Consider the following 115,386-nt stretch of genomic DNA (forward strand, 5'->3'; position numbering starts at 1 on the left):
TTACAGTGTTGTGGAAAAGTATTTGCCCCTTCCTGATTTCTTCTATTTTGCATATTTGCCACATTGAGATGTTTCAGATAATCAAGCTAATGTAAATATTAGACAAAGATAAACTGAGTAAACATGAAGTGCCGTTTTTAATGATAATCTAATATATTGAAGGATGAAAGCTATCGAACCCCACCTGGCCCTATGTGAACAAATCCTTGCCCCTCAGTTACTAAATTAAACAATTAACCAAATGTAATTGACAGTTGGGTTCAACATCACTAGACATACCCATATGATTACTACCAACATTGTTGAATTTAAACATCAATTAAATAAAACCAATCTGCCAATGTGAAGTTGCCTAAAAGGTCTTAAAAAGCAGCACATGATGCTGTGATCTAAATATTATAACTAGAAAAGCACAGACCTCCGCCTGTATTCTTCTTCCTAGGTTTTCATTTGAACCTAAACTATTCTGATCGCCACCATGTGGCCATACCATGCCATTACACCATTACGCAAAACACATAACACACAAAACTACCTACTGTACCTACTGTACCTGTCTGCCTGCCTCATCTGCCTGCCTGGTCTCTGTGGATCCTGCACGTCCTGTCCTTGAAGGAATACCGCTAACACCTGGCCTGGACTGACCAGCTAGGCCTACTCACTGCGAGTTGCGCTGCATTGGAGCTTGCGCGGTTTCGAAACTTTGGCTACACAGTGTCTCTCTCCCTCTCCATCCTGCCGGCGGATCGCTGAGATTGCCGTGTTAGTCGGTTGACTAGCTTGTCCTGGGAGATCGAGGCTTTGTGCTGTGTCTGCATGCGTTGTTGCGCGCCCATCTATAGCTCACATCAACAGCTCACATAGTCAGTGTAGACTACTGTACATGGGCTACCGCCGTTCATTCCGACATACCAGCACTCCGACATTGATGTCCAATTGTCGTAGTGGAGGCATGTCTCTTTATGGGAGAAAGTCCCACCACTCCGACATTTTTTTTTTTTCATGGTCGCAGTGGCGGTATTTAACTATTTTTTCAAACAACGTGCCATTCCGACATGAGGTCATTAATAGGCTATAATGTCATAACTATATCTAATTGTGTAAAATAATAAAGATTCACATTTAAAATGCCATTGTGAAGACTTCTTGATATGGTTATGTGTCTGTTGCGTGCACGACTCGGGGAAGTTCTGACATGGCAAGTTTTCTTCTCCGTCTCATTATTCGCGGACTAAGTGGAGCTAGATTATTAGAAGTTATTATTTTGCTGTCACTTCGTCTGTTTTATGGCCTAGAAGGTTGTATTTGGTATCTGTGGATAGCTCTAGCTCTCCTCTTTTATCTGACATGCAAGCTGTATCTTTTTAACCACGGTTTCACGAGTAAATCAAACGAAATAACGGTAGCCGAAGCTATATGAATCTTATTTGTTTGTCACTTCGTCTGTTTCTATAACACAAAAGGATCGATGTGTTTGGTATCAATGGAAAGCTCTGTTTCTCCTCCTTCATTTGATATGCGTGTTATGTCTGTGCGATGCCTGGTCCCGGCGTAATTCAAGCGAGAGCAGTGGCTGCGTGGGTGAACGCAGAGCAATATAGACTGTAAATATGATACTTTCATTTTATTTTTATTTGCATAGGCTACTTGATCGTACAGACACGTGTCTAGTCTCGTTGGAAAGCCCCGGTTCTGAGCTCTTTCATGCAATAGGTCTCATCTCTCTGTGACTAATAATCGCGGGGCAATGTAACAGAGAAGAATGGGTGTGTTTTTTGACGCACTTTGCGTCCGTCGGGCTCATAGGGTCCGTTAAATTGACGTGGAAAAAAATAGGATTTGTAAACTGTCGGAATGGGGATACTAAAAGTCGGATTGGCAGCATGTCGGAATAACACCATGTCTGAATAGCGGCATGTCGGACGAAAGGGATGTCGGACTGGCAGGATGTCGGACTGCCGACATGTAACCCTGTACATGGGTGGATTTCTTTACACCGCGGAGGAACTTCGACAGCACGCCTTCTCCATTGCCACCTCTATTGCCACCTCTTCCATCGATGCAGATGTGCTCCACCTTTGCAAGACTTCAGGGATCCTTCGGAGGAAGCGCTACACGCACAGAGGGTCACGCCGCTCCTTTACCATCCATCGAGCGACGGAGGATGCCATCCCGACTCTGCAGTCTCGATGCGGCTCTCCTGGGCGACTCAATCCAGTTGGCAACTCTGCACTCCGAAAGAAAGTCCTCCACGAACATCTCATCACCATACGGACTGTGCCTGCTGCTGCCTCTGCTGTTGCCACTGCTGTACCCGACGCTGCTACCACTGACTCCGGTGAGGAGGTCTCGCACAGCCGGGTAAACCTTCCTAGCTGTGGCTCATTGCAAGACCGTCATGAGCAGGACTCTTCTCTGGTTAGATTTGCTGTTTTAAATGCTCGCTCTATTTCAAACAAAGCATTTATTCTTAATGACCGTTTTACCTCCCACCATCTAGACTTTTTATTTATCACTGAGTCTTGGCTCTCTGGTGATGACATCATTGCACTTGGTGACCTTTGCCCTCCTCAGTGCAGCTTCTTAAACTCGCCTAGGCTCTGTGGTCGTGGTGGTGGGCTAATTACAGTGTTTAGGAACAGTTTCAAATGTAGATTTGTACCTACTGATGTGTTTTCTACTTTTGAACTACAGCTGTTTAAGATTAACGCATCTGTACTTTGTGCCTTAGTTTACCGTCCACCAAAAATTAATTGTAAATTCATTCAAGAATTTGCTAATCTTCTGTCTTATATGGCCTCTCATGCTGATAAGTTATTAATCTTGGGTGACTTTAACATCCACATATGCTGCCCATCTAAACCTTTGGTCAATGAGTTTTTAGGCCTTGTTGACTCTTTTAACCTTATGCAGTCAGTTATGGCCCCTACACATCAGAAGGGTCACATACTAGACCTAGTATTGTCCTCTGGTTTCTCAGTTTCCAATGTTAATATCATTGATACTGGTGTGTCTGATCATTTTATGATTTTATTTGAATCTGCTCTGTTTTGTCCCACCCCTCCCTCCCCTTCATCCTACTCCCTTGTCAGAGCTATTAATTCCACCACAGCTTCACATTTCTCTAATAGTTTCATGCTCTCTCTTTCACCTGCTGTCTTAGATTCGCTTTCCTCCTGCACAGACACTGAGGATCTACTTACTCTTTTTAATACTTTCTGTCTTGCCACTCTTGATTCTGTAGCTCCTTTAAAACAAAAGCGGTGTAAACCCAATAGGTCAACTACTCCTTGGCTTAATTCCACTACCCGTTCGCTCAGAAAGGCTTGCAGGAAAGCAGAGCGGAAATGGAAAAAAGATAAACTACAGGTTTCCTACAATATATTTAGAGATTCTCTTAAGGCTTATCAAAACACAGTCAAAGCAGCGAAGGCAGATTTCTATGCTAAGCTTATTAACAAAAATGCCCACAGACCTAAAGTGTTGTTTAACACAATTAATTCTATCATTAATCCTCCTTCCACCATATCCTCTCTGCCTGCTACAACAGAAACCTGTGAGATGTTTCTCAATTTCTTTATTGACAAAATTGACATCATAAAATCTCACATCTCACCCTCAACTTCTGATCCTGCTCTGTGCCAGTCTGTTATTAACCGCCTCCAACAGTTCCAACCAGTCTCCTCCTCACAGCTGTCTGATGTGGTCTCTCATATGAAGCCCTCTTCTTGCCACTCTGATATTCTTCCATCTCACCTTTTCAAGGAAGTTTTTGCAGCCATTTGCCCTTTTGTTTTGAGTACCATTAACAGCTCTCTGGCTAATGGAGTGGTACCCTCTGGCTTTAAACATGCTATTGTACAACCTCTCCTGAAAAAACCTTGCCTTGATCCTATTGATTTGAAAAATTATAGGCCCATATCTAAATTGCCCTTTCTATCAAAGATCTTAGAAAAAGTTGTTCTGTCTCAGGTCTCTTCCTATTTAAACACTTCAAATATCCTCGACAAGTATCAATCTGGTTTTAGACCACTTCATAGTACAGAGTCTGCATTACTTAAGGTCCATAATGATTTAATGCTCTCTGTTGACTCTGGTTCCTGTGCCCTTCTGGTCCTATTAGATCTTAGTGCTGCTTTTGACACTATTGACCACAATATCCTTTTAAAACGCCTGGATGTTGAAGTCGGTCTGCAAGGCACTGTATTAACTTGGTTCAGATCCTATCTAACTGATAGATCTTTTTCAGTGCATTTAGGTAATGCTTTGTCCTCATCTGCTCCCATTAAGTGTGGTGTCCCCCAGGGTTCTATTTTAGGGCCTCTGTTATTTTCTTTATATATGCTTCCCCTGGGGTCCATTTTTAACCGTCACAATATTCGTTACCACTGCTATGCGGATGATACCCAATTTTATATACCAGTGGCACCTGAAAATTCCTGTTCATTGAGCAACCTTTTTCTTTGTCTCAGTGACATTAAAGGAATACGCCACCCAAAAATGAAATTAAGCTAGTCTCGGTCACCCCCAGAGTTAGAACAGTGAAAAAAACCCGGTTAAAATCCGTCCGGGCATTCTCCTGCTTTGGGAGCAGCGATGTTAGCTTTAGCTTAGAACAGTTGCTGTAGATGAAGGGTGTCAGTGAGCACGTCCTCCAAAAAGTGACCGAGACGTCTACATTTTTTTCTAAATATATCTTGGGAGCCGTGTGTTCAAAACGAGTACAAATCATAATGCAAAATCGAACGAGACTATTACCTGGGCAGATCTTTACTTGGAACTATTTTCAGCCTCATCGCCGACGAAGCACCGCTAGCTATAGGCGCAAAGTTCTCACGTAGCAGTCTTGTAAACTCCCAACTAGATTCGACTGGAACTTCACAAGTGGTGCTACGTGAGAACTTTGCGCCTAGCTAGCGGTGCTTCGTCGGCGATGAGGCTGAAAATAGTTCCAAGTAAAGATCTGCCCAGCCAGCCCAGGTAATAGTCTCGTTCGATTTTGCATTATGATTTGTACTCGTTTTGAACACACGGCTCCCAAGATATATTTAGAAAAAAATGTAGACGTCTCGGTCACTTTTTGGAGGACGTGCTCACTGACACCCTTCATCTACAGCAACTGTTCTAAGCTAAAGCTAACATCGCTGCTCCCAAAGCAGGAGAATGCCCGGACGGATTTTAACCGGGTTTTTTTCACTGTTCTAACTCTGGGGGTGACCGAGACTAGCTTAATTTCATTTTTGGGTGGCGTATTCCTTTAAGAATTGGATGGCTAATAATTTTTTACAGCTTAATGAAAATAAAACAGAAGTGATCATTTTTGGACCATCAAACTCTGTCAACACTCTTAGCAAGGCTCTTGGCCCTCTGTCTGTTAACCATCACAGTGTTGTTAAAAACCTAGGTGTTTTCCTAGACTCTGCTTTGACTTTTAACAAGCAAGTCAACAGTGTGGTCAAAGGGAGTTTTTTCCAGCTTCGATTAATAGCCAAACTTAAGTCCTGTCTTTCCTACAGTGATTTAGAAGTCCTTATACATGCCTTCATATCATCTAGACTTGATTACTGCAACTCACTGTATGTAGGTTTAACTAAGTCAACCCTGCACAGACTCCAGATTGTCCAAAATGCTGCAGCAAGATTGCTAACTGGATCTAAGAAACATGACCACATTACACCTGTGTTGGCTAAACTTCACTGGCTCCCTGTTGAACAAAGAATTAATTTTAAAATTCTGCTCTTTGTTTATAAAGCCTTACATGACTTAGCACCTCAATACATCTGTGATCTCTTAATTCCTTACTGTCCTCCTAGACCTCTTCGTTCTTCCTCACAATGTCTTCTTTCTATTCCCTCTGCTTCACTTAAATCCAAAGGTGACAGAGCTTTTTCTGTCTATGCCCCCCAACTCTGGAATAGCCTTCCTGATACTGTCAAATCTTGCCCCACTATTACTAGCTTTAAATCCAACTTAAAGACTTACCTCTTCTCCCTAGCTTTTAACACTCCCTGACCTCTCCACCTCTCCCTCAAATGTTTCCTTTTTATCTCCACTGTTGTGTTAACTTCTTAACTTTTCTTTAATTTCTTATTTGTTTTTATTTTTAGTTTCTATGTTTCATTAATATTATCACAATGCCCATCCTTTTGCCTACTAATATTGTATTATTATTATTATTATTGTTATTATTATTGATTATTATTATTATTGTTATTTATTTGTTCTATGTAAAGCACTTTGGTGCAATGCTGTTGCTTTTAAATGTGCTATATAAATAAAATTTGACTTGACTTGACTTGACATAAACAGCTCCGGAATCCCGATGGTGTTACGGATAAATCCCAAATGTAATCGTTTCTTCCTTGGGTCATGTCTGACCTTCCCTGAAAATGTCATCGAAATCCATCCATTACTTTTTGAGTTATCAGACAGACAGACAGACAGACAGACAGACATACAGACATACATACATACATACGTTGGTCCCCAATGAAAACATAACCTCCTTGGCAGAGGTAATAAAAGTCATTGATATCTGTCAGTCTGGAAAGAGTGGAATTTCTAAGGCTCTGGAACTCCAATGAACTGAGAGACATTATCTACAAATGGGGAAAAAAAACTTGAAACAGTGAACCCTCCCACGAGTGGCTGGCCTACCACAATTCCTCCAAGAGCGCATCAAAGGAGGGGAAAAAAAACTACTAACATCTGAAGAACCGGAGGCTTTGCTTGCCTTATAAGGTGGGTGTTCATGATTCCACAATAAGAGCATCATATCAACAGTCAAACGTGGTGGTGGTAGTGTGATGATCTGGGGCTGCTTTTCTGCTATAGGGCAACCAATTTAAGGTTTTATATACTTTAAATGCATAGCAACATTTTTTGACAGATGGAAGCATTCACAGTCCTTTAGCTTGCAATGAACACTCCGTGGGCAGATAGTTATAAGCATTTAAAGTTGCAATTTTAAACCACTTAAAGGAGAATTCCGGTGTGATATTGACTTACTGTAAAGTGTGTTGAAACATGATACCGAGTGTGAGTGTTTGTCTCAGAGCTGATCTCGACCTGCCCCCTGCACTCAGATATCTCCCAGTTAGCACGCACACGTTGAATCAATGTTGAATCAACGTTATAGCTGCCGTTGATGCAACGTTGTTTACTGACGTTGATTCAACAACATTTTGGCTGGTGAAACCACGTTGTTTTGACGTTGACATTTTCCTGTTCATTTCTAATAAAAGCGAGTATCACACACACAAAAAGAAAAACAAATGACACTGTATTAGCCCACATTACATCTAGCTTGCATATTCGTTCCTACGCGCCTGAGCAAGAGGATTTTTATTTTTAAAGGCCAGCTATTTCATGGATCCAGGATATGCATCCTGATAAAGTTCCCTTGGCCTTTGGAATTAAAATAGCCCCACATCATCACATACCCTTCACCACAGCTAGAGATTGACATGGTGCTTTTTCCAGTAGGCCTATTAGCCTGTTTGATTTGCATTGAGCTCAATGAGCATCAAACAGGCTAATGATTGATTTTTACTCATTTTTTTAATTAAGGCATTAAGATCAATTGTCAAATGATCAATTTTATATTCCTCTTTTTAGGCAACTTTAGCATGGTATCAAATACATGTTCTCCCCACTGTGTGTGTGTGTGTGTGTGTGTGTGTGTGTGTGTGTGTGTGTGTATATATATATATATATATATATATATATATATATATACACATATAATAATAATAATAATAATTATTATTATTGCTTATTATTATTATTTGTATTATTTGTATTTATTTATTTTTTTGAGGGGGGGGGCTGGTCTTGGCTGTTGACAGTGCTCTATTGAAAAAAATGTATATGTTACTTAACTTTATTTGGAAGGATAGTATACACATATAAAAAAAGGACTGTAGTAACTAGAATGCATTTCCCGGTGGGAAGTGCGAAGTGTGCTTGCTCAGACGCGCCGCGACAGCGCCCGGCAGGAGACGCGACCGCTCGTCCTCAGGTCAAAGCGCCAAAGTTTGGCCAAGACACGAAGCTGCTTCGAGTTTGGCGGCGTTGCCCTCGATTGCCGAATTCTTACACTGACGTGAAGGGTTGCCTAGGTTCATCAGTGGTATGTCCCAGAGCACCTCCAATGTAAAAATGTGGATGTCATCCCAAAGACATAAAGAGATACCGTATGAGACAAAATGCATTTTTGCTAATTGCGACGCCCCCTAGTGGCCAAATTGCACCAAATTTACTGAGGTTACTTTGGATGGTGTCCAAAATCATCCCACCAAATATGGTCTTGACACCTCAAAGCGTTTCCGAGATTTGACCTCACTTCCTGTTTGGAGGCTTCGCCATCGAATTTCATTGGCTGCCATGGGTGAACGCTTTGATGTATGGAAATGAAATGTACACCTCTAAGGTCTGTAGACCTTGTGTTGAATTATGTATGAGTTGTTCACGAGTAGCCAGCATGAAACACGTAACCACTGAAAGAAGGAAGGAGCCTAAGGAACTAGGCATGTTTCTGGAACAAATACGAGTAATGTTAGGAGTATTGCGGGAACATCTGCTGTTTACTCACTGTTGAGTAAGTTGCAATGTGTTATAGCCTCAAATTGATGGTAGAATAAACAGGACGAATCACCTGTTCAAATGGTGTAATAGGATGAAATTTGGTGTTGATATGTCAAAGCAACCAGGCTGTTACTGGTTAACGTTTCTGAATATGAAATCGATTTTGGATTGGTTGCATGTGATAAAAGCTATGCCATTTCCTGTCCAGACAGCATTCATATTCAGAAATACTGTACACCGGCAACAAGGCACACACACACAGACACACACACATACATACACCTCTTTCAAACAGAAGCATCAGTCCGTTACATCTGCCTCTTGTCCACAAACTGCATGTTGCTGAGTTGACCCACAACGGCAACAGCAACGAAGACTTTCACACAAACACACACACACAACACCCCCTCAAACCCAAATATCTGTGTGTTACGTCTGCCTCTTGTCTACAAACTGCATGTTGCAAAGTTCACCTACATCTACCCACAATTCTTTGATTTATAAATAATCCCTGCATTAAAAAACTGCAATGTGTCAAATCTTAATATATTTATATATATATATGTATGTATACTGTATGGGCAATTCCATGCAAAACTGTCAAGTTCATAACCCCACACAGCGTCAAACTATGATGTGGATGATGATTTCTTAAAAGTTTACCATTTCGCTCTTCTTGTTTGTACAACATATTCAATGATATTGTTAACTTAATCATTTGCATTATATAAATGTAACCTATTTTTCCACCCGTATGTCTCAACATATACTGGAGTCACATTCATAAACATAAACAGGATCCTAGGTTCTCAATTTGCTGGACTCGCAGTCTACCATAAAGTTAAAGAATAGTAATAACAGAAGAAAAGGTAAGAAGATGTTGATAGCGTGATTAACTGTGGTGCCTCCACTGAAGAATGTCTTTACCACTGCCCTGGTGGAAATATGTAAATCCTCAGAAATGTCAAGTGACTACAGTTACTTCTACCTGCTTTGATATAGCTTATCCTAAATGAAATACTATGCATAATGCAACAATCACAAAACATTTATTGTATCCTTTGTTTTTAACTCTTAGAATTCAGTTCAGTATGACATAATAAAATGAAAGTACAAAAATAGTTTTTAAACCCCTTTTTAAAAGTTCAACCTATCACTTTCAATGAAATCTCAATTAAGGATTACGTAGTTCTAAATAGTAACTGTGTGGTAATAATTCACCTATACCACCCATAGCCTAAATTAATTAAATGTTTACCATGAACAATAGTTAAATGAAACACACAGTAATACTTTCTATAACACTTTGTGTTGGATGTAATTAATTGGACCTAGAATTGTTAACTGCTATAAGTGGGCCAAACTTCCCAGTTTAAGTCTCCACACATAAGCTTGAGTCGAAAAACGTAGCTCCCACTTTCCTTAGCTGTAGTGGAATTCTGGGATTTCTCCCTAAAGCGGAAACTATTATTTTTACCTAATTATAATTACTATTATTATTGGGGAGGTTATAGGTTTGCACTGATTCGGGTAGGTAGTGGCAATATACTGGATGGTATATCGGTTAGAATATAGGACGGAGAAGAGATGGGGTTTAACTTTGTATTGTTCCAGCAGAGACATTCAGGATTTCCATACAGAGAAATATGGGTATGGCTATTTATATATATATATAGATAGTCTGAAATAAGAAAAAGACAAATACAATTTAGGTTCTAGTCTTACAAATAATATATCTGCAGCATACAGAAATGCATCAACACTAAGCTCATTAAACTGAATTGTAAGCCAGGACACACATACAGCAACGCTAACCCCTTCAAGATAGAAAGGGAACCTTTTTGTTCGTGACTACAGTTATTATGTGGTCAATTACGCCATCTAGCGGCGTAAAATGGTACGGTGTAATAGCGTTAAAAACTTCCATTTGAAAATGCAACATCCTTACAACAGTATAACGCTAAACGGTAGATTCCTAAGCGAAACACATGAAGTATTATAATTTCAAAGAACACTTACACTATATTACTTCATGGAAATTATGTCAAGAGCAAGTTTAACTATATTAGCAAACCTCTTGCATACCAGTGTGAATTAAATACAAACTTACTTTTCATCAATGACTCGCAACTCTGAATGTCAAAGACTGGATTACTCAGGATAACTGCAGGAATTGTCAAAAGGTAAATTAATTATCTCTGTTTAAGTGCACAATGAACTTGCACGTCTCTGCAGGTACTAACAAAAATAAGAAACTTAACAGGAAGGCACGCGAGTTTACCACATGAAATATCGCAACAAATGCTAAATCACAGCGAACACACAAATGTCCCGTCCTTTTCTACATAATCACTCAAACTATAATGAATTCTACATGCTAAAACAGATGTAAACTTGTGCACATTCAAAGGATACACAACGAATACAAAAGCAGTAGCCTAGCCTACATATAAAAATGCAAAGCGAAAGTAAACAATAGGCCTAATCTCCATTACATCTTCTTAAGACGTTAAACAACATGTTTCAGGCACGTTACAACATGCTGAACAGTAAATATTGTAGACTACTGGCCTCACTAATTCGAGCTAGCTCAGCTATCCAGCAAGTTTACAATCACTAGGCAAGGACGAACAAAGAATGCAGGAAATCTTCACTTTTTTCTCCTTTCCTTCATTTATGCTGTAAAACTGTCAATACAAAAATAAACTATTTTCATTTGTCTTGTCTAGCCACGCATATAGCGAATTGCCGCCATATCAAAAAACAAAGAAATCTTTCTCACATATCTTATTTTCTGTACTTATGTCTAAACACATATTTCACTAGAACAATGTATACTTACAGGCATTGCCTTCGTATGGGTAAGAAATAACTATAGCAGGTGAAAAACATAAATTGTCCGGAGACAGCAACCAGTGTGAATCATCTCAGTGACTTCTCTCGTTTTAACGCTAAGCAGGAAGTATTTACTAGCCTACTTTCACTCCAAAGTAGATTCTGATAAGGCCAGTAGATGGCGCTCTAACATAACAAATGACTGGTAAATACTGAGTGCAATAACATAAACGAAATCTTGGTCGGCTCAGACCGTGACAATATTATTGACTAAACAATAAACATGTAGGAATGAGGTGTCAAACTCACTTTATGGTCAATTATCATCACACGCACGCCAAAGATAGCACAATGTCTCTCTCGCTCAGAAAGTGCACGGACATAATGACTGGTGCATACGTGCAGGAGCGGTCTTTATTACAGGAAGTTACCCAGAATGCTCCGGTCAATTATGGTAAATAACAAGAAATAAAATCGAATTACTCTCAAAACATCACAAATATATCAAACGATATCCTGTAATCATTACAATCTCCTAAATAGCAATTCATTACGAAGAGAAACTATTACAAATTGTCAAAAACGAAACACCGTCACAGTGAAAAGTCGTGTGATTGCAACATTATATACCACCTGGACACTGAACATTATTAACAACGAACAAGTCCGTACTTGCCTCTCGAGGCCATGGCGTCGTTAAGATGTACTCAGTCTCGGGATGAGACAATGCTGCCGACAACCCAAATCTCACCATTGCGGACAATCTCAGACAGGTCCGACAAAGATATCGGCGCAATGATACCATACAACTACGCTGTCATCAAACTATGGAAATGATGGATCCCGTCCCAGTTACTTTTGCAAGAATTGGCATACTTTGATTTTTTTAAAAAAAATATCAACATTGTATCTTAAATCACTCTGGAATGTCCTTTTGACATTACTTAAGCAATTTAAGATGAGCTATTCTGCTTAATAGTATACATTCGTCAACACACACGTTTTTGCTAATTATAGAGCCATCGACAGTCCGAATAACACCAAATTTATTGAGGGTGCTTTGGATGGGGTCTCAAGTCATCCCACCAAATATGGCTTTCATACGTCACAGTATTTCCAAGATAGGCACACTTCCTGTTTGGCGGCTTCGCTCGCTGAATTTAATTGGTTATCACAGGCGAACGCTTGGACGTATGAAGGCGAAATCAAAGCGGTTGATTCGCCTTGGTCTGTAGATCACGCGTGCCAAGTTTCATGACGATCGGAGGAACTATGCGGCCAGAGTCGCTTTACTTTGACTTTGGACAAAATTCAAAATGGTGGAAAATCCATCATGGCGGAAAATTACATCACATGGTGCGTTGGAATCAGCTGAGTCAGAGGATTCCAATGGTATAAGTTTTATCAAAATCGGCCATACGGATCAAACGTTACAGGCATTAACGTGTTTTCCAACTTTGACCAGTTGGTGGCGCTAGGGCGTGAGAGTGGCGAGCATGAAACCTGGTGGTGTCAATCAGGGTAGTCTCCTCTATCAGCGTACCAAATTTCATGACTTTATGTCTTACGGTTTGGGCTACAGGTGGAAAAATGTGTGGGCATCAGCGCTCAAAAGTCGCTTTTCCATTCATTCCTATGGGAAAAAATCGACCGGAAAAACTGGAATAACGGGAGAACGACAAGGCGTATCAAAAAGCTGTATACAAGCCACCATCCTCCCATCAGGACGCACGCGTGAGAGGTGGAACGGCGTCTCTAGCTCCAAATCCCTAGGACAAGACAGGGAGACAAAAGTTGGCGTTAAGATATATGATAATAATAATAGGAAGAACAATAGTGTGCTGCTTTCAGCAAGCACACTAATGAACTCTAACCACTGTGGAGTATGAACTTTTTAGATTACTTAATAACACATTTAAAGTGAACTGGATCAGACAATTCATGAATAAACATCCCTTTGGAACTTTATACCCAACGACATCTTTTCGCAAGTTGGTGGCTTGGAATTTCTATTGATGTGTGACTTTAATCTTAGTAAGCTCCCTATGAAACTTCCACAAACAGTTGGTTTTGGCATGGTGTCTCATATTCAAACATAACTTCTCATCACACAAATGCTACATATGGAATAACAAACATATTCTGTACAATACATCTTTATTTTTTAACAATTGTTTTTTTTTAACAACATTATTCTTGTTAGTCAACTCTCTGACCCAAATGGTAAAAAAGTATTTTGTTACAAAGTTTCATTTAAACTAATTCACAAATTCTACCCTGTAAGATAATTTCTTAAAAGATAAAATCAAGATATTGAGACAACATGTGCTTTCTGCAATATTTCTATGGAGAGCACAGCATCTATTTTGGAACTGTCCTCATACAGAGATTCATACCCACTGATATTTCTTTCTGTTTTAAGGACTTTTTCTTTGGTATGTTTGATTATGAAAAAGAATATGAAGGCAACTTCATCGTCAATCTTTTATTCTTGCTCGCAAAGTTTAATATACATAAATGCAAGTTCAGTGGTGGTAAACCTTACTTCCCTGCCTTCTTGATCGACCTGCATGGACAATTATAAGACTTTACAAAAATGCTAAGGCACAAAGAACTGTTCTGATTTAAGCATTTATTTTTCCTCTTTTTTTTTTACTTCAACTCCTACAGCCCTGCCTTTGTCAATGCATGATATCCTGTATGTGTGCACCCCTGTTTGTATGTCTATAGGTCTATTTGTATTTTTGTCAATAACAACAATAAAAACTTTGAAAACTGTGGCCAAATGTGCGATTTATTGAGCTTAGTGCCCAATATCCTGTATGTTGACAGTAACAGTGTTCCGTACAGAGCGGTAGATAGATATCTTTTTATGGCTCTGTTTGGAACTACTGAGCTCACCATAATGCAGAAGTAGCCTGGAAAAAGGTCCGCGATTGTTTCCTCTGGAGGTCTATGGGAGTGTCGCCACCCTGTTTTATCTACCACTTTGTGTCACGCCTATTGCAACAGTTGCATTAAACCTGGCTGAAGAACAAACACGTCTGCTTCTTTTTGGCCAAGATTCCTATCCATATCATGACGGTAAAATTATTATTGTTACTATTAATCATTTTGGCAAAAGGCTACAATCAAATTCTGAAACTGTGTTCCACCAAATTCTGGGACCTGTCGAAAAATCTGTTGCCTCTGGAGGGCGCACTATGAATTTACTGAGCTGTACTGACACATTTGACGAAGCACTTACACAAATAACGTAAGCTCACAGAGGTCCAAAAATATTATTGAACGGGCTACAGTAGCAAAGAATTGAACTACTTTACTGAAATTTGAATGCAGATCTATTTACTGAAATGCAAACGCACTGTAAACGTAATATAGGCCTAGTTCTCTGTTTGGAACTACTGAGCTCACTATAATGCAGAAGTAGCCTGGAAAAAGGTCCGCGATTGTTTCCTCTGGAGGTCTATGGGAGTGTCGCCACCCTGTTTTATCTACCACTTCGAGTCACGCCTATTCATACTGGACTGGTGTTAGTGAAACAAGTTGAGTAGGGATGACCAGACAACACTATGTCAACTGTCAAGCCTGGCTTTATAGCCTTTATCTTTTGGATGTGTTATAGTTTTTCTCAGTCGCTTTCTCGAATCATGCTTGAGATTTGTAAAACAAAAGTGCATTTCTCAAAACAATTTGTACAAATAGTAAAACACCATGGATTATCTGCAAAAGTTTATTGCTCAAAATCCGTTGTCCATCTCTCAAAAATAAATATCTGTGTCAATGAACATGTCAGTGCATCAGAATAACAAGTCCTTGTATCATTGTGTATGGATAAGACATGTCTTAGTCATTTTGTCAGTAGGCTAGCAGTGTACTCTGAAAGGTTGTTCTGATGTAAACTACAGTATGGCTAAAGTTTTGATGACAATTATTGTAAATTGTAGGTTACACCTTAGTGTACATGACAGTTTGATTGCAAGAGACCGGAGAGACAAGATTTACATTCACGCTTTTACTGTTTGTTTTTTTTTTACTGTAATTTGTTGGCAGACCATGTCATTGCGAAATAGAAAGGAAAATACAGCACTGTATAGTACAAAGGAAAAAAAGAAAAAAAATTGTAGAAATATGACCATAGGATAATCTCCTTAAGAAAAACTGTATATGCAGTACTATAGACCTCTGAAGTTCGCCTACAAAAAAGCCACCATCTTTGCCCAAATAAGGAGATCCGGTATCTTGAGATTTTTTCTATGGGAAAATAACATGGGGATTTTCAATAATCGCACCTGTTAAACACTCGCGGGGATGATGATGTCGCAAATGCCACACAGGTTCGGACCTCTCTGAGACACAGACACCAGACTGAAGTAATAAATTAGTTTTTTTTTATTGACCACGGGTTGACAGTTACACCAAGCACCAGGAGGGGGACACACACATAGAGAACAGTACCCAACCAAGCCAGGCCTACTCCCAGTTTAACCTACCCCCACCTAGATATTAATTACCACCCATTTACCCCAGTTTAACAGACGAGCTCTAAGGGTGAGAGCATACAAAATAGCAGAGCAATCGTAATGGCAATAATGCAGAACAAAAGAAAACACAGCAATATAAAAGTCCCTTAAGCACACAATCAATGGCAAATTCAATACAAGAGAAGGAAGGCACATGACACTCAAACATGCACATGAAAAATGACACAGCCAGCTATCACTCCACTACACAGCATAGAGGCCAGCTGGTTGACCCTATTCATACACACGAATAAACCATACACATACTGCCACGCTCACACGCATATTGTTGTTTGCTCCCTCAGCTCGATGACACACGTGAAAGTTCGTAAGAGGCCTTACCCAGTCTGTGTTTGCCTCACTGTCGCCGATGCCCCGCCCAACCCGCGGCGTTTGAAAAGGATACAAAATCACACTTTGGTCGGCGGCTTCCCCACGCCGACCAAAGAAAACTATAGTCCACAAGTCCACCCATCCGCAAGTCCACAATCCACGGTCTCCAACCGACGGCGGCCGCCCGTCGCGGTAGCCCAGCAGAGGAGTCGCACGGTATCCAACTGGCGGTATCCAGCTGGCAGCTCCGTAGTCCTTCACGCTCCCGCTGTACCTTAGCTAGCGTTCCCCGGTGGCTAGCTGGCAGCTCAGCAGTCTCCAGCTTCCGCCCGTACTGCAACGATCAAGCAAACACACTCAGCGTACGGTCTCACTCGCTGCTAGCCCATTCACACAGGTAGCCTGATTGTTTACTTCCCTTCAGTTAGTAGAGTCTCGCGTTGTAGGCTACTTTCGTTCTCCTCCCACGGACAGCTCCTTCCAGACGGCGGCTCTTCCAAGACAAAACACACACTCACAACACAAGGAGACTTGACGCTGGCCCATTCACACCATATTAAGTATGACAAACAAAGCACTTTCCTTTAGTCGGCATATAACATGCATGTCTCCTCCTCACATCGACTGGCCTGCTTGTTGCTCCCTCCAGGACGCAACCGGATGACGTCATCGGGCCAGGTGGGGAAGTCTCGTCTCTCGTTGCTCGCTGTAGTGCTGTATAAAAAGGATGCCTCCTCCAATAATCCAATTCCCCAATTCCCCGTGTGCCCAATGTCCCATCAGTCCACTGATTAACACAATGTTCCCTTCCCCCAGTTCTCATACCACCAGTCCATCATTGACGATCATGATAATCAAACACTTAACTAAATCACAATCAGTCCGATACGTGACACACCCCCCCACTTTATCAGTGGTCGTCCCGCCCACTACAGTTCCCATCCCACCAGTCCATCATGGGCAACCTAACCATTGCACACCCTTTACCAAATCATTTAGTCTGATACGTGACAATGACATTTGAAATGCAGACGTTTTTCACTACACAGTTTTGTCCACTGCCTTCTAGTGGATACTGTGATCTTCGGCAGGTGAAGACGGCACACTTTGATCTTTGCTACCCCAAAGCTAACTTACAATGCAACTTGCCATAGGCAGTTAGCTTCAATTAACTCCCGGATCTCCTTATATGGGCAAAGATGGCAGCTTTGGATCCTTTTTGTAGGCGAACTTCAGAGGTCTATAGCAATTACAATGCAGCACAGTCTTCCTACCTTCTGATGTTCCCGTTTTTTGGGCCACAAATTCTCATATGTGACCCTGTAAAGCGGAACCAGTCGTTTCGGTAAAATTTATTAGATTAAGTTATTGTGCTCACGTGAACGGCCATAAACTAAGCTTTCCAACGATATGTATGGCAAGGGTATTACACAAACTATCGCTAAGATAACCGCATCCAAAGTTGACATGGTTCTCCTGTCACGATATGCCAGAAGAGGAGAAATCACCTTTTTAAGCGGCGCGTGCACAACGGGAATGACAGCAAATGTGTTGAATCCTGCCGGGTTTAACAGTCAAAACGTATGTTTTTCCGTGAAATGCGTTCACGATATGAAACTGTAAACTGTATACAGTGAAATTATGCGAAAACATGAAATTCAACATTTTAACCCGGAAGTTTGTTATTGTTGATTTTCTCAAAATAACGTTGTGCGCAAAACGACTGATTTTGCTTTGAATGGTCACATATGACAACATGTTCAACCATTTTGCATGTAAAGAGTTATGCTATGAACTGGTGCCTAAATACTGTGGGGGTGAGACTATTCAGCAGAGAATTGTACATAATCATTTGTATGGATGCACCAACACATTTGCAACTTGCTCAAAGAAATGAGAAACTGCGCTTTTGATGTGATGCAATGATGTGAAGATTGAACAGGTAGTTTTTATTCTTTATTTAATTCTGATCTGAGAAATGTACCAAAGCGACTGAGAAGAACTGTAATTCTGCTTTTGTGAAATACCCCTCAGTTTATGTGGCTAGTTATTATGACCGCCGCTAGCGTAGCTAGCGAAGTGGTCATAGTTGTTGTCAAAGTTTTTTTTATTTATTTGTTTTTATTCTTTTTTCCCGTCATTTTTCGTCATCGATTCCCGGGACACCGTAACACCGGAGCGCATGAAACTTGGTGGGCATGTAGCCCCAGTAGACTTCTATGGAAAAGTTTCGTTTCGTCCCCGGGGGTCACTCCACTCCCGCGCTGCCCCCGCCTGAAGCCCAAAATTGACAGTTTTTCCTACATAACTACCTGAACCGTCGCACCGAGGATGACAAAATGTTTATGGTATGTTGTTCTCTAGAGCTTGCATCAACTTAGCTTATAACCAGTCATTTGTGATTTGCACCCCCATGGTAAAAATTGAAAATGCAATGTAATATTGCTTTAATTGCCCCTATCTTCAGATGAGATGTTATGAACTGCACCAAATTTCATGTGTATGATTAACCTGACACCCTCTGGGAGTATGCCAAGTTTTGTGGAATTTCATCCATGTGGGGCTATAAAATAAATGGATTTATGTGTACATTCAGGACTGTATACCCATCGGCCAGTAGATGGTGGTATTAACCCTCTGGAGTCTAAATCCCACCCTGGGGATTTCAAAAACTGTTCCAAACATCTCAATCTCTGCTAGTTTTTGTCCTAGAAACATATAGGTGACACCATTAGAAACCTTTAATCAACTAGTTTCCAAATATGTTTTAAAAGAGAATGGTTGCTCTGGGTGCAACAAACATGCAGGAACACACACACACACACACACACACACACACTCACATAAATACACAAACACACACACACACGCATACCTACACACACACGCACCACTACACATGTACATAAAAGCTGCGCCTTGACAATCTGCTTAAAGTCGTTTGGGTGATCCATGTGATAAATTGTGTTTTTTTTTCATACTTCGTTACTTCATGAATGGTGGTGTATTCTTAAGGTACCATTTTGAATGTCATTACTCTAACATTGAAGAAATAACGGCTGCCATTTTTCGTGACCGAGGGTCAATGGGGAATTACATTGAACATGGGTCACGGATGGAATGTTTTTGTTCTCCCTTAAGTTTCTCCACGTTGCGTCGATAAAATGTCGCAATTCTTGCTGTATTATGTCGGACAAATGTAGGTTATTATCAAAGTGAAATGGTTACTGTCATATGTCAGCGGCGTTTGTTTGAGCACATAATTGACCTTCGAAATGGTCAGTCAGAATCAATGGGAGTCAATGGTGAACCGTAATGCTTATGATAGCAGTGTACCAAGGAAGCTTGTGCCGGATGACATGACGGCGGTGTCACACCCCCTTGTAAAGGTTATTGTGATGGACTGTTGTCACAGTATGGTTTGGTCTTATTACAATAAATAGCCTACTAAATGACAAAAAACAAAGACATTTATTTTACGATGATCCACTTCGGCTACTTTAACCCACTAATTCTCTGCTCAAAAGATACAGGGTGATATATCATGACGTGTGTCTTTTGTGCCTCAATTCATAGTGCTTCCTCTAGACCGCCGTCATGTCATCCGGCACAAGCTTCCTTGGTACACTGTTGTCATAAGCATTACGGTTCCCCATTGACTCCCATTGATTCTGACTGACCATTTCGAAGGAAAACGTCAATTATGTGCTGAAACAAACGCCGCTGGCATATGATAGTAACCATTTCACTTTGATAATAACCTACATTTTTGTCCGACATATTACAGCAAGAATTTCGAAATTTTATCGACGCAACATGGAGAAACTTAAGGGAGAACAAAAACATTACATCCGTGACCCACGGTCAATGGGATTCCCCATTGACCATGGATCACGAAAAACGGCAGCCGTTATTTCTTGAATGTCAGAGTAATGACATTCAAAATGGTACCTAAATAATACACCACCATTCATAAAGTAACGAAGTATGAAAAGAAAAACACAATTCATCACATGGATCACCCAAACGACTTTGTGTCAATTTTCGACCGCGCGGCTTTTAATATCATAATGATGGGTGTGAAATATTCCTTAACCACTAGATGGCGGCATGGCACAGCGCACTTTGATGACATCACAACCATGAAACAGGAAGTAAAGTGCTGTGACGTAGTTGCTGGGTGCTTCTCAAAGTCAAGGATTGCTCCTTCCAAGCCACTTTTTCAAGGACGTTACGTCATCAAATCTCGTCAAGCACTGTTCCAAAGTCAAGGATGCTTTCAAATTCTAGCAAGTACTGAGTCCTTCGTTCTGAGAATTTCTGAGAATTTTGGAGGATGCATCGATGGATCCTCGGAGTGAAGAAATAACCCACAATCCTTTGCGTATGAACAATTAGAAATTTTCTGACGGTGCGGTTTAAAAAAAAAGAGAGAGAGGGAGATGGAAACTAGATGCAAAGAAGCAGTGCGTGTTAATGTAGGCTAAATATAATTTATCAAGTGTTCTGTTAATGCCATCGTATATTTGCTCAGGCATTTATCAAGTTATTGTGCATATTCATCATAAATGCATATGTCAATGTGCATGAACAAGTTGTGATAGACTTGTTATTAATTTATATCAGAATTTCGCCCAATACGAACTTTGTAGAAGTTTAACATTACCGTTGCTGTTGCCAGTTATCGGTATAACTTTCCATTGACACTAACATAATTATAAACTACGGATTGTGATATGTGAAGACCAAGTCGAATGTGGAAATACTGTAGGCTACTCCAAAAAGTTTATTTAGAGGAAAGTGCAGCTGCAGTTGTCGGAACTCCTGTAAAAGCAGCACAATTTCCACGGTTCTAATTAAGCGCGCAGCCGGAACCGTGCACTTCCACACTCGCTAGGCTGTTCCATTGCATGCGATCTTGACGGCTGGAGGGGGTACTGGGAAGGTGTGTAGCCTTGTCTCTCTAGCACTCGACTTGAAAGAAAGCATTCTATCAAGGACGAGCTCTTGACTTTGAGAAATACCCGCTGTGTCATGCAAAGTGCGCTGTGCCATGCCGCCATCTAGTGGTTAAGTAATATTTCACACCCATTTCTTACCGTTTTTTGAGCTGCGCCTTGACAATCTGCTTAAAGTCGTTTGGGTGATCCATGTGATAAATTGTGTTTTTTTTTTCATACTTCGTTACTTTATGAATGGTGGTGTATTCTTAAGGTACCATTTTGAATGTCACTACTCTGACATTGAAGAAATAACGGCTGCCATTTTTCGTGACCGAGGGTCAATGGGGAACTAGAAAACGTAATTTCGAGGAAATTACCAGTGCATGCAAAAGCAAGACATAAGATAAAATGTGAAACAAACTTAAATTTACAAACAGTTGTGGACAGAGGAAGGTGAGGGAAGGGGGGGGGGGCAGTGTGTTGTATAGATACAGACGGTTAGAAGGTTGCCGCCCACATATCTATGGTTGCCGCCCCCTCTGTGGGGGAAAACATGCTAACATCGCACAGTGAAAGTGAATGGGCGAACTCGCTAACAGTTACACTTTATATATTCGTTTTACTTTCCAATGCAGCTCTGCTTGTTTCTGAAGACAATGATGTGAAGGAATTGTGTTTACCTAACTGTCCAGTGTATGCTAACAACTTAACTCACTCTCAGTTTCCCAATTTTGATGACAAGCTTCGCTGGAAGCTAATATTCGATGGTAGCTTCATTAGGTTGCTAACTAGCTAACTTTAATATCATCAGTTTAGCATAACCAACGTACACATTACGTATTAAAACTATTCCCACGGACATTGTAGGAAATGTACATTAATGTGAGAATACATTTAGAAGCAACTTATGTGTATGTGGTGTTATGCCATAAGACTTAGCTTGCTAAACCGAGCTACTCAGTCTGGCCATTGACACCAGTTCTACAATGGGTGTACTCGAGACAGTTCTGGCTATTTAACTGGAATTACCAAAATGAGGGAACTTAATGTTACTCTTAACCTCGGTGATACAGAGATAACTATCAGTCCAAACGTGGTTTAGCCGTTTATTGATCTTTGTTAAAATATTTAATCTTTTTAAAGGTGTTTTCTGTACTCACACCGTCCACCTCCATTAGATTGCATGCAGTGGAAACGAATGTTTTCCCCCATGGGGATGTTTCAGTCATGGTAACCACGGTAACTGGGGGCGGGAACCATGAGTATGACGAGATGCCGTCTGTATGTATGTATGTGGCTTAGGGGCAGAGGTGGACAAGTCCAACCAACCAGCTGATTCTCAGTAGTAACTCTTCAGCCAGGCAGAGCAGCTAATTGGTGAGATCACCTGTGTTTAAGTGCACAGATAGAACCAATACGTGATTGGACTTTTACTCTCTGAAGCTTGACTTTTCCACCTCTGAGTGTGAGTGCGTGTGAGTGTGCGTGCGTGCGTGTGTGTGTGTGTGTGTGTGTGAGTGGATGTAAGTGGATGTAAGGAGCATGGCTTTCTATGATGCAGTAAAATGGGAGAGTTAGGTTAAGGTGAGAATGTTGTGGAGTGCATGGAGAAGTGTGGTATATATGAAGTGCTGCAGTCAGGTGTGTGTGTGTGTGTGTGTGTGTGTGTGTGTGTGTATGAGTGAATGGGTAGACAGAGAGAGCTGATAATGCAGGTTCAATTTAACTGGCTGTCAATTAAACTTGATAGGGCCTTGAGCAGCTGGGTCTTGACACAGGTGCAAATCAGCTTAATCAGCAGTGCAGTGCGATAGACCTCTGAAGTTCGCCTACAAAAAAGCTTGCCATATATGGGCAGTTGGCTTCAATTGACTCCCGGATCTCCTTATATGGCCAACAGGGCAGCTTCAGAGGTCTATGAAAAGTCAATGGGGAAAAATATTTTGCTAATATTTCAAAAAGTATCAAGTTTACAGAACTGAAATATACATAGACTTAGTCTTATTTTCAAGACCTACGTAACAAAGTTTGAACCAAGTTTCTACGTTAAACGGTTGAAGCTGAATAGGACCTGGTTAGGAGAATAACTAGAAATGCAATTCCAAGGAATTACCAGTGCATGAAAATGCAAAAATAGATAGATAATGTAGATATGGTTACTAAGGTGTAGCTAGGGTAAACATGGTGGTTGCATAGTTTACAGAGAGTTGATAGTGTGAAGGTAGACAGTTTAAAGATGAAACATTCCAGTTCTAACTTAACTAATGATTTCTATTCATGTTAAAATGTTGATTAGCTAACTTAGCTAATGATTTCTAGCAGTTACGCTAAAAATGCTAATTATGCTAGCAATACGAACTTTACTTACAATGCTAACCAGGTTGATTAGCTAACTTAACCGATGATTTCTAAAAGTAATGTTAAAAATGCTAACCATGCTAACAATGCTACATTTGCTAACAATGCTAACCTGGTTGATTAGCTAACTTAGTTGATGATTTTTTTGTAGTTATGCTAAAAATGCTAACTATGCTAACCATGCTAACAAGCTAACTTGCTAGTGAGGACTTTTATTTTGAAACATTTGTTGCAAGGGTATCCATTGTGGCCACTATCAGGAAACAAGAAGTTACTGCAGTATAATCATGTTGGTTGCTATGGAAACGGTCATAAACGCTTAATTTTAATGGTTGCTATGTTGGTTGCTAGGTACATGGAGGTTTCATGTAGTTGACTGGAGTCATAGTTGATGATAACTGACAGTTGGAATGGTTGAACAGTTAAATAGTTGAGTAGTTTCAATGGTTAAATGATTTAATTGTGTATTATTGCAGTGAGGACTTTTATTTTGAAACAGTTGTGGACAGAGGAAACAGTTAACAGGATATGTAGTCTTCAGAGAGATTGTATGCCTATAGCCAGAGAAACTGACAGTTGATACAGGTGTAATCAATTTAACTGGCTAGTCTTAAGAGAGCCTGAGTGCATATGCTTGAAGCCTGAGACAGAGTAAATAATTTAAAAGTTGAATGTAGTCTAATTAATGTTGATAGACAGAGAGTTTAATGTATGTTGATAGACAGTTTAATGGGTGGATGAGTGAATGGTCTGAAGAAGATGAATGGATAGAAAGTTGGATGGAATGTGCCTTATATTCTTGTAGAGTGGAGAGACACAGCTCTCTACTGAGAGTAGTGGATACAGATACAGGTGTAATCAATTTAACTGGCTAGTCAGCCTGAGACAGAGTAGATTGTTTAAAAGTTGAATGTAGATGGTCTAATTGATGTTGATAGGCAGACTGTTTAGAATGGGTGGATGAGTGAATGGTTTGAAGAAGATGAATGGATAGAAAGTTGGATGGAATTAGGAAGACTTACGTATGTTGATACAGTTGATACAGGGGAACAGAAAATGTAGTCTCAAGAGAGCCAGTGTGAGAGAGAGAGCTGCTGCACCTGGACTGGCCACCTGGCGTAACATTCTAATTGCTGCCGTGATGTCATAATGAGCAATGTTAAGTCTATGGGGAAATTTGAATAGTTTTTAATTAATAGTTCAAAAAGTATAAAAGTTACAAAGTTGAAAAATATAAAGCCCACATCGCGTAAGTAAGACCTACGCAACAAAGTTTGAATGAAGTTTCTACGTTAAATGGTTGAAGTTGCATTAACTGCGTTAGAAGAAGAAGAATAAGAACTAGAAATGCAATTCCAAGGAATTACCAGTGCATGAAAATGCAAAAATAGATAGATAATGTAGATATGGTTACTAAGGTGTAGCTAGGGTAAACATGGTGGTTGCATAGTTTACAGAGAGTTGATAGTGTGAAGGTAGACAGTTTAAAGATTAAACATTCCAGTTCTAACTTAACTAATGATTTCTATTCATGTTAAAATGTTGATTAGCTAACTTAGCTAATGATTTCTAGCAGTTACGCTAAAAATGCTAATTATGCTAGCAATGCTAACTTACTAACAATGCTAACCAGGTTGATTAGCTAACTTAACCAATGATTTCTAGCAGTAATGCTAAAAATGCTAACTATGCTAACAATGCTAAATTTGCTAACAATGCTAACCAGGTTGATTAGCTAACTTAGTTGATGATTTTTTGCAGTTATGCTAAAAATGTTAACTATGCTAATAATGTTAACTATGCTAACCATGCTAACTAGCTAACTTGGTACTGAGGACTTTTTTTTTGAAACATTTGTTGCTAGGGTATCCATGGTGGCCACTATCAGGAAACAAGAAGTTACTGCAGTATAATCATGTTGGTTGCTATGGAAATGGTCATAAACACTTCATTTTAATGGTTGCTATGTTGGTTGCTAGGTACATGGAGGTTTCATGTAGTTGACTGGAGGCATAGTGGATGATAACTGACAGTTGGAATGGTTGAACAGTTAAATAGTTGAGTAGTTTCAATGGTCAAATGATTTAATAGTGTATTATTGCAGTGAGGACTTTTATTTTGAAACAGTTGTGGACAGAGGAAACAGTTAAGGATCTGTAGTCTTAATGAGATTGTATGCTTAAAGCCTGAGACAGAAGGTGCCTCTCATATAGCGTTTACGCGTCCTCTCTCAATCCTCACTGATCTACATAAAGAATGATGGAGCGGCAACAATGGGATAGTCTAGCCCTTCTTCTATCTTTCTTTATGTAGATCATTGAGGATCGAGGAGCGAGGGAGGACATATAAACGCTGCTTGAGAGGGACCCACAGTAAATACTTTAAAAGTTGTGTGTAGATAGTCTAATTAATGTTGATAGACAGAATGTTTAATGGATGTTGATAGGCAGATTGTTTAATAGATATTGATTGACAGTTTAATGGTGGATGAGTGAATGGTCTGAAGAAGATGAATGGATAGAAGGTTGGATGGAATGTGCCTTATATTCTTGTTAAGAGAGACACTGATACAGCTCTCTGAGAGTAGTTGACACAGGTGTAATCAATTTAACTGGCTAGTCTTAAGAGAGCCAGAGTACTCTTAAAGCCTGAGACAGAGTAAATAATTTAAAAGTTGAATGTAGATAGTCTAATTAATGTTGATAGACAGAGAGTTTAATGGATGTTGATAGACAGATTGTTTAATAGATGTTGATAGACATTTTAATGGGTGGATGAGTGAATGGTCTGAAGAAGATGAATGGATAGAATGTTAGATGGAATGTGCCTTATATTCTTGTAGAATGGAGAGACACAGCTCTCTACTGAGAGTAGTGGATACAGATACAGGTGTAATCAATTTAACTGGCTAGTCTTAAGAGAGCCAGCCTGAGACAGAGTAGATTGTTTAAAAGTTCAATGTATAGCGTCTAATTGATGTTGTTGATAGGCAGACTGTTTAGAATGGGTGGATGAGTGAATGGTTTGAAGAAGATGAATGGATATAAAGTTGGATGGAATTAGGAGGACTTATTTTGATACTGTTGTGCGCAGAGGATACAGGGGAACAGAATATGTAGTCTTCAGAGAGGAGCCTGAGAGAAACTGACAGTTGGTGCCCAGGTGGCTGACCAGCTGGGGTAACATTCTAATTGCTGCCGTGATGTCATAATGAGCCATGTTAAGTCTATGGGGGAAATTGTAATAGTTTTTAACTAATAGTTTAAAAAGTATAAAAGTTACAAAGTTGAAAAATACAAAGCCCACATCGCGTAAGTAAGACCTACGCGTCAAAATTTGAAAGGAGTTTCTACGTTAAGCGGTTGAAGCTGAATTGCGTGCGTTAGAAGAAGAACTAGAAATGCAATTCCAAGGAATTACCAGTGCATGAAAATGCAAAAAAATGTAGATATGGCTACTAAGGTGTTGCTAGGGTAAACATGGTGGTTTCATAGTTTAAAGAGAGTTGATAGTGTTAAGGTAGACATTTTAAAGCTTAAACATTCCTGTTCTAACTTAACTAATACTTTCTAACAGGTAATCTAAAATGTTAACTATGCTAACAATGCTAACCAGGTTGATAAGTTAACTTAGCTGATGATTTCTAGCATTAATGTTAAAAATGCTAACTATGCTAACATTGCTAACTATGTTAACAATGCTAACCACATTGATTAGCTAACTTAGCTAATCATTTTAGCAGTTGTGTTAAAAATGCTAACTATGCTAACAATGTTAACTATGCTAACAATGCTAACCAGGTTGATTAGCTAACTTAGCTAATCATTTTTAGCAGTTATGCTAAAAATGCTAACTATGCTAACAATGCTAACTATGCTAACCATGCTAACAATGCTAACTTGCTAGTGAGGACTTTTATTTTGAAACAGTAGTTGCTAGGGTATCCATGGTGCCCACTATCAGGAATAAAGAAGTTACTGTAGTATTATCATGTTGGTTGCTATGGAAACTGTCAAAAACGCTTAATTTAAATGGTTGCTATGTTGGTTGCTAGGTACATGGAGGTTTCATTTAGTTGACTGGAGGCATAGTTGATGATAACTGACAGTTGGAATGGTTGAACAGTTAAATAGTTGAGTAGTTTCAGTGGTTAAATGATTTAATAGTGTATTATTGCAGTGAGGACTTTTATTTTGAAACAGTTGTGGACAGAGGAAACAGTTTAACAGGATATGTGTAGTCTTCAGAGAGATTGTATGCTTAAAGCCTGAGAGAAACTGACAGTTGGTGCCCAGGTGGCTGACCAGCTGGGGTAACAATCTAATTGCTGCCGTGATGTCATAATGAGCAATGTTAAGTCTATGGGGGAAATGGTAATAGTTTTTAACTAATAGTTTAAAAAGTATAAAAGTTACAAAATTGAAAAATACAAAGCACATATGGCATAAGCAAGACCTACGCAACAAAGTTTGAATGAAGTTTCTACGTTAAACGGTTGAAGCTGAATTGCGAGCGTTAGAAGAAGAAGTTTAATAATAACTAGAAATGCAATTCCAAGGAATTACCAGTGCATGAAAATGCAAAAATAGATAGATAATGTAGATATGGTTACTAATGGGATCAATAAAGTATCTATCTATCTATCTATCTAAGGTGTAGCTAGGGTAAACATGGTGGTTGCATAGTTTACAGAGAGTTGATAGTGCGAAGGTAGACAGTTTAAAGATGAAACATTCCAGTTCTAACTTAACTAATGATTTCTATTCATGTTAAAATGTTGATTAGCTAACTTAACTAATGATTTCTAGCAGTTACGCTAAAAATGCTAATTATGCTAGCAATGCTAACTTTACTAACAATGCTAACCAGGTTGATTAGCTAACTTAGTTGATGATTTTTTGCAGTTATGCTAAAAATGCTAACAATGCTAACTATGCCAACCATGCTAACTAGCTAACTTGCTAGTGAGGACTTTTATTTTGAAACATTTGTTGCTAGGGTATCCATGGTGGCCACTATCAGGAAACAAGAAGTTACTGCAGTATAATCATGTTGGTTGCTATGGAAACAGTCATAAACACTTAATTTTAATGGTTGCTGTGTTGGTTGCTAGGTGCATGGAGGTCTCATGTAGTTGACTGGAGGCATAGTTGATGATAACTGACAGTGGGAATGGTTGAACAGTTAAATAGATTAGTAGTTTCAATGGTTAAATGATTTAATAGTGTATTATTGCAGTGAGGACCTTTATTTTGAAACAGTTGTGGACAGAGGAAGTAGTGAAACAGGATCTGTAGTCTTAATGAGATTGTATGCTTAAAGCCTGAGACAGAAGGTGCCTCTCATAGCGTTTACGCGTCCTCTCTCGCTCCTCACTGATCTACATAAAGAATGATGGAGCGGCAACAATGGGATAGTCTAGCCCTTCTTCTATCTTTCTTTATGTAGATCATTGAGGATCGAGGAGCGAGGGAGGACATATAAACGCTGCTTGAGAGGGACCCACAGTAAATACTTTAAAAGTTGTATGTAGATAGTCTAATTAATGTTGATAGACAGAATGTTTAATGGATGTTGATAGGCAGATTGTTTAATAGATATTGATTGACAGTTTAATGGGTGGATGAGTGAATGGTCTGAAGAAGATGAATGGATAGAAGGTTGGATGGAATGTGCCTTATATTCTTGTTAAGAGAGACACTGATACAGCTCTCTGAGAGTAGTTGACACAGGTGTAATCAATTTAACTGGCTAGTCTTAAGAGAGCCAGAGTACTCTTAAAGCCTGGGACAGAGTAAATAATTTAAAAGTTGAATGTAGATAGTCTAATTAATGTTGATAGACAGAGAGTTTAATGGATGTTGATAGACACATTGTTTAATAGATGTTGATAGACAGTTTAATGGGTGGATGAGTGAATGGTCTGAAGAAGATGAATGGATAGAATGTTAGATGGAATGTGCCTTATATTCTTGTAGAATGGAGAGACACAGCTCTCTACTGAGAGTAGTGGATACAGATACAGGTGTAATCAATTTAACTGGCTAGTCTTAAGAGAGCCAGCCTGAGACAGAGTAGATTGTTTAAAAGTTCAATGTAGAGCGTCTAATTGATGTTGTTGATAGGCAGACTGTTTAGAATGGGTGGATGAGTGAATGGTTTGAAGAAGATGAATGGATATAAAGTTGGATGGAATTAGGAGGACTTATTACAGTGCATGAAAATGCACTGTACTGTTCTTCCTAGGCTTCTTCTTCTTATTATTACAGTGCATGAAAATGCACTGTACTGTTCTTCCTATTCTTCTTATTACAGTGCATGAAAATGCACTGTACTGTTCTTCCTATTCTTCTTATTACAGTGCATGAAAATGCACTGTACTGTTCTTCCTAGGCTTTTTCTTATTACAGTGCATGAAAATGCACTGTACTGTTCTTCCTCGGTCTTCTTCTTCTTCTTATTATTATTATTATTACAGTGCATGAAAATGCACTGTACTGTTCTTCCTAGTCTTCAACTTCTTCATCTTCTTATTATTACAGTGCATGAAAATGCACTGTACTGTTATTCCAAGTCTTCTTATTACAGTGCATGAAAATGCACTGTACTGTTCTTCCTCGGTCTTCTTCTTCTTCTTATTATTATTCTTCTTCTAACGCACGCAATTCAGCTTCAACCGTTTAACGTAGAAACTTCATTCAAACGTTGTTGCGTAGGTCTTGCTTATGCCATGCCTGCTTTGTATTTTTCAACTTTGTAACTTTTATACTTTTTAAACTATTAGTTAAAAACTATTACAATTTCCCCCATAGACTTAACATTGCTCATTATGACATCACGGCAGCAATTAGAATCTTAGGCCAGGTGGCCGGCCACCTGGGCACCAACTGTCAGTTTCTCTGGCTTTAAGCATACAGTCTCTCAGAAGACTACATATCCTGTTAACTGTTTACTCTGTCCACAACTGTTTCAAAATAAAAGTCCTCACTGCAATAATACACTATTAAATCATTTAACCATTGAAACTACTCAACTATTGAACTGTTCAACCATTCCAACTGTCAGTTATCATCCACTATGCCTCCAGTCAACTACATGAAACCTCCATGTACCTAGCAACCAACATAGCAACCATTAAAATTAAGCGTTTATGACCGTTTCCATAGCAACCAACATGATTATACTGCAGTAACTTCTTGTTTCCTGATAGTGGCCACCATGGATACCCTAGCAACAAATGTTTCAAAATAAAAGTCCTCACTAGCAAGTTAGCTAGTTAACATGGTTAGCATTGTTAGCATAGTTAGCATTTTTAGCATAACTGCAAAAAATCATCAACTAAGTTAGCTAATCAACCTGGTTAGCATTGTTAGCATATTTAGCATTGTTAGCATAGTTAGCATTTTTAGCATTGCTGCTAGAAATCATTGGTTAAGTTAGCTAATCAACCTGGTTAGCATTGTTAGTAAAGTTAGCATTGCTAGCATAATTAGCATTTTTAGCGTAACTGCTAGAAATCATTAGCTAAGTTAGCTAATCAACATTTTAACATGAATAGAAATCATTAGTTAAGTTAGAACTGGAATGTTTCATCTTTAAACAGTCTACCTTCACACTATCAACTCTCTGTAAACTATGCAACCACCATGTTTACCCTAGCTACACCTTAGTAACCATATCTACATTATCTATCTATTTCTGCATTTTCATGCACTGGTAATTCCTTGGAATTGCATTTCTAGTTATTATTAAACTTCTTCTTCTAACGCAGCCAATTCAGCTTCAACCGTTTAACGTAGAAACTTCATTCAAACGTTGTTGCGTAGGTCTTGCTTATGCCATGCCTGCTTTGTTTTTTTTAACTTTGTAACTTTTATACTTTTTAAACTATTACTTAAAAACTATTAACAATTTCCCCATAGACTTAACATTGCTCATTATGACATCACGGCAGCAATTAGAATGTTACCCCAGCTGGTCAGCCACCTGGGCACCAACTGTCAGTTTCTCTCAGGCTCCTCTCTGAAGACTACATATTCTGTTCCCCTGTATCCTCTGCGCACAACAGTATCAAAATAAGTCCTCCTAATTCCATCCAACTTTATATCCATTCATCTTCGCCAAACCATTCACTCATCCACCCATTCTAAACAGTCTGCCTATCAACAACATCAATTAGACGCTCTACATTGAACTTTTAAACAATCTACTCTGTCTCAGGCTGGCTCTCTTTAGCCAGTTAAATTGATTACACCTGTATCTGTATCCACTACTCTCTGTGTCTCTCCATTCTACAAGAATATAAGGCACATTCCATCCAACATTCTATCCATTCATCTTCTTCAGACCATTCACTCATCCACCCATTAAACTGTCTATCAACATCTATTAAACAATCTGTCTATCAACATCCATTAAACTCTCTGTCTATCAACATTAATTAGACTATCTACATTCAACTTTTAAATGATTTACTCTGTCTCAGGCTTTAAGAGTACTCTGGCTCTCTTAAGACTAGCCAGTTAACTTGATTACACCTGTGTCAACTACTCTCAGAGAGCTGTATCAGTGTCTCTCTTAACAAGAATATAAGGCACATTCCATCCAACCTTCTATCCATTCATCTTCTTCAGACCATTCACTCATCCACCCATTAAACTGTCAATCAATATCTATTAAACAATCTGCCTATCAACATCCATTAAACATTCTGTCTATCAACATTAATTAGACTATCTACATACAACTTTTAAAGTATTTACTGTGGGCCCCTCTCAAGCAGCGTTTATATGTCCTCTCTCGCTCCTCGATCCTCAATGATCTACATAAAGAAAGATAGAAGAAGGGCTAGACTATCCCATTGTTGCCGCTCCATCATTCTTTATGTAGATCAGTGAGGAGCGAGAGAGGACACGGAAACGCCATGAGAGGCACCTTCTGTCTCAGGCTTTAAGCATACAATCTCATTAAGACTACAGATCCTGTTTCACTACTTCCTCTGTCCACAACTGTTTCAAAATAAAGGTCCTCACTGCAATAATACACTATTAAATCATTTAACCATTGAAACTACTCAACTATTGAACTGTTCAACCATTCCAACTGTCAGTTATCATCCACTATGCCTCCAGTCAACTACATGAAACCTCCATGTACCTAGCAACCAACATAGCAACCATTAAAATGAAGTGTTTGACTGTTTCCATAGCAACCAATATGATTATACTGCAGTAACTTCTTGTTTCCTGATAGTGGCCACCATGGATACCCTAGCAACAAATGTTTCAAAATAAAAGTCCTCACTAGCAAGTTAGCTAGTTAGCATTGTTAGCATAGTTAGCATTGTTAGCATTTTTACCATAACTGCAAAAAATCATCAACTAAGTTAGCTAATCAACCTGGTTAGCATTGTTAGCAAATTTAGCATTGTTAGCATAGTTAGCATTTTTAGCATTACTGCTAGAAATCATCGGTTAAGTTAGCTAATCAACCTGGTTAGCATTGTTAGTAAAGTTAGCATTGCTAGCATAATTAGCATTTTTAGCGTAACTGCTAGAAATCATTAGCTAAGTTAGCTAATCAACATTTTAACATGAATAGAAATCATTAGTTAAGTTAGAACTGGAATGTTTCATCATTAAACTGTCTACCTTCACACTATCAACTCTCTGTAAACTATGCAACCACCATGTTTACCCTAGCTACACCTTAGTAACCATATCTACATTATCTATCTATTTTTGCATTTTCATGCACTGGTAATTCCTTGGAATTGCATTTCTAGTTCTTCTTCTAACGCACGCAATTCAACTTGAACCGTTTAACGTAGAAACTTCATTCAAACTGTGTTACGTAGATCTTACTTACGCGATGTGGGCTTTGTATATATCAACTTTGTAACTTTTATACTTTTTAAACTATTAGTTAAAAACTATTACAATTTCCCCCATAGACTTAACATTGCTCATTATGACATCACGGCAGCAATTAGAATCTTAGGCCAGGTGGCCGGCCACCTGGGCACCAACTGTCAGTTTCTCTGGCTTTAGCATACAGTCTCTCAGAAGACTACATATCCTGTTAACTGTTTCCTCTGTCCACAACTATTTCAAAATAAAAGTCCTCACTGCAATAATACACTATTAAATCATTTAACCATTGAAACTACTCAACTATTGAACTGTTCAACCATTCCAACTGTCAGTTATCATCCACTATGCCTCCAGTCAACTACATGAAACCTCCATGTACCTAGCAACCAACATAGCAACCATTAAAATTAAGTGTTTATGACCGTTTCCATAGCAACCAACATGATTATACTGCAGTAACTTCTTGTTTCCTGATGGTGGGCACCATGGATACCCTAGCAACAAATGTTTCAAAATAAAAGTCCTCACTAGCAAGTTATCTAGTTAGCATGGTTAGCATTGTTAACATTTTTAGCATAGTTAGCATTTTTAGCATTACTGCTAGAAATCATCGGTTAAGTTAGCTAATCAACCTGGTTAGCATTGTTAGTAAAGTTAGCATTGCTAGCATAATTGGCATTTTTAACACAACTGCTAGAAATCATTAGCTAAGTTAGCTTATCAACATTTTAACATGAATAGAAATCATTAGTTAAGTTAGAACTGGAATGTTTCAGCTTTAAACTGTCTACCTTCACACTATCAACTCTCTGTAAACTATGCAACCACCATGTTTACCCTAGCTTCACCTTAGTAACCATATCTACATTATCTATCTTTTTTTGCATTTTCATGCACTGGTAATTCCTTGGAATTGCATTTCTAGTTCTTCTTCTAACGCACGCAATTCAGCTTCAACCGCTTAACGTAGAAACTCCATTCAAATTTTGACGCGTAGGTCTTACTTACGCGATGTGGGCTTTGTATTTTTCAACTTTGTAACTTTTATACTTTTTAAACTATTAGTTAAAAACTATTACAATTTCCCCCATAGACTTAACATGGCTCATTATGACATCACGGCAGCAATTAGAATGTTACCCCAGCTGGTCAGCCACCTGGGCACCAACTGTCAGTTTCTCTCAGGCTTTACAATCTCTCTGAAGACTACATATTCTGTTCCCCTGTATCCTCTGCGCACAATAGTATCAAAATAAGTCCTCCTAATTCCATTCAACTTTATATCCATTCATCTTCTTCAAACCATTCACTCATCCACCCATTCTAAACAGTCTGCCTATCAACATCAATTAGACGCTCTACATTCAACTCTTAAACAATCTACTCTGTCTCAGGCTGGCTCTCTTAAGACTAGCCAGTTAAATTGATTACACCTGTATCTGTATCCACTACTCTCAGTAGAGAGCTGTGTCTCTCCATTCTACAAGAATATAAGGCACATTCCATCCAACATTCTATCCATTCATCTTCTTCAGACCATTCACTCATCCACCCATTAAACTGTCTATCAACATCTATTAAACAATCTGTCTATCAACATCCATTAAACTCTCTGTCTATCAACATTAATTAGACTATCTACATTCAACTTTTAAATTATTTACTCTGTCTCAGGCTTTAAGAGTACTCTGGTTCTCTTAAGACTAGCCAGTTAAATTGATTACACCTGTGTCAACTACTCTCAGAGAGCTGTATCAGTGTCTCTCTTAACAAGAATATAAGGCACATTCCATCCAACCTTCTATCTATTCATCTTCTTCAGACCATTCACTCATCCACCCATTAAACTGTCAATCAATATCTATTAAACAATCTGCCTATCAACATCCATTAAACATTCTGTCTATCAACATTAATTAGACTATCTACATACAACTTTTAAAGTATTTACTGTGGGTCCCTCTCAAGCAGCGTTTATATGTCCTCCCTCGCTCCTCGATCCTCAATGATCTACATAAAGAAAGATAGAAGAAGGGCTAGACTATCCCATTGTTGCCGCTCCATCATTCTTTATGTAGATCAGTGAGGAGCGAGAGAGGACGCGTAAACGCTATATGAGAGGCACCTTCTGTCTCAGGCTTTAAGCATACAATCTCATTAAGACTACAGATCCTGTTTCACTACGTCCTCTGTCCACAACTGTATCAAAATAAAGGTCCTCACTGCAATAATACACTATTAAATCATTTAACCATTGAAACTACTCAACTATCGAACTGTTCAACCATTCCAACTGTCCGTTATCATCCACTATGCCTCCAGTCAACTACATGAAACCTCCATGTAGCTAGCAACCAACATAGCAACCATTAAAATTAAGTGTTTATGACTGTTTCCATAGCAACCAACATGATTATACTGCAGTAACTTCTTGTTTCCTGATAGTGGCCACCATGGATACCCTAGCAACAAATGTTTCAAAATAAAAGTCCTCACTAGCAAGTTAGCTAGTTAGCATGGTTAGCATAGTTAGCATTTTTAGTATAACTGCAAAAAATCATCAACTAAGTTAGCTAATCAACCTGGTTAGCATTGTTAGCAAATTTAGCATTGTTAGCATAGTTAGCATTTTTAGCATTACTGCTAGAAATCATCGGTTAAGTTAGCTAATCAACCTGGTTAGCATTGTTAGTAAAGTTAGCATTGCTAGCATAATAAGCATTTTTAGCGTAACTGCTAGAAATCATTAGCTAAGTTAGCTAATCAACATTTTAACATGAATAGAAATCATTAGTTAAGTTAGAACTGGAACGTTTCATCTTTAAAACGTCTACCTTCACACTATCAACTCTCTGTAAACTATGCAACCACCATGTTTACCCTAGCTACACCTTAGTAACCATATCTACATTATCTATCTATTTTTGCATTTTCATGCACTGGTAATTCCTTGGAATTGCATTTCTAGTTATTCTTCTTCTTCTAACGCAGCCAATTCAGCTTCAACCGCTTAACGTAGAAACACCATTCAAATTTTGTCGCGTAGGTCTTACTTACACGATGTGGGCTTTGTATTTTTCAACTTTGTAACTTTTATACTTTTTAAACTATTAGTTAAAAACTATTACAATTTCCCCCATAGACTTAACATTGCTCATTATGACATCACGGCAGCAATTAGAATCTTACTCCAGCTGGTCAGCCACCTGGGCACCAACTGTCAGTTTCTCTCAGGCTAGAGCATACAATCTCATACAAGTGCATACAATCTCTCTGAAGACTACATATTCTGTTCCCCTGTATCCTCTGCGCACAACAGTATCAAAATAAGTCCTCCTAATTCCATCCAACTTTATATCCATTCATCTTCTTCAAACCATTCACTCATCCACCCACTCTAAACAGTCTGCCTATCAACATCAATTAGACGCTCTACATTCAACTTTTAAACAATCTACTCTGTCTCAGGCTGGCTCTCTTAAGACTAGCCAGTTAAATTGATTACACCTGTATCTGTATCCACTACTCTCAGTAGAGAGCTGTGTCTCTCCATTCTACAAGAATATAAGGCACATTCCATCCAACATTCTATCCATTCATCTTCTTCAGACCATTCACTCATCCACCCATTACACTGTCTATCAACATCTATTAAACAATCTGTCTATCAAAATCCATTAAACTCTCTGTCTATCAACATTAATTAGACTATCTAGATTCAACTTTTAAATTATTTACTCTGTCTCAGGCTTTAAGAGTACACTCTGGCTCTCTTAAGACTAGCCAGTTAAATTGATTACACCTGTGTCAACTACTCTCAGAGAGCTGTATCAGTGTCTCTCTTAACAAGAATATAAGGCACATTCCATCCAACCTTCTATCCATTCATCTTCTTCAGACCATTCACTCATCCACCCATTAAACTGTCAATCAATATCTATTAAACAATCTGCCTATCAACATCCATTAAACATTCTGTCTATCAACATTAATTAGACTATATACAACTTTTAAAGTATTTACTGTGGGTCCCTCTCAAGCAGCGTTTATATGTCCTCCCTCACTCCTCGATCCTCAATGATCTACATAAAGAAAGATAGAAGAAGGGCTAGACTATCCCATTGTTGCCGCTCCATCATTCTTTATGTAGATCAGTGAGGAGCGAGAGAGGACGCGTAAATGCTATATATGAGAGGCACCTTCTGTCTCAGGCTTTAAGCATACAATCTCATTAAGACTACAGATCCTGTTTCACTACTTCCTCTGTCCACAACTGTTTCAAAATAAAGGTCCTCACTGCAATAATACACTATTAAATCATTTAACCACTGAAACTACTCAACTATTGAACTGTTCAACCATTCCAACTGTCAGTTATCATCCACTATGCCTCCAGTCAACTACATGAAACCTCCATGTACCTAGCAACCAACATAGCAACCATTAAAATTAAGTGTTTATGACCGTTTCCATAGCAACCAACATGATTATACTGCAGTAACTTCTTGTTTCCTGATAGTGGCCACCATGGATACCCTAGCAACAAATGTTTCAAAATAAAAGTCCTCACTAGCAAGTTAACTAGTTAGCATGGTTAGCATTGTTAGCATAGCTGCAAAAAATCATCAACTAAGTTAGCTAATCAACCTGGTTAGCATTGTTAGCAAATTTAACATTGTTAGCAAATTTAACATTGTTAGCATAGTTAGCATTTTTAGCATTACTGCTAGAAATCATCGGTTAAGTTAGCTAATCAACCTGGTTAGCATTGTTAGTAAAGTTAGCATTGCTAGCATAATAAGCATTTTTAGCGTAACTGCTAGAAATCATTAGCTAAGTTAGCTAATCAACATTTTAACATGAATAGAAATCATTAGTTAAGTTAGAACTGGATCGTTTCATCTTTAAACTGTCTACCTTCACAGTATCAACTCTCTGTAAACTATGCAACCACCATGTTTACCCTAGCTACACCTTAGTAACCATATCTACATTATCTATCTATTTTTGCATTTTCATGCACTGGTAATTCCTTGGAATTGCATTTCTAGTTATTAAACTTCTTCTTCTAACGCTCGCAATTCAGCTTCAACTGTTTAACGTAGAAACTTCATTCAAACTTTGTTGCGTAGGTCTTGCTTATGCCATATGTGCTTTGTATTTTTCAACTTTGTAACTTTTATACTTTTTAAACTATTAGTTAAAAACTATTACAATTTCCCCCATAGACTTAACATTGCTCATTATGACATCACGGCAGCAATTAGAATCTTACGCCAGGTGGCTGGCCACCTGGGCACCAACTGTCAGTTTCTCTCAGGCTTTAAGCATACAATCTCTCTGAAGACTACACATATCCTGTTAAACTGTTTCCTCTGTCCACAACTGTTTCAAAATAAAAGTCCTCACTGCAATAATACACTATTAAATCATTTAACCATTGAAACTACTCAACTATTGAACTGTTCAACCATTCCAACTGTCAGTTATCATCCACTATGCCTCCAGTCAACTACATGAAACCTCCATGTACCTAGCAACCAACATAGCAACCATTAAAATTAAGTGTTTATGACCGTTTCCATAGCAACCAACATGATTATACTGCAGTAACTTCTTGTTTCCTGATAGTGGCCACCATGGATACCCTAGCAACAAATGTTTCAAAATAAAAGTCCTCACTAGCAAGTTAGCTAGTTAGCATAGTTAGCATTGTTAGCATAGTTAGCATTTTTAACATAACTGCAAAAAATCATCAACTAAGTTAGCTAATCAACCTGGTTAGCATGGTTAGCAAATTTAGCATTGTTAGCATAGTTAGCATTTTTAGCATTACTGCTAGAAATCATCGGATAAGTTAGCTAATCAACCTGGTTAGCATTGTTAGTAAAGTTAGCATTGCTAGCATAATTAGCATTTTTAGCGTAACTGCTAGAAATCATTAGCTAAGTTAGCTAATCAACATTTTAACATGAATAGAAATCATTAGTTAAGTTAGAACTGGAATGTTTCATCTTTTAACTGTCTACCTTCACACTATCAACTCTCTGTAAACTATGCAACTACCATGTTTACCCTAGCTACACCTTAGTAACCATATCTACATTATCTATCTATTTTTGCATTTTCATGCACTGGTAATTCCTTGGAATTGCATTTCTAGTTATTAAACTTCTTCTAACGCTCGCAATTCAGCTTCAACCGTTTAACGTAGAAACTTCATTCAAACTTTGTTGCGTAGGTCTTGCTTATGCCATATGTGCTTTGTATTTTTCAACTTTGTAACTTTTATACTTTTTAAACTATTAGTTAAAAACTATCACCATTTCCCCCATAGACTTAACATTGCTCATTCTGACATCACGGCAGCAATTAGAATGTTACGCCAGGTGGCCAGTCCAGGTGCAGCAGCTCTCTCTCTCTCTCAGGCATACACTGGTCTCTTGAGACTACATTTTCTGTTCCCCTGTATCAACTGTATCAACATAAGTCTTCCTAATTCCATCCAACTTTCTATCCATTCATCTTCTTCAAACCATTCACTCATCCACCCATTCTAAACAGTCTGCCTATCAACATCAATTAGACGATCTACATTCAACTTTTAAACAACCTACTCTGTCTCAGGCTTTAAGCAAAGTAAGCAAGCTCTGTCTCTGGCTCTCTTAAGACTAGCGAGTTAAATTGATTACACCTGTATCTGTATCCACTACTCTCAGTAGAGAGCTGTGTCTCTCCATTCTACAAGAATATAAGGCACATTCCATCCAACATTCTATCCATTCATCTTCTTCAGACCATTCACTTATCCACCCATTAAACTGTCTATCAACATCTATTAAACAATCTGTCTATCAACATCCATTAAACTCTCTGTCTATCAACATTAATTAGACTATCTACATTCAACTTTTAAATTATTTACTCTGTCTCAGGCTTTAAGATACTCTGGCTCTCTTAAGACTAGCCAGTTAAATTGATTACACCTGTGTCAACTACTCTCAGAGAGCTGTATCAGTGTCTCTCTTAACAAGAATATAAGGCACATTCCATCCAACCTTCTATCCATTCATCTTCTTCAGACCATTCACTCATCCACCCATTAAACTGTCAATCAATATCTATTAAATAATCTGCCTATCAACATCCATTAAACATTCTATCTATCAACATTAATTAGACTATCTTCATACAACTTTTAAAGTATTTACTGTGGGTCCCTCTCAAGCAGCGTTTATATGTCCTCCCTCGCTCCTCGATCCTCAATGATCTACATAAAGAAAGATAGAAGAAGGTCTGGACTATCCCATTGTTGCCGCTCCATCATTCTTTATGTAGATCAGTGAGGAGCGAGAGAGGACGCGTAAACGCTATGAGAAGCACCTTCTGTCTCAGGCTTTAAGCATACAATCTCATTAAGACTACAGATCCTGTTTCACTACTTCCTCTGTCCACAACTGTTTCAAAATAAAGTTCCTCACTGCAATAATACACTATTAAATCATTTAACCATTGAAACTACTCAACTATTGAACTGTTCAACCATTCCAACTGTCAGTTATCATCCACTATGCCTCCAGTCAACTACATGAAACCTCCATGTACCTAGCAACCAACATAGCAACCATTAAAACGTGTTTATGACCGTTTCCATAGCAACCAACATGATTATACTGCAGTAACTTCTTGTTTCCTGATAGTGGCCACCATGGATACCCTAGCAACAAATGTTTCAAAATAAAAGTCCTCACTAGCAAGTTAGCTAGTTACCATGGTTAGCATAGTTAGCATTGTTAGCATAGTTAGCATTTTTAGCAAAACTGCAAAAAATCATCAACTAAGTTAGATAATCAACCTGGTTAGCATTGTTAGCAAATTTAGCATTGTTAGCATAGTTAGCATTTTTAGCATTACTGCTAGAAATCATCGGTTAAGTTAGCTAATCAACCTGGTTAGCATTGTTAGCATTGCTAGCATAGTAAGCATTTTTAGCGTAACTGCTAGAAATCATTAGCTAAGTTAGCTAATCAACATTTTAACATGAATAGAAATCATTAGTTAAGTTAGAACTGGAACGTTTCATCTTTAAACTGTCTACCTTCACACCATCAACTCTCTGTAAACTATGCAACCACCATGTTTACCCTAGCTACACCTTAGTAACCATATCTACATTATCTATCTATTTTTGCATTTTCATGCACTGGTAATTCCTTGGAATTGCATTTCTAGTTCTTCTTCTAACGTATTTAATGCAGCTTCAACCGTTTGACATAGAAACTTCATTCACATTTTGCTGCGTAGGTCTTGCTTAGGACACCCGTGCTATGTATTTTTCAACTTTGTAACTTTTATACTTTTTAAACTATAAATTAAAAACTATTAAAAAATTCCCCATAGACTTAACATTGGCCTCTATGACATCACAATCAGGTCGTTGAGCAATTAGAATCTTATGCCAGGTGGCCAGCCCCACCTGCAGTAGCCCTCTCTCTCTCAGGCTTAAAGCATACAATCTCTCTGTGAAGACTACATATCCTGTTTCCTCTTTCCACAACTGTTTCAAAATAAAAGTCCTCAGTGCAATAATACACTATTCAATCATTTAACCATTTAACCATTGAAACTACTCAACTATTTAACTGTTCAACCATTCCAACTGTCAGTTATCATCAACTATGCCTCCAGTCAACTACATGAAACCTCCATGTACCTACAGTAGCAACCATTAAAATTAAGCGTTTATGACCGTTTCCATAGCAACCACAATGATTTTACTACAGTAACTTCTTTATTCCTGATAGTTAGCATTGTTAGCATAGTTAGCATTTTTAGCATAGCTGCTAGAAATGATTAGCTAAGTTAGCTAATCAACCTGGTTAGCATAGTTAACATTTTTAGCATAACTGCTAAAAATGATTAGCTAAGTTAGCTAATCAACGTGGTTAGCATTGTTAACATAATTAGCATTATTAGCATAGTTAGCATTTTTAACATTGCTGCTAGAAATCATCAACTAAGTTAGCTTATCAACCTGGTTAGCATTGTTAACATAGTAAGCATTTTTACAATAACTATTAAAAATCATTAGCTAGGTAAACCAATCAACCTGGTTATCATTGTTAACATAGTTAACATTTTAGAATACCTATTAGAAATCATTAGTTAAGTTAAAACAGGAATGTTTAAGCTTTAAAATGTCTACCTTAACACTATCAACTCTCTTTAAACTATGCAACCACCAGTGTTGGGAAGGTTACTTTAGAAATGTAATGTGTTACAGTTACAAGTTACCCTGTTTAAAATGTAATAGTAGTGTAACTATTTGAATTACATTTTTTGAGTAACGTAACTAATTACTTTTGATTACTTTTTGATTACTTTTCCGATTTTTTAATGATATATATAGTCCCCAAATCCATGCGAAGATTTCGGCCTTGGTCTACAGGCTGCCGAGCAGTTCTGTACAAGCGCACAAGGCAGCAAGGGCATTCAATACATTAATTAGCATCAAATGTTTTTGTGAGGATAATATAATGATAATCATAACACGTTTACAGGCAGGCATGTAGGCATACGCTGATGGCGCTGTAGACGTGATAGAGCCTATCAGAAGGTCCCGTATCAAACTATGGCTGTGGAGGGAAACAGTTCTTTTTACATACAATATTCTTTGCAAGGTTTTGCTGACAATATTGAGATGTAATTGAAATTGTAATTTTGAAAAATGTCAAAAGTACCTGTAATTGAATTACACATTTTTCTACAGTAACTGTAATATATTACTGTTACATTTATTTTGTAATTAAATTTCGTAACTCAATTACATGTAATGCGTTACTCCCCAACACTGGCAACCACCATGTTTACCCTAGCTACACCTTAGTAACCATATCTATATTATCTATCTATAAATGTTTTGCATTTTCATGCACTGGTAATTCCTTGGAATTGCATTTCTAGTTTTGATACTGTTGTGCGCAGAGGATACAGGGGAACAGAAATATGTAGTCTTCAGAGAGGAGCCTGAGAGAAACTGACAGTTGGTGCCCAGGTGGCTGACCAGCTGGGGTAACATTCTAATTGCTGCCGTGATGTCATAATGAGCAATGTTAAGTCTATGGGGAAATTGTTAATAGTTTTTAATTTATAGTTTAAAAAGTATAAAAGTTACAAAGTTAAAAAATACATTGCGCTGATGTCCTAAGCAAGACCTTCGTAACACAGTTTGAATGAAGTTTCTACGTTAAACGGTTCAAGCTGAATTGCGTGCGTTAGAAGAAGAACTAGAAATGCAATTCCAAGGAATTACCAGTGCATGAAAATGCAAAAATAGATAGATAATGTAGATATGGTTACTAAGGTGTAGCTAGGGTAAACATGGTGGTTGCATAGTTTACAGAGAGTTGATAGTGTGAAGGTAGACGTTTTAAAGATGAAACGTTCCAGTTCTAACTTAAGTAATGATTTCTATTCATGTTAAAGTGTTGATTAGCTAACTTAGCTAATGATTTCTAGCAGTTACGTTAAAAATGCTTATTATGCTAGCAATGCTAACTTTACTAACAATGCTAACCAGGTTGATTAGCTAACTTAACCGATGATTTCTAGCAGTAATGCTAAAAATGCTAACTATGCTAACAATGCTAAATTTGCTAACAATGCTAACCAGGTTGATTAGCTAACTTAGTTGATGATTTTTTGCAGTTATACTAAAAATGTTAACTATGCTAACAATGCTAACTAGCTAACTTGCTAGTGAGGACTTTTATTTTGAAACATTTGTTGCTAGGGTATCCATGGTGGCCACTATCAGGAAACAAGAAGTTACTGCAGTATAATCATGTTGGTTGCTATGGAAACAGTCATAAACACTTAATTTTAATGGTTGCTATGTTGGTTGCTAGGTACATGGAGGTTTCATGTAGTTGACTGGAGGCATAGTGGATGATAACTGACAGTTGGAATGGTTGAACAGTTCAATAGTTGAGTAGTTTCAATGGTTAAATGATTTAATAGTGTATTATTGCAGTGAGGACCTTTATTTTGAAACAGTTGTGGACAGAGGACGTAGTGAAACAGGATCTGTAGTCTTAATGAGATTGTATGCTTAAAGCCTAAGACAGAAGGTGCCTCTCATATAGCGTTTACGCGTCCTCTCTCGCTCCTCACTGATCTACATAAAGAATGATGGAGCGGCAACAATGGGATAGTCTATCCCTTCTTCTATCTTTCTTTATGTAGATCATTGAGGATCGAGGAGCGAGGGAGGACATGTAAACGCTGCTTGAGAGGGACCCACAGTAAATACTTTAAAAGTTGTATGTAGATAGTCTAATTAATGTTGATAGACAGAATGTTTAATGGATGTTGATAGGCAGATTGTTTAATAGATATTGATTGACAGTTTAATGGGTGGATGAGTGAATGGTCTGGAGAAGATGAATGGATAGAAGGTTGGATGGAATGTGCCTTATATTCTTGTTAAGAGAGACACTGATACAGCTCTCTGAGAGTAGTTGACACAGGTGTAATCAATTTAACTGGCTAGTCTTAAGAGAGCCAGAGTAGCCTACTCTTAAAGCCTGAGACAGAGTAAATAATTTAAAAGTTGAATGTAGATAGTCTAATTAATGTTGATAGACAGAGAGTTTAATGGATGTTGATAGACAGATTGTTTAATAGATGTTGATAGACAGTTTAATGGGTGGATGAGTGAATGGTCTGAAGAAGATGAATGGATAGAATGTTGGATGGAATGTGCCTTATATTCTTGTAGAATGGAGAGACACAGCTCTCTACTGAGAGTAGTGGATACAGATACAGGTGTAATCAATTTAACTGGCTAGTCAGCCTGAGACAGAGTAGATTGTTTAAAAGTTGAATGTAGAGCGTCTAATTGATGTTGATAGGCAGACTGTTTAGAATGGGTGGATGAGTGAATGGTTTGAAGAAGATGAATGGATATAAAGTTGAATGGAATTAGGAGGACTTATTTTGATACTGTTGTGCGCAGAGGATACAGGGGAACAGAACAGAACAGAAGTCTTCAGAGAGATTGTAAAGCCTGAGAGAAACTGACAGTTGGTGCCCAGGTGGCTGACCAGCTGGGGTAACATTCTAATTGCTGCCGTGATGTCATAATGAGCCATGTTAAGTCTATGGGGGAAATTGTAATAGTTTTTAACTAATAGTTTAAAAAGTATAAAAGTTACAAAGTTGAAAAATACAAAGCACATATGGCATAAGCAAGACCTACGCAACAAAGTTTGAATGAAGTTTCTACGTTAAACGGTTGAAGCTGAATTGCGAGCGTTAGAAGAAGTTTAACTAGAAATGCAATTCCAAGGAATTACCAGTGCATGAAAATGCAAAAATAGATAGATAATGTAGATATGATTACTAAGGTGTAGCTAGGGTAAACATGGTGGTTGCATAGTTTACAGAGAGTTGATAGGGTGAAGGTAGACAGTTTAAAGATGAAACATTCCAGCTCTAACTTAACTAATGATTTCTATCCATGTTAAAATGTTGATTAGCTAACTTAGGTAATGATTTCTAGCAGTTACGCTAAAAATGCTAACTATGCTAGCAATGCTAACTTTACTAACAATGCTAACCAGGTTGATTAGCTAACTTAACCGATGATTTCTAGCAGTAATGCTAAAAATGCTAACTATGCTAACAATGTTAAATTTGCTAATAATGCTAACCAGGTTGATTAGCTAACTTAGTTGATGCTTTTTTGCAGTTATGCTAAAAATGCTAACAATGCTAACTATGCTAACCATGCTAACTTGCTAGTGAGGACTTTTATTTTGAAACATTTGTTGCTAGGGTATCCATGGTGGCCACTATCAATAAACAAGAAGTTACTGCAGTATAATCATGTTGGTTGCTATGGAAACGGTCATAAACACTTAATTTTAATGGTTGCTATGTTGGTTGCTAGGTACATGGAGGTTTCATGTAGTTGACTGGAGGCATAGTGGATGATAACTGACAGTTGGAATGGTTGAACAGTTCAATAGTTGAGTAGTTTCAATGGTTAAATGATTTAATAGTGTATTATTGCAGTGAGGACTTTTATTTTGAAACAGTTGTGGACAGAGGAAACAGTTAACAGGATATGTAGTCTTCTGAGAGACTGTATGCTTAAAGCCAGAGAAACTGACAGTTGGTGCCCAGGTGGCCGGCCACCTGGCGTAAGATTCTAATTGCTGCCGTGATGTCATAATGAGCAATGTTAAGTCTATGGGGGAAATTGTAATAGTTTTTAACTAATAGTTTAAAAAGTATAAAAGTTACAAAGTTGAAAAATACAAAGCACACATGGCATAAGCAAGACCTACGCAACAACGTTTGAATGAAGTTTCTACGTTAAACGGTTCAAGCTGAATTGCGTGCGTTAGAAGAAGAATAATAAGAAGTTGCGGAAGAAGACTTGGAAGAACAGTACAGTGCATTTTCATGCACTGTAATAATAAGAAGAATAGGAAGAACAGTACAGTGCATTTTCATGCACTGTAATAAGAAACCTAGGAAGAACAATATAGTGCATTTTCATGCACTATAATAATAATAAGAAGAATAGGAAGAACAGTACAGTGCATTTTCATGCACTGTAATAATAAAAAGTTGAAGAAGCCTAGGAAGAACAGTACAGTGCATTTTCATGCACTGTAATAAGAAGAATAGGAAGAACAGTACAGTGCATTTTCATGCACTGTAATAAGAAGAAGAAGACGACCGAGGAAGAACAGTACAGTGCATTTTCATGCACTGTAATAAGAAGCCTAGGAAGAACAGTACAGTGCATTTTCATGCACTGTAACTAGAAAACGTAATTTCGAGGAAATTACCAGTGCATGCAAAAGCAAGACATAAAATAAAATGTGAAACAAACTTAAATTTACAAACCGAACCAATACGTGATTGAACTTTTACTCTCTGAAGCTTGACTTTTCCACCTCTGAGTGTGAGTGAGTGTGCGTGCGTGTGTGTGTGTGTGTGTGTGTGAGTGGATGTAAGTGGATGCAAGGACCATGGCTTTCTATGATGCAGTGAAATGGGGGAGTTAGGTTAGAATGTTGTGGAGTGCATGGAGAAGTGTGGTATATGAAGTGCTGCAGTCAGGTGTGTGTGTGTATGAGTGAATGGGTAGACAGAGAGAGCTGATAATGCAGGTTCAATTTAACTGGCTGTCAATTAAACTTGATAGGGCCTTGAGCACCTGGCTCTTGACACAGGTGCAAATCAGCTTAATCAGCAGTGCAGTGCGATAGACCTCTGAAGTTCGCCTACAAAAAAGCTTGCCATATATGGGCAGTTGGCTTCAATTAACTCCCGGATCTCCTTATATGGGCAAGGATAGCAGCTTCAGAGGTCTATGAAAAGTCAATGGGGAAACATATTTTGCTAATATCTCAAAAAGTATCAAGTTTACAGAACTGAAATATACATAGACTTAGTCTTATTTTCAAGACCTACGTAACAAAGTTTGAACCAAGTTTCTACGTTAAACGGTTGAAGCTAATTAGGACCTGGTTAGGAGAATAATAATAACTAGAAAACGTAATTTCGAGGAAATTACCAGTGCATGCAAAAGCAAGACATAAGATAAAATGTGAAACAAACTTAAATTTACAAACCGAACCAATACGTGATTGGACTTTTACTCTCTGAAGCTTGACTTTTCCACCTCTGAGTGTGAGTGTGTGTGAGTGTGCGTGCGTGTGTGTGTGTGTGTGTGTGTGTGAGTGGATGTAAGTGGATGTAAGGAGCATGGCTTTCTATGATGCAGTGAAATGGGGGAGTTAGGTTAGAATGTTGTGGAGTGCATGGAGAAGTGTGGTATATGAAGTGCTGCAGTCAGGTGTGTGTGTGTATGAGTGAATGGGTAGACAGAGAGAGCTGATAATGCAGGTTCAATTTAACTGGCTGTCAATTAAACTTGATAGGGCCTTGAGCACCTGGCTCTTGACACAGGTGCAAATCAGCTTAATCAGCAGTGCAGTGCGATAGACCTCTGAAGTTCGCCTACAAAAAAGCTTGCCATATATGGGCAGTTGGCTTCAATTAACTCCCGGATCTCCTTATATGGGCAAGGATAGCAGCTTCAGAGGTCTATGAAAAGTCAATGGGGAAACATATTTTGCTAATATCTCAAAAAGTATCAAGTTTACAGAACTGAAATATGCATAGCCTTAGTCTTATTTTCAAGACCTACGTAACAAAGTTTGAACCAAGTTTCTACATTAAACGGTTGAAGCTAATTAGGACCTGGTTAGGAGAATAATAATAACTAGAAATGCAATTCCAAGGAATTACCAGTGCATGAAATGCAAAAATAGATAGATAATGTAGATATGGTTACTAAAGTGTAGCTAGGGTAAATATGGTGGTTGCATAGTTTACAGAGAGTTGATAGTGTGAAGGTAGACAGTTTAAAGCTGAAACATATTGATTTGCTGATTTCTATTCATGTTAAAATGTTAACTATGGTAACAATGATAACCAGGTTGATTGGTTAACTTAGCTACTGATTTCATGCAGTAATGGTAAAAATGTTAACTATGCTAACTATGCTCACAGTGTTAACCAGGTTGATTAGCTAACTTAGCTAATGATTTCTAGCAGTTATGCTAAAAATGCTAACTATGCTAGCAATGCTAACTATGGTAACAATGCGAACTTAAACTAACAATGCTAACCAGGTTGATTAGCTAACTTAACTGATGATTTCTAGCAATAATGCTAAAAATGCTAACTATGCTAACAATGCTAAAATTGCTAACAATGCTAACCAGGTTGATTAGCTAACTTAGTTAGATGTTTTTTGCAGTTATGCTAAAAATGCTAACTATGCTAACAATGTTAACTATGCTAACCATGCTAACTAGCTAACTTGCTAGTGAGGACTTTTATTTTGAAACATTTGTTGCTAGGGTATCCATGGTGGCCACTATCAGGAAGCAAGAAGTTACTGCAGCATAATCATGTTGGTTGCTATGGAAACGGTCATAAACGCTTAATTTTAATGGTTGGTATGTTGATTGCTAGGTACATGGAGGTTTCGTGTAGTTGACTGGAGGCATAGTTGATTGCTGACAGTTGGAATGGTTGAACAGTTCAATAGTTGAGTAGTTACAATGGTTAAATGATTTAATAGTGTATTATTGCAGTGAGGACCTTTATTTTGAAACAGTTGTGGACAGAGGAAGTAGTGAAACAGAATCTGTAGTCTAAATGAGATTGTATGCTTAAAGCCTGAGACAGAAGGTGCCTCTCATATAGCGTTTACGTGTCCTCTCTCGCTCCTCGATCCTCACTGATCTACATAAAGAATGATGGAGCAGCAACAATGGGATAGTCTAGCCCTTCTTCTATCTTTCTTTATGTAGATCATTGAGGATCGAGGAGCGAGGGAGGACATATAAACGCTGCTTGAGAGGCACCCACAGTAAATACTTTGAAAGTTATATGTAGATAGTCTAATTAATGTTGATAGACAGAATGTTTAATGGATGTTGATAGGCAGATTGTTTAATAGATATTGATTGACAGTTTAATGGGTGGATGAGTGAATGGTCTGAAGAAGATGAATGGATAGAAGGTTGGATGGAATGTGCCTTATATTCTTGTTAAGAGAGACACTGATACAGCTCTCTGAGAGTAGTTGATACAGGTGTAATCAATTTAACTGGCTAGTCTTAAGAGAGAGTGTGCTTAAAGCCTGAGACAGAGTAAATCATTTAAAAGTTGAATGTAGATAGTCTAATTAATGTTGATAGACAGAGAGTTTAATGGATGTTGATAGGCAGATTGTTTAATAGATGTTGATAGACAGTTTAATGGGTGGATGAGTGAATGGTCTGAAGAAGATGAATGGATAGAAGGTTGGATGGAATGTGCCTTATATTCTTGTTAAGAGAGACACTGATACAGCTCTCTGAGAGTAGTTGATACAGGTGTAATCAATTTAACTGGCTAGTCTTAAGAGAGAGTGTGCTTAAAGCCTGAGACAGAGTAAATCATTTAAAAGTTGAATGTAGATAGTCTAATTAATGTTGATAGACAGAGAGTTTAATGGATGTTGATAGGCAGATTGTTTAATAGATGTTGATAGACAGTTTAATGGGTGGATGAGTGAATGGTCTGAAGAAGATGAATGGATAGAAAGTTGGATGGAATGTGCCTTATATTCTTGTAGACTGGAGAGACGCAGCTCTCTACTGAGAGTAGTGGATACAGATACAGGTGTAATCAATTTAACTGGCTAGTCTTAAGAGAGCCAGTGTATGTAGCCTGAGAGAGAGAGAGAGCTGCTGCACCTGGACTGGCCACCTGGCGTAACATTCTAATTGCTGCCGTGATGTCATAATGAGCAATGTTAAGTCTATGGGGAAATGTTTAATAGTTTTTAATTTACAGTTTAAAAAGTATAAAAGTTACAAAGTTGAAAAATATATTGCACAGGTCTCCTTAGTAAGACCTACGTAGCAAAGTTTGAATCAAGTTTCTACGTTAAACGGTTCAAGCTGAATTGCGAGCGTTAGAAGAAAAAGAATTATAACTAGAAATGCAATTCCAAGGAATTACCAGTGCATGAAATGCAAAAATAGATAGATAATGTAGATATGGTTACTAAGGTGTAGCTAGGGTAAATATGGTGGTTGCATAGTTTACAGAGAGTTGATAGTGTGAAGGTAGACAGTTTAAAGCTGAAACATTTTGATTTGCTGATTTCTATTCATGTTAAAATGTTAACTATGGTAACAATGATAACCAGGTTGATTGGTTAACTTAGCTACTGATTTCATGCAGTAATGGTAAAAATGTTAACTATGCTAACTATGCTCACAGTGTTAACCAGGTTGATTAGCTAACTTAACTAATGATTTCTAGCAGTTATGCTAAAAATGCTAACTATGCTAGCAATGCTAACTATGGTAACAATGCTAACTTAAACTAACAATGCTAACCAGGTTAATTAGCTAACTTAACTGATGATTTCTAGCAATAATGCTAAAAATGCTAACTATGTTAAAATTGCTAACAATGCTAACCAGGTTGATTAGCTAACTTAGTTAGATGTTTTTTGCAGTTATGCTAACTATGCTAACAATGTTAACTATGCTAACCATGCTAACTAGCTAACTTGCTAGTGAGGACTTTTATTTTGAAACATTTGTTGCTAGGGTATCCATGGTGGCCACTATCAGGAAGCAAGAAGTTACTGCAGCATAATCATGTTGGTTGCTATGGAAACAGTCATAAACGCTTAATTTTAATGGTTGGTATGTTGATTGCTAGGTACATGGAGGTTTCGTGTAGTTGACTGGAGGCATAGTTGATAACTGACAGTTGGAATGGTTGAACAGTTAAATAGTTGAGTAGTTACAATGGTTAAATGATTTAATAGTGTATTATTGCAGTGAGGACCTTTATTTTGAAACAGTTGTGGACAGAGGAAGTAGTGAAACAGAATCTGTAGTCTAAATGAGATTGTATGCTTAAAGCCTGAGACAGAAGGTGCCTCTCATATAGAGAGCCGAAGTCCCGCCCCTTCCGATTGCCTCCATGGGACCTATCTTTGGATTTTTTTTCAATGGCAGTCAATGGAGAAATATAAATTATTTTCTGGTCCCGATTGCCTTGTGCCTTGAATTACCCATATGATGTTTGTCAATTTTAATGACAATTTTTCATGTAAAGACATTTGAAAAGTATGTCGTAACTAGTGAATTACAACATTGTGAAAGATCGTGTTTCCAACGACTACAAACACATCAGTCGCGTTAGTGACGTTAGACCAATTCACAGCCACGGGCGCCAGCAACAGGTCTTATTTGAGCTTCCCCCTTGCCAATGAAAATATCATGAGTCAGAGGATTAAACACATCAGATAAGTTGTATTTCATTCATAGACTGTACAAACACTACTGTTAAGTGACTTAGCTGGCAGCAAGATGTAACCGTTAACTAGCATAATAGCTAGCTAACTAGCCAGCCTCTCGTTTGCTAGTTGGTGGCTCAGTTGGTGACGTGCATCGTTTGAGACGAGAAATGTAGTCCACTGAACGGATTCGCACAAAACTTAGATAACTTTTAAAGTCTAATGAAAAACAGAACTTTATTAATGTGAAAAATTATCTTTTAAATTCCCACACATCATATGTGAAATGCACGGTCCAACTCGAACGGGACCAAAAAATAATTGTTATCTCTCCATTGACTCCCATGCATAAAAAATCGTAAAATAGGTCCCATAGACCGGAAGTAGAAGGGCGTGACTTCGGCTCTCTATAGCGTTTACGCGTCCTCTCTCGCTCCTCGATCCTCACTGATCTACATAAAGAATGATGGAGCGGCAACAATGGGATAGTCTAGCCCTTCTTCTATCTTTCTTTATGTAGATCATTGAGGATCGAGGAGCGAGGGAGGACATATAAACGCTGCTTGAGAGGCACCCACAGTAAATACTTTGAAAGTTGTATGTAGATAGTCTAATTAATGTTGATAGACAGAATGTTTAATGGATGTTGATAGGCAGATTGTTTAATAGATATTGATTGACAGTTTAATGGGTGGATGAGTGAATGGTCTGAAGAAGATGAATGGATAGAAGGTTGGATGGAATGTGCCTTATATTCTTGTTAAGAGAGACACTGATACAGCTCTCTGAGAGTAGTTGATACAGGTGTAATCAATTTAACTGGCTAGTCTTAAGAGAGAGTGTGCTTAAAGCCTGAGACAGAGTAAATCATTTAAAAGTTGAATCTAGATAGTCTAATTAATGTTGATAGACAGAGAGTTTAATGGATGTTGATAGGCAGATTGTTTAATAGATGTTGATAGACAGTTTAATGGGTGGATGAGTGAATGGTCTGAAGAAGATGAATGGATAGAAAGTTGGATGGAATGTGCCTTATATTCTTGTAGACTGGAGAGACACAGCTCTCTACTGAGAGTAGTGGATACAGATACAGGTGTAATCAATTTAACTGGCTAGTCTTAAGAGAGCCAGTGTATGTAGCCTGAGAGAGAGAGAGAGCTGCTGCACCTGGACTGGCCACCTGGCGTAACATTCTAATTGCTGCCGTGATGTCATAATGAGCAATGTTAAGTCTATGGGGAAATGTTTAATAGTTTTTAATTTACAGTTTAAAAAGTATAAAAGTTTCAAAGTTGAAAAATATATTGCACAGGTCTCCTTAGTAAGACCTACGTAGCAAAGTTTGAATCAAGTTTCTACGTTAAACGGTTCAAGCTGAATTGCGAGCGTTAGAAGAAAAAGAATAACTAGAAATGCAATTCCAAGGAATTACCAGTGCATGAAAATGCAGAAATAGATAGATAATGTAGATATGGTTACTAAGGTGTAGCTAGGGTAAACATGGTGGTTGCATAGTTTACAGAGAGTTGATAGTGTGAAGGTAGACTGTTTAAAGATGAAACATTCCAGTTCTAACTTAACTAATGATTTCTATTCATGTTAAAATGTTGATTAGCTAACTTAGCTAATGATTTCTAGCAGTTACGCTAAAAATGCTAATTATGCTAGCAATGCTAACTTTACTAACAATGCTAACCAGGTTGATTAGCTAACTTAACCAATGATTTCTAGCAGCAATGTTAAAAATGCTAACTATGCTAACAATGCTAAATTTGCTAACAATGCTAACCAGGTTGATTAGCTAACTTAGTTGATGATTTTTTGCAGTTATGCTAAAAATGCTAACTATGCTAACAATGCTAACTATGCTAACCATGGTAACTAGCTAACTTGCTAGTGAGGACTTTTATTTTGAAACATTTGTTGCTAGGGTATCCATGGTGGCCACTATCAGGAAACAAGAAATTACTGCAGTATAATCATGTTGGTTGCTATGGAAACGGTCATAAACACTTTTTAATGGTTGCTATGTTGGTTGCTAGGTACATGGAGGTTTCATGTAGTTGACTGGAGGCATAGTGGATGATAACTGACAGTTGGAATGGTTGAACAGTTCAATAGTTGAGTAGTTTCAATGGTTAAATGATTTAATAGTGTATTATTGCAGTGAGGACCTTTATTTTGAAACAGTTGTGGACAGAGGAAGTAGTGAAACAGGATCTGTAGTCTTAATGAGATTGTATGCTTAAAGCCTGAGACAGAAGGTGCTTCTCATAGCGTTTACGCGTCCCCTCTCGCTCCTCACTGATCTACATAAAGAATGATGGAGCGGCAACAATGGGATAGTCTAGCCCTTCTTCTATCTTTCTTTATGTAGATCATTGAGGATCGAGGAGCGAGGGAGGACATATAAACGCTGCTTGAGAGGGACCCACAGTAAATACTTTAAAAGTTGTATGTAGATAGTCTAATTAATGTTGATAGATAGAATGTTTAATGGATGTTGATAGGCAGATTGTTTAATAGATATTGATTGACAGTTTAATGGGTGGATGAGTGAATGGTCTGAAGAAGATGAATGGATAGAAGGTTGGATGGAATGTGCCTTATATTCTTGTTAAGAGAGACACTGATACAGCTCTCTGAGAGTAGTTGACACAGGTGTAATCAATTTAACTGGCTAGTCTTAAGAGAGCCAGAGTAGGCCCACTCTTAAAGCCTGAGACAGAGTAAATAATTTAAAAGTTGAATGTAGATAGTCTAATTAATGTTGATAGACAGAGAGTTTAATGGATGTTGATAGACAGATTGTTTAATAGATGTTGATAGACAGTTTAATGGGTGGATGAGTGAATGGTCTGAAGAAGATGAATGGATAGAATGTTGGATGGAATGTGCCTTATATTCTTGTAGAATGGAGAGACACAGCTCTCTACTGAGAGTAGTGGATACAGATACAGGTGTAATCAATTTAACTGGCTAGTCTTAAGAGAGCCAGCCTGAGACAGAGTAGATTGTTTAAAAGTTCAATGTAGAGCGTCTAATTGATGTTGTTGATAGGCAGACTGTTTAGAATGGGTGGATGAGTGAATGGTTTGAAGAAGATGAATGGATATAAAGTTGGATGGAATTAGGAGGACTTATTTTGATACTGTTGTGCGCAGAGGATACAGGGGAACAGAATATGTAGTCTTCAGAGAGGAGCCTGAGAGAAACTGACAGTTGGTGCCCAGGTGGCTGACCAGCTGGGGTAACATTCTAATTGCTGCCGTGATGTCATAATGAGCAATGTTAAGTCTATGGGGGAAATGGTGATAGTTTTTAACTAATAGTTTAAAAAGTATAAAAGTTACAAAGTTGAAAAATACAAAGCACATATGGCATAAGCAAGACCTACGCAACAAAGTTTGAATGAAGTTTCTACGTTAAACGGTTGAAGCTGAATTGCGAGCGTTAGAAGAAGAAGTTTAATAATAAGAAGCCTAGGAAGAACAGTACAGTGCATTTTCATGCACTGTAATAACTAGAGATGTAATTCCAAGGAAATTACGAGTGCATGAAAATGCATAAATGATGAGGACTTTTATTTTGAAACAGTTGTGGGCAGAGGAAACAGTTGAACAGGATATGTTGTCTTAAGAGAGCCAGAAAGCCTGAGACAGAGAGTTGCTGCCAGGTGGCTTTGAACACCTGGCTTAAGATTCTAATTGCTTAACGACTTCATTGTGATGTCATAATCCAATGTTAAGTCTATGGGAGAAAAAATGTTTTAAAAAATTCATATAAATTAAACGATAAAGTTTTCAAAGTTGAAAATTACATAGCTGAAGTCACCTAAGTAAGACCTACGCAGCGCAGTTTGAATGAAGTTTCTACGTTGAACGGTTGAAGCTGAATTGAACGCACAAAAAGTGACTGAAGACTATAATATCGATAATAAGAATAAACAGCATAACAGTAGAGTGCATTTTCATGCACTCTAATAATAAGAAACCTAGGAAGAACAATATAGTGCATTTTCATGCACTATAACTAGAAATGCAATTCCAAGGAATTACCAGTGCATGAAAATGCAAAAATAGATAGATAATGTAGATATGGTTACTAAGGTGTAGCTAGGGTAAACATGGTGGTTGCATAGTTTACAGAGAGTTGATAGTGTGAAGGTAGACAGTTAAAAGATGAAACATTCCAGTTCTAACTTAACTAATGATTTCTATTCATGTTAAAATGTTGATTAGCTAACTTAGCTAATGATTTCTAGCAGTTACGCTAAAAATGCTAATTATGCTAGCAATGCTAACTTTACTTACAATGCTAACCAGGTTGATTAGCTAACTTAACCGATGATTTCTAGCAGTAATGCTAAAAATGCTAACTATGCTAACAATGCTAAATTTGCTAACCATGCTAACCAGGTTGATTAGCTAACTTAGTTGATGATTTTTTGCAGTTATGTTAAAAATGCTAACTATGCTAACAATGCTAACTATGCTAACTAGCTAACTTGCTAGTGAGGACTTTTATTTTGAAACATTTGTTGCTAGGGTATCCATGGTGGCCACTATCAGGAAACAAGAAGTTACTGCAGTATAATCATGTTGGTTGCTATGGAAACGGTCATAAACACTTAATTTTAATGGTTGCTATGTTGGTTGCTAGGTACATGGAGGTTTCATGTAGTTGACTGGAGGCATAGTGGATGATAACTGACCGTTGGAATGGTTGAACAGTTCAATAGTTGAGTAGTTTCAATGGTTAAATGATTTAATAGTGTATTATTGCAGTGAGGACTTTTATTTTGAAACAGTTGTGGACAGAGGAAACAGTTTAACAGGATATGTGTAGTCTTCAGAGAGATTGTATGCTTAAAGCCTGAGAGAAACTGACAGTTGGTGCCCAGGTGGCTGGCCACCTGGCGTAAGATTCTAATTGCTGCCGTGATGTCATAATGAGCAATGTTAAGTCTATGGGGGAAATTGTAATAGTTTTTAACTAATAGTTTAAAAAGTATAAAAGTTACAAAGTTGAAAAATACAAAGCACATATGGCATAAGCAAGACCTACGCAACAAAGTTTGAATGAAGTTTCTACGTTAAATGGTTGAAGCTGAATTGCGAGCGTTAGAAGAAGAAGTTTAACTAGAAATGCAATTCCAAGGAATTACCAGTGCATGAAAATGCAAAAAAAAATAGATAATGTAGATATGGTTGCTAAGGTGTAGCTAGGATAAACTTGGTGGTTGCATAGTTTACAGAGAGTTGATAGTGTGAAGGTAGACAGTTTAAAGATGAAACATTCCAGCTCTAACTTAACTAATGATTTCTATTCATGTTAAAATGTTGATTAGCTAACTTAGGTAATGATTTCTAGCAGTTACGCTAAAAATGCTAATTATGCTAGCAATGATAACTTTTCTAACAATGCTAACCAGGTTGATTAGCTAACTTAACCGATGATTTCTAGCAGTAATGCTAAAAATGCTAACTATGCTAACAATGCTAAATTAGCTAATAATGCTAACCAGGTTGATTAGCTAACTTAGTTGATGATTTTTTGCAGTTATGCTAAAAATGCTAACTATGCTAACCATGCTAACTAGCTAACTTGCTAGTGAGGACTTTTATTTTGAAACATTTGTTGCTAGGGTATCCATGGTGGCCACTATCAAGAAACAAGAAGTTACTGCAGTATAATCATGTTGGTTGCTATGGAAACGGTCATAAACACTTAATTTTAATGGTTGCTATGTTGGTTGCTAGGTACATTGAGGTTTCATGTAGTTGACTGGAGGCATAGTGGATGATAACTGAAAGTTGGAATGGTTGAACAGTTCAATAGTTGAGTAGTTTCAATGGTTAAATGATTTGATAGTGTATAATTGCAGTGAGGACTTTTACTTTGAAACAGTTGTGGACAGAGGAAACAGTTAACAGGATATGTAGTCTTCTGAGAGACTGTATGCTTAAAGCCAGAGAAACTGACAGTTGGTGCCCAGGTGGCCGGCCACCTGGCGTAAGATTCTAATTGCTGCCGTGATGTCATAATGAGCAATGTTAAGTCTATGGGGGAAATTGTAATAGTTTTTAACTAATAGTTTAAAAAGAATAAAAGTTACAATGTTGAAAAGTACAAAGCCCACATCGCGTAAGTAAGACCTACGCAACAAAATTTGAATGGAGTTTCTACGTTAAGCGGTTGAAGCTGAATTGCGTGCGTTAGAAGAAGAATAATAAGAAGAAGCAGAAGACCGAGGAAGAACAGTACAGTGCATTTTCATGCACTGTAATAATAAGAAGCCTAGGAAGAACAGTACAGTGCATTTTCATGCACTGTAATAATAAGAAACCTAGGAAGAACAATATAGTGCATTTTCATGCACTATAACTAGAAATGCAATTCCAAGGAATTACCAGTGCATGAAAATGCAAAAATATATAGATAGATAATGTAGATATGGTTACTAAGGTGTAGCTAGGGTAAACATGGTGGTTGCATAGTTTAAAGACAGTTGATGTGTGAAGTTAGACAGTTTAAAGCTTAAACATTCCAGTTGTAACTTAACTAATGATTTCTAAAAGGTATGTTAAAATGTTATCTAACTATGTTAACAATGATAACCAGGTTGATTGGTTTACTTAGCTAATGATTTATAACAGTTATGGTAAAAACGCTAACAATAATAACAATGTTAACTATGTTAACAATGTTAACCAGGTTGATTAGCTAACCTAGCTAATGATTTCTATCAGTTATGCTAAAAATGCTAACTATGCTAACAGTGCTAACTATGCAAACCAGGTTGATTAGCTAACTTAGCTAATCATTTCTAACAGTTATGCTAACAATGCTAACTATGTTAACAATGCTAACTAGGTTGATTAGCTAACTTAGCTAATCATTTCTAGCAGCTATGCTAAAAATGCTAACTATGTTAACAATGCTAACTATGCTAACCATGCTAACTAGGTTGATTAGCTAACTTAGCTAATCATTTCTAGCAGCTATGCTAAAAATGCTAAATATGCTAACAATGCTAACCATGCTAACTAGCTAACTTGCTACTGAGGACTTCTATTTTGAAACATTTGTTGATAGGGTATCCATGGCTGCCACTATCGGGAATAAAGAAGTTACTGTAGTAAAATCATGTTGGTTGCTATGGAAACGGTCATAAACGCTTGATTTTAATGGTTGCTATGTTGGTTGCTAGGTACATGGAGGTCTCATGTAGTTGACTGGAGGCATAGTTGATGATAACTGACAGTTGGAATGGTTGAACAGTTAAATAGTTGAGTAGTTTCAATGGTTAAATGATTTAATAGTGTATTATTGCAGTGAGAACTTTTATTTTGAAACAGTTTTGGAAAGAGGAAACAGTTAACAGGATATGTAGTCTTCACAGAGAGATTGTATGCTTAAAGCCTGAGAGAGAGAGAGAGAGAGCTGCTGCAGGTGGGGCTGGCCACCTGGCATAAGATTCTAATTGCTTAACGATCCGACTGTGATGTCATAGAGGCCAATGTTAAGTCTATGGGGAAATTTTTAATAGTTTTTAATTTTTAGTTTAAAAAGTATAAAAGTTACAAAGTTGAAAAATACATAGCAGCATGCCCCTATTGAAGACCTACGTTGCAACGTTTGAATGAAGTTTCTAGGTTAAACGGTTCAAGCTGAATAGAAAAAATGAATTTGATCAGCGGAATAATAATAAGAAGAAGCCTAGGAAGAACAGTACAGTGCATTTCCATGCACTGTAACTAGAAATGCAATTCCAAGGAATTACCAGTGCATGAAAATGCAAAAAAGATAGATAATGTAGATATGGTTACTAAGGTGTAGCTAGGGTAAACATGGTGGTTGCATAGTTTACAGAGAGTTGATAGTGTGAAGGTAGACAGTTTAAAGTTGAAACATTCTCAGTTCTAACTTAACTAATGATTTCTATTCATGTTAAAATGTTGATTAGCTAACTTAGCTAATGATTTCTAGCAGTTGTGCTAAAAATGCTAATTATGCTAGCAATGCTAACTTTACTAACAATGCTAACCAGGTTGATTAGCTAACTTAACCGATGATTTCTAACAGTAATGCTAAAAATGCTAACTATGCTAACAATGCTAGATTTGCTAACAATGCTAACCAGGTTGATTAGCTAACTTAGTTGATGATTTTTTGCAGTTATGCTAAAAATGCTAGCTATGCTAACAATGCTAACCATGCTAACTAGATAACTTGCTAGTGAGGACTTTTATTTTGAAACATTTGTTGCTAGGGTATCCATGGTGGCCACTATCAGGAAACAAGAAGTTACTGCAGTATAATCATGTTGGTTGCTATGGAAACGGTCATAAACGCTTAATTTAAATGGTTGCTATGTTGGTTGCTAGGTACATGGAGGTTTCGTGTAGTTGACGATAACTTACAGTTGGAATGGTTGAACAGTTAAATAGTTTAGTAGTTTCAATGGTTAAATGATTTAATAGTGTATTATTGCAGTGAGGACTTTTATTTTGAAACAGTTGTGGACAGAGGAAACAGTTAACAGGATATGTAGTCTTCAGAGAGATTGTATGCTTATAGCCAGAGAAACTGACAGTTGATACAGGTGTAATCAATTTAACTGGCTAGTCTTAAGAGAGCCAGAGTGTATATTCTTGAAGCCTGAGACAGAGTAAATAATTTAAAAGTTGAATGTAGTCTAATTAATGTTGATAGACAGAGAGTTTAATGGATGTTGATAGACAGTTTAATGGGTGGATGAGTGAATGGTCTGAAGAAGATGAATGGATAGAAAGTTGGATGGAATGTGCCTTATATTCTTGTAGAATGGAGAGACACAGCTCACTACTGAGAGTAGTAGATACAGATACAGGTGTAATCAATTTAACTGGCTAGTCTTAAGAGAGCCAGAGTGTAGAGATACCTGAGCCTGAGACAGAGTAGATTGTTTAAAAGTTGAATGTAGATCGTCTAATTGATGTTGATAGGCAGACTGTTTAGAATGGGTGGATGAGTGAATGGTTTGAAGAAGATGAATGGATAGAAAGTTCGATGGAATTAGGAAGACTTATGTTGATACAGTTGATACAGGGGAACAGAAAATGTAGTCTCAAGAGCCTGAGAGAGAGAGAGAGCTGCTGCACCTGGACTGGCCACCTGGCGTAACATTCTAATTGCTGCCGTGATGTCATAATGAGCAATGTTAAGTCTATGGGAGAAATGGTAATAGTTTTTAACTAATAGTTTAAAAAGTATAAAAGTTACAAAGTTGAAAAATACAAAGCACATATGGCATAAGCAAGACCTACGCAACAAAGTTTGAATGACGTTTCTACGTTAAACGATTCAAGCTGAATTGCGAGCGTTAGAAGAAGAAAAATAAGAAGAATACTAGGAAGAACAGTACAGTGCATTTTCATGCACTGTAATAAGAAGAAGATGCCCAGGAAGAACAGAACAGTGCATTTGCATGCACTGTAATAAGAAGAAGATGCCCAGGAAGAACAGAACAGTGCATTTGCATGCACTGTAATAATAATAAGAAGATGCCCAGGAAGAACAGAACAGTGCATTTGCATGCACTGTAATAATAACTAGAAATGCAATTCCAAGGAATTACCAGTGCATGAAAATGCAAAAAAAAAATTATAGATAGATAATGTAGATATGGTTACTAAGGTGTAGCTAGGGTAAACATAGTGGTTGCAAAGTTTAAAGAGAGTTGATAGTGTTAAGATAGACATGTTAAAGCTTAAACATTCCTGTTCTAACTTAACTAATGATTTCTAACAGGTATTCTAAAATGTTAACTATGCTAACAATGATAACCAGGTTGACTGATTTACTTGGCTAATGATTTCTAACAGTTATTGTAAAAATGATAGCTATGTTAACAATGCTAACCAGGTTGATAAGCTAACTTAGCTGATGATTTCTAACAATAATGCTAAAAATGTTAACTATGCTAACAATGCTGACTATGCTAACAATGCTAACCAAGTTGATTAGCTAACTTAGCTAATCATGTTTAGCAGTTATGCTAAAAATGCTAACAATGCTAACTATGGTAACAATGCTAACCAGGTTGATAAACTAACTTAGCTAATAATTTTTAGCAGTTATGCTAAAAATGCTAACTATGCTAACTAGCTAACTTACTACTGAGGACTTCTATTTTGAAACATTTGTTGATAGGGTATCCATGGCTGCCACTATCAGGAATAAAAAAGTTACTGTAGTAAAATTATGTTAGTTGCTGTGGAAACGGTCATAAACGCTTAATTTTAATGGTTGCTATGTTCGTTGCTAGGTACATGGAGGTCTCATGTAGTTGACTGGAGGCATAGTTGAAGATAACTGACAGTTGGAATGGTTGAACAAATAGTTGAATAGTTTCAATGGTTAAATGATTTAATAGTGTATTATTGCAGTGATGACTTTTATTTTGAAACAGTTGTGGAAAGAGAGTTTAACAGGATATGTAGTCTTCACAGAGAGATTGTATGCTTAAAGCCTGAGAGAGAGAGGGCTGCTGCAGGTGGGGCTGGCCACCTGGCATAAGATTCTAATTGCTGATCCGATTGTGATGTCATAGAGGCCAATGTTAAGTCTATGGGGAAATTTGTAATAGTTTTTAATTTATAGTTTAAAAAGTATAAAAGTTACAAAGTTGAAAAATACATAGCAGCATTCCCCTATTTAAGACCTACGTTGCGACGTTTGAATGAAGTTTCTAAGTTAAACGGTTCAAGGTGAATAGAAAAAATGAATTTGATCAGCGGAACAATAATAACTAGAAATGCAATTCCAAGGAATTACCAGTGCATGAAAATGCAAAAAAAATATAGATAGATAATGTAGATATGGCTACTAAGGTATAGCTAGGGTAAACATGGTGGTTGCATAGTTTAAAGAGAGTTGATAGTGTTTAGGTAGACATTTTAAAGCTTAAACATTCCTGTTCTAACTTAACTAATGATTTCTAAAAGGTATTTTAAAATGTTAACTATGCTAACAATGATAACCAGGTTGATTGGTTTACTTGGCTAATGATTTCTAGCAGTAATGCTAAAAATGTTAACTATGCTAACAATGCTAACTATGCTAACAATGCTAACCACGTTGATTAGCTAACTTAGCTAATCATTTTTAGCAGTTATGCTAAAACTGCTAACAATGCTAACAATGTTAACTATGCTAACAATGCTAACCAGGTTGATCAGCTAACTTAGCTAATCATTTTTAGCAGTTATGTTAAAAATGCTAACTATGCTAACAATGTTAACTATGCTAACCATGCTAACTAGCTAACTTGGTACTGAGGACTTTTATTTTGAAACATTTGTTGATGGGGTATCCATGGCTGCCACTATCAGGAATAAAGAAGTTACTGTAGTAAAATCATGTTGGTTGCTATGGAAACGGTCATAAACGCTTAATTTTGATGGTTGCTATGTTGGTTGCTAGGTGCATGGAGGTCTCATGTAGTTGACTGGAGGCATAGTTGATGATAACTGACAGTTGGAATGGTTGAACAGTTAAATAGTTGAGTAGTTTCAATGGTTAAATGATTTAATAGTGTATTATTGCAGTGAAGACTTTTATTTTGAAACAGTTGTGGAAAGAGGAAACAGTTAACAGGATATGTAGTCTTCACAGAGAGATTGTATGCTTAAAGCCTGAGAGAGAGAGGGCTGCTGCAGGTGGGGCTGGCCACCTGGCATAAGATTCTAATTGCTTAATGATCCGATTGTGATGTCATAGAGGCCAATGTTAAGTCTATGGGGAAATTTGTAATAGTTTTTAATTTATAGTTTAAAAAGTATAAAAGTTACAAAGTTGAAAAATACTTAGCAGCCTTCCCCTATTTAAGACCTACGTTGCGACGTTTGAATGAAGTTTCTAAGTTAAACGGTTCAAGCTGAATAGAAAAAATGAATTTGATCAGCGGAATAATAATAAGAAGAAGAAGAAGCCTTGGAAGAACAGTACAGTGCATTTTCATGCACTGTAACTAGAAATGCAATTCCAAGGAATTACCAGTGCATGAAAATGCAAAAATAGATAATGTAGATATGGTTACTAAGGTGTAGCTAGGGTAAACATGGTGGTTGCATAGTTTACAGAGAGTTGACAGTGTGAAGGTAGACAGTTTGTTGAAACATTCCAGTTCTAACTTAACTAATGATTTCTATTCATGTTAAAATGTTAACTATGGTAACAATGATAACCAGGTTGATTGGTTAACTTAGCTACTGATTTCTTGCAGTTATGGTAAAAATGTTAACTATACTAACTATGCTCACTGTGCTAACCAGGTTGATTAGCTAACTTAACTAATAATTTCTAGCAGTTATGCTAAAAATGCTAACTATGCTAGCAATGCTAACTATGGATACAATGCTAACTTTACTAACAATGCTAACCAGGTTGATTAGCTAACTTAACCGATGATTTCTAACAATACTGTTAAAAATGCAAACTATGCTAAATTTGGTAACAATGTTAACCAGGTTGGTTAGCTAACTTAGTCGATGATTTTTTGCAGTTATGCTAAAAATGCTAACTATGCTAACCAGGTTGATTAGCTAACTTAGCTAATCATTTCTAGAAGTTATGCTAAAAATGCTAACCATGCTAACTAGCTAACTTGCAATTGAGGACTTTTATTTTGAAACATTTGTTGCTAGGGTATCCATGGTGGCCACTATCAGGAAACAAGAAGTTACTGCAGTACAATCATGTTGGTTGCTATGGAAACGTTCATAAACGCTTAATTTTGATGGTTGCTATGTTGGTTGCTAGGTACATGGAGGTCTCATGTAGTTGACTGGAGGCATAGTTGATGATAACTGACAGTTGGAATGGTTCAACAGTTAAATAGTTGAGTAGTTTCAATGGTTAAATGATTTAATAGGCTATTATCACGCTGAAACGTAGTACTTCCGCTCTCAGTGATGTTTGTGGAGTACGACTTCCGGAATATTCGCCCATGATGAACCTATGATGGACGAACCGAAGTATACGGAATCACTGGTAAATTTACCTAAAATTACTTTTTCAGACGTGCACAAGATCATTGAACAACACTCTCTTAAGTAGGGTTCAGACCAAAGCGTCCCGACGAGACGAGCCGCGACGTTCTAAAACCTTGCGACTGCGACTCAACGTGTTTAATGCTCTGCGACGGCTTGCGACTGCTTGCAACTACGTGCAACTTCTAATTTACACCGCTGCAACTCCGTCTCGTCGCGTCGGGAATCTTCGGTGTGAATTGGGCTTTACAGCCCGCTCCAAAGTGGACAAGGGGTACAGTTTTTTTTTCGAAAAATTCATATACAACTATGAAGGTGAGTGCAGTTAACACAACGTTAGATTAGAAAGGATAGCTAATGCTAATGTCAGTTTGGCGTCAGCTCAGATGTTCGTGTGGATATAAGGTGTTTAACCTACCCTAATAAAAGTAAGATTATTCGTTTTAAAATGAGGCTGAGACAATTCACCCATTTCATTTGTATTCTGATAGGATAGGAAGAACGTTAGTCTCAGTCAGTCCCAGCTAACTCATAAGGTCCGAGATCCCTAAGTGCCTTGGATCTTTAAGAGCTAGCTAACGTCAGCATATGAGTGTCCCTTTTGCTAGAATGAACATGTATACCGGTATGGCAAATACAAAGTATATGCATTAATTATTGTTTTGTCCACCAGTGTCCAACATCTTTGACAGGAAGGTTGCGGTCAGGTCTAGGTGTTACAGGTCAATGAAGAAGCGAGAACAGCCCCACTATTTGCAGGTTATATTAGGAAGCTAAGGCATAGACAAGAAGTTAACTCCCTCCACTGTTGCACATGTCCAATATGAAATTATTATAATAATGTAACTTTGCATTTAAATTCTTTAATATCTTTCATAATAACTTTTTTAACTGTCCCACCACCACTCCACCCAAGATATCACACATGAGGAGGAACTGACATCCTTGTATCCTTGTATTAATGTAGATTGTTTTCCAAGCTGATGCAGCTGAACTTGAAGAAACCTCATGCAGCTGTACAGCAGGCAAGGTTCTGTGCAACCATCTAGTGGCCTTGCTGTTCCAGAGTGCCCATTACAGCATGTTGCAGGTGAGGTTTGGGCTGATGTTTGCTAGTTGATTGGAATGACACTGATTCTAGAGGTCTACCTTTGATTGTTAACAAGCATATCCTCAATCCCGGTTTGCTCTTCTATCTCTTGTTCTGCAGGTGAGAGCTGTGCCACCACCTGTGTCCTGCACAAGCTCCCTTCAAACATGGCACCGACCAAGGACCAAGGTAAAATTGGAGTCGCCACTCTGCTTGGCTACTCTGAGCTGTGTGTTTACACTGTTACAAGCAAGATACTATTACAATCAAGGCTACTTAATATCATTCCCAGGGTATCCATGCAGAGCCGGTTCAGGACCTGGTTGTTAGAAGACCAAAGCCATCCGCCAGGAGTGTATGCAAATCAACACTCTATCAAGCATACACTGGTAATGCTACTACTGTAACTAATATGATACAATTATGTATTCTACAGCAGCTAACAATATCTTGCCACTTCTTTTGTACACAAAGATTATGTAGCGAATATAACACTTTAGTGAACAATTCTCCAGAAAAGACTCTTGACATCAGAATTGAAAAGTAAAACAAGCTGCAAGAGATGTGTGGATAATTAACACTTACTGTTTTACATTTTGTTTCAGGATCCCTCCCTGACCCACAAGTCTTGTCTCTTGGGACGGGACTGAAAAACCTCAGGCCCCAACCACTAATATCCTCAGTGCTGCATGGCTTGTCTCAACTCTCCATGGTCGACTCCAGGTGTGGACCTGTGCCGCGAGGTTCACCCCTGTCCTACCAGTGTCCTCCTGTGGTCAAACACGGAGATTGCGTCCAACACCCAGATGCACCAACATTCCCTAAACTGCCTTTAGAGGGATCAACATTTAGCACTACTTTTCCAAACTTTGACCCAAACTCCCAACAGTTTCTCCATTTAGACAGCTTAACTGTGACACACGAGATGGCAGCTGAGAGAGAGGAGCAGACACGTGAGCAGTCTGAGTGCCCATTATGGCAAGCTTTACGCAAGCCTAGAGTGACAGCTAGTAGGTTCTATGAGGTTAGCCACGTGAAAGGGTCGTCTTCTGGTGAGTCCCTGGCTGGGCGGATACTTAAAGGAATACGCCACCCAAAAATGAAATTAAGCTAGTCTCGGTCACCCCCAGAGTTAGAACAGTGAAAAAAACCCGGTTAAAATCCGTCCGGGCATTCTCCTGCTTTGGGAGCAGCGATGTTAGCTTTAGCTTAGAACAGTTGCTGTAGATGAAGGGTGTCAGTGAGCACGTCCTCCAAAAAGTGACCGAGACGTCTACATTTTTTCCTAAATATATCTTGGGAGCCGTGTGTTCAAAACGAGTACAAATCATAATGCAAAATCGAACGAGACTATTACCTGGGCAGATCTTTACTTGGAACTATTTTCAGCCTCATCGCCGACGAAGCACCGCTAGCTATAGGCGCAAAGTTCTCACGTAGCAGTCTTGTAAACTCCCAACTAGATTCGACTGGAACTTCACAAGTGGTGCTACGTGAGAACTTTGCGCCTAGCTAGCGGTGCTTCGTCGGCGATGAGGCTGAAAATAGTTCCAAGTAAAGATCTGCCCAGGTAATAGTCTCGTTCGATTTTGCGTTATGATTTGTACTCGTTTTGAACACACGGCTCCCAAGATATATTTAGAAAGAAATGTAGACGTCTCGGTCACTTTTTGGAGGACGTGCTCACTGACACCCTTCATCTACAGCAACTGTTCTAAGCTAAAGCTAACATCGCTGCTCCCAAAGCAGGAGAATGCCCGGACGGATTTTAACCGGGTTTTTTTCACTGTTCTAACTCTGGGGGTGACCGAGACTAGCTTAATTTCATTTTTGGGTGGCGTATTCCTTTAAGGGAGTTCGCCAAACTCCCGCAATGAAAAGGGGCCTTGATCGGGAGCCACAGGTGCTAGAACAATATTCAAAACACTTCAATGTTAATGTCTCACGCTGCGGATTTGTTATCCATCCAGATGCTCCTCACCTTGGGGCTAGCCCCGATGGAAAGGTATATGACCCAAGTGCCATTCCGTGTTTTGGGCTTGCTGAAGTGAAATGCCCAGACATCTCTAGCATTTCTGAGGCAGGACATGTCAAAATGGTGAATGGTCAGGCAAAACTGAAACAGAATCATAAATACCACTGGCAGGTTCAAGGCCAATTAGCAGTAACTGGATTAAGTTGGTGCGATTTCATAACAGACACTGAGAGAGACTTCACTGTCGAAAGAGTCTGGAGGGATGATGAAATGATAAAAGAAATGAAAAAGAAGGTGGACCTGTACTTCTTTGGTACATATATGAATGTGTATCTTCAGCAGAAAGTGAAATGAATTTAATGAATAAAGGAACTGAATGACTAAAGGTTTTTTTTTATTAATTCCCTTTTTTGAGTACATTGACATTGTACATCTACTACATCACATATTTACAATACTGTCAGGACAGACTGATCTTTAGAATTTATTATAGATGAAAGATGTATATATCTATATACACATCTCATGCAATATTTTCAGTATACAGTTAAATTCATGTGATCAGGGGAAACACTACTCAACAGGGATGTGGCCTTTTAAATCAAGTGGTCCCTGGAAGTTGGTCATCACACAACAAACCGTCCACAGCTGGTTGACTGTCCCAGACAAGGTAAGAGGGAGAGTGTGTTCCCAGATTCGGTATTCCTTGACCCTGCGTATTGCTCGTTCTACAAGGATTCGAAGTCGGGCAATTGCTTGTGTTTTCAGAGCATCCTCTTTAGTGAACTGTGCTGTGGTTAGAGATTAAATAAATTAATTTATATTATTTCAGTGAGTGACTTTAGTACTTTAACATGTTTGCACATCATATAGATTATTAGTTTTCATTTTAAATGTTAAATTTGAAATTTTATGCCTACCTGTCATCTTGAAGGGTGGCATAATCAGCGTTGCCCCACGGTCAGCTAGCAGCTTCTCGATGGTGAAGCCCTTGTCTGCCATGCAGCCGTCTCCTGGCTCCATTAAGTCGTGTAGTCCACTTCGTTCAGTCAGCTCTCGGTCAGAGATGGAGCCAGTGAAGAGACTTGAAACAAAAGTCACAGCACTACATGGGGCAATCCCAATTAAGCCCTTCAAGGTTGTCGTGTTTTTGTACGATGAGAAAACCTCTGACTGGAGAGTGAGGGATGATGGATTCTGACATCGCACCTCAGTGCAGTCAATGATTACCCGAACATCTGGACTGTACTGCACAAATTTACTTGGCATGGTGTTCCTGACTTGCTGTTTACTCATCCAGATGGGAAGAGAGCCAAGGAGCAGGTAAAGGTAGTTGGCCCACGTTATAATAACACGGGAGACTGTGGACACACTGACATGAAACATATCAGCCAGCACCTTCTCTTGCAAGCCTGCAGCAATTCGGCAGCAGAAAAGAAAAAACTCATCCACCAGTTGCAGTCTACGTGTTGGACTGGGAGAAAGGGGTTCAAATGTTTGTCCCTTTTTCTGAGCTTTTGACCAATAAACCAACATGGAGGCAGATGGTTGAATAGCCTCCCAGAAATGACAAAAAACCTCTCGTGACGTGAATCTTGTGTAAAAAAGAATGTCCTTGTCTGAAACACAGAATCTGTGAAAATGCACTTGACCCACTTTCAGCTGTGACAGCTCTGTTGTCAGCTCCTTGATTTGATCTTCCAATTGTTGTATGCGTGCAGCTGCAGCATCCAGTGCACCTGTATGAGATGAGAGAAAAAAAGTAAGACATCTGACTCAAATTTTGACTGACATACTGGAAGTAGTTTGGACCTCTAAGCTAAGTTACTTTTGTACTTGTGATGGAGCTTTTTAGAATCAGATTTTATTGGTCTAGTAATATGCAAGTATTTTAATTGCATACACAAGCAATTAAAATTTGACTTCGGTAGGTGTTAGGTGTTAGCTCTCAAAACAAAGTATGGACAAGTATACAATGGACAGTATACATTCCACACTGTGGTATTGTTAAAATGCTGGGATGTCATTAAGACTAAACATTGTGCTACGTATGGTTTAAGCATGGGCTACTGGTAGGTAATCATGAGGAGGTAAACAACACTGGCAAACACTGACATACCTGGTTTAGGAGCAGAATCGTAGTCATGCTCTGACATCCCCGAAGCGGCGGTCTCCTCCATCGCCTCTTCCTCTTCCTCATGTGGCAGGGGCTGCTCCAGAGGAATGTCGTCCACACAAATGTCATAGCCTAAGCGGGTTGATGCTCTTTCATAAGCGGACTCCCTTCTTGGCTGTCCCCAGTTGTTCCATTGAAAAAGCGAGGGCACAGACCCGATTTTCAGACGCTTTATGCGACCGCGTTTGGCAAAATTAGTCACGTCAGCTAACGCTAGCATACTAGCACTAGTGTAATCGGATTCAGCAAAGTGCCGGCTACAAACAAACGTGCTACCTTGCTTGATTTTAAAGTTAGGCCCTTCATCCCGGCGAACCGCTTTAATCCACTGCTTCCTTAGACTCACTTCAGTCGGGAAACCATGGAAACTTAGGTAGGGTTGGCGTTGTTTGTTGGATTTACAAAGTGGAACAGAGCAGTGACATCTAGATTTGGCTTGAGCCATTGTTGATTTGCGACGGAAGTGGAAATGCATAAAGTTAACCAATCGCGGCCATGACACCCGGAAGAGTGATAATCCCCTATAGTGTATTATTGCAGTGAGGACTTTTATTTTGAAACAGTTGTGGAAAGAGGAAACAGTTAACAGGATATCTAGTCTTCTGAGAGACTGTATGCTTACCCTGCGATCCATTTGTATCGTAAGTCACCCGCCCGAGTTGTAAAGTGTAAATTACCCAGCTTTCTTGCGGCATTTTACGGAGGAACGCCCCCTTTACCTCGGAGTACTTGCGAGTACCCCGAGTTGGGCTTACGACCTGTAAACAAACATGGCTGTGCCCATAGTCGAGATGAGATGACATGTGTTTTCTTTGTATTTGTACCGTGTTGGTCGTTTTAATGACAATGGAATGCTTTAACATACTAGATTGCATTGCTGCTTCAATCCGGCCACCAATTCATACATTTAACGGTCTTGCTGTGCGTGCAATACAATGTAATGATTTTTTTCCCAGCTGTTTTGCTAAAGAGGCTAGCACACAACAATAACAATGACTAGCTAGCCTGCTAATGCCCATCTAGCTCATTAGAAATGCGACAGCACTTGTTGAAATTGCCCAAAAATGTTTTTATTATTCATTCCCATTGACCATACCCAAAAAGGGAGAATGAGGGACATCTGCTTGTGTTCTAGACAAATGTACAGCACTAAGAGACAGTTGCTGCCCTGGTGGCATCCATCTTCTTTCCCAAAAGACTACAAACTCCAGCCTTCACGCTAGCCACTAATTCTCACATGTCGGGCGGGTAAACGTACGAGACTACCAACCCTGCCAACACTAAATGGAATGCACCATTAAAGCCAGAGAAACTGACAGTTGGTGCCCAGGTGGCCGGCCACCTGGCATAAGATTCTAATTGCTGCCGTGATGTCATAATGAGCAATGTTAAGTCTATGGGGAAATAGCTCAATGTTAAATCTATGGGGAAATCGTTTTTTAGTTCATAGTTTAAAAAGTATAAAAGTTACAAAGTTGAAAAATACAAAGCACACATGGCATAAGCGAGACCTACGCAACAAAGTTTGAATGAAGTTTCTACGTTAAACGGTTCAAGCTGAATTGCGCGCGTTAGAAGAAGAAAAATAAAGACTAGAAATGCAATTCCAAGGAATTACCAGTGCATGAAAATGCAAAAATAGATAGATAATGTAGATATGGTTAATACTAAGGTGTAGCTAGGGTAAACATGGTGGTTGCATAGTTTACAGAGAGTTGATAATGTGAAGGTAGACAGTTTAAAGATGAAACGTTCCAGTTCTAACTTAAAGGGATATTCCGCCATTTTTGGAAATACGCTAATTTTCCACCTTCCCTCGAGCAAAACAATCGATATTTACCTTGTTCCCGTTCATCCAGCCATTCTGTGAGTCTGGCGATACAACTTTTAGCTTCAGCCTAGCATAGATCATTGAATCGGATTAGACCATTAGCTTCTCGCCTGCTAGCTTCATGTTTAAAAGTGACTAAGATTTCTGGTAATTTTCCCATTTAAAACGTGTCTCCTCTCAAGTTAGAAAGTGCAATAAGACCAACTGAAAATGAAACCTGGCGTTTTTCTAGGCTGATTTGACATGGAACTACACTCTCATCTGGCGTAATAATCAAGGCAACTTGCAGCTACTGGCACTACTACTGCTTGTTGTCTATGGGGACTATTTTCAGATGCTGCGTAAGATATCACTGCGCCTATGGTACGTTTGCAAGTTGCCTTGATTATTACGCCAGATGAGAGTGTAGTTCCATGTCAAATCAGCCTAGAAAAACGCCAGGTTTCATTTTCAGTTGGTCTTATTGCACTTTCTAACTTGAGAGGAGACACGTTTTAAATGGGAAAATTACCAGAAATCTTAGTCACTTTTAAACATGAAGCTAGCAGGCGAGAAGCTAATGGTCTAATCCGATTCAATGATCTATGCTAGGCTGAAGCTAAAAGTTGTATCGCCAGACTCACAGAATGGCTGGATGAACGGGAACAAGGTAAATATCGATTGTTTTGCTCGAGGGGAGGTGGAAAATGAGCGTATTTCCAAAAATGGCGGAATATCCCTTTAACTAATGATTTCTATTCATGTTAAAATGTTGATTAGCTAACTTAGCTAATGATTTCTAGTAGTTACGCTAAAAATGCTTATTATGCTAACAATGCTAACCAGGTTGATTAGCTAACTTAGTTGATGATTTTTTGCAGTTATGCTAAAAATGCTAACTATGCTAACAATGCTAACTATGCTAACCATGGGGGTATTCCATCAACCTCGCTAAACAAGGCGGCGCTCAACAGAAATAGCCTGGCTTGAACTAGTGTAGACTTCCACTTGAAGCTAAAGCCGTTCCATTAACTCAAGTTAGCTGCATCTTGCCCTCGTTTATTCAAACGAGGCTAAAATCAGCTTCATGTCTGCTCGTGCACAAGGTAGAAAAGTAGACCAAAACCATAGATTGATGAAAAGAGGATGCATGTCGTAAAATTAAGGCAAACTAGAAGATTTCAGTTCGATTTACAAGCGCCATCTACAGGATTTTCATCGGAAGTAATCAAATTGAACACGAGAGAAAAAAATAGATACAGTAGTTGCCTAAAAAGGAGAATAACGAAATCGTAGGCCTACTGTAAATCGCTAAACAGTAATTATGATGGTTTGAATTGGGACTTTGATTGTCTTCACTCTGAACAAAACGAGTGAATAAGCAGGCTATTTAAACTCAAAACAACTTTGGCATAGGCTATTCAACAATAAAGATAACCTACGTTTGTAAATTAAAAGGGTTCACTCTGAAATATTTTTTCGGTGGTCATAAAATAAATTGGTAGCCTATTGTCCTGGGAGTATTGGGAGAAAACCTAGCCTATTGTCTCCCATAAGCATATAGTTCTGCCAAAGTGTTTGTGAAATATAATTAGCCTATCTGAAATGCAATATTGGCTTTCAATATGTCATTTCATATTTAATTTCTGTAATACAGTTGGTTTGATATCCGAACTACATGCATAATTAATTAGACTATATGCAGCGGTTTTAATTATTATAGCCTTTACAGAATTAGGCTATAGGCTGGCTTGCCGTGCATCGTATAGCACACTGACAGCCTGCCTACTGTCACTGAAGCTACTGTATATGACCCTTAATAATGATGCCTTTCATTAAAGAGTATAACTAAACATGGCAATATTAATGTGTTAACATAGTCTATGTAAATTCATCGCATGGGAACCGAACCCGAGAACACGCAAAACATGCCTCGATTGTTCTCCTGTCACGCTGCGCATGACACCACGAAAGACGTACGTTACGCATAGCCGCAAGATTCCTTGGACCACACACATATCAAGTTCAAACAATGTAAGTTGCATAATTTTCAGAAATTCATTTAAACTAGCGGATAGGTAGCCTTAATCAATGCTTGCAACACTGTCGGAAAAAAGGTTCTCCTTCTATTTTTTAAGTTGTAGGCTACAGGTGACGAAAGCACAGGTTGACGGAACCAACGGTTTGGGACTCGTTTTCCGACTGGTGTTTTTTATTTGCAACACAGATTAATTTAGCTCGGCAGTTAGCCTGCCACCGACCAGGTTAGTTCAGAAGCATATGTTACCCCAGCAACTCAGCTGAGATTCCTGTTAGCGGGAGTAATGGAACCGAGCTCTCTCTAAAATTAGCGAGGCTTATCAAAGTTAGCCGCGATTTACGGTTAGCTCGCTTGATGGAATACCCCCCATGCTAACTAGCTAACTTGCTAGTGAGGACTTTTATTTTGAAACATTTGTTGCTAGGGTCTCCATGGTGGCCATTATCATGAAACAAGAAGTTACTGCAGTATAATCATGTTGGTTGCTATGGAAACGGTCATAAACACTTAATTTTAATGGTTGCTATGTTGGTTGCTAGGTACATGGAGGTTTCATGTAGTTGACTGGAGGCATAGTGGATGATAACTGACAGTTGGAATGGTTGAACAGTTTAATAGTTGAGTAGTTTCAGTGGTTAAATGATTTAATAGTGTATTATTGCAGTGAGGACCTTTATTTTGAAACAGTTGTGGACAGAGGAAGTAGTGAAACAGGATCTGTAGTCTTAATGAGATTGTATGCTTAAAGCCTGAGACAGAAGGTGCCTCTCATATAGCGTTTACGCGTCCTCTCTCACTCCTCACTGATCTACATAAAGAATGATGGAGCGGCAACAATGGGATAGTCTAGCCCTTCTTCTATCTTTCTTTATGTAGATCATTGAGGATCGAGGAGCGAGGGAGGACATATAAACGCTGCTTGAGAGGGACCCACAGTAAATACTTTAAAAGTTGTATGTAGATAGTCTAATTAATGTTGATAGACAGAATGTTTAATGGATGTTGATAGGCAGATTGTTTAATAGATATTGATTGACAGTTTAATGGGTGGATGAGTGAATGGTCTGAAGAAGATGAATGGATAGAAGGTTGGATGGAATGTGCCTTATATTCTTGTTAAGAGAGACACTGATACAGCTCTCAGAGTAGTTGACACAGGTGTAATCAATTTAACTGGCTAGTCTTAAGAGAGCCAGAGTGTACTCTTAAAGCCTGAGACAGAGTAAATAATTTAAAAGTTGAATGTAGATAGTCTACATGTAATTAATGTTGATAGACAGAGAGTTTAATGGATGTTGATAGACAGATTGTTTAATAGATGTTGATAGACAGTTTAATGGGTGGATGAGTGAATGGTCTGAAGAAGATGAATGGATAGAATGTTGGATGGAATGTGCCTTATATTCTTGTAGAGTGGAGAGACACAGCTCTCTACTGAGAGTAGTGGATAGAGATACAGGTGTAATCAATTTAACTGGCTAGTCTTAAGAGCCAGAGTGTGTCCTTAAAGCCTGAGACAGAGTAGATTGTTTAAAAGTTGAATGTAGATCGTATAATTGATGTTGATAGGCAGACTGTTTAGAATGGGTGGGTGAGTGAATGGTTTGAAGAAGATGAATGGATAGAAAGATGGATGGAATTAGGAAGACTTATGTTGATACAGTTGACAGGGGAACAGAAAATGTAGTCTCAAGAGAGCCAGTGTGCCTGAGAGAGAGAGAGAGCTGCTGCACCTGGACTGGCCACCTGGCGTAACATTCTAATTGCTGCCGTGATGTCATAATGAGCAATGTTAAGTCTATGGGGATATAGCTCAATGTTAAATCTATGGGGAAATCGTTTTTTAATTCATAGTTTAAAAAGTATAAAAGTTACAAAGTTGAAAAATACAAAGCACACATGGCATAAGCGAGACCTACGCAACAAAGTTTGAATGAAGTTTCTACGTTAAACGGTCCAAGCTGAATTGCGTGCGTTAGAAGAAGAACTAGAAATGCAATTCCAAGGAATTACCAGTGCATGAAAATGCAAAAATGGATAGATAATGTAGATATGGTTACTAAGGTGTAGCTAGGATAAACATGGTGGTTGCATAGTTTACAGAGAGTTGATAGTGTGAAGGTAGACAGTTTAAAGATGAAACATTCCAGTTCTAACTTAACTAATGATTTCTATTCATGTTAAAATGTTGATTAGCTAACTTAGCTAATGATTTCTAGCAGTTACGCTAAAAATGCTAATTATGCCAGCAATGCTAACTTTACTAACAATGCTAACCAGGTTGATTCGCTAACTTAACCGATGATTTCTAGCAGTAATGCTAAAAATGTTAACTATGCTAACAATGCTAGATTTGCTAACAATGCTAACCAGGTTGATTAGCTAACTTAGTTGATGATTTTTTGCAGTTATGCTAAAAATGCTAACAATGCTAACCATGCTAACTTGCTAGTGAGGACTTTTATTTTGAAACATTTGTTGTTAGGGTATCCATGGTGGCCACTATCAGGAAACAAGAAGTTACTGCAGTATAATCATGTTGGTTGCTATGGAAATGGTCATAAACACTTAATTTTAATGGTTGCTATGTTGGTTGCTAGGTACATGGAGGTTTCATGTAGTTGACTGGAGGCATAGTGGATGATAACTGACAGTTGGAATGGTTGAACAGTTCAATAGTTGAGTAGTTTCAATGGTTAAATGATTTAATAGTGTATTATTGCAGTGAGGACTTTTATTTTGAAACAGTTGTGGACAGAGGAAACAGTTTAACAGGATATGTGTAGTCTTCAGAGAGATTGTATGCTTAAAACCTGAGAGAAACTGACAGTTGGTGCCCAGGTGGCCGGCCACCTGGCGTAAGATTCTAATTGCTGCCGTGATGTCATAATGAGCAATGTTAAGTCTATGGGGGGAATTGTAATAGTTTTTAACTAATAGTTTAAAAAGTATAAAAGTTACAAAGTTGAAAAATACAAAGCACACATGGCATAAGCAAGACCTACGTAACACAGTTTGAATGAAGTTTCTACGTTAAACGGTTCAAGCTGAATTGCGTGCGTTAGAAGAAGAATAATAAAAAGTTGAAGTTGAAGAAGCCTAGGAAGAACAGTACAGTGCATTTTCATGCACTGTAATAAAAAGCCTAGGAAGAACAGTACAGTGCATTTTCATGCACTGTAATAACTAGAAATGCAATTCCAAGGAATTACCAGTGCATGAAAATGCAAAAATAGATAGATAATGTAGATATGGTTACTAAGGTGTAGCTAGGGTAAACATGGTGGTTGCATAGTTTACAGAGAGTTGATAGTGTGAAGGTAGACAGTTAAAAGATGAAACATTCCAGTTCTAACTTAACTAATGATTTCTATTCATGTTAAAATGTTGATTAGCTAACTTAGCTAATGATTTCTAGCAGTTACGTTAAAAATGCTAATAATGTTAGCAATGCTAACTTTATTAACAATGCTAACCAGGTTGATTAGCTAACTTAACCGATGATTTCTAGCAGTAATGCTAAAAATGCTAACTATGCTAACAATGTTAAATTTGCTAACAATGCTAACCAGGTTGATTAGCTAACTTAGTTGATGATTTTTTGCAGTTATGCTAACAATGCTAACCATGCTAACTAGCTAACTTGCTAGTGAGGACTTTTATTTTGAAACATTTGTTGCTAGGGTTTCCATGGTGGCCACTATCAGGAAACAAGAAGTTACTGCAGTATAATCATGTTGGTTGCTATGGAAACGGTCATAAACACTTAATTTGAATGGTTGCTATGTTGGTTGCTAGGTACATGGAGGTTTCATGTAGTTGACTGGAGGCATAGTGGATGATAACTGACAGTTGGAATGGTTGAACAGTTCAATAGTTGAGTAGTTTCAATGGTTAAATTATTTAATAGTGTATTATTGCAGTGAGGACTTTTATTTTGAAACAGTTGTGGACATAGGAAACAGTTAACAGGATATGTAGTCTTCTGAGAGACTATATGCTTAAAGCCAGAGAAACTGACAGTTGGTGCCCAGGTGGCCGGCCACCTGGCGTAAGATTCTAATTGCTGCCGTGATGTCATAATGAGCAATGTTAAGTCTATGGGGGAAATGGTAATAGTTTTTAAGTAATAGTTTAAAAAGTATAAAAGTTACAAAGTTAAAAAATACAAAGCAGGCATGGCATAAGCAAGACCTACGCAACAACGTTTGAATGAAGTTTCTACGTTAAACGGTTGAAGCTGAATTGGCTGCGTTAGAAGAAGAAGTTTAATAACTAGAAATGCAATTCCAAGGAATTACCAGTGCATGAAAATGCAAAAATAGATAGATAATGTAGATATGGTTACTAAGGTGTAGCTAGGGTAAACATAGTTGTTGCATAGTTTACAGAGAGTTGATAGTGTGAAGGTAGACAGTTTAAAGATGAAACATTCCAGTTCTAACTAAACTAATGATTTCTATTCATGTTAAAATGTTGATTAGCTAACTTAGCTAATGATTTCTAGCAGTTACGTTAAAAATGCTAATTATTCTAGCAATGCTAACTTTACTAACAATGCTAACCAGGTTGATTAGCTAACTTAACCCATGATTTCTAGCAGTAATGCTAAAAATGCTAACTATGCTAACAATGCTAAATTTGCTAACAATGCTAACCAGGTTGATTAGCTAACTTAGTTGATGATTTTTTGCAGTTATGCTAAAAATGCTAACTATGCTAACAATGGTAACCATGCTAACTAGCTAACTTGCTAGTGAGGACTTTTATTTTGAAACATTTGTTGCTAGGGTATCCATGGTGGCCACTATCAGGAAACAAGAAGTTACTGCAGTATAATCATGTTGGTTGCTATGGAAACGGTCATAAACACTTAATTTTAATGGTTGCTATGTTGGTTGCTAGGTACATGGAGGTTTCATGTAGTTGACTGGAGGCATAGTGGATGATAACTGACAGTTGGAATGGTTGAACAGTTCAATAGTTGAGTAGTTTCAATGGTTAAATGATTTAATAGTGTATTATTGCAGTGAGGACTTTTATTTTGAAACAATTGTGGACAGAGGAAACAGTTTAACAGGATATGTGTAGTCTTCAGAGAGATTGTATGCTTAAAGCCTGAGAGAAACTGACAGTTGGTGCCCAGGTGGCTGACCAGCTGGGGTAACATTCTAATTGCTGCCGTGATGTCATAATGAGCAATGTTAAGTCTATGGGGGAAATTGTAATAGTTTTTAACTAATAGTTTAAAAAGTATAAAAGTTACAAAGTTGAAAAACACAAAGCACACATTGCGTAAGTAAGACCTACGCGACATAGTTTGAATGGAGTTTCTACGTTAAGCGGTTGAAGCTGAATTGCGTGCGTTAGAAGAAGAATAATAAGAAGTTGAAGCCTAGGAAGAACAGTACAGTGCATTTTCATGCACTGTAATAACTAGAAATGCAATTCCAAGGAATTACCAGTGCATGAAAATGCAGATATAGATAATGTAGATATGGTTACTAAGGTGTAGCTAGGGTAAACATGGTGGTTGCATAGTTTACAGAGAGTTGATAGTGTGAAGGTAGACAGTTAACCCTATAGACCCCAGCAAAATTCTAGAATGCTGCTGCTGCTTCCTGAGAATTTTGAGAAAAGATTAGTATTTTCAATATACTTAGAATAATGAAGAATATCTCAAATTGAGTTGAAAATGGAAAATTACAAGTTTATTTTATTTAAAAGATCAGAATCAGAACTTTTTAATGATATGTAATTGAATGGTTTTTAAATATATTATATTTGTCAAAAGGATTTCGAACAGTAAAAAATTGCAAATATATAGGCCTACTGTACATGGATTTAGTGTGAATAGGCCAGGGTATTGACATTCATTACATTTTCAATATTGAAATTGAATAAGTAGGTATAATATAATTATTTTAATTCTCATTCAACTGAAAAAGCAACAATTCCTGAACCATTTCAACCAACCCTCAATCTACAACATTCCATGAAATTCTTCATTCGATTGAGCATCACTGCTCCCACACACCAAATCCATCTAAAACAAACAAAACACTAACAGGGAAAGGGCTTTCCTTTTTGCTTTCTTTGTAGAAAGCAATCATTTTATGAGAAGAGGTCAGGTCTTCCTGTACAAGCAGGCCTCTCCAATGTAATTCCTCCACTCATCATGCCGTTGCTACCTCCATTTATCAATGGTTTCTTCCTCAACTGGCGACATCTGGCTTACTTTGGATTCCTTATAGGCCTAAGAGTATGTTTTATCCATATGAAGGAGGCTGCAGCTAAACTTGGGGACTCAGAAAAAAAGTCTAACCCACTACTGAACTAGAAACGTATCATTAACCATTTTACCCTTTTACCTTTAAGAATTTATTATCTCAGCTGCATTATTCAGTAGCACAAAGTACATTCATATTTACTTTATGCAACCCTGCCATAGCTATAGAGCACCTTCTGATAGCCTATAAGCCTAATTGCAAAATAAAATGAATATATAAATACTGAAATAACCAAAACAACGTGCATCTACGACGCACGTCCAATGACATCTCAGCTGCATTATTCAGTAGGCCTAGCACAAAGTACATTCATATTTACTTTGTGCAACCCTGCCATAGCTATACAACACCTTCTGATAGCCTATATAGCCTAAATAAATATATAAACACTGAAATACCAAAGCAACATGCAGCGACGCGAGCCAATCCCCGCCAGGCGCAGATAACGTTTTTGCCCGAGATAACGTTACTAGAAATGTCACTTGATGTTCATAAGCCATGCAATCCATGTAAGAGGAATACTTTGTGTACTAACAGTATAGTAAGACCTGGCATATATCCAGCCAGCTTTCTAGCGACCAACAAGTAGGCTAGGCTCACAAGTAAAATAAACATCTTCACGAAATCTGCGTTATCCTCAGAGCATCGTTTTGACAGGATAAATGTGCTTGCTAGCACCAAGCGGATTACCTCACCTATGGCTTGGACTAAAATCACTAGTACTTCACGATCTCCTGTGGTTACCAACAGATAAGGTAAATACTTTTCGTAATATTTGCTGTAGGCTATCATGTTTTATAGGGTAAGAGGCTACTGTGTAGGCTAACTTTGTTTTGAAAGACACCGGCGGCGGCGCACTAACACAAACTGTAGGCTCCATGAGTGAAGTTAGCGTAGCTATCCATAACTGCTGTAGATGCCAGAGTTGGCAACTACAGGTCGAAATAGGCTGTATGTTATCTGTCAACATTCATTTTATAACTTACATTAGTGTCGTTGTCATCTGACTCGAAAATGTCAGGCTCAGTTTCCATTTCAGGCTCAAGGCAGGGAAAACATACGTGACGTTTCGGTGCTGTAATTTTTCCGATCTGGCTTTCTGAGGTAACCTCGCGAGTGATAAGAGAAGGCTACAAAGTGGAATACTAAGCACTTTATAGCGGGAAATATTGAGAGTAAAATGTAACAAATTATATGGTATGATTGCCAATGTATCAAATAGCTTAGCAGTGATATGAATAGCTTAAATAGGATGACTACATTAGCCGGCTAGTCAAGAGAACCTCCGCTCTCTCTCTCTCATATCGTCCTTGACTGCAGCCAAGGCACATCATGTAATAACATGATAATATCTCAAAATAGTTCAATACAAACATATAGCTTTTAATATAACAATCTGTTAATTAAAGTTTAAAGAAGTATATTAGGTGTGTAGATCAAGTTCAGCAACAGCATTTCCAGTGTTTACATCCATGATTATATGCTGGCCGTCAGCGGCCGTCGCCGGCCGCTACAGGAGAATACAGAACGGCCGGCAGCGGCCGCTATGGGGTGTAGAGGGTTAAAAGATGAAACATTCCAGTTCTAACTTAACTAATGATTTCTATTCATGTTAAAATGTTGATTAGCTAACTTAGCTAATGATTTCTAGCAGTTACGTTAAAAATGCTAATAATGTTAGCAATGCTAACTTTATTAACAATGCTAACCAGGTTGATTAGCTAACTTAACCGATGATTTCTAGCAGTAATGCTAAAAATGCTAACTATGCTAACAATGTTAAATTTGCTAACAATGCTAACCAGGTTGATTAGCTAACTTAGTTGATGATTTTTTGCAGTTATGCTAAAAATGTTAACTATGCTAACAATGCTAACCATGCTAACTAGCTAACTTGCTAGTGAGGACTTTTATTTTGAAACATTTGTTGCTAGGGTTTCCATGGTGGCCACTATCAGGAAACAAGAAGTTACTGCAGTATAATCATGTTGGTTGCTATGGAAACGGTCATAAACACTTAATTTGAATGGTTGCTATGTTGGTTGCTAGGTACATGGAGGTTTCATGTAGTTGACTGGAGGCATAGTGGATGATAACTGACAGTTGGAATGGTTGAACAGTTCAATAGTTGAGTAGTTTCAATGGTTAAATTATTTAATAGTGTATTATTGCAGTGAGGACTTTTATTTTTAAACAGTTGTGGACATAGGAAACAGTTAACAGGATATGTAGTCTTCTGAGAGACTATATGCTTAAAGCCAGAGAAACTGACAGTTGGTGCCCAGGTGGCCGGCCACCTGGCGTAAGATTCTAATTGCTGCCGTGATGTCATAATGAGCAATGTTAAGTCTATGGGGGAAATGGTAATAGTTTTTAAGTAATAGTTTAAAAAGTATAAAAGTTACAAAGTTAAAAAATACAAAGCAGGCATGGCATAAGCAAGACCTACGCAACAACGTTTGAATGAAGTTTCTACGTTAAACGGTTGAAGCTGAATTGGCTGCGTTAGAAGAAGAAGCTTAATAATAACTAGAAATGCATTTCCAAGGAATTACCAGTGCATGAAAATGCAGATATAGATAATGTAGATATGGTTACTAAGGTGTAGCTAGGGTAAACATGGTGGTTGCATAGTTTACAGAGAGTTGATAGTGTGAAGGTAGACTGTTTAAAGATGAAACATTCCAGTTCTAACTTAACTAATGATTTCTATTAATGTTAAAATGTTGATTAGCTAACTTAGCTAATGATTTCTAGCAGTTACGTTAAAAATGCTAATTATGCTAGCAATGCTAACTTTACTAACAATGCTAACCAGGTTGATTAGCTAACTTAACCAATGATTTCTAGCAGCAATGCTAAAAATGCTAACTATGCTAACAATGCTAAATTTGTTAACAATGCTAACCAGGTTGATTAGCTAACTTAGTTGATGATTTTTTGCAGTTATGCTAAAAATGCTAACAATGCTAACCATGCTAACTAGCTAACTTGCTAGTGAGGACTTTTATTTTGAAACATTTGTTGCTAGGGTATCCATGGTGGCCACTATCAGGAAACAAGAAGTTACTGCAGTGTAATCATGTTGGTTGCTATGGAAACGGTCATAAACGCTTAATTTTAATGGTTGCTATGTTGGTTGCTAGGTACATGGAGGTTTCATGTAGTTGACTGGAGGCATAGTGGATGATAACTGACAGTTGGAATGGTTGAACAGTTCAATGGTTGAGTAGTTTCAATGGTTAAATGATTTAATAGTGTATTATTGCAGTGAGGACTTTTATTTTGAAACAGTTGTGGACAGAGGAAACAGTTAACAGGATATGTAGTCTTCTGAGAGACTGTATGCTTAAAGCCAGAGAAACTGACAGTTGGTGCCCAGGTGGCCGGCCACCTGGCCTAAGATTCTAATTGCTGCCGTGATGTCATAATGAGCAATGTTAAGTCTATGGGGGAAATTGTAATAGTTTTTAACTAATAGTTTAAAAAGTATAAAAGTTACAAAGTTGAAAAATACAAAGCAGGCATGGCATAAGCAAGACCTACGCAACAACGTTTGAATGAAGTTTCTACGTTAAACGGTTGAAGCTGAATTGGCTGCGTTAGAAGAAGAAGTTTAATAATAACTAGAAATGCAATTCCAAGGAATTACCAGTGCATGAAAATGCAGATATAGATAATGTAGATATGGTTACTAAGGTGTAGCTAGGGTAAACATGGTGGTTGCATAGTTTACAGAGAGTTGATAGTGTGAAGGTAGACAGTTAAAAGATGAAACATTCCAGTTCTAACTTAACTAATGATTTCTATTCATGTTAAAATGTTGATTAGCTAACTTAGCTAATGATTTCTAGCAGTTACGTTAAAAATGCTAATAATGTTAGCAATGCTAACTTTATTAACAATGCTAACCAGGTTGATTAGCTAACTTAACCGATGATTTCTAGCAGTAATGCTAAAAATGCTAACTATGCTAACAATAATAAATTTGCTAACAATGCTAACCAGGTTGATTAGCTAACTTAGTTGATGATTTTTTGCAGTTATGCTAAAAATGTTAACTATGCTAACAATGCTAACCATGCTAACTAGCTAACTTGCTAGTGAGGACTTTTATTTTGAAACATTTGTTGCTAGGGTTTCCATGGTGGCCACTATCAGGAAACAAGAAGTTACTGCAGTATAATCATGTTGGTTGCTATGGAAACGGTCATAAACACTTAATTTGAATGGTTGCTATGTTGGTTGCTAGGTACATGCTAACTAGCTAACTTGCTAGTGAGGACTTTTATTTTGAAACATTTGTTGCTAGGGTATCCATGGTGGCCACTATCAGGAAACAAGAAGTTACTGCAGTGTAATCATGTTGGTTGCTATGGAAACGGTCATAAACGCTTAATTTTAATGGTTGCTATGTTGGTTGCTAGGTACATGGAGGTTTCATGTAGTTGACTGGAGGCATAGTGGATGATAACTGACAGTTGGAATGGTTGAACAGTTCAATGGTTGAGTAGTTTCAATGGTTAAATGATTTAATAGTGTATTATTGCAGTGAGGACTTTTATTTTGAAACAGTTGTGGACAGAGGAAACAGTTAACAGGATATGTAGTCTTCTGAGAGACTGTATGCTTAAAGCCAGAGAAACTGACAGTTGGTGCCCAGGTGGCCGGCCACCTGGCCTAAGATTCTAATTGCTGCCGTGATGTCATAATGAGCAATGTTAAGTCTATGGGGGAAATTGTAATAGTTTTTAACTAATAGTTTAAAAAGTATAAAAGTTACAAAGTTGAAAAATACAAAGCAGGCATGGCATAAGCAAGACCTACGCAACAACGTTTGAATGAAGTTTCTACGTTAAACGGTTGAAGCTGAATTGGCTGCGTTAGAAGAAGAATAATAAGAAGAAGAAGAAGAAGAAGAAGACCGAGGAAGAACAGTACAGTGCATTTTCATGCACTGTAATAATAAGAAGACTTGGAATAACAGTACAGTGCATTTTCATGCACTGTAACTAGAAATGCTATTCCAAGGAATTACCAGTGCATGAAAATGCAAAAATAGATAGATAATGTAGATATGGTTACTTAGGTGTAGCTAGGGTAAACATGGTAGTTGCATAGTTTACAGAGAGTTGATAGTGTGAAGACAGTTTCACAAACTAGACAGTTTAAAGCTGAAACATTCCAGTTCTAATTTAACTAATGATTTCTATTCATGTTAAAATGTTAACTATGGTAACAATGATAACCAGGTTGATTGGTTAACTTAGCTACTGATTTCATGCAGTTATGGTAAAAATGTTAACTATGCTAACTATGCTCACAGTTCTAACCAGGTTGATTAGCTAACTTAGCTAATGATTTCTAACAGTTATGCTAAAAATGCTAACTATGCTAGCAATGCTAACTATGGTAACAATGCTAACTTAAACTAACATTGCTTACCAGGTTGATTAGCTAACTTAACTGATGATTTCTAGCAATAATGCTAAAAATGCTAACTATGCTAACAATGTTAAAAATGCTAACAATGCTAACCAGGTTGATTAGCTAACTTAGTTGATGATTTTTTGCAGTTATGCTAAAAATGCTAACTATGCTAAACATGCTAACCAGGTTGATTAGCTAACTTAGCCAATCATTTCTAGCAGTTATGTTAAAAATGCTAACCATGCTAACTAGCTAACTTGCTAGTGCAGACTTTTATTTTTAAACATTTGTTGCTAGGGTATTCATTGTGGCCACTATCAGGAAACAAGAAGTTACTGCAGTGTAATCATGTTGGTTGCTATGGAAACGGTCATAAAAGCTTAATTTTAATGGTTGCTATGTTGGTTGCTAGGTACATGGAGGTTTCATGTAGTTGAATGGAGGCATAGTTGATGATAACTGACAGTTGGAATGGTTGAACAGTTAAATAGTTGAGTAGTTTCAATGGTTAAATGATTTAATGGTGTATTATTGCATTGAGGACTTTTATTTTGAAACAGTTGTGGACAGAGGAAACAGTTAACAGGATATGTAGTCTTCTGAGAGACTCTATGCTTAAAGCCAGAGAAACTGACAGTTGGTGCCCAGGTGGCCGGCCACCTGGCCTAAGATTCTAATTGCTGCCGTGATGTCATAATGAGCAATGTTAAGTCTATGGGGGAAATTGTAATAGTTTTTAACTAATAGTTTAAAAAGTATAAAAGTTACAAAGTTGAAAAATACAAAGCAGGCATGGCATAAGCAAGACCTACGCAACAACGTTTGAATGAAGTTTCTACGTTAAACGGTTGAAGCTGAATTGGCTGCGTTAGAAGAAGAAGTTTAACTAGAAATGCAATTCCAAGGAATTACCAGTGCATGAAAATGCAAAAATAGATAGATAATGTAGATATGGTTACTAAGGTGTAGCTAGGGTAAACATGGTGGTTGCATAGTTTACAGAGAGTTGATAGTGTGAACGTAGACAGTTTAAAGATGAAACATTCCAGTTCTAACTTAACTAATGATTTCTATTCATGTTAAAATGTTGATTAGCTAACTTAGCTAATGATTTCTAGCAGTTAAGCTAAAAATGCTAATTATGCTAGCAATGCTAACTTTACTAACAATGCTAACCAGGTTGATTAGCTAGCTTAACCGATGATTTCTAGCAGTAATGCTAAAAATGCTAACTATGCTAACAATGCTAACAATGCTAAATTTCCTAACAATGCTAACCAGGTTGATTAGCTAACTTAGTTGATGATTTTTGCAGTTATGCTAAAAATGCTAACTATGCTAACAATGTTAACTATGCTAACTAGCTAACTTGCTAGTGAGGACTTTTATTTTGAAACATTTGTTGCTAGGGTATCCATGGTGGCCACTATCAGGAAATAAGAAGTTACTGCAGTATAATCATGTTGATTGCTATGGAAACGGTCATAAACACTTAATTTTAATGGTTGCTATGTTGGTTGCTAGGTACATGGAGGTTTCATGTAGTTGACTGGAGGCATAGTGGATGATAACTGACAGTTGGAATGGTTGAACAGTTCAATAGTTGAGTAGTTTCAATGGTTAAATGATTTAATAGTGTATTATTGCAGTGAGGACTTTTATTTTGAAACAGTTGTGGACAGAGGAAACAGTTAACAGGATATGTAGTCTTCTGAGAGACTGTATGCTTAAAGCCAGAGAAACTGACAGTTGGTGCCCAGGTGGCCGGCCACCTGGCGTAAGATTCTAATTGCTGCCGTGATGTCATAATGAGCAATGTTAAGTCTATGGGGGGAATTGTAATAGTTTTTAACTAATAGTTTAAAAAGTATAAAAGTTACAAAGTTGAAAAATACAAAGCACACATGGCATAAGCAAGACCTACGCAACAAAGTTTGAATGAAGTTTCTACGTTAAACGGTTCAAGCTGAATTGCGTGCGTTAGAAGAAGAACTAGAAATGCAATTCCAAGGAATTACCAGTGCATGAAAATGCAAAAATAGATAGATAATGTAGATATGGTTACTAAGGTGTAGCTAGGGTAAACATGGTGGTTGCATAGTTTACAGAGCGTTGATAGTGTGAAGGTAGACAGTTAAAAGATGAAACATTCCAGTTCTAACTTAACTAATGATTTCTATTCATGTTAAAATGTTGATTAGCTAACTTAGCTAATGATTTCTAGCAGTTACGCTAAAAATGCTAATTATGCTAGCAATGCTAACTTTACTAACAATGCTAACCAGGTTGATTAGCTAACTTAACCGATGATTTCTAGCAGTAATGCTAAAAATGCTAACTATGCTAACAATGCTAAATTTGCTAACAATGCTAACCAGGTTGATTAGCTAACTTGGTTGATGATTTTTTGCAGTTATGCTAAAAATGCTAACAATGTTAACTATGCTAACCATGCTAACTAGCTAACTTGCTAGTGAGGACTTTTATTTTGAGACATTTGTTGCTAGGGTATCCATGGTGGCCACTATCAGGAAACAAGAAGTTACTGCAGTAAAATTATGTTGGTTGCTATGGAAACAGTCATAAACACTTCATTTTAATGGTTGCTATGTTGGTTGCTAGGTACATGGAGGTTTCATGTAGTTGACTGGAGGCATAGTGGATGATAACTGACAGTTGGAATGGTTGAACAGTTCAATAGTTGAGTAGTTTCAATGGTTAAATGATTTAATAGTGTATTATTGCAGTGAGGACCTTTATTTTGAAACAGTTGTGGACAGAGGAAGTAGTGAAACAGGATCTGTAGTCTTAATGAGATTGTATGCTTAAAGCCTGAGACAGAAGGTGCCTCTCATAGCGTTTACGCGTCCTCTCTCGCTCCTCACTGATCTACATAAAGAATGATGGAGCGGCAACAATGGGATAGTCTAGCCCTTCTTCTATCTTTCTTTATGTAGATCATTGAGGATCGAGGAGCGAGGGAGGACATATAAACGCTGCTTGAGAGGGACCCACAGTAAATACTTTAAAAGTTGTATGTAGATAGTCTAACTAATGTTGATAGACAGAATGTTTAATGGATGTTGATAGGCAGATTGTTTAATAGATATTGATTGACAGTTTAATGGGTGGATGAGTGAATGGTCTGAAGAAGATGAATGGATAGAAGGTTGGATGGAATGTGCCTTATATTCTTGTTAAGAGAGACACTGATACAGCTCTCTGAGAGTAGTTGACACAGGTGTAATCAATTTAACTGGCTAGTCTTAAGAGAGCCAGAGTAGGCTACTCTTAAAGCCTGAGACAGAGTAAATAATTTAAAAGTTGAATGTAGATAGTCTAATTAATGTTGATAGACAGAGAGTTTAATGGATGTTGATAGACAGATTGTTTAATAGATGTTGATAGACAGTTTAATGGGTGGATGAGTGAATGGTCTGAAGAAGATGAATGGATAGAATGTTAGATGGAATGTGCCTTATATTCTTGTAGAATGGAGAGACACAGCTCTCTACTGAGAGTAGTGGATACAGATACAGGTGTAATCAATTTAACTGGCTAGTCTTAAGAGAGCCAGCCTGAGACAGAGTAGATTGTTTAAAAGTTCAATGTAGAGCGTCTAATTGATGTTGTTGATAGGCAGACTGTTTAGAATGGGTGGATGAGTGAATGGTTTGAAGAAGATGAATGGATATAAAGTTGGATGGAATTAGGAGGACTTATTTTGATACTGTTGTGCGCAGAGGATACAGGGGAACAGAATATGTAGTCTTCAGAGAGGAGCCTGAGAGAAACTGACAGTTGGTGCCCAGGTGGCTGACCAGCTGGGGTAACATTCTAATTGCTGCCGTGATGTCATAATGAGCAATGTTAAGTCTATGGGGGAAATGGTGATAGTTTTTAACTAATAGTTTAAAAAGTATAAAAGTTACAAAGTTGAAAAATACAAAGCACATATGGCATAAGCAAGACCTACGCAACAAAGTTTGAATGAAGTTTCTACGTTAAACGGTTGAAGCTGAATTGCGAGCGTTAGAAGAAGAAGTTTAACTAGAAATGCAATTCCAAGGAATTACCAGTGCATGAAAATGCAAAAATAGATAGATAATGTAGATATGGTTACTAAGGTGTAGCTAGGGTAAACATGGTGGTTGCATAGTTTACAGAGTGTTGATAGTGTGAAGGTAGACAGTTTAAAGATGAAACATTCCAGTTCTAACTTAACTAATGATTTATATTCATGATAAAATGTTGATTAGCTAACTTAGCTAATGATTTCTAGCAGTTATGTTAAAAATGCTAATTATGCTAGCAATGCTAACTTTACTAACAATGCTAACCAGGTTGATTAGCTAACTTAACCGATGATTTCTAGCAGTAATGCTAAAAATGCTAACAATGCTACATTTGCTAACAATGCTAACCAGGTTGATTAGCTAACTTAGGTGATGATTTTTTGCAGTTATGCTAAAAAATGCTAACAATGCTAACTATGCTAAAAATGCTAACCAGGTTGATTAGCTAACTTAGCTAATCATTTCTAGCAGTTATGCTAAAAATGCTAACTATGCTAACAATGTTAACTATGCTAATCATGCTAACTTGCTAGTGAGGACTTTTATTTTGAAACATTTGTTGCTAGGGTATCCATGGTGGCCACTATCAGGAAACAAGAAGTTACTGCAGTATAATCATGTTGGTTGCTATGGAAACGGCCATAAACACTTAATTTGAATGGTTGCTATGTTGGTTGCTAGGTACATGGAGGTTTCATGTAGTTGACTGGAGGCATAGTGGATGATAACTGACAGTTGGAATGGTTGAACAGTTCAATAGTTGAGTAGTTTCAATGGTTAAATGATTTAATAGTGTATTATTGCAGTGAGGACCTTTATTTTGAAACAGTTGTGGACAGAGGAAGTAGTGAAACAGGATCTGTAGTCTTAATGAGATTGTATGCTTAAAGCCTGAGACAGAAGGTGCCTCTCATAGCCAGGGGGTCAAGGCCGTGTTGATTAGCTTCGGCAAGTTAGCAAGCGCCATTTTCAAGTATGGCGCCTCATGGAGCATTTAGAACCAGCTCTGTGCACGAAAATCTGTGTTGGGCACGAGCCCTCATGCGCGTACATGTTGGGGGACAGGTACCTACAGCCAATAGAGAGCCGAAGTCCCGCCCTTCTCCTTCCGGTCTATGGAACCTATTTTACGATTTTTAATGCATGGGAGTCAATGGAGAGATAACAATTATTTTTTGGTCCCGTTCGAGTTGGACCGTGCATTTCACATATGATGTGTGGGAATTTAAAAGATAATTTTCCACATTAATAAAGTTCTGTTTTTCGTTAGACTTTAAAAGTTATGTAAGTTTTGTGCGAATCCGTTCAGTGGACTACATCTCTTGTCTCAAGCGATGCACGTCACCAACTAGCAAACGAGAGGCTGGCTAGTTAGCTAGCGACTATGCTAGTTAACGGTTACATCTTGCTGCCAGCTAAGTCACTTAACAGCAGTGTTTGTACAGTCTATGAATGAAATACAACTTATCTGGTGTGTTTAATCCTCTGACTCATGATATTTTCATCGGCAAGGGGGAAGCTCAAATAAGACCTGTTGCTGGCGCCCGTGGCTGTGAATTGGTCTAACGTCACTAACGCGACTGATGTGTTTGTAGTCGTTGGAAACACGATCTTTCACAATGTTGTAATTCACTAGTTACAACATACTTTTCAAATGTCTTTACATGAAAAATTGTCATTAAAATTGACAAACATCATATGGGTAATTCAAGGCACAAGACAATCGGGACCAGAAAATAATTTATATTTCTCCATTGACTGCCATTAAAAAAAAATCCAAAGATAGGTCCCATGGAGGCAAACGGAAGGGGCGGGACTTCGGCTCTCTATCATTACTCCGTGCGACACTCCACTGGACTCAGGTGTGCGTTCCCGAGCAACTTTTTCTGCTTGTTGTTACGCGGCAAGCAAGGTATGTGCATTATCGCCACCGTCTGAACTGGAGGATGACTCTCTTTTTACAGAATGTCCAATAGAAATCAATGTAGGTCCATGCGTCATTTCCAGCTTTGGAACTTTGCGCATGGTCAGAGCCGACTGGCGCTGGATCGGAGCTCCAGTGTTCAATATGGCGTTGACGAAAATTGGCTGGATTTACTAGCCTAGCATCGGCCATTCATTTGTATGGAGGGCGGGACTTAGTCACTCTCTCCAGTTATATATAATACCTCCATGCTCATAGCGTTTACGCGTCCTCTCTCGCTCCTCACTGATCTACATAAAGAATGATGGAGCGGCAACAATGGGATAGTCTAGCCCTTCTTCTATCTTTCTTCATGTAGATCATTGAGGATCGAGGAGCGAGGGAGGACATATAAACGCTGCTTGAGAGGGACCCACAGTAAATACTTTAAAAGTTGTATGTAGATAGTCTAATTAATGTTGATAGATAGAATGTTTAATGGATGTTGATAGGCAGATTGTTTAATAGATATTGATTGACAGTTTAATGGGTGGATGAGTGAATGGTCTGAAGAAGATGAATTGATAGAAGGTTGGATGGAATGTGCCTTATATTCTTGTAGAATGGAGAGACACAGCTCTCTACTGAGAGTAGCCTAGTGGATACAGATACAGGTGTAATCAATTTAACTGGCTAGTCTTAAGAGAGCCAGCCTGAGACAGAGTAGATTGTTTAAAAGTTCAATGTAGAGCGTCTAATTGATGTTGTTGATAGGCAGACTGTTTAGAATGGGTGGATGAGTGAATGGTTTGAAGAAGATGAATGGATATAAAGTTGGATGGAATTAGGAGGACTTATTTTGATACTGTTGTGCGCAGAGGATACAGGGGAACAGAATATGTAGTCTTCAGAGAGGAGCCTGAGAGAAACTGACAGTTGGTGCCCAGGTGGCTGACCAGCTGGGGTAACATTCTAATTGCTGCCGTGATGTCATAATGAGCAATGTTAAGTCTATGGGGAAATTGTTAATAGTTTTTATTTAATAGTTCAAAAAGTATAAAAGTTACAAAGTTGAAAAATACAAAGCACACATGGCATAAGCAAGACCTACGCAACAACGTTTGAATGAAGTTTCTACGTTAAACGGTTGAAGCTGAATTGCGAGCGTTAGAAGAAGAAGTTTAACTAGAAATGCAATTCCAAGGAATTACCAGTGCATGAAAATGCAAAAATAGATAGATAATGTAGATATGGTTACTAAGGTGTAGCTAGGGTAAACATGGTGGTTGCATAGTTTACAGAGAGTTGATAGTGTGAAGGTAGACAGTTTAAAGATGAAACATTCCAGTTCTAACTTAACTAATGATTTCTATTCATGTTAAAATGTTGATTAGCTAACTTAGCTAATGATTTCTAGCAGTTACGCTAAAAATGCTTATTATGCTAGCAATGCTAACTTTACTAACAATGCTAACCAGGTTGATTAGCTAACTTAACCGTTGATTTCTAGCAGTAATGCTAAAAATGCTAACTATGCTAAATTTGCTAACTATGCTAACCAGGTTGATTAGCTAACTTAGTTGATGATTTTTTGCAGTTATGCTAAAAATGCTAACTATGCTAACTATGCTAACTATGCTAACCATGCTAACTAGCTAACTTGCTAGTGAGGACTTTTATTTTGAAACATTTGTTGCTAGGGTATCCATGGTGGCCACTATCAGGAAACAAGAAGTTACTGCAGTATAATCATGTTGGTTGCTATGGAAACGGTCATAAACACTTAATTTTAATGGTTGCTATGTTGGTTGCTAGGTACATGGAGGTTTCATGTAGTTGACTGGAGGCATAGTGGATGATAACTGACAGTTGGAATGGTTGAACAGTTCAATAGTTGAGTAGTTTCAGTGGTTAAATGATTTAATAATGTATTATTGCAGTGAGGACCTTTATTTTGAAACAGTTGTGGACAGAGGAAGTAGTGAAACAGGATCTGTAGTCTTAATGAGATTGTATGCTTAAAGCCTGAGACAGAAGGTGCCTCTCATATAGCGTTTACGCGTCCTCTCTCGCTCCTCACTGATCTACATAAAGAATGATGGAGCGGCAACAATGGGTAGTCTAGCCCTTCTTTTATCTTTCTTTATGTGGATCATTGAGGATCGAGGAGCGAGGGAGGACATATAAACGCTGCTTGAGAGGGACCCACAGTAAATACTTTAAAAGTTGTATGTAGATAGTCTAATTAATGTTGATAGACAGAATGTTTAATGGATGTTGATAGGCAGATTGTTTAATAGATATTGATTGACAGTTTAATGGGTGGATGAGTGAATGGTCTGAAGAAGATGAATGGATAGAAGGTTGGATGGAATGTGCCTTATATTCTTGTTAAGCGAGACACTGATACAGCTCTCTGAGAGTAGTTGATACAGGTGTAATCAATTTAACTGGCTAGTCTGAGACAGAGTAAATAATTTAAAAGTTGAATGTAGATAGTCTAATTAATGTTGATAGACAGAGAGTTTAATGGATGTTGATAGACAGATTGTTTAATAGATGTTGATAGACAGTTTAATGGGTGGATGAGTGAATGGTCTGAAGAAGATGAATGGATAGAATGTTGGATGGAATGTGCCTTATATTCTTGTAGAATGGAGAGACACAGCTCTCTACTGAGAGTAGTGGATACAGATACAGGTGTAATCAATTTAACTGGCTAGTCTTAAGAGAGCCAGCCTGAGACAGAGTAGATTGTTTAAAAGTTCAATGTAGAGCGTCTAATTGATGTTGTTGATAGGCAGACTGTTTAGAATGGGTGGATGAGTGAATGGTTTGAAGAAGATGAATGGATATAAAGTTGGATGGAATTAGGAGGACTTATTTTGATACTGTTGTGCGCAGAGGATACAGGGGAACAGAATATGTAGTCTTCAGAGAGATTGTATGGTTAAAGCCAGAGAAACTGACAGTTGGTGCCCAGGTGGCCGGCCACCTGGCCTAAGATTCTAATTGCTGCCGTGATGTCACAATGAGCAATGTTAAGTCTATGGGGAAATAGCTCAATGTTAAATCTATGGGGAAATCGTTTTTTAATTCATAGTTTAAAAAGTATAAAAGTTACAAAGTTGAAAAATACAAAGCAGACATGGCATGAGCAAGACCTACGCAACAACGTTTGAATGAAGTTTCTACGTTAAACGGTTAAAGCTGAATTGGCTGCGTTAGAAGAAGAAGTTTAACTAGAAATGCAATTCCAAGGAATTACCAGTGCATGAAAATGCAAAAATAGATAGATAATGTAGATATGGTTGCTAAGGTGTAGCTAGGGTAAACATGGTGGTTGCATAGTTTACAGAGAGTTGATAGTGTGAAGGTAGACAGTTTAAAGCTGAAACATTTTGATTTGCTGATTTCTATTCATGTTAAAATGTTAACTATGGTAACAATGATAACCAGGTTGATTGGTTAACTTAGCTACTGATTTCATGCAGTAATGGTAAAAATGTTAACTATGCTAACTATGCTCACAGTGTTAACCAGGTTGATTAGCTAACTTAGCTAATGATTTCTAGCAGTTATGCTAAAAATGCTAACTATGCTAGCAATGCTAACTATGGTAACAATGCTAACTTAAACTAACAATGCTAACCAGGTTGATTAGCTAACTTAACTGATGATTTCTAGCAATAATGCTAAAAATGCTAACAATGCTAACCAGGTTGATTAGCTAACTTAGTTAGATGTTTTTTGCAGTTATGCTAAAAATGCTAACTATGCTAACAATGTTAACTATGCTAACCATGCTAACTAGCTAACTTGCTAGTGAGGACTTTTATTTTGAAACATTTGTTGCTAGGGTATCCATGGTGGCCACTATCAGGAAGCAAGAAGTTACTGCAGCATAATCATGTTGGTTGCTATGGAAACGGTCATAAACGCTTAATTTTAATGGTTGGTATGTTGATTGCTAGGTACATGGAGGTTTCGTGTAGTTGACTGGAGGCATAGTTGATAACTGACAGTTGGAATGGTTGAACAGTTAAATAGTTGAGTAGTTACAATGGTTAAATGATTTAATAGTGTATTATTGCAGTGAGGACCTTCATTTTGAAACAGTTGTGGACAGAGGAAGTAGTGAAACAGAATCTGTAGTCTAAATGAGATTGTGTGCTTAAAGCCTGAGACAGAAGGTGCCTCTCATATAGCGTTTACGCGTCCTCTCTCGCTCCTCGATCCTCACTGATCTACATAAAGAATGATGGAGCGGCAACAATGGGATAGTCTAGCCCTTCTTCTATCTTTCTTTATGTAGATCATTGAGGATCGAGGAGCGAGGGAGGACATATAAACGCTGCTTGAGAGGCACCCACAGTAAATACTTTGAAAGTTGTATGTAGATAGTCTAATTAATGTTGATAGACAGAATGTTTAATGGATGTTGATAGGCAGATTGTTTAATAGATATTGATTGACAGTTTAATGGGTGGATGAGTGAATGGTCTGAAGAAGATGAATGGATAGAAGGTTGGATGGAATGTGCCTTATATTCTTGTTAAGAGAGACACTGATACAGCTCTCTGAGAGTAGTTGATACAGGTGTAATCAATTTAACTGGCTAGTCTTAAGAGAGAGTGTGCTTAAAGCCTGAGACAGAGTAAATCATTTAAAAGTTGAATGTAGATAGTCTAATTAATGTTGATAGACAGAGAGTTTAATGGATGTTGATAGGCAGATTGTTTAATAGATGTTGATAGACAGTTTAATGGGTGGATGAGTGAATGGTCTGAAGAAGATGAATGGATAGAAAGTTGGATGGAATGTGCCTTATATTCTTGTAGACTGGAGAGACACAGCTCTCTACTGAGAGTAGTGGATACAGATACAGGTGTAATCAATTTAACTGGCTAGTCTTAAGAGAGCCAGTGTATGTAGCCTGAGAGAGAGAGAGAGCTGCTGCACCTGGACTGGCCACCTGGCGTAACATTCTAATTGCTGCCGTGATGTCATAATGAGCAATGTTAAGTCTATGGGGAAATGTTTAATAGTTTTTAATTTACAGTTTAAAAAGTATAAAAGTTCCAAAGTTGAAAAATATATTGCACAGGTCTCCTTAGTAAGACCTACGTAGCAAAGTTTGAATCAAGTTTCTACGTTAAACGGTTCAAGCTGAATTGCGAGCGTTAGAAGAAAAAGAATTATAATAATAAGAAACCTAGGAAGAACAATATAGTGCATTTTCATGCACTATAACTAGAAATGCAATTCCAAGGAATTACCAGTGCATGAAAATGCAAAAATAGATAGATAATGTAGATATGGTTACTAAGGTGTAGCTAGGGTAAACATGGTGGTTGCATAGTTTACAGAGAGTTGATAGTGTGAAGGTAGACAGTTTAAAGATGAAACATTCCAGTTCTAACTTAACTAATGATTTCTATTCATGTTAAAATGTTGATTAGCTAACTTAGCTAATGATTTCTAGCAGTTGTGCTAAAAATGCTAATTACGCTAGCAATGCTAACTTTACTAACAATGCTAACCAGGTTGATTAGCTAACTTAACCGATGATTTCTAGCAGTTATGCTAAAAATGCTAACTATGTTAACAATGCTAACTATGCTAACTAGCTAACTTGCTAGTGAGGACTTTTATTTTGAAACATTTGTTGCTAGGGTATCCATGGTGGCCACTATCAGGAAACAAGAAGTTACTGCAGTATAATCATGTTGGTTGCTATGGAAACGGTCATAAACGCTTAATTTTAATGGTTGCTATGTTGGTTGCTAGGTACATGGAGGTTTCATGTAGTTGACTGGAGGCATAGTGGATGATAACTGACAGTTGGAATGGTTGAACAGTTCAATAGTTGAGTAGTTTCAATGGTTAAATGATTTAATAGTGTATTATTGCAGTGAGGACCTTTATTTTGAAACAGTTGTGGACAGAGGAAGTAGTGAAACAGGATCTGTAGTCTTAATGAGATTGTATGCTTAAAGCCTGAGACAGAAGGTGCCTCTCATAGCGTTTACGCGTCCTCTCTCGCTCCTCACTGATCTACATAAAGAATGATGGAGCGGCAACAATGGGATAGTCTAGCCCTTCTTCTATCTTTCTTTATGTAGATCATTGAGGATCGAGGAGCGAGGGAGGACATATAAACGCTGCTTGAGAGGGACCCACAGTAAATACTTTAAAAGTTGTATGTAGATAGTCTAATTAATGTTGATAGATAGAATGTTTAATGGATGTTGATAGGCAGATTGTTTTATATTGATTGACAGTTTAATGGGTGGATGAGTGAATGGTCTGAAGAAGATGAATGGATAGAAGGTTGGATGGAATGTGCCTTATATTCTTGTTAAGAGAGACACTGATACAGCTCTCTGAGAGTAGTTGACACAGGTGTAATCAATTTAACTGGCTAGTCTTAAGAGAGCCAGAGTACTCTTAAAGCCTGAGACAGAGTAAATAATTTAAAAGTTGAATGTAGATAGTCTAATTAATGTTGATAGACAGAGAGTTTAATGGATGTTGATAGACAGATTGTTTAATAGATGTTGATAGACAGTTTAATGGGTGGATGAGTGAATGGTCTGAAGAAGATGAATGGATAGAATGTTGGATGGAATGTGCCTTATATTCTTGTAGAATGGAGAGACACAGCTCTCTACTGAGAGTAGTGGATACAGATACAGGTGTAATCAATTTAACTGGCTAGTCTTAAGAGAGCCAGCCTGAGACAGAGTAGATTGTTTAAAAGTTCAATGTAGAGCGTCTAATTGATGTTGTTGATAGGCAGACTGTTTAGAATGGGTGGATGAGTGAATGGTTTGAAGAAGATGAATGGATATAAAGTTGGATGGAATTAGGAGGACTTATTTTGATACTGTTGTGCACAGAGGATACAGGGGAACAGAATATGTAGTCTTCAGAGAGGAGCCTGAGAGAAACTGACAGTTGGTGCCCAGGTGGCTGACCAGCTGGGGTAACATTCTAATTGCTGCCGTGATGTCATAATGAGCAATGTTAAGTCTATGGGGGAAATGGTGATAGTTTTTAACTAATAGTTTAAAAAGTATAAAAGTTACAAAGTTGAAAAATACAAAGCACATATGGCATAAGCAAGACCTACGCAACAAAGTTTGAATGAAGTTTCTACGTTAAACGGTTGAAGCTGAATTGCGAGCGTTAGAAGAAGAAGTTTAACTAGAAATGCAATTCCAAGGAATTACCAGTGCATGAAATGCAAAAATAGATAGATAATGTAGATATGGTTACTAAGGTGTAGCTAGGGTAAACATGGTGGTTGCATAGTTTACAGAGAGTTGATAGTGTGAAGGTAGACAGTTTAAAGCTGAAACATTGCCAGTTCTAACTTAACTAATGATTACTATTCATGTTAAAATGGTAACAATGATAACCAGGTTGATTGGTTAACTTAGCTACTGATTTCATGCAGTAATGGTAAAAATGTTAACTATGCTAACTATGCTCACAGTGCTAACCAGGTTGATTAGCTAACTTAGCTAATGATTTCTAGCAGTTATGCTAAAAATGCTAGCTATACTAGCAATGCTAACTATGGTAGCAATGCTAACTTAAACTAACAATGCTAACCAGGTTGATTAGCTAACTTAACTGATGATTTCTAGAAATAATGCTAAAAATGCTAACCAGGTTGATTAGCTAACTTAGTTGATGTTTTTTTTGCAGTTATGCTAAAAATGTTAACAATGTTAACTATGCTAACCATGCTAACTAGCTAACTTGCTAGTGAGGACTTTTATTTTGAAACATTTGTTGCTAGGGTATCCATGGTGGCCACTATCAGGAAACAATAAGTTACTGCAGTATAATCATGTTGGTTGCTATGGAAACGGTCATAAACGCTTAATTTTAATGGTTGATATGTTGGTTGCTAGGTACATGGAGTTTTAGTTGACTGGAAGCATAGTTGATAACTGACAGTTGGAATGGTTGAACAGTTAAATAGTTGAGTAGTTACAATGGTTAAATGATTTAATAGTGTATTATTGCAGTGAGGACCTTTATTTTGAAACAGTTGTGGACAGAGGAAGTAGTGAAACAGGATCTGTAGTCTTAATGAGATTGTATGCTTAAAGCCTGAGACAGAAGATGCCTCTCATATAGCGTTTACGCGTCCTCTCTCGCTCCTCGATCCTCACTGATCTACATAAAGAATGATGGAGCGGCAACAATGGGATAGTCTAGCCCTTCTTCTATCTTTCTTTATGTAGATCATTGAGGAGCGAGGAGCGAGGGAGGACATATAAACGCTGCTTGAGAGGCACCCACAGTAAATACTTTAAAAGTTGTATGTAGATAGTCTAATTAATGTTGATAGACAGAATGTTTCATGGATGTTGATAGGCAGATTATTTAATAGATATTGATTGACAGTTTAATGGGTGGATGAGTGAATGGTCTGAAGAAGATGAATGGATAGAAGGTTGGATGGAATGTGCCTTATATTCTTGTTAAGAGAGACACTGATACAGCTCTCTGAGAGTAGTTGATACAGGTGTAATCAATCATCACTGTTGATAGACAGTTTAATGGGTGGATGAGTGAATGGTCTGAAGAAGATGAATGGATAGAAAGTTGGATGGAATGTGCTTTATATTCTTGTAGAGTGGAGAGACACAGCTCTCTACTGAGAGTAGTGGATACAGATACAGGTGTAATCAATTTAACTGGCTAGTCTTGAGAGAGCCAGAGTGTAAGCCTGAGACAGAGTAGATTGTTTAAAAGTTGAATGTAGATAGTCTAATTAATGTTGATAGACAGAGAGTTTAATGGATGTTGATAGGCAGATTGTTTAATAGATGTTGATAGACAGTTTAATGGGTGGATGAGTGAATGGTCTGAAGAAGATGAATGGATAGAAAGTTGGATGGAATGTGCCTTATATTCTTGTAGAGTGGAGAGACACAGCTCTCTACTGGGAGTAGTGGATACAGATACAGGTGTAATCAATTCAACTGGCTAGTCTTAAGAGAGCCAGAGTGTCAGCCTGAGACAGAGTAGATTGTTTAAAAGTTGAATGTAGATCGTCTAATTGATGTTGATAGGCAGACTGTTTAGAATGGGTGGATGAGTGAATGGTTTGAAGAAGATGAATGGATAGAAAGTTAAAATGGAATTAGGAAGGCTTATGTTGATACAGTTGATACAGGGGAACAGAAAATGTAGTCTCAAGAGCCTGAGAGAGAGAGAGAGCTGCTGCACCTGGACTGGCCACCTGGCGTAACATTCTAATTGCTGCCGTGATGTCATAATGAGCAATGTTAAGTCTATGGGGACATTTTTAATAGTTTTTAATTCATAGTTTAAAAAGTATAAAAGTTACAAAGTTGAAAAATATATTCCACAGGTCTCCTAAGTAAGACCTACGTAGCAAAGTTTGAATCAAGTTTCTACGTTAAACGGTTCAAGCTGAATTGCGAGCGTTAGAAGAAGTAGTGGAATAATAATAAGAAGCCTAGGAAGAACAGTACAGTGCATTTTCATGCACTGTAATAACTAGAAATGCAATTCCAAGGAATTACCAGTGCATGAAAATGCAAAAATAGATAGATAATGTAGATATGGTTACTAAGGTGTAGCTAGGGTAAACATGGTGGTTGCATAGTTTACAGAGAGTTGATAGTGTGAAGGTAGACAGTTTAAAGATGAAACATTCCAGCTCTAACTTAACTAATGATTTATATTCATGTTAAAATGTTGATTAGCTAACTTAGGTAATGATTTCTAGCAGTTACGCTAAAAATGCTAATTATGTTAGCAATGCTAACTTTATTAACAATGCTAACCAGGTTGATTAGCTAACTTAACCAATGATTTCTAGCAGTAATGCTAAAAATGCTAACTATGCTAACAATGCTAAATTTGCTAATAATGCTAACCAGGTTGATTAGCTAACTTAGTTGATGATTTTTTGCAGTTATGCTAAAAATGCTACCTATGCTAACAATGCTAACTATGCTAACCATGCTAACTAGCTAACTTGCTAGTGAGGACTTTTATTTTGAAACTTTTGTTGCTAGGGTATCCATGGTGGCCACTATCAAGAAACAAGAAGTTACTGCAGTATAATCATGTTGGTTGCTATGGAAACGGTCATAAACACTTAATTTTAATGGTTGCTATGTTGGTTGCTAGGTACATGGAGGTTTCATGTAGTTGACTGGAGGCATAGTGGATGATAACTGACAGTTGGAATGGTTGAAGAGTTCAATAGTTGAGTAGTTTCAATGGTTAAATGATTTAATAGTGTATTATTGCATTGAGGACTTTTATTTTGAAACAGTTGTGGACAGAGGATACAGTTTAACAGGATATGTGTAGTCTTCTGAGAGACTGTATGCTTAAAGCCAGAGAAACTGACAGTTGGTGCCCAGGTGGCCGGCCACCTGGCGTAAGATTCTAATTGCTGCCGTGATGTCATAATGAGCAATGTTAAGTCTATGGGGGAAATTGTAATAGTTTTTAACTCATAGTTTAAAAAGTATAAAAGTTACAAAGTTGAAAAATACAAAGCAGGCATGGCATAAGCAAGACCTACGCAACAACGTTTGAATGAAGTTTCTACGTTAAACGGTTGAAGCTGAATTGCGTGCGTTAGAAGAAGAATAATAACTAGAAATGCAATTCCAAGGAATTACCAGTGCATGAAAATGCAAAAATAGATAGATAATGTATATATGGTTACTAAGGTGTAGCTAGGGTAAACATGGTGGTTGCATAGTTTACAGAGAGTTGATAGTGTGAAGGTAGACAGTTTAAAGATGAAACGTTCCAGTTCTAACTTAACTAATGATTTCTATTCATGTTAAAATGTTGATTAGCTAACTTAGCTAATGATTTCTAGCAGTTACGCTAAAAATGCTTACTATGCTAGCAATGCTAACAATGCTAACCAGGTTGATTAGCTAACTTAACCGATGATTTCTAGCAGTAATGCTAAAAATGCTAACTATGCTAACAATGCTAAATTTGCTAACAATGCTAACCAGGTTGATTAGCTAACTTAGTTGATGATTTTTTGCAGTTATGCTAAAAATGCTAACTATGCTAACAATGCTAACTATGCTAACCATGGTAACTAGCTAACTTGCTAGTGAGGACTTTTATTTTGAAACATTTGTTGCTAGGGTATCCATGGTGGCCACTATCAGGAAACAAGAAGTTACTGCAGTATAATCATGTTGGTTGCTATGGAAACGGTCATAAAAACTTTTTAATGGTTGCTATGTTGGTTGCTAGGTACATGGAGGTTTCATGTAGTTGACTGGAGGCATAGTGGATGATAACTGACAGTTGGAATGGTTGAACAGTTCAATAGTTGAGTAGTTTCAATGGTTAAATGATTTAATAGTGTATTATTGCAGTGAGGACCTTTATTTTGAAACAGTTGTGGACAGAGGAAGTAGTGAAACAGGATCTGTAGTCTTAATGAGATTGTATGCTTAAAGCCTGAGACAGAAGGTGCTTCTCATAGCGTTTACGCGTCCTCTCTCGCTCCTCACTGATCTACATAAAGAATGATGGAGCGGCAACAATGGGATAGTCTAGCCCTTCTTCTAGCTTTCTTTATGTAGATCATTGAGGATCGAGGAGCGAGGGAGGACATAAACGCTGCTTGAGAGGGACCCACAGTAAATACTTTAAAAGTTGTATGTAGATAGTCTAATCAATGTTGATAGACAGAATGTTTAATGGATGTTGATAGGCAGATTGTTTAATAGATATTGATTGACAGTTTAATGGGTGGATGAGTGAATGGTCTGAAGAAGATGAATGGATAGAAGGTTGGATGGAATGTGCCTTATATTCTTGTTAAGAGAGACACTGATACAGCTCGCTGAGAGTAGTTGACACAGGTGTAATCAATTTAACTGGCTAGTCTTAAGAGAGCCAGAGTGTACTCTTAAAGCCTGAGACAGAGTAAATAATTTAAAAGTTGAATGTAGATAGTCTAATTAATGTTGATAGACAGAGAGTTTAATGGATGTTGATAGACAGATTGTTTAATAGATGTTGATAGACAGTTTAATGGGTGGATGAGTGAATGGTCTGAAGAAGATGAATGGATAGAATGTTGGATGGAATGTGCCTTATATTCTTGTAGAATGGAGAGACACAGCTCTCTACTGAGAGTAGTGGATACAGATACAGGTGTAATCAATTTAACTGGCTAGTCTTAAGAGAGCCAGCCTGAGACAGAGTAGATTGTTTAAAAGTTCAATGTAGAGCGTCTAATTGATGTTGTTGATAGGCAGACTGTTTAGAATGGGTGGATGAGTGAATGGTTTGAAGAAGATGAATGGATATAAAGTTGGATGGAATTAGGAGGACTTATTTTGATACTGTTGTGCGCAGAGGATACAGGGGAACAGAATATGTAGTCTTCAGAGAGATTGTCTGCTTAAAGCCTGAGAGAAACTGACAGTTGGTGCCCAGGTGGCTGACCAGCTGGGGTAACATTCTAATTGCTGCCGTGATGTCATAATGAGCAATGTTAAGTCTATGGGGAAATTGTTAATAGTTTTTATTTAATAGTTCAAAAAGTATAAAAGTTACAAAGTTGAAAAATACAAAGCACACATGGCATAAGCAAGACCTACGCAACAACGTTTGAATGAAGTTTCTACGTTAAACGGTTGAAGCTGAATTGCGAGCGTTAGAAGAAGAAGTTTAATAAAAAGCCTAGGAAGAACAGTACAGTGCATTTTCATGCACTGTAATAAGAAGAAGAAGAAGAAGACCGAGGAAGAACAGTACAGTGCATTTTCATGCACTGTAATAAGAAGCCTAGGAAGAACAGTACAGTGCATTTTCATGCACTGTAATAAAAAGCCTAGGAAGAACAGTACAGTGCATTTTCATGCACTGTAATAAAAAGCCTAGGAAGAACAGTACAGTGCATTTTCATGCACTGTAATAATAACTAGAGATGTAATTCCAAGGAAATTACGAGTGCATGAAAATGCAAAAATGATGAGGACTTTTATTTTGAAATAGTTGTGGGTAGAGGAAACAGTTGAACAGGATACGTTGTCTTAAGAGAGCCAGAAAGCCTGAGACAGAGAGTTGCTGCCAGGTGGCTTTGAACACCTGGCTTAAGATTCTAATTGCTTAACGACTTCATTGTGATGTCATAATCCAATGTTAAGTCTATGGGAGAAAAAATGTTTTAAAAAAATCATATAAATTAAACGATAAAGTTTTCAAAGATGAAAATTACATAGCTGAAGTCACCTAAGTAAGACCTACGCAGCGCAGTTTGAATGAAGTTTCTACGTCGAACGGTTGAAGCTGAATTGAACGCAGAAAAAGTGTCTGAAGAAGAATAATATCGACTAGAGAATGTAATTCCAAGGAAATTACGAGTGCATGAAAATGCAAAAATGTACAGATAAATCATGTAGATATGGTTACTAAGGTGTTGCTAGGGTAGACATGGTGGTTTCATAGTTTTTGAAAGTTGATGGTGCGAAGATAGACAGTTTAAAATTGAATTAGCTAACCTGATTACCAGATTAGCTAACTATGCTAACAATGCTAACTATGCTAACGAGGTTGATTAGCTAACTTAGTTGATGATTTCTAGCAGTTAATGCTAAAAATGCTAACAATGCTAACTATATTAACAATGCTAACCAGGTTGATTAACTAACTTAACTGATGATTTCTAGCAGTTATGCTAAAAATGCTAACTATGCTAACAATGCTAACCAGGTTGATTAGCTAACTTAGTTAATCATTTCTAGCAGTTATGCTAAAAATGCTAACTATGTTAACAATGCTAACTATGCTAACTAGCTAACTTGCTAGTGAGGACTTTTATTTTGAAACATTTGTTGCTAGGGTATCCATGATGGCCACTATCAGAAACTAGAAATGCAATTCCAAGGAATTACCAGTGCATGAAAATATAAAAATAGATAGATAATGTAGATATGGTTACTAAGGTGTAGCTAGGGTAAACATGGTGGTTGCATAGTTTACAGAGAGTTGATAGTGTGAAGGTAGACAGTTTAAAGATGAAACATTCCAGTTCTAACTTAACTAATGATTTCTATTCATGTTAAAATGTTAACTATGGTAACAATGATAACCAGGTTGATTGGTTAACTTAGCTTTCATGCAGTAATGGTAAAAATGTTAACTATGCTAACTATGCTCACAGTGTTAACCAGGTTGATTAGCTAACTTAGCTAATGATTTCTAGCAGTTATGCTAAAAATGCTAACTATGCTAGCAATGCTAACTATGGTAACAATGCTAACTTAAACTAACAATGCTAACCAGGTTGATTAGCTAACTTAACTGATGATTTCTAGCAATAATGTTAAAAATGCTAACTATGCTAACGATGCTAAAATTGCTAACAATGCTAACCAGGTTGATTAGCTAACTTAGTTAGATGTTTTTTTTGCAGTTATGCTAAACATGCTAACTATGCTAACAATGTTAACTATGCTAACCAATGCTAACTAGCTAACTTGCTAGTGAGGACTTTTATTTTGAAACATTTATTGCTAGGGTATCCATGGTGGCCACTATCAGGAAACAAGAAGTTACTGCAGTATAATCATGTTGGTTGCTATGGAAACGGTCATAAACACTTAATTTTAATGGTTGCTATGTTGGTTGCTAGGTACATGGAGGTTTCATGTAGTTGACTGGAGGCATAGTGGATGATAACTGACCGTTGGAATGGTTGAACAGTTCAATAGTTGAGTAGTTTCAATGGTTAAATGATTTAATAGTGTATTATTGCAGTGAGGACTTTTATTTTGAAACAGTTGTGGACAGAGGAAACAGTTAACAGGATATGTAGTCTTCTAAGAGACTGTATGCTTAAAGCCTGAGAAACTGACAGTTGGTGCCCAGGTGGCCGGCCACCTGGCGTAAGATTCTAATTGCTGCCGTGATGTCATAATGAGCAATGTTAAGTCTATGGGGAAATAGCTGAATGTTAAATCTATGGGGAAATCGTCTTTTAATTCATAGTTTAAAAAGTATAAAAGTTACAAAGTTGAAAAATACAAAGCCCACATCGCGTAAGTAAGACCTACGTGACAAAATTTGAATGGAGTTTCTACGTTAAGCGGTTGAAGCTGAATTGCGTGCGTTAGAAGAAGAACTAGAAATGCAATTCCAAGGAATTACCAGTGCATGAAAATGCAAAAATAGATAGATAATGTAGATATGGTTACTAAGGTGTAGCTAGGGTAAACATGGTGGTTGCATAGTTTACAGAGAGTTGATAGTGTGAAGGTAGACAGTTTAAAGATGAAACACTCCAGTTCTAACTTAACTAATGATTTCTATTCATGTTAAAATGTTGATTAGCTAACTTAGCTAATGATTTCTAGCAGTTACGCTAAAAATGCTTATTATGCTAGCAATGCTAACTTTACTAACAATGCTAACCAGGTTGATTAGCTAACTTAACCGATGATTTCTAGCAGTAATGTTAAAAATGCTAACTATGCTAAATTTGGTAACAATGCTAACCAGGTTGATTAGCTAACTTAGTTGATGATTTTTTGCAGTTATGCTAAAAATGCTAACTATGCTAACAATGCTAACTATGCCAACCATGCTAACTAGCTAACTTGCTAGTGAGGACTTTTATTTTGAAACATTTGTTGCTAGGGTATCCATGGTGGCCACTATCAGGAAACAAGAAGTTACTGCAGTATAATCATGTTGGTTGCTATGGAAACGGTCATAAACACTTAATTTTAATGGTTGCTATGTTGGTTGCTAGGTACATGGAGGTTTCATGTAGTTGACTGGAGGCATAGTGGATGATAACTGACAGTTGGAATGGTTGAACAGTTCAATAGTTGAGTAGTTTCAGTGGTTAAATGATTTAATAATGTATTATTGCAGTGAGGACCTTTATTTTGAAACAGTTGTGGACAGAGGAAGTAGTGAAACAGGATCTGTAGTCTTAATGAGATTGTATGCTTAAAGCCTGAGACAGAAGGTGCCTCTCATATAGCGTTTACGCGTCCTCTCTCGCTCCTCACTGATCTACATAAAGAATGATGGAGCGGCAACAATGGGATAGTCTAGCCCTTCTTCTATCTTTCTTTATGTAGATCATTGGGGATCGAGGAGCGAGGGAGGACATATAAACGCTGCTTGAGAGGGACCCACAGTAAATACTTTAAAAGTTGTATGTAGATAGTCTAATTAATGTTGATAGACAGAATGTTTAATGGATGTTGATAGGCAGATTGTTTAATAGATATTGATTGACAGTTTAATGGGTGGATGAGTGAATGGTCTGAAGAAGATGAATGGATAGAAGGTTGGATGGAATGTGCCTTATATTCTTGTTAAGAGAGACACTGATACAGCTCTCTGAGAGTAGTTGATACAGGTGTAATCAATTTAACTGGCTAGTCTGAGACAGAGTAAATAATTTAAAAGTTGAATGTAGATAGTCTAATTAATGTTGATAGACAGAGAGTTTAATGGATGTTGATAGACAGATTGTTTAATAGATGTTGATAGACAGTTTAATGGGTGGATGAGTGAATGGTCTGAAGAAGATGAATGGATAGAATGTTGGATGGAATGTGCCTTATATTCTTGTAGAATGGAGAGACACAGCTCTCTACTGAGAGTAGTGGATACAGATACAGGTGTAATCAATTTAACTGGCTAGTCTTAAGAGAGCCAGCCTGAGACAGAGTAGATTGTTTAAAAGTTCAATGTAGAGCGTCTAATTGATGTTGTTGATAGGCAGACTGTTTAGAATGGGTGGATGAGTGAATGGTTTGAAGAAGATGAATGGATATAAAGTTGGATGGAATTAGGAGGACTTATTTTGATACTGTTGTGCGCAGAGGATACAGGGGAACAGAATATGTAGTCTTCAGAGAGGAGCCTGAGAGAAACTGACAGTTGGTGCCCAGGTGGCTGACCAGCTGGGGTAACATTCTAATTGCTGCCGTGATGTCATAATGAGCAATGTTAAGTCTATGGGGGAAATGGTGATAGTTTTTAACTAATAGTTTAAAAAGTATAAAAGTTACAAAGTTGAAAAATATAAAGCACATATGGCATAAGCAAGACCTACGCAACAAAGTTTGAATGAAGTTTCTACGTTAAACGGTTGAAGCTGAATTGCGAGCGTTAGAAGAAGAAGTTTAATAATAACTAGAAACGCAATTCCAAGGAATTACCAGTGCATGAAAATGCAAAAATAGATAGATAATGTAGATATGGTTACTAAGGTGTAGCTAGGGTAAACATGGTGGTTGCATAGTTTACAGAGAGTTGATAGTGTGAAGGTAGACAGTTAAAAGATGAAACATTCCAGTTCTAACTTAACTAATGATTTCTATTCATGTTAAAATGTTGATTAGCTAACTTAACTAATGATTTCTAGCAGTTACGCTAAAAATGCTAATAATGTTAGCAATGCTAACTTTATTAACAATGCTAACCAGGTTGATTAGCTAACTTAACCGATGATTTCTAGCAGTAATGCTAAAAATGCTAACTATGCTAACAATGCTAGATTTGCTAACAATGCTAACCAGGTTGATTAGCTAACTTAGTTGATGATTTTTTGCAGTTATGCTAAAAATGCTAGCTATGCTAACAAAGCTAACCATGCTAACTAGATAACTTGCTAGTGAGGACTTTTATTTTGAAACATTTGTTGCTAGGGTATCCATGGTGGCCACTATCAGGAAACAAGAAGTTACTGCAGTATAATCATGTTGGTTGCTATGGAAACGGTCATAAACGCTTAATTTTAATGGTTGCTATGTTGGTTGCTAGGTACATGGAGGTTTCATGTAGTTGACTGGAGGCATAGTTGATGATAACTGACAGTTGGAATGGTTGAACAGTTAAATAGTTGAGTAGTTTCAATGGTCAAATGATTTAATAGTGTATTATTGCAGTGAGGACTTTTATTTTGAAACAGTTGTGGACAGAGGAAACAGTTAACAGGATCTGTAGTCTTAATGAGATTGTATGCTTAAAGCCTGAGACAGAAGGTGCCTCTCATATAGCGTTTACGCGTCCTCTCTCGCTCCTCACTGATCTACATAAAGAATGATGGAGCGGCAACAATGGGATAGTCTAGCCCTTCTTCTATCTTTCTTTATGTAGATCATTGAGGATCGAGGAGCGAGGGAGGACATATAAACGCTGCTTGAGAGGGACCCACAGTAAATACTTTAAAAGTTGTATGTAGATAGTGTAATTAATGTTGATAGACAGAATGTTTAATGGATATTGATAGGCAGATTGTCTAATAGATATTGATTGACAGTTTAATGGTGGATGAGTGAATGGTCTGAAGAAGATGAATGGATAGAAGGTTGGATGGAATGTGCCTTATATTCTTGTTAAGAGAGACACTGATACAGCTCTCTGAGAGTAGTTGACACTACTCAATTTAACTGGCTAGTCTTAAGAGAGCCAGAGACAGAGTAAATAATTAAAAAGTTGAATGTAGATAGTCTAATTAATGTTGATAGACAGAAAGTTTAATGGATGTTGATAGACGGATTGTTTAATAGATGTTGATAGACAGTTTAATGGGTGGATGAGTGAATGGTCTGAAGAAGATGAATGGATAGAATGTTGGATGGAATGTGCCTTATATTCTTGTAGAATGGAGAGACACAGCTCTCTACTGAGAGTAGTGGATACAGATACAGGTGTAATCAATTTAACTGGCTAGTCTTAAGAGAGCCAGCCTGAGACAGAGTAGATTGTTTAAAAGTTGAATGTAGAACGTCTAATTGATGTTGATAGGCAGACTGTTTAGAATGGGTGGATGAGTGAATGGTTTGAAGAAGATGAATGGATATAAAGTTGGATGGAATTAGGAGGACTTATTTTGATACTGTTGTGCACAGAGGATACAGGGGAACAGAATATGTAGTCTTCAGAGAGATTGTGTGCTTAAAGCCTGAGAGAAACTGACAGTTGGTGCCCAGGTGGCTGACCAGCTGGAGTAAGATTCTAATTGCTGCCGTGATGTCATAATGAGCAATGTTAAGTCTATGGGGGAAATTGTAATAGTTTTTAACTAATAGTTTAAAAAGTATAAAAGTTACAAAGTTGAAAAGTCATAGCACACATGTCCTAAGTAAGACCTACGTAACGCAGTTTGAATGAAGTTTCTACGTTAAACGGTTCTAGCTGATTTGCGTGCGTTAGAAGAAGAATAATAAGAAGAAGAAGAAGAAGCCTAGGAAGAACAGTACAGTGCATTTTCATGCACTGTAATAATAAGAAGAATAGGAAGAACAGTACAGTGCATTTTCATGCACTGTAATAATAAGAAGAAGACCGAGGAAGAACAGTACAGTGCATTTTCATGCACTGTAATAAAGAAGTTACTGTAGTAAAATCATGTTGGTTGCTATGGAAATGGTCATAAACGCTTAATTTGAATGGTTGCTATGTTGGTTGCTAGGTACATGGAGGTTTCATAGTCGACTGGAGGCATAGTTGATGATAATGGTTGAACAGTTAAATAGTTGAGTAGTTTCAATAGGTAAACGATTTAATAGTGCATTATTACAGTGAGGACTTTTATTTTGAAGCAGTTGTGGACAGAGGAAGTAGTGAAACAGGATCTGTAGTCTTAATGAGATTGTATGCTTAAAGCCTGAGAGAGAGAGAGAGCTGCTGCACCTGGACTGGCCACCTGGCATAAGATTCTAATTGCCCTATTATGATGTCATAATGTAATGTTAAGTCTATGGGGAAATTTTAATAGTTTTTATTTAATAGTTCAAAAAGTATAAAAGTTACAAAGTTGAAAAATACATAGCTGAAGTCACCTAAGTAAGACCTACGCAGCGCAGTTTGAATGAAGTTTCTACGTTAAACGGTTGAAGCTGAATTGCACGCACAAAAAGCGTTAGAAGAATAATGACCTATAAGAATAAATCGGATAACAGTAGAGTGCATTTTCATGCACTCTAATAAGAAGAATAGGAAGAACAGTACAGTGCATTTTCATGCACTGTAATAATAAGAAGAATAGGAAGAACAGTACAGTGCATTTTCATGCACTGTAATAATAAAAAGTTGAAGAAGCCTAGGAAGAACAGTACAGTGCATTTTCATGCACTGTAATAATAAGAAGACTTGGAATAACAGTATAGTGCATTTTCATGCACTATAATAAGAAGACTTGGAATAACAGTACAGTGCATTTTCATGCACTGTAATAAGAAGAAGAAGAAGAAGAAGAAGAAGAAGCCTAGGAAGAACAGTACAGTGCATTTTCATGCACTGTAATTACATTGAACATGGGTCACGGGTGGAATGTTTTTGTTCTCCCTTAAGTTTCTCCACGTTGCGTCGATAAAAATTCGCAATTCTTGCTGTATTATGTCGGACAAATATGTAGGTTATTATCAAAGTGAAATGATTACTGTCATATGTCAGCGGCGTTTGTTTGAGCACATAATTGACGTTTTCCTTCGAAATGGTCAGTCAGAATCAATGGGAGTCAATGGGGAACCGTAATCTATGGAAGCATATGAGTTCCATAATTCAAATGAGAATGCATTCTGCAATATGCAATTCTAAAAGACATTACATTAGGCAATTGCTAATTCATTATGCAATTTAATATTACAATTTGCAATACTTTCTTTCAAAATGCATTTTAATATACAAAGTGACAATGCAATCATCAAATCAATTTGATTTATTTTGGTTAAAAATTTGAATAAACATGGATTGAATTGCATTCCATTTTGCCATGGTACTTTAGTCTCAAAATTCAAATGGCAATTCATTTTGCATTTCAATTTTCAATATTCAGTTTCATCTTTTAATTGTCAATTACTTTTGCAATGTAATGTTCAAAATTCAATGTAGAATTGAATTATTTTTAAATTTTTTTAATGTATTTAATTTTTTTTTGAAAATGTTTTTAAAACAAATATTGAAAACATTTTGAATATTTTTTGGCAAAAAGTTTTGCCCGGTTTGCAGAAATAGCGCCCCCGTTATTGCATAGCACTTTGTCACGCTCTTTGTGTCCCAAAATTCAAATGGCAATGGCAAACGCGATTCCAAAACACATTGCAATCTGTCAGTCTTCCATCACCCATGGCGGGAACTACGTCACGTCCGTGTTTATCTCGCATTGGTCAGTTTTCTCTTTAAGACGGGTCTTAGGCAGGGCGGCTGACGGCCTCCAGGTAGAGAAGAGAACGTAAAAGAGAAATTGTCGCTGACACAGTAGCCTACTGTTGAAGGTGATGGGCAAAAACAGTCGCTCAGCTACTGAGGGAGGCAGGCGTGTGTGTGTGTGCGTGCGGAGACCTTGATCCGACCGTACGCCACCCCCTCCAGGAGCGTGTATCAGGGTGAAGCGTTAAAAACAGCACACAGGTAGCCAGGGGAGCTGAGGGAGCTGGCAGCCCAGGGCCCTGGAGCTCATATCTGGGTGGAGCGTTTGCCCCTCTCAGCCCGGAGGACTGCTCCAGATTAACGACCATAGACAGTAAGATAGGCTACTGACAGGGCTAACACAGGGCTACTGACAGGGCTAACACAGGGCTACTAACAGGGCAGGGCTGTTAATTACAGGGCTACATCGTTTCATTCACACTCAGGCACTCCTGGTCTGACCACGACCGCCGGTCCAGCTGCAGCCTGCACTGTCAGGAAGTCAAGGAAGCGTATAGCCACGTCCTGAGATATCGATGGCTTTGCCCCAAACGAGGAACGTGCATCGTTCTTTTCTCAAATACACCATATTTTTAAGCAAATAAAGTTGTTTACTTAAGATTACTCAGCGTTCTATCAACGTTTGGTCAGGACCGGAAAGCAAGCGTAGTCACTTGCTGAGATATCGATGGCTTTGTCCTAAACGAGGAAGTAGTTTTTCACTGATCGTTGATAAGAATGTAGCACAAATTAGCAAGTGCATCTTTTAATCAGTGTCTACGTTTTATTTTTATAACGTAGCACAAATGTATTACATTCGTCAATGTCGACGTTTTTCAGTTATAGTTTTGTATGTTGAATGTTTGTACAAACAACAATCCAGTGGGATGGGATCACGTCTCACCGAGTCTCGCAACCGATTCCCTACCACCGCCGTCATGTCATCCGGCACAAGCTTCCTTGGTACACTGCTGTCATAAGCATTACGGTTCCCCATTGACTCCCATTGATTCTGACTGACCATTTCGAAGGAAAACGTCAATTATGTACTGAAACAAACGCCGCTGACATATGATAGTAACCATTTCGTCGATAAAATTTCGAAATTCTTGCTGTATTATGTCGGACAAAAATGTAGGTTATTATCAAAGTGAAATGGTTACTATCATATGTCAGCGGCGTTTGTTTCAGCACATAATTGACGTTTTCCTTCGAAATGGTCAGTCAGAATCAATGGGAGTCAATGGGGAACCGTAATGCTTATGATAGCAGTGTACCATGGAAGCTTGTGCCGGATGACATGACGGCGGTTTCCCTACCGGTGCAGCGAGAATATTTTCGCGGACCAAACGTTGATAAAACGCTGTAATCTTAAGTAAACAACTTTATTTGCTTAAAAATATGGTGTATTTGTGAAAAGAACGATGCACGTTCCTCGTTTGGGGCAAAGCCACCGATATCTCAGGACGTGGCTATACGCTTCCTTGACTTCCTGACAGTGCAGGCTGCAGCTGGACCGGCGGTCGTGGTCAGACCAGGAGTGCCTGAGTGTGAATGAAACGATGTAGCCCTGTAATTAACAGCCCTGCCCTGTTAGTAGCCCTGTGTTAGCCCTGTCAGTAGCCTATCTTACTGTCTATGGTCGTTAATCTGGAGCAGTCCTCCGGGCTGAGAGGGGCAAACGCTCCACCCAGATATGAGCTCCAGGGCCCTGGGCTGCCAGCTCCCTCAGCTCCCCTGGCTACCTGTGTGCTGTTTTTAACGCTTCACCCTGATACACGCTCCTGGAGGGGGTGGCGTACGGTCGGATCAAGGTCTCCGCACGCACACACACACACGCCTGCCTCCCTCAGTAGCTGAGCGACTGTTTTTGCCCATCACCTTCAACAGTAGGCTACTGTGTCAGCGACAATTTCTCTTTTACGTTCTCTTCTCTACCTGGAGGCCGTCAGCCGCCCTGCCTAAGACCCGCCTTAAAGAGAAAACTGACCAATGCGAGA

The 115,386-nt window shown here is 37.9% G+C and overlaps 1 protein-coding gene across 1 annotated transcript; it reads left to right on the forward strand.

Annotated features, from left to right (window-relative positions):
• Positions 1-18,497: 18,497 nt before the first annotated feature.
• Positions 18,498-68,526, forward strand: LOC134078914 (uncharacterized). The gene is made up of 6 exons (XM_062535080.1): positions 18,498-18,625; positions 66,353-66,475; positions 66,596-66,664; positions 66,768-66,864; positions 67,081-67,499; positions 68,446-68,526. The coding sequence occupies exons 1-6, from the start codon at positions 18,617-18,619 to the stop codon at positions 68,524-68,526; spliced, it is 798 nt and encodes a 265-aa protein (XP_062391064.1). The 5' UTR covers positions 18,498-18,616.
• Positions 68,527-115,386: the final 46,860 nt, after the last annotated feature.

The sequence above is a fragment of the Sardina pilchardus genome, chromosome 4 (assembly GCF_963854185.1).
Source record: "Sardina pilchardus chromosome 4, fSarPil1.1, whole genome shotgun sequence".
Classification (NCBI taxonomy): Eukaryota; Metazoa; Chordata; class Actinopteri; order Clupeiformes; family Clupeidae; genus Sardina; species Sardina pilchardus.

Excerpts from the sequence above, each read along its gene's own strand:
- LOC134078914 (XM_062535080.1), top strand. Across the intron at positions 66,665-66,767 it reads GGCACCGACCAAGGACCAAG|GGTATCCATGCAGAGCCGGT; the intron begins GTAAAATTGGAG and ends TATCATTCCCAG. Across the intron at positions 66,865-67,080 it reads ACTCTATCAAGCATACACTG|GATCCCTCCCTGACCCACAA; the intron begins GTAATGCTACTA and ends ATTTTGTTTCAG.